Source organism: Dendrobates tinctorius, unplaced genomic scaffold (genome assembly GCF_039654945.1).
Source record: "Dendrobates tinctorius isolate UK_male_01 unplaced genomic scaffold, ASM3965494v1 ptg000157l, whole genome shotgun sequence".
Taxonomy (NCBI): Eukaryota; Metazoa; Chordata; class Amphibia; order Anura; family Dendrobatidae; genus Dendrobates; species Dendrobates tinctorius.
The window spans coordinates 12,163,633-12,307,811 of NW_027361824.1; the positions used below are offsets into that span (position 1 = coordinate 12,163,633).

Consider the following 144,179-nt stretch of genomic DNA (forward strand, 5'->3'; position numbering starts at 1 on the left):
GGTGACCAAGCCTGCTACCATCTTAGGTGAAGGGGTAGTTCTTTCTGCCATCTCGCCTGATTTGAGACTTGCTCTGCAAGAGTTAATAATAATAAATAATAATACATTTTATTTTTATAGCGCCGACATATTCCGCAGCACTTTACATTTCAGAGGGGATTTGTACAGACAATAGACATTACAGCATAACAATAATCACATACAGTAGATTATAACAAATACCAAGAGGAATGAGGGCCCTGCTCGCAAGCTTACAGTCTATGAGGAAAGAGGTAGACACGAAAGGTGGGTGGTAACAGTTGCCCTGATTGTATGGACCAGCCATAATGTTAAGTGTGTAACAGTACAGACACAGAGGGCTAATGGATGCATAAAGCATGTGGGAAAATGATGCTGGGAACCTGGTTATGGTAAAACTTTTGGCTCTGCCACACAGGGATAGGTTAGGTTAATGTGTTGAGGCGATAGGCCAGTCTGAATAAATGCGTTTTCAGGACACGCTTAAAATTGTGGGGATTGGGGACTAATCGTATTGACCTGGGAAGTGCATTCCAAAGAATTGGCGCGGCACGTGTAAAGTCTTGGAGACGGGAGTGGGAGGTTCTGACTATTGAGGATACTAACCTCAGGTGATCAGCAGAACGGAGGGCGCGGGTAGGGTGGTATACTGAAACAAGGGAGGAGATGTAGGGTGGTGCTGAGCCATGGAGGGCTTTGTGGGTGAGGGTAATAAGTTTATACTGAATTCTGGAGTGGATGGGTAGCCAGTGTAATGACTGGCACAAGGTAGAGGCATCGATGTAACGATTGGTGAGGAATATGATCCTGGCTGCAGCATTCAAGACAGATTGGAGAGGGGAGAGTTTGGTAAGAGGGAGACCGATTAGAAGAGAGTTACAATAGTCGAGACGAGAATGAATAAGAGAAACAGTAAGAGTTTTTGCAGAGTCAAAAGTAAGAAAAGGTCGAATTCTATAAATGTTTTTGAGGTGCAGATGACAAGAGCGAGTCAGTGATCGAATGTGGGGGGCAAAGGAAAGCTCGGAATCAAGTATGACCCCAAGACAGCGGGCATGTTGCTGGGGAGTAATAGTGGAACCACACACGGAAATGGCAATGTCGGGTGTAGGTACATTAGTAGCGGGAGGAAACACAAGGAGTTCAGTCTTTGACAGGTTCAGTTTCAGATATAGTGAGGACATGATATTAGACACAGCGTTTAGACAATCGCCAGTGTTTTCTAGAAAGGCTGGCGTGATGTCAGGAGAAGAAGCGTATAATTGGGTGTCATCAGCATAGAGATGGTACTGGAAACCAAATCTACTGATTGTTTGACCAATAGGGGCAGTGTACAAGGAGAAGAGGAGGGGGCCTGGCCTCGAACCTATCCTTGAGGAACCCCAACAGTAAGGGGAAGGTGAGAGGAGGAGGAACCGGCAAAAGAAACAGTAAAGGAGCGGTCGGAGAGATAGGAGGAGAACCAGGAGAGAACGGTGTCCTTGAGGCCAATGGAATGGAGCATAGTGAGGAGGAGCTGATGATCCACAGTGTCGAATGCTGCAGAGAGATCCAAGAGAATTAGCATGGAGTAATGACCATTTGATTTAGCTGTTAGCAGATCATTAGAGACTTTAGTGAGGGCAGTTTCAGTGGAGTGTAAAGAGCGGAAACCGGATTGGAGAGGGTCGAGAACAGAGTTTTCTGAGAGATAGCGGATAAGACGGGAGTGGACCAGGCGTTCCAGGAGTTTAGAGATGAAGGGAAGATTAGAGACAGGTCTATAGTTAGCGGCACAGTTTTGGTCGAGGGATGGTTTTTTAAGTAGTGGATGTATGATGGCATGCTTAAATGAGGAGGGAAAAATACCAGAAGAGAGAGGTTAAATATTTTAGTTAGGTGAGGGGTGACAGCAGGGGAAAGGGACTGGAGGAGATGTGACGGAAATGGGTCACTGGTGCAAGTAGTTGGGTGAGAAGATGCAAGGAGCCTGCTTACTTCTTCTTCTGTGACTGGTTCAAAATCAGAGAGTGAGTTAGATGCAGTGGGGGAGGGAGGACAGTGCATGGTATGAGGGGATTTGGAGATAATTTCCTGTCGGATCTGGTCAATTTTTTCTTTGAAGTAATTGGCCAGATCGTCAGCTCGGAGCTCCGTGGTTGGGGCCTGTACTCTTGGATTGAGTAGAGAATGAAAAGTGTCAAAGAGACGTTTCGGGTTATTGGACAGTGAGATGATGAGGGTGTTGAAATAGGTTTGTTTGGAGAGGTGAAGGGCAGTGTTGTATGTTCTAAGCATAAACTTAAAATGGATGAAATCTTCGTGTAGATTGGATTTTCTCCACAGACGTTCGGCGCACCTGGAGCACCGCTGCAGGAAACGTGTTTGCACCGTGTGCCAGGGTTGTCGCCGTCTGCGTTGTGGTGTTCTATTTATAGGGGGTGCAAATTCATCCAGGGCAGTTTGAAGTGTTTCATTGTAATGCTTCAATGCAGAATCAGGACATGAGAGGGAGGAGATAGGGGCCAATGAAGACTGCAAGTTCTTCAGAAGTTTCTGGGTGTTAATGGCCTGTATGTTTCTATAAGTCTGGACAGTGGGGGTGACCTGAGCAGCCTGGCAGTTCTTTATAGAGAATGAAAGAAGATTGTGGTCAGAGAGCGGGAGAGGGGAGTTTGCAAAATCATCCACTGCACAAAGCCGAGAGAAGACCAAGTCGAGGGAGTTTCCGTCTTCATGCGTTGGAGAATTAGTAAGCTGCGAAAGGCCAAATAAGGAGGTTAGAGATAAAAGCTGAGTAGCAGATGGGGAGAGGGGAAGAGCAATGGGGATGTTGAAATCTCCCATGATGAGGGTAGGGATGTCACAGGAGAGAAAATGTGGAAGCCAAGTGGCAAAATGATCCAGGAACTGATGGGAGGGGCCGGGAGGACGATACACCACCGCCACTCGCATGGAGAAGGGGGTATAGAGTCTGACGGCATGGACCTCAAAAGAAGGGAAGACAAGTGAGGGTACTTGAGGGATAACCTGAAAGGTACATTTTGGTGATAGGAGCAGACCAACGCCTCCACCAGCTCTATTGTCTGATCTTGGGGTATGAGAGAAGTGTAGCCCCCCGTATGAAAGAGCAGCAGCAGCGGTAGTATCTGACTGCTGGATCCAGGTTTCAGTAAGAGCCAGGAGGTTAAGAGAATTAGAAAGGAAGAAGTCATGAATGAAGGAGAGTTTGTTACACACTAAGCGAGAATTCCAAAGTGCACAATTAAGAGAGACAGATGGCATGCAGGGAATATTAATAAGATTAGAGGGGTTTCTGAGTGTAGCAGTGGGGGGGTTTGACTTTCTATAACATGGGGGACCAGGGTTGGGAGCAATGTCTCCTGCAACTAGGAGAAGGAGGATAGAAAGAATGAGCAGATGGTTAAGTGATTTGTGAGAGCGTCTCTGGTGTTGAATGGTGGGACTGGCTGGATCTGTGCAATTTAACAATGTGAAAAGAGCATGAGTGCTATACATAGGAGAGGAAAGAAGCGAGGGGCCAATATGGATGGAGTGTGGAGAGTTAATGCCAGGGCGGTGGATGTGTGTGAATGCAGCGGCCAGGATAAAAATTACACAAATGCATATGGTATATATTTGTTGTACTCCAAATGTACAGAGAGTAGATGTATATAAATGTCTTACCTGTCTCCTGCTCTGTCTAACTGCCATGTTATAACTGCCAGAAGTACTTTGATACATGTACTTAGATTACATGTGCATAAATGCCACCCCTGCATAAATGCTCCCCCTAGCTAGGTCTGAATATATAGGAGGTTAAGGCTAAGTTTTTTTTTTGTTTTTTTTGTTGGCTCTCTTTGCTCGTTAATCAATCACACTAAATTGAGACACCAGGACCCAATAAAATGTTGTGGTCAAATAAACACATGTCCAGCACTACATGGATCATAAAGCACTTTGAAAAGTTTCTTGACCTCACAACATAAGGGGACAAGCAGAGTAAGTTGAAAAAAACTATATACCAGATATAAGCTTGCAGAGTTGAAAACACATAGATAGCATTCAGGATTAACTGCTTGCTGACATTGAATGGAGACACAGGAGTGGATTCAGAGCAGAGATTGGAAAAGCTGGTTACCAGATATAAGCTTGCAGAGTTGAAAACACATAGATAGCATTCAGGATTAACTGCTTGCTGACATTGAATGGAGACACAGGAGTGGATCCAGAAGAGTTCCAGGAGGACAAACCTGAGCGTTGTCCCAGTGGAAAGTTGTATGTTCCTGACCAGTGGAAGAAGAGAGTGATGTCTGAAGTTCATTGCTCTGCATTGACTGGTCATCCAGGTATTTTTGGTACTAGAGATCTGGTGAGTCGCTCTTTTTGGTGGCCCACCTTTTCTCATGATGTCAGGAATTTTGTGCAGTCCTGTGGGACTTGCTCCCGGTCTAAATCTTGTTCTCGCTCTAGTGGGTTGTTGATGCCTTTGCCGGTCCCCAGGAGGCCATGGACCCATATTTCAATGGATTTCATCTCTGATATGCCGGTCTCTCAAAGAATGACTGTTATTTGGGTGATTTGTGATAGGTTCTCTAAGATGGTTCACCTTGTACCACTCCATAAGTTGCCGTCTTCCTCTGAGTTGGTACCCCTGTTTTTGCAACAGGTGGTTCGCTTGCACGGGATTCCTGAGAACATTGTATCTGATAGAGGAGTTCAGTTTGTGTCTAGATTTTGGAGGACTTTCTGTTCCAAGCTGGGAATTCAGTTGTCCTTCTCCTCTGCTTTTGGGCAGACTGAGAGAACAAACCAGACCTTGGAGTCATATTTGAGATGTTTTATTTCCGCTGATCAGGATGATTGGGTTTCATTTTTGCCCTTGGCCGAATTTGCTTTAAATAATAGAGCTAGTTCTGCCACTTTGATGTCACCTTTTTTTTGTAACTTTGGGTTTCATCCTCGATTTTCTTCAGGGCAGGTGGAGCCTTCTGCCTGCCCAGGTGTTGACACTGTGGTGGAGAGAATGCACCAGATCTGGGACCAAGTGGTGGATAAGTTATCTCTCTCCCAGGAAAAGGCCCAGCGGTTTTCCAATCGACAGAGGACCATTGGTCCCCAGTTTAAGATTGATGATATGGTGTGGTTATCATCAAAAAATATTGCTATGAAGGTGGCTTCTCCTAAGATTAAGCCTAGATTTATTGGACCCAACAAGATTTTGGAGATTATTAATCCGGTCTCTTTTCGTTTGGCTCTCCCTCTCACATTTAAAATCCATAATGTGTTCCATAAGTCCTTGTTGAAGAGGTTTGTTGAACCAGTTGTTCCTGGGGTGGCACCTCCGGACCCTGTATTGGTTGAAGGTAACATGGAATATGAGGTAGAGAAAATACTGGATTCCCGTCTGGCTAGACGGAGACTCCAGTATTTGGTTAAGTGGAAGGGTTATGGTCAGGAGGATAATTCCTGGGTCTCTGGCTCTGATATTCATGCCAAAAGGTTGGTGCGTGCCTTTCATCGGGCTCACCCTGATCGCCCTGGTGGCGTGGATGAGGGTTCGGTGACCCCTCCTCAAGGGGGAGGTACTGTTGTGAGTTCATTTTCCCCTTCGTCACTGAGGTCTGGTGAACTCCCTATTCTGGTAAAGGAAGGTAATGAGCCTGATTATCAGGCACCTGAGTCTAATGATGATGACTGGCTGAGTGGAGTCACGGACTGGATATAAGGCTGCCGACGCCCTTCTGCCCTGAGGGTGATTTCTCTGTGGACTTCTAGGAAACCAGTCTGATTCCTGCTCCTCTAAAGCTAAGTTTTCTGCTTTGCCTTTTAGCATTTGTGTTTTGTTTTTGTTTGCCTTGCTTTTTTGGATTCTGCCATTCCCTGCTGGGGTGAGCTGAATCTCCTTTTGCTGGTTGCTCTGTCTTCAGAATATTCCTGAGTACTGACATAGCTTTTTTGAAGCCTAGCGTCTTCAGGGCCTTTTTCACTGTCAGTCTGTTGGCTCTCATTTTCATAGGGTTTTTCACGGATTGCAGACAGCAGCCTTCCTGTCCTTTCCTATCTAGTTAGCTTGGGCCCCGTCTTTGCTCAGTCTATCTTTCTGTCTGTGTTGTGTTCTTTCTTCTTGCTTCACCGTCATTATATGTGGGGGGCTGCCTTTTGCTTTGGGGTCTGCTCTGGGGCAGTTTAGATTTTCCCTTTCTGTCTTTAGGCTATTTAATTCTCCGGCTGTGATCAAGGGGTCTAGGGCATCGTAGGAACCCCCCACGGCTACTGCTAGTTGTGTTGATAGGTTCAGGGGTCTGCAATCCGATAGCTCCAACCTCTCTGGTTTTCTGGACTTAGCTAGCATTTCTGTTTTTGCCTCCTATGTTGACTCAATCATAACAGTTCTCCCTGTGTTTGCGTGGATTTCCTCTGGGTACTCCGGTTTCCTCCCACATTCCAAAGACATAGTGATAGGGAATTTAGATTGTGAGCCCCATCGGGGACAGTGATGATAATGTGTGTAAAGCGCTGCGGAATATGTTAGCGCTATATAAATTTAACACCCCGTTAAGGCTACCATGGTACCCTGGGTGTTATGGGGGGTCTCACCTCTCTAGGGCGCTGTGCCTCCACCCGAATCTTGATTGGAGCTCTGTCTCTGGGGCTGCAGAAGGACAGTTATCTTCTGCCAGGGGCTAATTCAGGAAACCCCTGCCACTGCTCGGTACACACTCAGGAAACAGGAGTAAAACAGTTTATCAGATTTATTGCTATGCAGCAGAATTGAGGTGGGTGTAAAGGGATAAACATACAATGCAATTAACAGTGCTCTATAAAAGTCATATACACATCACAATCTAATTCAACTCCAACCCGGCAAATATAACGTGGCAGGTTCCCCCTCTTTTGTATTGACTCAGTCCAAACGTTGGGGCCCAGTTGCCGTGGATGTTGGTGTGCAAAGTAACATCCGTGGGTGCACTTAGATGAATGTTGCTGTCAATAGTCTAGGTTGCCGTGTACTCACTGTAAAAAGCGCTGATAGAACCACAAGTCTCAGAACGGCACTCACTGTGTCTCTAACGGCCGGAGGATTCTTTGGACTCCAGCTGGGGGCTGCAGGATTTAGACCTTTATGCGATGGGAGTGCCGGCAGGACTCTCTGGATCTTTGCTCTCTCCAGCAACACAGGTATCTCCGCGGGGTCCCCCACACTCTGCAACTTAGGGGAATCAAGATCCACTCCGCTCTGTCTCTCATAGCAAGCAGCAGCCACGTTCTCCCTTCTCTGCACATTTCCTTTCACTTTCTTCACAGAGTCCTCCCCCAAGTCCCTCCTTCTCTCTTCTTCTATCATCTCACTGAAACAAGGGTCCCTTGGAATTGTAGTCTTCTGCCACTCAGGAGAAAAATGATTAGTGTCTGTAGGTCTCTGTTTAACAGCCACTGCAAAACTCTTCTTAGGGTGTGTAAGCTCCAGCATGCCAGTAGATGCTCTGACAGTTTCCTGTGCAGGTGTTACATAAAAATAAAGATTATTATTATTACTACAAGTTGTTTCTCCATATGGTGGGCTACCTGTAGTGAAAGGATTTTCAGAGGCCCATTATTACATTTCTACTCTGTGTAAATTGATGCCACTTTAGTGGTGTGTGACAATAATTTTTTGAAATGTGGAAAATTCAAGTTGGTACCATCTGGTGTGTTGCTTGTGTAAGTAGGGCTCCCAGACAGGCAGGCATACACTTACTTTCAGTCAACTGCCTGTGTTACTTTTCTTACATTTTGCTACCATTAGCACTGCATGAAACTGATGTTTGTGCCATCTGAGTGTGGCTAGAAAAAAAAAAAAAATTGGAAGTGTTGCATGAGGTATCAGGGCTCCCAGCCAAGAAGGCTAAAACCACTCCCTTAACCACCAGATCCTCATTGAAACTTCAATTCCACACTGTAAATGCTGGGCCAGGCCTTGATACCTCATGCATGGACCATGGCTGACTACTGCTGTGATATTTGCAAATTTCTACTGTGGGTCAATTGATGCCACTTTTCATGGTGTCTAGTGTCTACCCCTAAGGCCTCTTTCACACATCAGGTTTTCGCCTTCAGGCGCGATCCGGCGCTTTTGACAAAAACCGGATCCGGCGAAATGCAATGCCGGATCCGGTTTCCCCCCCATTGACTTGCATTTGCGCCGGATCGCGCCGGATGGCCATGCGTTTCATCCGGTTTTCGCCGGATCCGGCATTGTGTCTCAATCCAGCGTCTGGAAAAAAACGGCTACTGTAACGTTTTTTGTCTCCGGCGAAAAAGCCGGACACGCCGGATCCGGCGCGTCCGGCTTTTTCACACAATGAAAGCCTATGAGCGCCGCAATGCGCCGGATCCGGCGAAAGCCGGATCCGGCGGCCGGATCCGGTATTTTTGGTCTGAGCATGCTCAGTAGCTCTGCCCACAAGACACATATATAAAAGCAAGACAGTGGGACCCTCAGCCACACCCAACATGCCACCCAAGACAGCAACCAGGCGCAGGAGAAGGCAGGAGACCACTGCAGCACCATCAGCACCACGCCAAATGGAGCAGCAAATGGAACATGCTGAGGAGGGGAGTCCAGCAGCAGATGAGAGACGGTAATTATCAAATCCCCCATTCCTCCAAACTAGGGCCATGGAATATCAAGATATTCATTGGCCCTTTGTTTCTCTTTATTCAACAGCCGCCCAAGAGATGCAGCAGCAGCAGCAGCAGAAATGGCATCACTGGCAGCAGCAACAGCAGCAGCAATACCCACAGCCATGGAGTCTGGCCATCAACAGGACAGCACATCTTCTTCTGGGAGCCCTCCCTCGCATCGTCAGCGTTTGACGGTAAGTTTTTATTTCCAAAATCCATCATCTCTGTAATATATGTCTATTCATTGCCTTTTATTTCAAAACAGGAATCACAAGATGAAGAGGAGCTCCCAGAAGAAGAAGGAAGGGGTGGACAGACACCTGGAGTGGGCTCACAATTTGGCATCAAACGCAGAAACACAACATCACACTACACACAACACATAGAAAACAATGTTCTGCAGACCACACACAGCAAACAAATGCCTACATCCAAAGACATAACATTTTTTGTTTTCTTCTCTAGTCTTCCCAATCTGGTGCTCGGCCAAGAGGTCCTCGCAGTGCCTCCCAGGGTCGTCGGCGACAGCAACGCGGCGGTCACCAGCGTGTAAGTATAATATTTTTGCTTTGTTTTTTTGCACTTTTTATTTCATTAAGTGTGGAGGCTAATTATGTTATTTTTGTCTTTTTCTTTAACAGCCTTCACAGCGTGCTCCCGACTCTGACGGTGAGGATGGAGGGATTGATGTGGACCGCCTCATCGATCTCGTCAGAGAAAGGGAGCCGCTCTGGAATATGGCTGACAGCCGCCATGCTGACCTGATCGTTACCCGACGACTCTGGGAGGAAATCTGTTCGCTCCTTGTGGGCCGCTGGGAGGACCTCGATGCTCGGGCCCAGATTAAAGAGCGTAAGTATATACAGTACCGGTTGCTTGATGTAAACCTGTGTTTCCCGAACTCCAGTCCTCGTGGTCCCCACGGATCATGTGTTCGGGATTTCTATTTACTATGGAAATCCTGAAAACATGACCCCTGGGGACCATGAGGACTGGAGTTTGGGAAACACTGATGTTGTATACTAACCAATCCTTTCTCGTTTCAGGGGACAGAATTGTGAATTTGCACAAGGAAAGACTAGAAGCAATGGGATGAAACTGAATGGGAGGAGACACAGATTAGATATTAGAGAAAACTTTTTGACAGTTAGAGTAATCAATGAGTGGAACAGGCTGCCACGAGAAGTGGTGAGTTCTCCTTCAATGGAAGTCTTCAAACAGAGGCTGGACAGACATCTGACTGGGATGATTTAGAGAATCCTGCTTTGAGCAGGGGGTTGGACCAGATGGCCCAGGAGGTCCCTTCCAACTCTACCATTCTAGGATTCTATGATTCTATGATTCTATGGTGACGGTCTGTGAGGGATCGTTTCAAGAAGGAGTTCAATAAAGAGATGCGGGCCCCGAGTGGATCTGGAGGACGCAGGAGCAAGTACAAGTATGCCCAAGCCCTGTCGTTCCTCCGGGATACAATGCTCACCAGAAGGTAAATATTACACACCACATGTGAAAAAAAATGTTAGATGTAACTTTTTTTTTTCAGCCAGGGCCATACCATGTCACTATTTTAATTGTTTTTTTTTCTCTTTATTCCACAGCACAGTGAGCAGCACTCGGGAGCCTGCACGATTGGACCCTTCTGAGGCGATCCCTGAGGAGACCGGCACCGAGGGACACTTCGACCGCCCCGGTACATCTGCACCTTCCCACACATTCGACCCCTCTGTCCCATCCACCAGCACAGGAGCATCGTGGCCGCCTACATTACATGAAGCTGCTGGTGAGGAGATCGCTTTCCCTTTACCCCACCCTTCTGCCCCTGCCACCTCTAGTACACCTGCGGGTACTGGGCGGCAGCGGCAGAGGGGTCAGGAAAAGACTTATGCGCCAGAGTTCTTGCATCTGAATGCATCTTTCCAGAACTGTCTCAAAGTCTTGTCAGAGCAAATCTCCGCAGGCTTTCAGCAGATCAACTCCAGCATTCTGGAGGTGAAGACACTTCTGCAAACCATGCATTCAGAAGCAAGATCTACGCCAAACCACACCTTTTTCAGGTCTGTTGTGGAGCGCATGGCAACACTATCTCCTACCCAGCAGATGCATGTAATGCATTCGTGCCACGCTGCTCTCCAGCACGTTACCTCCCAACCTCCACCTCCCACCACTGTAGTTCCTCCACCTGCACCCCCTCCAGCCACTTTCCATCCTCCCCCTCCTATTACATCTGCACCCCCTCCAGCCACTTTCCATCCTCCCCCTCCTATTACATACCAGCAACCTCACCAGTACCATCCACCTCCCCAGTACCAGCAACCTCCCCAGTACCAGCAACCTCCCCACTTCCAGCAACCTCCCCAGTACCAGCAACCTGCCCCGTACCAAACTCCTTCCCCATACAACTTGCCATCAACATCATCTGCTCTTACAGTCCCTGCCCAACCCTCCACTCCACCACCCACCACCTCTTCTGCCTCCCACATGTCCACCCATTCTGTAGCTTTTTCCACACCATCACCTCTAACTGTTCCTTCCCCACCACGCTCCCAATCCTCTCTCCACACACCCAGTGTCGAAGTGTCCCGCAGCCCCTCCAGCAGTATTTCCACCCCACACTACACAGATTTATGATGTGTTTTGTAATAAAAATGCCCAGTTGGTTTCAAACCTTTATTAAAAAAGTTTTTTTAACTTTAAAAACAGTTTACAAAAAAAAAATATTTTAAATAAAAGTTAAATTATTGTTTACACTGGTTGTCTGTCATTTCTTTCTGCAGCGAAATATGTTTAAAAAAAAGGTTAAATACAGGGTATTTAAAAGGTGAAATGGTATTCAAAACCAGGTATATAACTGTGGGTAAATTTTAGCTTTTTGCCACAGTTGTGTTCCTGGTTGTGTTTGAAGCAAAGTATTTCACCTAAAAAGTTGTGTTTATTGTTGGTGATTTCCTAACAATGTACACAACTTTTGTTACAAGGTGAAATACTTTGCATAAAACACAACCAGGTACACACCTGTGGCCTAAAGCTAAAAATAGTAAGACCATGACAAGATAGCCAACTTTGGTTGGCAAAGGTATATACTGTTGGTACAGAAGGTACACAAGTTTGGTTGGGCACAAATCTTTCACACTCTGTCATCCTGCCAGTGTACTCTGCCTTGAGGTGACATAAAGTATAGTGCAAAATTGTCCCTCATTACTGAAACCGTCACAGAACTTCTAGTGGTAATGTCATGGTAATCTTGCAAGGTGGTTTCTTCAGAGGTGTCCTCAATGGACATGGGTTCCTTGCAGATAACAAAATTGTGGAGTACCACGCACGCTTTGATCACCTCGTCCACAGTTTCTGTCTTGAGGTTGATCGCAGTCAATAGGACCCGCCATTTGGCTGTCAGAATACCAAAGGTACATTCAACCATTCTTCTTGCTCTTGTGAGGCGGTAATTAAAAATGCGTTTTGGTCTTGTCAATCCTCTGCTAGAGTACGGTTTCAAAAGGTGTTCTGACAGCTGGAAGGCTTCATCCCCTACACAGACAAATGGCATAGGTGGACCAGATGTTTGCGGCAGCGGTCTAGGTGGTGGGAACTGGAAGGTGTTTCCATACAGTTTACGCCCCATGGCAGACAGTTTGAAAACTTGAGAGTCATTGGAGCGGCCATAGGCCCCAATATCCACAGCAATAAATTTGTATTTCGCATCAGCGATGGCCATGAGGACAATTGAAAAATATTTCTTGTAATTGAAATATTCCGATCCCGATCCGGTTGGCTTTACAATGCGGATATGTTTCCCGTCCACAGCGCCCAAGCAGTTGGGAAACTGACATATCTGTAGAAACGTTTCTGAAATTTCAATCCACCTCTCTGTTGTGGGCTCTGGTAAAAACTCTTCAGCTAAGGAGTCCCACAGTGCACGGCATGTGTACTTCACTATTCCAGATATGGTGGAAATCCCGAGTCTGTACTGGAAATGCAGTGACGAAAGGGATTCTCCAGTTGCAAGAAATCTGTGGGGAATTAAAAAACAATCAATTAGTTTTAAATCACAGCATTACATACCAAAACTGAGCTATAACACTTGGAGATACAAACTACCACCAACAAGATTGCAGTGAAAGTGTGCTCTGATGCGATCACATCCAATAAATGTGGCTTACCTTAAAGTCACCATCAGACGCTCTGCGGGTGAAACAGAGAAGTGGCAATAGGTGTCCGATTTTCTTATGAGGTGTGCAATGCGCTCCACCAAGTAATCAAAATTCTCCATTTTCATCCGAACATATCCAAAAAATTTCTACGGGTTTCGTCGAAGGTCCATGCAGAGTGTAGAATAGACCCCACGCGTCATTCTCTTGGCTGTGATGGGGTGGATCCACAAACGTCGTCTACGATGCCTAATGCGCTGCTGTCTCGCTCTCTCCTTCTCCAGAACAATCACCCTCAAACGATTCGCCTCCGCTATAAAATCCGCCAAATTCTTCAAAATATTTCCAATGACAACATCCATCTTCGCCAGTAACTTGCTCTTCTCTCCAACCTGCACTTTCTCCTCTACAACCTGTCAAAGAAGGGCTGTAGGAACACGCTATATATAGTTTTCCAGTAGCCAATCCCGTTCGGAAGGCCACAAGGGGTGTTTTTAAAAACCGGATCCGGCGTAATCCGTCGAAAAACGGATAGAAAAACGGATGAACCGGATGAGACGGATCCGGTTTTGTCTGTCAAGAACAAGACGGATCCGGCAGAAAACCGGATCCGTCACATCCGGTTTTACAAAACATTTGCCGGATCCGGCGTTCCGGCACGACGCCGGATCGCGCCTGACGCCGAAAACCTGATGTGTGAAAGTAGCCTAATTTAGCTATTTTGGGAGCTTTTTCTCACTCCATAAGGTGTTATGTATACAATTTGTTTGGCTTCGCATTGAATCCAATGGGGTTCGGGTACATTTGTCGAACCATTCGGCGAACATGTTCGTTGAATTATCTACACATTCGGTGAATCGAATCGAACCCAACCTTGAAATGTTCGCTCATCTCCATTTATTACATTCATATCCAGTCTGGACTATCCTCTGTGCGCTAGGAAGTTCGGCCTCCGGACAGATATATTTTCTCTACACTTAAACATTGATGCAAACTATGAAGAGAAGATAGAGCTCAGTGCTGCTGAGGGGTTTCGCTCACGAAGCATTGTCCAAACTGTAGGTGAACACTCAGCAAATGCCTAAACAGCTTACCCTGCTTGCAGATGAGAAATGGATACCACTGTTTCCAGTGTATACAATTATTTGTGATACATTGTAACAAACTAGATACAGTGCCTTGCGAAAGTATTCGGCCCCCTGGAACTTTTCAACCTTTTCCCACATATCATGCTTCAAACATAAAGATACAAAATGTAAATTTTTGATGAAGAATCAACAACAAGTGGGACACAATTGTGAAGTTGAACAAAATGTATTAGTTATTTAAAATTTTTGTTGAAAGTCAAAAATTGAAAAGTGGGGCGTGCAATATTATTCGGCCCCTTTAACTTAATACTTTGTTGCGCCACCTTTTGCTGCGATTACAGCTGCAAGTTGCTTGGGGTGTGTCTCTATCAGTTTTGTACATCGAGAGACTGAAATTCTCGCCCATTCTTCTTTGGCAAACAGCTCGAGCTCAGTGAGGTTGGATGGAGATCGTTTGTGAACAGCAGTTTTCAGCTCTTTCCACAGATTCTCGATTAGATTCAGGTCTGGACTGTGACTTGGCCATTCTAACACCTGGATACGTTTATTTGTGAACCATTCCATTGTAGATTTTGCTTTATGTTTGGGATCATTGTCTTGCTGGGAGACAAATCTCCGTCCCAGTCTCAGGTCTTTTGCAGACTCCAACAGGTTTTCTTCAAGAATGGTCCTGTATTTGGCTCCATCCATCTTCCCATCAATTTTAACCATCTTCCCTGTACCTGCTGAAGAAAACCAGGCCCAAACCATGATGTGCCACCACCATGTTTGACAGTGGGGATGGTGTGTTCAGGGTGATGAGTTGTTGCCTTTATGCTAAACATATCATTTGGCATTGTTGCCAAAAAGTTCGATTTTGGTTTCATCTGACCAAAGCACCTTCTTCCACATGCTTGGTGTGTCTCCCAGGTGGCTTGTTGCAAACTTTAAACAACACTTTTTTGCAATATCTTTGAGAAATGGCTTTCTTCTCGCCACTCTTCCATAAAGGCCAGATTTTGCAGTGCACGACTGATTGTTGTCCTATGGACAGATTGTCCCAACTCAGCTGTAGATCTCTGCAGTTCATCCAGAGTGATCATGGGCCTCTTGGCTGCATCTCTGATTAATCTTCTCCTTGCTTGAGATGAAAGTTTAGAGGGACGGCCGGGTCTTGGTAGATTTGCAGTGGTATGATACTACTTCCATTTCAATATGATCGCTTGCACAGTGCTCCTTGGGATGTTTAAAGTTTTGGAAATCATTTTGTATCCAAATCCAACTTTAAACTTCTCCACAACAGTATCACGGACCTGCCTGTTGTGTTCCTAGGTCTTCATGATGCTCTCTGTGCTTCAAAGAGATCCCTGAGACTATCACAGAGCAGGTGCATTTATACGGAGACTTGATTACACACAGGTGGATTATATTTATCATCATTAGTCATTTAGGACAAAATTGGATCATTCAGAGATCCACAATGAACTTCTGGAGTGAGTTTGCTGCACTGAAAGTAAAGGGGCCAAACAATATTGCATGCCCCACTTTTATGTTTTTGAATTTCCACAAAAATTTAAAATAACCAATAAATTTCATTCAACTTCACAATTGCGTTCCACTTGTTGATTCTTCACCAATAATTTACATTTGGTATCTTTATGTTTGAAGCATGATATGTGGGAAAAGATTGAAAAGTTCCAGGGGGCCGAATACTTTCATAAGGCACTGTATTTTTGTAGCATCTGTTGATGAGTTTAGCTGACAGAGCATTGCCTAGATTGGATACAATTGTATCCACCTCTCAGCTGGAAGCAGAACCAGATATACTGTATATACAGATCTGCTGTCTGTAAATGCAATCAAGACAGCAAATAAATTCATTAAAGACGCAAAAAAATTAAAAAAAAATTCTTTCCATGCTGTGATGGTGTGATATGTTATGTGGGTATCATTTTGTGCCTATTTATATTTTACGGATTTCCATAGTGTTCACTTGTTGCCCTGTATCATTCCGTGTATTCCCCATATTGTCTAGAGTCTCAATTACCTTCCAAAAGTCTGATAATTGAATTAGCTCACTTACTGTCTGCAGCCTGACTATATCTATGCCTCTTGATGAACCCCCTGTACTGCCTTAATCCCCAAGGCACCTTTTTCAGGTCTGGGAGGCCTGAAAACCGCCCCAACCTATCTGACTACTCCTGGACAAAAGGAGGGGGCTGGGGAGGACAGGGGCTGGACGAGTCACAACATGTGTGGTGATGACCGTGTGAACACAGCACGTCAGAGAGAAGGGGAAGCATATGGACCCATTTTATCCTTTATCTGCTGGATTATTGGACTCTCATCTCCTTGGACATTCATTCTGTTACTGAACAGCATTCGTGTTCTGGACTATTGCATCCTCAGTGTGGTGGATTGTTTATGGACCTTTTAGTTTTGCCTATAATCAAGGTCTTGGGATTGTTCACATTTCCCTCACTCTGTTGATTGTGTGGTATCAGAGAAGGACCCCGTGACAACTGGTTGCAGCAGTGGGATCAACAGAGTGTACCCCAATGGAGAACCACCCACAGAGTGAGTACATAAATTGTACTGTATCCAGTTTACAGGAGAGAGCCAGAGACCTGGACCTGAACTACCAGGGACTGACTAAAGAAGCCTTAATTGACCTACTGGTGGGTGCTAGCCCGGCCACCTACTCCCAGATGTCTGAAGGACAAGCACTGGAGACAGGGATCCCCACCCCAAAAAGCCAGTGGTTGGTGTGGTATGAAGAAGAAATGGTGGTTCTGGGCCCTGGCGCCTCTCAGGAGTATAAGGAAGAGGCTGCCCGCCGGGCACAGGGGAGACAGGAAACAATGGAGCTTGTAAGAGGGAGTAATGCAATGTGGAGTGTAAACCCAACGATTCGGGAGCCTATACGGATCACCCCGACAGAGTTTAAGCCATTTGATGAGGCTTCCGGAGATGTGGAGGGGTTCTTCACGGACACTGAGCAGCAGTGTGCTGTGATGGAGGTGCCCCACTCTGGCTGGATGCGTTTGTTAGTGTGACTCCTGAACGGAAGCATTGACTCACAGCGGAATCGGGATTATAACACTGTAAAGCGTACTATCCTGGATTACCATGCCATCACTCCAGACTCATATAGGGCCAAGTTCCGAGACCTCCCATGCACCATGGGGGGATCGTTTAGGATGTATGCACATAAGATGTCCAAGGCATGTCAGAGATGGCTGGAAGCAGAAAACGCTTTTACTGTGGAAGATGTTATACAGGCATTCCTTATAGAACAATTTCTTGCTAAGTGCCCTGCAGAGGTACGGGAATGGGTCCGGGAGCGCACACCGTGTACCGTGCAGTCCTGGCCGATGAAGCCCTTACGATCTGACCGCAATGGAGGAGGCTTCAGGACAATGAACCACGGCCTGCTCCCGCGCTTCGTCCCCCTCCGATTATATCTGGCCTTCCACCTAGTCGCAAGCCGATGACAATCATGCCTCACAATCCTGGGCCCCAACAGTTACGACCACGACCTGGTGGTATCACAGAGAGGAGATGTTATGGGTGTGGGCAACCTGGGCATTTGCAGTTTGGCTGTCCCTCAAGGATTCGGAGGGAGCCCACACAGCCCCACCTCGTCCAGTGCATCTTGTGCACTCCATCCCGCCTGAGGAAGAGCTACCACCACCCCCACCAGAGTGGACCACCCATCACGGCACCATAGATACCCCTCCTGGAGTGTACAGGCTCTGGCCTTGGTCCTTTAGCTACCCAGAGCAACGGCAACGCCACCTGCAGGATGTCTTAATTGATGGATACAAATTGTCAGGATTTACAGACACGGGGGCATTCCTGACTATCGCTGACCCCCGTGTGGTTGGACCCGAGGCAATTCACCAGGGTCCGGGAATTCCTATTGTCCTGGCAGGGGGTGCCCGCAAATATATACAGCGAGCTTCTGTGCGTTTGGATTATGGTTGTGGAGAAAAACTGTGTTGGATTGGAGTTATAGGAGGACTTTCTGCAGATATCCTCCTTGGGAACGACATTGGGGAGTTACAGTGCCAATTTGTGGGAGCAGTCACCCGACTACAGGCCCTTCAAGCACTATGTCATCTGGACCTCACCGGGGAGCAACCACCATGAACCGCATCAGAGGTGGTAAGCAATACGTTCGCTGCTACTACATTGGGAGAGTCTTGGGACAGAGAGGAGTTTAGGAGAGAAACAGAGGGTGACACTACCTTAGCAGCCCTTAGGCAAAGGCAGAAACTGGGCACATGGGAGATAATGGGGATGGCTTCACTCGAGAAAACGGACTGTATTACCGTGTAACAAAGGGAAAAATACCTGCCACATCTCCTCTTCGCCTATCGGGAGTTTTCCAAAGAGTACACAGGGTTCTCTCCCTTCAAACTACTGTTTAGCCGGAAGGTCCGTGGGCCTCTCACTCTTCTGAAAGAACATTTGGAGGGAGATATCTCAGATACCGGAATGCCCATCGTTCCCTATGTTCTAGAGTTCAGAGACTGTCTCGCCCAGCTAGCTACCTTGGCTAAAGAACATCAGCGAATGGCCCAGTCCAGACAAAAAATCTGGTATGACCATAATGCAAGGACCCAGGAATTTATGGAAGGACAACAAGTGCTCATGATTACTGCTTCCCCTGCCAACAAGCTTCAAGCAGTGTGGGAAGGCCCTTATCAGGTTGTCAAGAAAATTAATGACACTAACTACGATATTGCCCTGGACTCTAGTCGTCGATGCAGAAAACCGTCCACATTAACATGCTGAAAGACTACCACGACCGATCTCTGACTGTTCTAGCTGTCTGCCACCCCCCTAGTGATACCGCCGACGACGAGTATCTCCCAGATCTCCTCCAGGTTGCCCAAGCGGGAGGATCACTGGAATAAGTGCCCCTGGGCTCCCATTTATCGGATGTACAAAAGGACGATATTTTCGCCGTACTAAGGCCGAGGGCTGCTGCTTTCTTTTCAAAGCCGGGGAAGACTACTCTCACCAGCCACCATGTGGAAACCCCCGGACAACGCCCCATCCAGTAGGCTGCCTACCGGGTTCCAGAGGCTGTTCAAAGCATGATAAAGGACGAACTGGAGGAGATGGAACGACTGGGAGTTATTCAGCCATCTGACAGTTCTTGGGCCTCTCCTGTCATCCTGGTCCTCAAAGGATGGTACAACACGATTCTGCATTGATTACAGATGATGAAATGATGCCACCAAGAGTGATGCTTACCCTATGCCCAGGATTGATGATCTATTGGATCGTCTGGCCAGTGCCCAATTTGTGACCACGTTAGACTTGAGCAAGGGGTACTGGCAGATACCCCTAACGGAAGATGCTCGGGAGCGCTCGGCCTTTATTACTCCATTTGGGCTTTTTGAGTCCCTGGGAATGTCCTTTTGGATGAAAACTGCCCCCGCTACTTTCCAGAGACTGGTACATCGACTGTTAGAACCATGTCAGGACTTTGTCTTTGCTTCCTTGGATGACATTACCATTTTTAGCACAACCTGGGAGGAACATCTTAAACACTTGGGCATAGTGCTAGACTGTATCCTTACTGCAGGACTGACCATTCGCCCTGATAAATGTCAAACAGGGATGGCTGAGGTGCAGTACCTCGGACACAGAGTAGGGGGTGGGACCCTAAGGCCTGAGTGTCACGATCCCTTTTTGGATCTGTCAGATTCTGGATTCTCTGATTTAACCTTTTTTCCCCCGGTGGCCGCTGGTGTTACTACAACTGTAGTTGGTCTGCTTGTGGGTTTTTACCCCGGTGGCCGCTGGTGTTACTGCATGTCAAGATTAGTTAGCTGCTGACCACTAACCCTTCCTATATAAGGTCACCTGATACACCAGCTAGCTGTTGGTAATACTGGTCATTTGGAAGCCAAACGTCTGAAGAGAGGAGTGATTTGGAGCAGTGCCGTTACAGCTTATCTGGAAGCTGTGTCCGGGTACCTTACTCTGCGGTCTTGTGCTTGACTGCAGAGCAAGCTAAGTTTGTTTATTTTTCCCTGTCTGTTATTTTCCTGGTGTTTATTAGGACAGCGGTGAGGACCAGTGTCCACACTTGCCAGTTCTCTAGTAAGGGATAGGTGCAGGGCAAATGAGGGACTAAGGTATCCTGGTCGGCGACAGGTTGAAAGAACCTGTATAGGGAATGTGAGGAGAGTCAGGGCTCTTCCTTAGGAGAGTGCAGAAGGTGTCCACTTCCCCGTTCCCTATCATAGGGCCCACCGTTGTAACTGTTTCCCCAGTGTTCCCTTATCTGTCTTGTTGTTTTGTGACCGAATGATCGTCGGGTCGCGTCACGCAGAGCCAGATATACCATGACACTGAGCCTGCCAAGGTGGAAGCCATTAGCATCTGGTGTAGACCCCAGACTAAAAAGCAGGTACTTGCATTTTTAGGATCTGCTGGTTACTATCGAAAATTCGTTTCTAATTTCAGCACCTTGGTCAAGCCCCTAACTGACCTGACCCGCAAGAACATGCCTAGGAATGTGATGTGGACGACGGCATGCGAGGATGCCTTTTCAGTGTTAAAGACTGCCCTCGTCACTGCTCCTGTCTTGGCTGCCCCGGATTATAAACGCAGGTTCCTCGTGCAGACAGATGCATCCACCTTTGGGATTGGGGCAGTACTTAGCCAAGTGAACGCCGCCGGAGAACATCCTGTTGCTTTTGCCAGTCGGAAACTACTGGATCGGGAAGTTGTCTATGCCACTATTGAAAAGGAGTGCTTTGCCATCGTATGGGCGCTAAAAAAATTGCAGCCATACTTGTATGGCAGAGACTTTACAATTGTTACAGACCACAACCCCCTCACATGGCTGAACTGCGTATCGGGAGACAATGGAAGATTGCTGCGGTGGAGCTTGTCCTTACAACCCTACAGCTTCTCCATCCAATACAAGCGGGGAAGCCAACACCAGAACACCGATATACTGTCTCGACAAGAAGAACCATAGGCTCCCCAGGCCGACCTACCCCTGCCACTGTACAAGGAACAATAAACGATTGAGCAATGTAGACTAAAGTGAGCAGGCCAGAGGTCTGTGTAGATCTCATGGCGTGCTCACTTATTATGGGGGGGAGAGGTTGTGATGGTGTGATATGTTATGTGGGTATCATTTTGTGTCTATTTATATTTTATGGATTTCCATAGTGTTCTCTTGTTGCCCTGTATCATTCCGTGCATTACCCATATTGTCTAGTGTCTCAGTTACCTTCCAAAAGTCTGATAATTGAATTAGCTCACTTACTGTCTGCAGCCTGACTGTATCTATGCCTCTTGAACCCCCTGTAGTGCCTTTATCCCCAAGGCACCTTTGTCAGGTCTGGGAGGCCTGAAAACCGCCCCAACCTGTCTGACTACCCCTGGACATAAGGAGAGGGCTGGGGAGGACAGGAGCTGTTCAAGTCAGACCTTGTGTGGTGATGATCGTGTGAAGACAGCACATCAGAGAAGGGGAAGCATATGGACCCATTTTATCCTCTGTCTGCTAGGTTATTGGACTCTCATCTCCTTGGACATTCATCCTGTTACTGAACTACATTCGTGTTCTGGACTATTGTATCCTTAGTGTAGTGGATTGTTTATGGACCTTTTAGTTTTGCCAATAATAAAGGTCTTGGGATTGTTCACACTTCCCTCGCTCTGTTGATTGTGTGGGATCGGAGAAGGACTCCATGACACATGCTATTTTTTTCATATATACAGTATTACTCCATTTCTTTTGTGTGCAATTCTCTATTGATTTCTTCCTGAACTGTACTCCCACTCCGTAGTTTTGGACTTTACCCGGTTTGACACTTTAGTTTATGATCTGCTGATGTTTCCGGCTCATATTCACTCTTTTTTGCACACTTGTCAGGTGATAGGCCGGGACATCTCCAGTGGATTGCAGCACAGCTGTTCGAGGAAATGTGGAGATATTTCCTTTCTTGAGACAAAATAATTTGCTGTCTGAAAGTTGCTTATCTCGTCTTTGTGGGATTTGGTTCCTTGCTGGCTTTGGTTATTCCAAAAATATTCCGGTCCACTAATTTTATAGGTTTTTTACTAGAAATTTTTCTAACGTAGAGTCTCTCCAGCAGCTCTATGTCCAAATACTGGATGATGCAGCTCTTACTTTCCCTCTCTTAGCAGAAAATCCCAGCAAATTAAAAAAAATCAATCAAATTAATCGACTGTCTGTCAGGTATCACTTGTCTCTCTATGTGGCTAGTTTCTGACACTTGTGCTGTTTTATACTCATACTTGAGATTTTGATATTTATTTCCCGAGTTGTTAGAACTTTCGGAATGTTTAGAGAAAATGTCCATAAGGCTAAGTTCCCACGATGAGTTTTTGATGTCGCAGATTTGGATACTTGCATATTTTTAAAAATCTGCAACATCAAAAACTCATCGTGGGAAAGTAGAATAAGGTCTACCTATCTTTTTTTTTTTTTCCAAAGGCTGAGGTCACACTTTCAAGTGTGATGAGAGAAACTCACGCGAGTCTATCGCATCAATACCCAGCACTGCCACCGGCACTCGGGACCGGAGTGTGTGGCTGCATGTATTTCTTTGCAGCCGCACACTCCAGTCCCGAGTGCCGGAAGCAGGCCGGGTATTGATGTGCGAGTTTCTGGCATCACATTTGCAAGTGTGACCCCGGCCTTAATATTATCCACCTTATCTTCCAACATGTATTCATTTTTTCTCCTTCGGAATCTCGTCAGCTCAGAAATGTATGGATTAATGTCATTGGATACTACTTTTTTTTATAGTATACGAAAAGATACTTCGGAGGTGAGCCAGATAAAAAGGTGGGACTTGCTGATAAGTGACGATTATTGTGACCGGCGAGTAAATACAGATATTATTTCCAATATTTCGACCTATGAAATCTTTTTCAAGGTTATCTTCATATAAAGGACAACATAACAGATGAACAGGTGGCCGTATAGAACATCAAAGTATCTACATATGTACATAATGTCATCAAAGAAGCATCATACAAAAGCCCGTGCTGTAGAGGAAAGCCATGGAAATAAAGCTGGAGGCCACAGAGCTTTCTTCTATAATAGTGACTAGAATGATAAGGAAAGAATAATATGTCTCTCTGAATGAACGAGTGACGTAGATGCGGGAAGAATAAAGTTCTCGTGAAGAAAGAACGTGGTCTGAAAATTAGGAGACAAGAAATTTTGTAGGAATTGATTCCCTGATGACTTTGATTATTTAAAAAAATATGGTCACGGATAGTGAAGGCATTACATCCCTGGTGGTCTTGGGCATTGAAGGTATTAACCCCTTCATGACCCAGACACAGAAAAAACACACAGTATGACAAATGTGCATGAATGCTGGTAAAAGATGATAACAAAAACAGGGTATTTAGTTGATACATTTTTTTGCAAAAAATGTATACAAAGCCGCTCCACCAGCGTCACGGTATACCCATCTCTTACCAGCACTTGCTGCTTACTGTTATATATATTTTACAACAGAGTATTCTTGTACGTTTGTCATACTGTGTTTTTTCTGTGTCTCAGTCTTTGGGTGGTGTGAACATTGTCTTACTGACCTGTTCATTTTTGTGCATGTCTCATGTGTTTTTAATTCCCTTCATGACCCAGGCTATTTTGACCTTAATGACCTGGCCATTTTTTGCAATTCTGACCAGTGTCCCTGTATGAGGTAATAACTCAGGAACCCTTCAGCGGATCCTAGCGATTCTGAGAATGTTTTTTCATGGCATATTGGGCTTCATGTTAATGGGTAAATATAGGTCGATAATTTTTGCGTTTATTTGTGAAAGAAACAGAAATTTGGTGAAAATTTTGAAAATTTTGCAATTTTCAAATTTTGAATTTTTATTCCGTTAAACCAGAGAGTGGTGTCACACAAAATAGTTAAGAAATAACATTTCCCACATGTCTTCTTTACATCAGCACAATTTTGGAAACAAATTTTTTTTTGTTAGGAAATTATAAGGGTTAAAAGTTGAACAGCGATTTCTCATTTTTCCAACAAAATTTACAAAACCATTTTTTTTAGGGACCACCTCACATTTGAAGTCACTTTGAGGGGTCTATATGGCAGAAAATACCCAAAAGTGACACCATTCTAAAAACTGCACCCCTCAAGGTGCTCAAAACTACATTCAAGAAGATTATTAACCCTTCAGGTGCTTCACAGGAACTAAAGCAACGTGGAAGGAAAAAATGGACATTTTAACTTTTCCAGCAAAAAATTTCATTTAGCATTAATTTTTTTCTTTTTCACATGGGCTACAGGATAAAATGGATCCTAAAATGTGTTGGGCAATTTCCCCTGAGTACACCGATACCTCATATGTGGTCAGAAACCACTGTTTGGGCGCACGGCAGGGCTCAGAAGGGAGGAGCGCTATTTGACTTTTTGAATGGAAAATATGCTGGAATATTTAGCGGTTGCCATGTCGCGTTTGGAGAGCCCCTGTGCGCCTAAACATTGGAGCGTCCCAACAAGTGACACCATGGAAACTAGACCCCCCAAGGAACTTATCTAAATGCATAGTGATCACTTTGAACCCCAAGTGCTTCACAGAAGTTATAACGCAGAGGCGTGAAATAAAAAATCATTTTTTTCTCAAAAAAATGATTTTAGCCCACAATTTTTTATTTTGACAAGGGTAACAGGATAAATTGGACCCCAAAAGTTGTTGTCCAGTTTGTCCTGAATACGCTGGTACCACATATGTGGGGGTGAACCACTGTTTGGGCACACATCAGGGCTTGGAAGGGAAGTAGTGACGTTTTGAAATGCTGACTTGATGGAATGGGCTGCGGGCGTCATGATACGTTTGCAGAGCCCCTGATGTACCTAAACAGTAGAAACTCCCAACAAGTGACCCCGTTTTGGAAACTAGACCCCCCAAGGAGCTTATCTAGATGTGTGGTGAGCACTTTGAACCCCCTAGTGCTTCACAGAAGTTTATAACGCAGAGCAGTGAAAATGAAAAAAATCATTTTTAGCTCGCAATTTTTTATTTTCACAAGAGTAACAGGATAAATTAGACCCCAAAACTTGTTGTACAATTAGTACTGAGAACGCCGATACCCCATATGTGGGGGGTACCATTGTTTGGGCAAACGTCGGGGCTCAGAATGGATGCAGTTACGTTTTGAAATGCAGACTTTGATGGAATGGTCTGCGGGTGTCGTTATGTTTGCAGAGCCCCTGATGTGCCTAAACAGTAGACTCCCCCAAGTGCTTCACAGAAGTTTAAAATGCAGAGGCGTGAAAATAAAAAAATCTTTTTTTTTCCACAAAAATAATTTTTTAGCCCCCAATTTTTTATTTTCCCAAGGGTAACAGGAGAAATTAGACCCCAAAGTTGTTGTGCAATTTTTCCTGAGTACGCTGATACCCCATATGTTGGGGTAAACCACTGTTTTGGCACATATCGGGGCTTGGAAGGGAGGGAGCACCATTTGACTTTTTGAACGCAAAATTGGCTGGAATCAATGGTGGCGCCATGTCACGTTTGGAGACCCCCTGATGTGCCTAAACAGTGGAAACCCCTCACTTCTAATTCCAGCCCTAACCCCAACACATCCCTAACCACAACCCTAACCCCAACACATCCCTAACCCTAATCCCAACCCTAACCATAACCCTAACACACCCCTAACCCTAATCCCAACCCTAACCCTAATCTTAACCCTAATTCCAATCCTAACCCTAATTCTAACCCTAATTCTAACCCTAACTTTAATAGAAAAATGAAAATAAAAATATTTTATTTAACCATAACCAGATTTCCCGCATCATGTTCCCACATGCTTTATGCATCCATTAGCCCTCTGTGTCTGTACTGTTACACACTTAACATTATGGCTGGTCCATACAATCAGGGCAATTGTTACCACCCACCTTTCGTGTCTACCTCTTTCCTCATAGACTGTAAGCTTGCGAGCAGGGCCCTCACTCCTCTTGGTATTTGTTATAATCTACTGTATGTGATTATTGTTATGCTGTAATGTCTATTGTCTGTACAAATCCCCTCTGAAATGTAAAGTGCTGCGGAATATGTCGGCGCTATAAAAATAAAATTTATTATTATTATTATTATCCCTACCTATGGGGGTGATAAGGGAGGGTAATTTAATATTTTTTTTATTTTGATCGCTATGATAGGATCTATCACAGTAATCAAAATGAATGAATGGAATCTTCCTCACAGATTCGATGGGCACACTGCGCATGCGCCCACCATTTTCGACGGGCACACTGTGCATGCGCCCACCATTTTGGAAGATGGCAGTGCCCATGATCCGGGACGGCGGGACACCGGGAGCCACAGTGGGACTCAGAGGGTACCGGGGAGGGGGGGTGATTGGAAGGCGGGGGGAGCGGAGGGAAGGGGAGGGGGAGCAGATGATGACAGTGGCTGCAGATCGCCGCTGTCAATTGGTGGCTGGGGCCAGTCGCCCCATCAGTCGGGGGGGGGGGGCCGGATTGGTGTCTCCAGTCATGCCCGATGCTATTGGCAGCATTGGCCATGGCTGGATTGTAGTATTTCATCAAATTTCATTGATGAAATATTACTATCACTGATTGGCTGCTGAAAGTGAAACAGCCAATCAGAGCGATCGTAGCCATGTGGGGGTGAAGCCACCCCCCCTGGGGTGAAGCACAAAGGGTCCTGTGCCTGCGGGTCAGGTGACCTTTCAGTGACCCCGGTCACCCGACCCGCAGGAACGCGATCCCCCGTGACACAGCATATGCGTCACAGGTCGGATTGGCACTGACTTTCATGACGCATACGCTGTGTCACAGGTCGGGAAGGGTTTAATAATTACATCCCTGGTGGTCTTGGGCATTGAAGCGATTATTACTTTCATACCCAGTGGTCTTGGGCATTGAAGGGATTAATAATTACATCCCTGGTGGTCTTGGGCATTGAAGGGATTAATACTTATGTGATGCTCGTGTCTATAGCGCCACAATATGCCTGCTTGTGTAATATAATTTATCTGTATTGCCAGCTATGGTGAGGGCTGAGTTCTCTGCTGTTATAATTGCATCCATGCATTTTACCCAACCTCTTACTGAGTGACGGTGCACTCTTGCCTGAACCAGGAGGTGTGCGGGATCCCTCAGGAGGGAGGAGGTGCTTCTGAGAGGTTGCCATCTGCAGAGCAGTGAAGAGGTAGGAGGATGGAGGTCCACATTCAGAGGAGAGGAGTGTGCCCCGGGACAAGGTGCACGAGGCAGGGCATTGGTCCTTAGAGCACAGAGACTTCTGGGGTCCGTCCTAAACTGACTGACTGCTTGGTTTTCATATAGCGAGCAGCAGTGTGCTTTTGCCTAGGAGCTCAGCAGCGCATAGAATCAGGGACAGAGTGATTGCCACAGGATTCGAGCTGCCTGCTCGCTGGGAGGGATCACGGATCCAGTGACTGTTTACCTTGGACCCCTGGGGGTCCGAGGAATTGTTTACCAGAGGTATAATTGGCAGCAGGAAGGCTGCACTACGTCTGTCACGCCGTTCCGACATACTCACCCGGCCTCCACTCCCACGCCGTCTCTGTATACTCACCCGGCCATCACTCCCACGTCGCAGCCCCTCGCCACCCGACAGCCACGGCGGTCACCTCTGACAGGCACGCGGCCGACAGCATCTTTGCATGCACCTCCCTTCTGCTTCTTGTGCTCCGGCTATGCCCTGACCCGGAAGCACCCCCTGACCAATGGCAGACCAGACAGGGGCATATCAGGCCGCTTCCCCCTGAGGGAGGCGCCTGATCGTTGTGTTTCCTAGCACACTGGGCCTCGCTTCTTCGTGTGCTCTCTGCAGTCTCACAGTCCCGTTCTCGTGTGCTCCCTGCAGCAGCCTCGCAGTCCGGCTATCCATGTTCCCTCCTGCTCCAGTCCTGCCGTCCTACTCCAGCCCTGCCTCCAGTGGTCCTGTTCCATCCTGCTCCAGTTCTGCCGTCCTACTCCAGTCCTGCCTCCGGTGTTCCTGTTCCATCCTGCTCCAGTCCTGCCGTCCTACTCCAGTCCTGTCTCCGGTGTTCCTGTTCCATCTTGCTCCAGTCCTGCCATCCTGCTCCAGTCCTGCCATCCTACTCCAGTCCTGCCTCCAGTGTTCCTATTCTATCCTGCTCCAGTCCTCCCGTCCTACTCCAGTTCTGCCTCCGGTGTTCCTGTTCCATCCTGCTTCAGTCCTTCCGTCCTACTCCAGTCCTGCCTCCAGTGTTCCTGTTCCATCCTGCTCCAGTCCTTCCGTCCTACTCCAGTACTGCCTCCGGTGTTCCAGTTCCATCCTGCTCCAGTCCTTCCGTCCTCCTCTAATCCTGTCTCCTGTGTTCCTGCTCCAGCCATCGCTCCACGTTCCAGTCTACTGTCTTACTCTACTCCTGTCTCCTGTGTTCCAGCTCTGTTCTGTCATCTACACTTCAGTCCCACACTCCTAATCCAGTCCATCCTGAGCAGCCCCTCTCGGTACGGGCTACTGTGGTACTCAAACCCCTGGGCCTGCTCCTAACGGTCCCTGTATAGGGGTCGGTTCCACCTGGCAGCTCGCCCTGGGCCCCTCGGTGCCACAGCCCAGAGGGTCCACTCCTGAAGATTCTGGCTCCAGACCAGCCACGCTAACAACGTCTCAGCAGGGAAACTGAACCCTCACCATGGAAGTCTGACCAACACCCGTGTGTGAATTGTATGGAAGCTTGATTATTCTCTGCTGCACCATTCCTGCTTCAAATCCCCTGAGAGCCAGCCCTAGTTAGGAAGAGGTTAATCATCTGGCACTGTCATCACCATCTAACTCCCAGGGGGTCTTCATCAGTGGCCGGCCACACCAGGCCGAACATCCCAACTAGCATCACAAACCTTTTTATTATTTTATTATTAGCCCCACAATTGACAAAGGCTGGAGCGCGCCCTCGGTTGGACTCAGCCAGTACTCAGAACTGCCATGACCCAGTACCGTTACCGCAGTGGCCTGGCTGGCATGGCACACTTACACCACTGGTGGTGTTCTGCCCATTCCGTGCAGCAAGATATTTTAAGTGCTGTTCCAGCTATCGCCAGTAGGTGTCATAAGTTGCCCGTATCTTTCTTATTCATGTTTTTGGAATCTTCTGTTTTCCTAAATGGTTAACTGTTCAGAACTGCCCTTCTTCCTTCCCTGGTCAACAACATGTAACCATTTTCAGCCGGTCTCCTGAGTAGCTCGCACCTGCTCAGCTCTCTGCAAAACCACTGCTTATAACAAGAGGATTCCGGTAAGGCTAATGCAATTATGAGTTATGCATATGTGTTAGCTGCCATAATGCAGCCCTCCATGATGTTTGCAATACATGTTCAGCTCCTGTAATGCTATTTTACTGCATAATTAGTTATATGCATCCTCTGGTCAGTGAATGCAAAGCTGGCAAGCATGAGTTGTGAGATATCTTTCTCTTTTACTGCTGTGTATGTTATATTGCTCAGCTTCTATATAATGCATGCTACCGATCTAACAGCATCCTGCATCATTGCTACTGTTGTGATAGTACCCTGTATTGCTGTGATTACTTGCCAGTATTTGTGTATTGTATATTATCTACCAGTACTGACATGCTGCATTATCTGTTTCTTGTAGTTTTTACCTGAATCATCCACATTTTGTACAACAATCTGCTGAATCATCCATTACTGTGTTCAACAATCTCTGATATCATCTAAAACTTTGTACAACAACCCCTGATCTCATCTACTACTGTGTTCTACTATACCATCTGTTATCATCTCCCATTGTTGTCCATATCATCCCAATAAATATAGACTTAAGCACCCATACAGTCTTGTTTCTGGGAGTGGATGAAAGGTTTAGCCATATGCTGGAATCCACACAGCGTCATACGTGGAAGAAGGCAGAACAGGTGGTCTTGGGCACCCTGAGTCATTGGCGATACATTAAAATATAGGATTTTTTAAATAAACTACTTGCAGTGAACGGTTGTGCAGTGGGGAAATATTTGTGAGTGTCCTCTAGGAGCCCTTTTATTTTTAAAGGGTACGTGTCATTAGAAAATTACCTATTCTTTAAATCAGGTTTTTGTGTTATTTTTTTATTTTTGTGCACTGCTACTTTTTACATATCAAAATCTTTGTTAAAAAATAAAAATAGAAAAGTTGCAGTTCTCACTCTGGCCACTGGGGCAGTTTTAGACTTTAAAGGGAATCTGTCACCCCATTTTTCGAGTATCAGCTGCCGGCACCGCCATCAGGGGCTTATCTACAGCATTTTGTAATGCTGTAGATAAGCCCCAGATGTAACCTGAAAGATAAGAAAAATGAGTTAGATTATACTCACAGGAGGGCCATCCGGTTTTGGTCAGATGGGTGTTCCGGTCCGGTGCCTCCCATCTTCTAACGGTGACGTCCTCTTCTTTGCTGCCTGTCGTGGCTCCTGCGCAGGCGCACTGCTCTGCCCTGTTGAAAGCAGAGCAGAATACTGCATTGCGCAGGTGCCAGACCTCTCTTGGCTCCTGCACACTGTAGGACTCTGCTCTGCCCTCAACAGGGCAGAGAAGTGCGCCTGCGCAGGAGCCACGACAGGCAGCAAAGAAGAGGACGTCACCGTTGGAAGATGGGAGGCGCCAGACCGGACAGCAACACCCATCGGACCAAAACCGGAGCGTCCCTGGGTGAGTATAATATAACTTTCTTATCTTTCAGGTTACATCGGGGGCTTATCTACAGCATTACAAAAAGCTGTAGATAAGCCCCTGATGGCGGTGCCGGCAGCTGATACTCAAAAAATGGGGTGACAGATTCCCTTTAACTTCCTGTTTCCAGAAATGCACATGTACATTAGCCACAATGAACAGACTCTATCTTTTATTATTGAAACATCTAATGAGCATGCGCAAAGTTCTTTGTAAAGGGAGAAGGAGGTAAGCTGTGACATCACATATTGTGATTAATGGATATTGTGTTATCAGCTATGTTTAAAGGTGTTATCCTTTTTTCTAGTCTTGTCTCTGATGATAATGAGGTGTCTGAAAACTCTTCCTGATATGACAAATAGTATGAGTCTAAAAAAGCCCCAGTGACCAGTGTGAAAATCGCAAAATTATTACTTTTGTTTACCATTAAAGATCATGAAAAAAATCTTTGAAAACTTAATGAAACACAGACACCTGATTTAAATTGTAGGTAATTTTCTGGCACATTCCCTTTAACGCTTTAAGTAATCCTTTAATATAGTTTGTGATTTGGTTCAAATATTTTACAAGATGTGAAATTTTACGTTAGACAATAAAGTTTCCCCAAAAGTCGCCCGTGAGTCCAGTATTCATTTCCTGCAGAGTGAGTGTGGAATGTGATGATTGGACCATATTGGAATTATTTGTGCTGTTCTGTGAGTCACTTCTTCCCTGTGATACAATGGTCGCGTTCTGTGTACACAGGACCTTTGCTCTTCATAACAAGGGGGATTTTTCTCTTCCTCCTCCAGAGATTTGGGTTTAGGTCACTGACACAATGAGGCTCATGTATAAGACTGTGTACGAAGTGGAGAAAGTACGTGGCGGTCCAAATCGTGTCATGTCATCTCCCACCCAAAAGGTAATTACTGAGTCGCAGTGGAGAAGAATTTGCAAGTCTGCATCACCAAATCAGCAAATCGCTCTTCTATAGATGAGCAAGCAACCAGGTCCAACTCAGCTGACCGCACTCACCTAGGTTGGATCAGCCAAGTATATGTGCATTGGGTCTGATGGTCCTTCTCGGAATGGACATGTTCGATTTCCACATGTCTAATCCCTTGCTTATACTGCAGATAACCAACTGCCAGAGGGGTTAGGCAGCCGCTTATCCTTTGGAGAGGGTCTTCCTCCTTTGCTTCCATCCACATGTCATACTGCTACGTCACTCCCTATACCAAGACTTCTGGACTTTGGGCTATTCTCTCCTAGTAACATCTGCCATTTGTATAGAACGCTTGCACTATTTAATTAGTTCAATCTGCTGAATTTATGTGGTGCAGGGTTGGCCGAGCTTAGCACCCACTACCCCCGTTGGAAGTCAACTACATATTACACCGACAGTCTACTGTCTCTGATCCCAAATGTCTAACCTCTGAGACGCTACGGTCAATAGTAACTGCAGCATCTCAGCTGTTGAACAGTAGTTCTGTCAAACCTTCAATTCCTTTTTGCTCTCTTTATAACCGTATCAACATGTGTCACTAGTTTACTGCAACAGAGAAGAGCCAGAAGACTGCATTGTCTGATTTCTCCTAATCCTGCACTGATTAGAAGCACTTCATCTTCATATTAAACAATACAGGTTACTTTTTGGCAGTGTAGGGGTTAATCTGCTCAGTTGAGAGCTCTTGGAAGCTTTCCTGCATTAAGGCTCTCAGCTGTTCACTGTTGGCCACTATTATCACCTATATAATCTGGGAACTGGCTAGCACTCGTTGCCAGAGCTAGCTTCATGCTGCATGGTTAGGAGATGGTAGTTTGGGGTTGTTTGAGGAGGTGTTTGGTGGATTTATCTGAGACTGTTGCTAGGTTTTGGGTGTGTGCTAATTTCCCCTCTTCTCCTACTCTGGTTTTACCCCATGCTCAACTCTCTGGTGCATTCTTCTGTTGTTTATGTGAGTATATTTGTATGTTGCATGTTTAGTATTTTCCGTTACCCCTGTTTGTACTACCTTCTTAGTCTGGTTGGTGTATTATGGTCCCCCTCTTCCCTGGGTGTCTGGGTGGGAGAGGCGTAGAGACTGAGGGCGGATTCAGGAGCTAAGGCAAGGTACGTCGCCCCGGCTTCTTCACCATCAGTAGTAATCCGGGGAACAGGAAGCGCTAGGGTGCCCCTAGCATTAGGGACAAGAAAGGAGCCCCTGGTCACAGGATCTGACAGAGTCGTGACAACATTATGAATGGGTTTTGTGGTAGAAAAGGCCTAATGGTAGCCCCGCTGGCCATTTTAAACTGTCAAGCAAAATAAACTAGTGTTGCAATTTTATATATATTAAACAAATATATATTATAAATACTAAAGAACAATTGACTGCATGGAGTTAAGAAAAAAGTTTAAAGAGTTCAATAAAAATGGTTAAAAACTATATAAAAAAAAATGAAAAAACAAACAATCTTTTTTTCCATCACAAACTATAACTTTTTGTTTAAAAAAAAAAAAAGGACATGCAAGTGGTGCCAGAACTCTTGAGTTTCTACAGAAATGTGTTTGCACAACTCAGAAGCGTCAGAACTAATATTTGGTCACAGATTTGACTGATTTCCTCATGGTGCCAGGTTCTTCTGAATAAATCAGAATCTTACTCATCGTATTGACATCAGAAGGACTGATGGCATGGCGAGAGTGAAAGCGCTCATCATCCATCACTGCAGTGTACACAGTTCCGCTCAAGGAGCTTCTTAGACCTGTATTACCGGTTATTTGGCAACCTAGGCTTTCATTATGAGCCTCTGATGTCTACTTTTAAACAACATAGGATCTTCTAGATTTATTTTCCCAGGCAAAATACACGAGGTATTAGAATCCCAATCCTTAGCCACAGAAAACCTTACATAGAGGGAGAACCTTCTCATGGTGGCCTCGCGGAAACCAGGAACTGATGAAGGATTCTTCCCCCTGGACTGAAGAAGGATGGTGCCAACTGTTAACGTCTCTATGGTCCTAGGACAAACACCAAGCACAATCAGTAACTGACAATTACTTTAGAGATGTCCATGTCTCAATATGTCATCAATATTCAGCTTAGAAATATTTTAGGATGATCACAGATGGGTCAGAACTGTGATTGGGCTGGAGTGGTGGTCCCATAGCTGAGGAGAAGAAAATTATAGGTCCTACTTATTTTCTTCCCATACCACTCATGGAGGAGCTTTGGGCCAATGGACCTTGTTAGCATCTTCTAGAACCACATAGCAGTTGTAGAGATGACCATAGATTATTTATGCCTATGCAAGGCAAGAGGCATGTAGTATAAGGCCCGAGTTTTTACTTAAAGTGTGCTCGGTAATTTTAGAAGCACCTATCCATTTCCCGATAGATGGGATCTTAGAGGTGGCATATCCAGTTCATGTGTCAATAAATGTCTCCAATGGGACATCCCCTTTAAGTATTATAGCAATACATAGTTGAAGTTATACGTTTCATTGGTGAGACCCATAGACCTCCGCCAAACCAAACACTGCTTTCGTTTGACCATGTTTCAGAACAGTCCATATTCTATAGATATTTATCTCAAAACTGTCCGTAGATTGACAAGTAGGGTCCCTGACCCAAATCAGGACACTTTCTTTCTAATAATTATGGGAGCAAGTGACCTCATTGCAAAGGTCAAAAAGTGAAGGTTCATACCTCTCTTGGAGAAGACAGTTTGGGTCATCTCAGCTGGTAAACTTCTCTTTGGGCCACATTGGACAAACCAGAAGTTGTTTTCTTTTATCAGGGTCGTAGACTGGGACTTCCACCAAGAAATGAAATTAGAGGGCCTCCTTTGGTCACTGTTTCTCTTTGACTTTGGGCTTCCATGGGCACCAGGGCCGGGCATGTGTTCTAAATTTAAAATGATGTTGTATATATCTCAGTGAACTAAAACCCTAAATACTATTTCGTAGCCCTGAACTGGGACCCAACCATGGACTATGGAAAGCACCAGATTCTAACTTCTCCTACCGTATGTAGTCTCCTAAGATTCTCCAAAACTCTGTTAACTTTTTCATTTGCTTGGAACAATTTTGAACAAGTGCAAATTTGGGCTAGTGCTGATGATTTCTACAGTAGTGATATCTGGCTCTTATGTGCACATTATCTAGAGATTACTTTCGTAAGTAATCTGTGTAACTTCTCCAAAAACAGGTAGGAAAATACATCATCAAAACAGAAAAAGAAACAAAAAAGTTCTAGAAAAATCCAATTTATTTTCATGCTAAATAGAATATGTTTATGTTGTTTATGAAGTAGTATATTACACATTATATACACGGTTGCATGGAATATACAAATTCCTTATAGAAAACCCTTTGAGTTGGTTTTGTGGTCTGAAACAAAGCCCCAACTTTGGAGCATTTAATATATATATTAAAAAAAAACAAAATATCCATTCTTCATGTCTTTCAGACATGCAGTAAATCAGTCATCAGACGTAAATTCGTCACTTAATACAGTTTTCAACCAATACTGTCCAAATACTCAAGATTGACAACTTTCAATTACTTGTGTCAAGTTCGGCACTTGCTTGATGATGCGGAGAGGCACCCAAAGTTTTACTTTCTGGTTCTGTTTCTGTGTACGGTGTGGACTGTATGTATGTAGTGTATGGGTGTAGAAATTGATGGATATGCGGGAAGAAAAGTATATATTTTGTTTATAATTTAGCTCTTTTTTGCATGTGCCTCAAAAAAGTGAAAATTGTACACAAAGTGAAAGGATTGATGGGTCTTCTTTCAGGACAACCATCAACAGTTAAAATAAAGTTGATAATTCAGTCTTATCGTTATCTGACTCAACTGGTCAATCAATCAACTTTCCAAAGACTCAAGTCTGACAACCTCAATCACTCATAGCCTGGTAAAACCTATAAGGTTAAAGGTTATTTCTTCAAGACTACCCCTAAATAATTACAACAAGCTGGACATCCATAAAGTCAAGACTGGAGATACAGTACATGGGGCATCTCACAAATTCAACCTCCAACCTACTCTGTGTTGACAGCGAACAACAACTCTATGGACAAGATTTGGCTGATAACCCAAATCACGTTTCAGGCTCCTTTGAGGTTCAGACTTTGACTTAAATAGTAGTCGCCTATAGGTAGAGGTTAATTTTTTTTTCCTTTCCTATAAACTAAACTTTTAGTTCATCTACTCTTTCCAAAGACACATTTCGGTCACGATCTTGTACTGAGGACCTTAAAGACACAAGTCCATCAAATTCTTCCTGAATGTTGACACCTAAGATGGTGTCGCAGGAGAAGGAACTTTTATGAATTACTGATGGAATTAAGTCAAGGTCACCTTCTTGAAACATGAACTTGAAAGGTCTCCATAATTTTTTCTATGGATTCACATCCTGGTGATTATTGTAGAAGATGGGCTAGGGGTTGTGGTATTGCCACTGACATTTCCATTCGTAACGGAACTCCAATTATTTTCTTGTACATAACTGGTGAATTTGTTTTTGACTTTTGTGATTCCACTTCTTGAAATAAGATTCCTTCGAATATTTTGACCGGCAAGAAAGTACAAAATTGGGTCAAAGCAGCTGTTGGCACTGGCCAGTGGCCTGGTGACTTTGTAGGCCATGTTGATGGCATTGAGGATGTAGCATTCAAGGTCCATCTTTCGAAAGTAATAATAAAGAGTCCGGTTGACGTGAAAGGGTAAAAAGCAGATTATAAAGACAAATAATACAATAATGATCATTTTGATGGACTTCTTCTTGGATCTGGAGGTTTGCGAAGTAGCTGCTGATGGTCTCAGTAGTGTTCGGGTCATCAAGACGTAGCACACAAGAATGACAACGAAGGGAACACAGAAGAGCAAGGCCAAGTTCACCGAGCTGAACACCACAAATGTATCAAATAAATCTGCACTAGACGTGTCATGGCAAATTGTGTTTTCCCCGTTGACGCTGGTGGTCACAAAGTATAATATTGGGGACTGGAAGGAGGCTACTACTACCCAGACAATGACAGATATAATCCGGGCATTCCGAACCTTGAGCCAACCCATTGACTTCATTGGGTAACAGATACCAAGAAAACGATGAACACTGATGCAAAGAAGAAAGAAGATGCTACAGTACAAGTTGGTGTAGAATAAAAATTTAACGATCTTGCACAGAGCCACTCCAAATGGCCAGTTGTCCCCTTGAGAATAGTAGTAGACCAGGAGGGGTAGCGAGATGACGTACATCATGTCTGAGATGGCCAAGTTGAACATGTAGGTGGTAGACGCATTCCAAGGTTTGATCCGGAACAGAAAGATGTAAAGAGCTGAAACGTTGAGAATGAGACCCACACAGAACACAATCCCATAGGACACCGGCAGGAGAACATACTTGAAATCCTCATCAAATTTACACCTGTATGTAGAATTTTCAGAATTATTCATGGTTCACTTTGGTGGTCGCTCGTCTGAAATAGAAAAATAAGAATGGGTTTATATTAACATGTAATGTAATACAAAGAAGGAAACACTACATCATCAGGCTGGATTGTGAAAAAAAAAGATTACAGACACAAAGAAGTAGATAAGTATGATTTCCTACATTATTAAAATGATTTCTACAATAACGTTTACTGCAACCATTATGTAAAATTATTACATTTAGTGACTAAAGTACAAGCAGAACTTATCACTTATCTACAGACAATAAATCATCGCATTTAGTGCCCAGATAACACCAAATGGACCCAAGATAAGGCCTAGACAAAGAGTATATACCATTATCAGACAGTGCCCAGATATATAGTGCATAGAGTCCACAAGACAATGCCAAGTGTCAAGATTATTAGTGTATACAGTGCTCAGCCGATGCCCAGATAAAGTGCATACAGTTCTCTGACAGATAAATAGCATATACATTTCACATGCAGTAAATAGTGCATACAGTTCTCAAGGCAATGCCCGTGCATACAGTTCTCAGACAATGCCCAGATAAATTGTGTATACAATTCTCAGATAGTACCCAGATAAAGTCTATGCAGTTCTCAGACAGTACCCAGATGAAATGTATACAGTTCTTAGTGCCAAGATAAAGTGTATTCAGGTCTCAGACAGTGCCCAGATAAATAGTGCATATAGTTCTCAGACAGTGCCCAGATAAATAGTGCATATAGTTCTCAGACAGTGCCCAGATAAATAGTGCATATAGTTCTCAGACAGTGCCCAGATAAATAGTGCATATAGTTCTCAGCCAGTGCCCAGATAAATAGTGCATATAGTTCTCAGACAGTGCCCAGATAAATAGTGTATATAGTTCTCAGCCAGTGCCCAGATAGTGCATATAGTTCTCAGCCAGTGCCCAGATAAATAGTGTATATAGTTCTCAGCCAGTGCCCAGATAAATAGTGCATATAGTTCTCAGCCAGTGCCCAGATAAATAGTGTATATAGTTCTCAGACAGTGCCCAGATAAATAGTGCATATAGTTCTCAGCCAGTGCCCAGATAAATAGTGTATATAGTTCTCAGACAGTGCCCAGATAAATAGTGCATATAGTTCTCAGACAGTGCCCAGATAAATAGTGCCTATAGTTCTCAGACAGTGCCCAGATAAATAGTGCATATAGTTCTCAGACAGTGCCCAGATAAATAGTGTATATAGTTCTCAGCCAGTGCCCAGATAGTGCATATAGTTCTCAGCCAGTGCCCAGATAAATAGTGTATATAGTTCTCAGCCAGTGCCCAGATAAATAGTGCATATAGTTCTCAGCCAGTGCCCAGATAAATAGTGTATATAGTTCTCAGACAGTGCCCAGATAAATAGTGCATATAGTTCTCAGCCAGTGCCCAGATAAATAGTGTATATAGTTCTCAGACAGTGCCCAGATAAATAGTGCATATAGTTCTCAGACAGTGCCCAGATAAATAGTGTATATAGTTCTCAGCCAGTGCCCAGATAAATAGTGCATATAGTTCTCAGCCAGTGCCCAGATAAATAGTGTATATAGTTCTCAGACAGTGCCCAGATAAATAGTGTTTATAGTTCTCAGACAGTGCCCAGATAAATAGTGTATATAGTTCTCAGCCAGTGCCCAGATAAATAGTGTTTATAGTTCTCAGACAGTGCCCAGATAAATAGTGCATATAGTTCTCAGACAGTGCCCAGATAAATAGTGTTTATAGTTCTCAGACAGTGCCCAGATAAATAGTGCATATAGTTCTCAGCCAGTGCCCAGATAAATAGTGTATATAGTTCTCAGACAGTGCCCAGATAAATAGTGTTTATAGTTCTCAGACAGTGCCCAGATAAATAGTGTATATAGTTCTCAGACAGTGCTCAGATAAATAGTGTATATAGTTCTCAGACAGTGCCCAGATAAATAGTGTATATAGTTCTCAGACAGTGCTCAGATAAATAGTGCATATAGTTCTCAGCCAGTGCCCAGATAAATAGTGTATATAGTTCTCAGACAGTGCTCAGATAAATAGTGTATATAGTTCTCAGACAGTGCCCAGATAAATAGTGTATATAGTTCTTGGACAGTGCCCAGATAAATAGTGCATATAGTTCTCAGCCAGTGCCCAGATAAATAGTGTATATAGTTCTTGGACAATGCCAAGATAAGAAATGTAAACAGTTCTAAGACAATGCCAAGATATTTAGTGCATAAAAGTATCAGACAATAGTAAGATAAACCGTATATATATATATATATATATATATATATATTTTCAATTCTCAGACACTGACCAGATAAATACTGTATACAATTTTTGGACTTTGCCATACAGTACACACATAAATCGTGCATACAGTTCTCAGACAGTGCCAAGATAAATAGTGCATGTAGGTCTCAGACAATGTCCAAATATACACAGCTGGGATGTCACCCTTTAGGCTAAGTGCACACGTTGCAGAAAATTTCTGCTCAAAAACCTGAATCCCTTCCCAGAAAACACACCTATATTTCCGCGGTGGTTTTTGCGCATTTTTTGCGCGTTTTTGATGCGTTTTTTCTGCAGCGGTTTCAGACCGCATGGAAGAAGCCTAAACCGCGAAAAAATCCGCAAAATTAATGTACATGCTGCGTTTTTTACCGCGATGTGGTTTTTTCGCGGTAAAAAACACATCAATGTGCACAAAAAGTGCAAAATGCATACAAATGACTGGGAAGCTTGTTTTTAGCGGTTTTATAGCGGTTTTATAGTGAAAATCGTGGTAAAAACCGCTAAAAAAAACGCTGTGTGTGAACACAGCCTAAGGCTAAGTGCACACGTAGCAGAAAATTTCTGCTGAAAAACCTGACTCCCTTCCCAGAAACCGCGTGTTTCTTTCTGCATGGTTTTTATGCGTTTTTTTCCGCGCGTTTTCAAACCGCATTGAACTAGCCAGAAACGCGGAAAAATCTGCGAAATTAATGAGCATGCTGCGTTTTTTACCGCGATGCGGTTTCTTTGCGGTAAAAAACGCATCAGTATGCACAAAAAGTGCAAAATGCATAGAAATGCATGGGAAGCTTATTTTTAGCGGTTTTATAGGAAAAAACGCTAAAAATACCGTTAAAAAAACGCTGTGTGTGAACACAGCCTTAAAGCTGGGATCCCCATCTACATTACTCGGATTTCCACCTACAAAGCTGTGACCTCTACCTACCTGCTGGTATATCCACCTATATGGGTGAGAACTTAACCTACAAAGCTGGGATCTCTACCTACACTGGTGGGCCATCCAACTACACAGCTTGGACCTCCACCTACATAGCTGAGATATAACCTTCAAAGCTGGGGGCTCCATCTACACTACTGGGACTTCCACCTACAAAGCGATAACCTCTACCTACCCTGCCAGGACATCCACCTTTACAGCTGGGATTTCAACCTACAAAGCTGGGATCTCTAGCTACACTACTGTGAGGACTGCAGCTACACAGCTGGGACATTCATATACACCGCTTTGACCTCCATTTAAACCAGAGCTCTCAAACTGCATTCCTCAAGGGCCGCAAACAGGTCATGTTTTCAGGATTTCCTTGTATTGCACAGGTGATAATTTAATCATCTGCACAGATAATGATTCCAGCACCCTGTGCAATGCTAAGGAAACCTCAAAAACACATGGTTTGCGGCCCTCGAGGAATGCAGTTTGAGACCCCTGATTTAAACAACTGGGACTTCCACCAACACAGCTGCGACATCCACCTGCACAGTTGAGACAACCTTCAAAGCTGGGACTTCCACCTACAAAGCTGGGACCTCTATCTACCATGCTGGGACATCCATCTATACATGTGGGACCTCAACCTACACAGCTGGGACCTCCAACAACAGTTGAGACCTCCATCTACACTGCTGGGTCCTTCATCTATACAGCTGGGACCTCCACCTACACTGCTGAGTCCTCCACCTACGCAGATGGGACCTCCAACAACAGGGCTGAGACCTCCATCTACACTGTTGGGTCCTCCACCTATACAGCCTGGACCTCCACCTACACTGCTGGATCCACCACCTACACAGCTGGGACTTCCTCCCACACTCTTGGGACCTTCACATACATTGCTGGGACCTCCATTTACACTTCAGGGACCTTCATTTCTACAGCTGGGTCCTCCACCTATACAGCTGGGACCTCCACCTACACTGCTGGGTCCACCACCTACACAGCTGGGACTTCCTCCCACACTCCTAGGACCTTCACATACATTTCTGGGACCTCCATCTACATAGCTGGGACCTTCACTGACACAGCTGGGACCTACTCCTACAGAGCTGGGAACTCCACTCACATAGCGGAGACTTCCAACCACACTCCTGGGACCTTCACATACATTGCTGGGACCTCCATTTACACTTTGGGTACCTTCATCTACACAGCTGGGACCTCCTCCTACAAAGCTGGGACCTCTGATGGTACCATTACAATACTGTGTAGCTATTCAGGGGATTTGGAACTCTGTATCAGAAAAGCAACTGTGTTTCACAACTTTACAACCCAAAGTCAAAAACTCTCTGTAGATAAGAGAACTGTTATTGCGCAGATATTTTCCCACCGATATTTCTGCCCAATACCCGATGACACAAGGACCTCGCTATCAGATCTCACATGGTGTAGCAGAGATAAGACATGAACTTTGGGACTCTGTCCTACATGATCATGTGTGTGCAACCAATCCTGGCAATAGTAATGATATTTTATAGGACATGTTCTTTAATAAGCGTCATCATGTTGATTATCAGAATGAGAGACACTCTTTCTTGGTAATTAAAGAGTTAAGGAAAAATATACAGAATACTTTTACCTAATTGATTTAGAAAACACATTTACTATTCTAAACTTACAAGCAAATAATAAAAAAAAAACATAGGGTGCTGTCCCTTTAACTTTTAAAGGGCCAGTAGATTTTTCGTTATCATTTTAAATGAGAATGAATATGAAATCTATCCCCAGATCTCCTCCAGAAGGACGATCACTTACGGGATCAGCGTCAGATGTGATTACGGCAAAACACATGCTGAGTAGTAACCTCTCCATGTATGTAAGATGTTTATTGTCTAAATTAATTCCCCAATCTCCAAATATAAAGTCAATCCCAGGAAACGTCAGATATAAATGGATTCTCGAGGTGTCTCCAGCGGCACAACTTCCTCACTGCTTCTATTTTATAATTGTCACCATTTCCTGTTCATAGGTTAAAGTTACAATAAATCTCCTGTTATTTATACATTGTTACAGTCACTGCCTGGAAATAAACCTTATGTGACCAGAGGGAAGCAATGTCCTGGAACTATACAGAAGCAGGGTAAACTAGCCACAGATCCCCCATAACAGTGCGTCCGCCACAGTTCCTCCATAACAGTGCATCATTCACAGATCCCCCATAACAGTGCGTCCGCCACAGATCCCCCATAACAGCGCGTCATCCACAGATCCCCCATAACAGTGCATCATTCACAGATCCCCCATAACAGTGCATCATTCACAGATCCCCCATAACAGTGCATCACCCACAGATCCCCCATAACAGTGCGTCACCTACAGATACCCCATAACAGTGCATCATCCACAGATCCCCCATAACAGTGCATCATCCACAGATCCCCCATAACAGCACGTCACCCACAGATCCCCCATAACAGCGGGTCCTCCACAGATCCCCCATAACAGTGCGTCACCCACAGATCCCCCATAACAGTGCATCAACCACAGATCCCCCATAACAGCACGTCACCCACAGATCCCCCATAACAGCACGTCACCCACAGATCCCCCATAACAGCGGGTCCTCCACAGATCCCCCATAACAGTACATCACCCACAGATCCCCCATAACAGTGCATCATCCACAGATCCCCCATAACAGCACGTCACCCACAGATCCCCCATAACAGCACGTCACCCACAGATCCCCCATAACAGCGGGTCCTCCACAGATCCCCCATAACAGTACATCACCCACAGATCCCCCATAACAGCACGTCACCCACAGAAGGTGGAGGGCTGAGAGTGACAGGACAGCAAGGGGAGGGGCGAGTATAAAAGGGGCAGGGAGCGCGCAAGGGAGACAGTTAGCAGAACGGCAGACACGGAGCAAGAGGCTATGGGGGCGCGAGAGAGCCAGAGCGACAGTGACCAGAGAGGAGACCAGCAGCAGAGGGGAGATGTACAGTGGCCTTCGGGGAGGAGGCGCCGAGCTTACCGACAAGAGACTGCCGCTTCACTCCAATCCGGGGTCACGGTCGTCTGCGGCCGTTGCAGCTGTGCTCCTGCCCGTTGCGGCCTGTACGCTGCCTCTCGCGGCCGCTTCACTCCAGCCCGCATTTGCGGCCTGCCTGCTGCCGCCCGCAGACGCTGCCACCCCACTCCAGCCCGCGGCTGCGGGCAGTCCATCACAGCCCGCAGCTGCCATCACCCCGCTGCAGTCGGCAGTTGGGACCTGCTCCTCGCCAACAGAGAGACTCTTTGCCCAGCCCCAGGCCGTGCACGTGGCCTGCCAACCGCCACTCCTGGTAACTGCGACACACCCCTGCTTGGAGACTGGAGTCTCCCTGAACCCGCTAATGAGCGGAGCCCCACTGTCTTTACAGGGGGTTACCTCATCAAAGGACTCACTCAGGGCCTGTTGTGCCCCAACCCCTCCTGGGTGCTGGGGCGCCAAAGACTACGCCAGTTCTTCAACAGCTGGGCCCAGCGGCTGCGACGCTAAAGCAGCTTCATCAGAGACGCCGAGGGACGTCAGGACGGATAAGTGACACTATAGGAAATAAGGACCCGTAGTCGGCCATACCGCAGCCCTATAGTAACCAGCCTTTGCCGTTGTTCTCTTTAATAGTGTTTGGTTGTACGGAGTCCCTGCGAGGACAATTGCTGTTACTTTGCTTTCGTTGCTTGGTATAGCCCTAGCGGCTTCAATTTATAAAAGTTACTTCTCAAAGTACAACTCAGTCTCGCGTCTCGTCACTGCATCCTGCGTACCTATTACCTACACTCCCATAACAGTGCGTCACCCACAGATCCCCCATAACAGTGCATCCTCCACAGATCCCCCATAACAGCGCGTCACCCACAGATCCCCATAACAGCTCGTCACCCACAAATCCCCCATAACAGTGCATCCTCCACAGATCCCCCATAACAGCACGTCACCCACAGATCCCCCATAACAGCACGTCACCCACAGATCCCCCATAACAGCACGTCACCCACAGATCCCCCATAACAGCACATCATCCACAGATCCCCCATAACAGTGCGTCACCCACAGATCCCCCATAACAGTGCATCCTCCACAGATCCCCCATAACAGTGCATCCTCCACAGATCCCCCATAACAGCACGTCACCCACAGATCCTTCATAACAGCGCGTCACCCACAGATCCCCCATAACAGCTCATCATCCACAGATCCCCCATAACAGCACATCATCCACAGATCCCCCATAACAGCACATCATCCACAGATCCCCCATAACAGTGCGTCACCCACAGATCCCCCATAACAGTGCATCCTCCACAGATCCCCCATAACAGTGCATCCTCCACAGATCCCCCATAACAGCACGTCACCCACAGATCCCTCATAACAGCGCGTCACCCACAGATCCCCCATAACAGCTCATCATCCACAGATCCCCCATAACAGTGCATCACCCACAGATTTCCCCATAACAGCTCGTCACCCACAGATCCCCATAACAGTGCATCCTCCACAGATCCCCCATAACAGCGCGTCACCCACAGATCCCCCATAACAGCGCGTCACCCACAGATCCCCCATAGCAGTGCGTCACCCACAGATCCCCCATAACAGCGCATCCTCCACAGATCCCCCATAACAGCGCGTCACCCACAGATCCCCATAACAGCACGTCACCCACAGATCCCCCATAGCAGTGCGTCACCCACAGATCCCCCATAACAGTGCATCCTCCACAGATCCCCCATAACAGCGCGTCACCCACAGATCCCCCATAACAGCGCGTCACCCACAGATCCCCCATAACAGCGCGTCACCCACAGATCCCCCATAACAGCGCATCCTCCACAGATCCCCCATAGCAGTGCGTCACCCACAGATCCCCCATAACAGCACATCTTCCACAGATCCCCCATAACAGTGCGTCACCCACAGATCCCGCATAACAGTGCATCCTCCACAGATCCCCCATAACAGCGCGTCACCCACAGATCCCCATAACAGCTCGTCACCCACAAATCCCCCATAACAGTGCATCCTCCACAGATCCCCCATAACAGCACGTCACCCACAGATCCCCCATAACAGCGCATCATCCACAGATCCCCCATAACAGTGCGTCACCCACAGATCCCCCATAACAGTGCATCCTCCACAGATCCCCCATAACAGTGCATCCTCCACAGATCCCCCATAACAGCACGTCACCCACAGATCCCTCATAACAGTGCGTCACCCACAGATCCCCCATAACAGCTCATCATCCACAGATCCCCCATAACAGTGCATCACCCACAGATTCCCCATAACAGCTCGTCACCCACAGATCCCCATAACAGTGCATCCTCCACAGATCCCCCATAACAGCGCGTCACCCACAGATCCCCCATAACAGCGCGTCACCCACAGATCCCCCATAGCAGTGCGTCACCCACAGATCCCCCATAACAGCGCATCCTCCACAGATCCCCCATAACAGCGCGTCACCCACAGATCCCCCATAACAGCACGTCACCCACAGATCCCCCATAACAGCACGTCACCCACAGATCCCCATAGCAGTGCGTCACCCACAGATCCCCCATAACAGTGCATCCTCCACAGATCCCCCATAACAGCGCATCACCCACAGATCCCCCATAACAGCGCGTCACCCACAGATCCCCCATAACAGCGCATCCTCCACAGATCCCCCATAGCAGTGCGTCACCCACAGATCCCCCATAACAGCACATCCTCCAAAGATCCCCCATAACAGTGCGTCACCCACAGATCCCGCATAACAGTGCGTCACCCACAGATCCCCCATAACAGTGCATCCTCCAGAGATCCCCCATAACAGCGCGTCACCCACAGATCCCCCATAACAGCGCGTCACCCACAGATCCCCCATAACAGTGCGTCACCCACAGATCCCCCATAACAGTGCGTAACCCACAGATCCCCCATAACAGCCCGTCATCCACAGATCCCCCATAACAGTGCGTCACCCACAGATCCCCCATAACAGTGCGTCACCCACAGATCCCCCATAACAGTGCGTCACCCACAGATCCCCCATAACAGTGCATCCTCCAGAGATCCCCCATAACAGCGCGTCACCCACAGATCCCCCATAACAGCGCGTCACCCACAGATCCCCCATAACAGTGCGTCATCCACAGATCCCCCATAACAGTGCGTCATCCACAGATCCCCCATAACAGTGCGTCATCCACAGATCCCCCATAACAGTGCGTCACCCACAGTGTCAGATACCAGTGCCCAGTCTTTCTGTCAGTACAGATCTTCCTGTAGACACCAATGCTCCTCTGCCGTAATGTTGAGGGATTTGAGTACAAGGATTATTATCCTGATATGAATATTACATGTCTGACCACCCGTGTGCACCCGGCATCAGATGCGACAGAGGGAGGAATGCAGAGAACATCTGTGTGATTGTGCGCAGCCAGCGACCTCCCTGGTACATGACGCCTCGACGCGTTTTACCCACTGAGCCTCTGACATTTACATGATACGTTACAGCCGGGTAATGGTTCTGGCTCACATCTGCTCCTCCACACACAAATAAATAATAAAGCTGCCATCTACAACACCCGTATTTACAAAGGAGAGCGACTTGTGTTGACCGTGTGTGACAGCCCGCAGTGTGACCCCGGACGCGCCCCGCTTTATGGCGCTTATCTTGAGAAAGCGAATATCTGCAACACGAGAGACACCTACGCAGCCTGCAATCACACCGGGGATAAAGTGCTGTCAACTCTCTCACCAAGAACATAGTTTGTATTACATTTGTCCCATTTCATTAAAATTATGTGAAAACCATCAGCAAGATGCTACCCAATGTGGTCTGCTGTCAGCAGCCGGTGTCTCCACTAACCCCATTATATCCCCCTCCCTGATTACACAAAACGTGCAACATTCTGAGTCTAAGAGCCAGGTCATTGGAAAGTCTGCCTGCTGATGGTTTCCATGGAATAACTGACCAGAACCCGCTGCAGTTGTTCTCTGTGAATGTGAATAGCAGAATGATGACCCAAAAACATTTCTGTGTGATTCTCAGTCATGATGATGGATAATGAAGGAACGGTGTGATGATGCTAATGGACTATGACGACCACCGGCAATGACCGGAGGCAAAATCAGGCAGCAAAGTGGTCGGCTGCATGTTGTTGTTTGTTATGGTATTATATGTATATATGTGTACAGGAACAACGGGCGGCAAAAGAAAAGCGGCGGCTAAACAGCTTTTAGTTCTATGGGCTGTGTGTATTATGTTGTTGGTGTCTCTTCTGTGCGTACAGTAGTGTGCAAAAGAAATATTCATGTGGCCTCCATCATCAGTATCTGGTGACCACCCGTCACCTCCATCATCAGTATCTGGTGACCGACCATCACCTCCATCATCAGTATCTGGTGACCACCTGTCACCTCCATTATCACTATCTGGGGACCGGCCGTCACCTCCATCATCAGTATCTGGTGACCGCCTGTCCCCTCCATTATCACTATCTGGGGACCGGCCGTCACCTCCATCATCAGTATCTGGTGACCACCCGTCACCTCCATCATCAGTATCTGGTGACCGACCATCACCTCCATCATCAGTATCTGGTGACCACCTGTCACCTCCATTATCACTATCTGGGGACCGGCCGACACCTCCATCATCAGTATCTGGTGACCGCCTGTCCCCTCCATTATCACTATCTGGGGACCGGCCGTCACCTCCATCATCAGTATCTGGTGACCGCCTGTCCCCTCCATTATCACTATCTGGGGACCGTCTGTCGCCTCCATCATCAGTATCTGGTGACCACCCGTCACCTCCATCATCAGTATCTGGTGACCGACCATCACCTCCATCATCAGTATCTGGTGACCACCTGTCACCTCCATTATCACTATCTGGGGACCGGCCGACACCTCCATCATCAGTATCTGGTGACCGCCTGTCCCCTCCATTATCACTATCTGGGGACCGGCCGTCACCTCCATCATCAGTATCTGGTGACCGGCCGTCACCTCCATCATCAGTATCTGGTGACCGCCTGTCCCCTCCATTATCACTATCTGGGGACCGGCCGTCACCTCCATCATCAGTATCTGGTGACCGCCTGTCCCCTCCATCATCAGTATCTGGGGACCGCCCGTCTCCTCCATCATCAGTATCTGGTGACCGCCCGTCTCCTCCATCATCAGTATCTGGGGACCGCCCGTCACCTCCATCATCAGTATCTGGTGACCAACTGTTGCCTCCATCATCACTATCTGGTGACTGCCCGTCTCCTCCATCATCAGTATCTGTTGACCGCCCGTCTCCTCCATCATCAGTATCTGGGGACCGTCCATCTCCTCCATCATCAGTATCTGGGGACCGTCTGTCGCCTCCATCATCAGTATCTGGTGACCGCCCGTCTCCTCCATCATCAGTATCTGGGGACCGTCTGTCGCCTCCATCATCAGTATCTGGTGACCGCCCGTCTCCTCCATCATCAGTATCTGGTGACTGCCCGTCTCCTCCATCATCAGTATCTGTTGACCGCCCGTCTCCTCCATCATCAGTATCTGTTGACCGACCGTCTTCTCCATCATCAGTATCTGGGGACCGTCCATCTCCTCCATCATCAGTAGCTGGTTGAGGTGTAGGGTCGGTGGGTCGGGCGAGCTGGGGGGTGGTCCCTCTTTTATACCGCGCAGAGATAAAAACAGAGACACGATGGAGGCAGATTCTGGGTGCAACAGGTCCAAGTTTATTTCACTTGCCGTCCGTCTGACGGCCTCAAAGCACACCGCACTTTCTTTAGCTCACGGCCCTCTGTTTCCAGGGCCGCTTCTCACACACCGTACTCTGAACTGGGGACACGTGTGCGTACACCGTCCCCTCTTCACTCGTCGACGCTCCTGACAGATCCGTCACTGTGGCCGCCTTAGGCCCGTAAACCAACAGCGCTTCCACTGATCAGTCGTCGTGTCACATACGGTGTCTCACACCCGGTGTCTCGTCTCTTCTACGGTCCTTCCTGTCAGGACCACCCCCCTGACGTTCTCTCTCCTCAGTCCCCCTGGTCTGGATTCTCCTCACAGCGCACAGACTGTCGCAGTCCTCCTGTCACTTGAGCTCCCCCTGGGGACTGGAACCTTCTGGAACCCTCCCTCAGTATTTATAGCTCACCCGGTTCCTTGAAACGGTCACTGTAACTCCGCCCCCCATGACCAACGGTTTCTAAAGCCCTAAGCTGTTGTCAAGTCCTTTGCTCACACTCCTCCCTGCCATCTAATGGTCAACCCAAGGTACTGCACGTCCACTACACTTTCCTAGTTGTTTCCCCACTGTAATAACTGACACCTGTCTACACTGTGCAAACCTTTCCTTCTTCACTCTGACTAGTCCGTCCATCCGTCAGGTCACCTTCCCCACAGAGGCAACAGGTGGTCACCAGATACTGATGATGGAGGTGGAGGGCGGTCACCAGATACTGATGATGGAGGTGGAGGGCGGTCACCAGATACTGATGATGGAGGTGGAGGGCGATCACCAGATACTGATGATGGAGGTGGAGGGCGATCACCAGATACTGATGATGGAGGTGGAGGGCGATCACCAGGTACTGATGATGGAGGTGGAGGGCGGTCACCAGATACTGATGATGGAGGTGGAGGGCGGTCACCAGATACTGATGATGGAGGTGGAGGGCGATCACCAGATACTGATGATGGAGGTGGAGGGCGATCACCAGATACTGATGATGGAGGTGGAGGGCGATCACCAGATACTGATGATGGAGGTGGAGGGCGATCACCAGATACTGATGATGGAGGTGGAGGGCGGTCACCAGATACTGATGATGGAGGTGGAGGGCGGTCACCAGATACTGATGATGGAGGTGGAGGGCGATCACCAGGTACTGATGATGGAGGTGGAGGGCGATCACCAGATACTGATGATGGAGGTGGAGGGCGATCACCAGATACTGATGATGGAGGTGGAGGGCGATCACCAGATACTGATGATGGAGGTGGAGGGCGATCACCAGATACTGATGATGGAGGTGGAGGGCGATCACCAGATACTGATGATGGAGGTGGAGGGCGATCACCAGATACTGATGATGGAGGTGGAGGGCGGTCACCAGATACTGATGATGGAGGTGGAGGGCGGTCACCAGATACTGATGATGGAGGTGGAGGGCGATCACCAGGTACTGATGATGGAGGTGGAGGGCGATCACCAGATACTGATGATGGAGGTGGAGGGCGATCACCAGATACTGATGATGGAGGTGGAGGGCGATCACCAGATACTGATGATGGAGGTGGAGGGCGATCACCAGATACTGATGATGGAGGTGGAGGGCGATCACCAGGTACAGATGATGTAGGTGGAGGGCGATCACCAGGTACTGATGATGGAGGTGGAGGGCGATCACTCAATATGGATGATGGAGGCGGTGGGTGGCTGGACACCAGATACTGATGATGGAGGTGGAGGGCGATCACCAGGTACAGATGATGTAGGTGGAGGGCGATCACCAGGTACTGATGATGGAGGTGGAGGGCGATCACTCAATATGGATGATGGAGGCGGTGGGTGGCTGGACACCAGATACTGATGATGGAGGTGGAGGTTGGTCACCAGATACTGATGATGGAGGTGAAGGGCGGTCACCAGGTACTGATGATGGAGGCGGTGGGCGGCTGGACACCAGATACTGATGATGGAGGTGGAGGGCGGTCACCAGATACTGATGATGGAGGTGGAGGGCGATCACTCGATATGGATGATGGAGGCGGTGGGTGTCCGGACACCAGATACTGATGATGGAGGTGGAGGGCGGTCACTCGATATGGATGATGGAGGCGGTGGGTGGCTGGACACCAGATACTGATGATGGAGGTGGAGGGTGGTCACCAGATACTGATGATGGAGGTGAAGGGCGGTCAGACTCCAGATACTGATGATGGAGGCGGTGGGCGGCCGGTCACCAGATACTGATGATGGAGGTGGAGGGGGGTCACCAGATACTGATGATGGAGGTGGAGGGGGGTCACCAGATACTGATGATGGAGGCGGCAGGCGGCCGAACACCAGATACTGATGATGGAGATGGCAGGCGGTCACCAGGTACTGATGATGGAGGCGGCGGGCGATCACCAGGTACTGATGATGGAGGCAGCAGGCGGCCGGACACCAGATACTGATGATGGAGGTGAAGGGCGGTCAGACTCCAGATACTGATGATGGAGGCAGTGGGCGGTCACAGATACTGATGATGGAGGTGGAGGGCGGTCACCAGATACTGATGATGGAGGCGGCAGGCGGCCGAACACCAGATACTGATGATGGAGGTGGCAGGCGGTCACCAGGTACTGATGATGGAGGCGGCAGGCGGCCGGACACCAGATACTGATGATGGAGGTGAAGGGCGGTCAGACTCCAGATACTGATGATGGAGGCGGTGGGCGGCCGAACACCAGATACTGATGATGAACGTGAAGGGCGGTCACCAGATACTGATGATGAGGTGGCAGGTGGTCAGACTCCAGATACTGATGATGGAGGAGGAGGGCGGTCACCAGATACAGATAATGGAGGCGGCAGGCGGCCGGACACCAGATACTGATGATGGAGGTGGAGGGTGGTCACCAGGTACTGATGATGGAGGTGGAGGGCGATCACCAGGTACTGATGATGGAGGTGGAGGGCGATCACCAGATACTGATGATGTAGGTGGAGGGCGATCACCAGGTACTGATGATGGAGGTGGAGGGCGATCACTCAATATGGATGATGGAGGCGGTGGGTGGCTGGACACCAGATACTGATGATGGAGGTGGAGGTTGGTCACCAGATACTGATGAAGGAGGTGAAGGGCGGTCACCAGGTACTGATGATGGAGGCGGTGGGCGGCTGGACACCAGATACTGATGATGGAGGTGGAGGGCGGTCACCAGATACTGATGATGGAGGTGGAGGGCGATCACTCGATATGGATGATGGAGGCGGTGGGTGTCCGGACACCAGATACTGATGATGGAGGTGGAGGGCGGTCACTCGATATGGATGATGGAGGCGGTGGGTGGCTGGACACCAGATACTGATGATGGAGGTGGAGGGTGGTCACCAGATACTGATGATGGAGGTGAAGGGCGGTCAGACTCCAGATACTGATGATGGAGGCGGTGGGCGGCCGGTCACCAGATACTGATGATGGAGGTGGAGGGGGGTCACCAGATACTGATGATGGAGGTGGAGGGGGGTCACCAGATACTGATGATGGAGGCGGCAGGCGGCCGAACACCAGATACTGATGATGGAGATGGCAGGCGGTCACCAGGTACTGATGATGGAGGCGGCGGGCGATCACCAGGTACTGATGATGGAGGCAGCAGGCGGCCGGACACCAGATACTGATGATGGAGGTGAAGGGCGGTCAGACTCCAGATACTGATGATGGAGGCAGTGGGCGGTCACAGATACTGATGATGGAGGTGGAGGGCGGTCACCAGATACTGATGATGGAGGCGGCAGGCGGCCGAACACCAGATACTGATGATGGAGGTGGCAGGCGGTCACCAGGTACTGATGATGGAGGCGGCAGGCGGCCGGACACCAGATACTGATGATGGAGGTGAAGGGCGGTCAGACTCCAGATACTGATGATGGAGGCGGTGGGCGGCCGAACACCAGATACTGATGATGAACGTGAAGGGCGGTCACCAGATACTGATGATGAGGTGGCAGGTGGTCAGACTCCAGATACTGATGATGGAGGAGGAGGGCGGTCACCAGATACAGATAATGGAGGCGGCAGGCGGCCGGACACCAGATACTGATGATGGAGGTGGAGGGTGGTCACCAGGTACTGATGATGGAGGTGGAGGGCGATCACCAGGTACTGATGATGGAGGTGGAGGGCGATCACCAGATACTGATGATGGAGGTGGAGGGCGATCACCAGGTACTGATGATGGAGGTGGAGGGCGATCACCAGATACTGATGATGGAGGTGGAGGGCGATCACCAGATACTGATGATGGAGGTGGAGGGCGATCACCAGATACTGATGATGGAGGTGGAGGGCGATCACCAGATACTGATGATGGAGGTGGAGGGCGATCACCAGATACTGATGATGGAGGTGGAGGGCGATCACCAGATACTGATGATGGAGGTGGAGGGCGATCACCAGGTACTGATGATGGAGGTGGAGGGCGATCACCAGATACTGATGATGGAGGTGGAGGGCGGTCACCAGATACTGATGATGGAGGTGGAGGGCGATCACCAGATACTGATGATGGAGGTGGAGGGTGATCACCAGATACTGATGATGGAGGTGGAGGGCGATCACCAGGTACTGATGATGGAGGTGGAGGGCGATCACCAGATACTGATGATGGAGGTGGAGGGCGGTCACCAGATAGTGATGATGGAGGTGGAGGGCGGTCACCAGATACTGATGATGGAGGTGGAGGGCGGTCACCAGATACTGATGATGGAGGTGGAGGGCGATCACCAGGTACTGATGATGGAGGTGGAGGGCGATCACCAGATACTGATGATGGAGGTGGAGGGCGATCACCAGATACTGATGATGGAGGTGGAGGGCGATCACCAGATACTGATGATGGAGGTGGAGGGCGGTCACCAGATACTGATGATGGAGGTGGAGGGCGGTCACCAGATACTGATGATGGAGGTGGAGGGCGATCACCAGGTACTGATGATGGAGGTGGAGGGCGATCACCAGATACTGATGATGGAGGTGGAGGGCGATCACCAGATACTGATGATGGAGGTGGAGGGCGGTCACCAGATACTGATGATGGAGGTGGAGGGCGGTCACCAGATACTGATGATGGAGGTGGAGGGCGGTCACCAGATACTGATGATGGAGGTGGAGGGCGATCACCAGGTACTGATGATGGAGGTGGAGGGCGATCACCAGATACTGATGATGGAGGTGGAGGGCGATCACCAGATACTGATGATGGAGGTGGAGGGCGATCACCAGATACTGATGATGGAGGTGGAGGGCGATCACCAGATACTGATGATGGAGGTGGAGGGCGGTCACCAGATACTGATGATGGAGGTGGAGGGCGGTCACCAGATACTGATGATGGAGGTGGAGGGCGATCACCAGGTACTGATGATGGAGGTGGAGGGCGATCACCAGATACTGATGATGGAGGTGGAGGGCGATCACCAGATACTGATGATGGAGGTGGAGGGCGATCACCAGATACTGATGATGGAGGTGGAGGGCGATCACCAGATACTGATGATGGAGGTGGAGGGCGATCACCAGGTACAGATGATGGAGGTGGAGGGCGATCACCAGGTACTGATGATGGAGGTGGAGGGCGATCACTCAATATGGATGATGGAGGCGGTGGGTGGCTGGACACCAGATACTGATGATGGAGGTGGAGGTTGGTCACCAGATACTGATGATGGAGGTGAAGGGCGGTCACCAGGTACTGATGATGGAGGCGGTGGGCGGCTGGACACCAGATACTGATGATGGAGGTGGAGGGCGGTCACCAGATACTGATGATGGAGGTGGAGGGCGATCACTCGATATGGATGATGGAGGCGGTGGGTGTCCGGACACCAGATACTGATGATGGAGGTGGAGGGCGGTCACTCGATATGGATGATGGAGGCGGTGGGTGGCTGGACACCAGATACTGATGATGGAGGTGGAGGGTGGTCACCAGATACTGATGATGGAGGTGAAGGGCGGTCAGACTCCAGATACTGATGATGGAGGCGGTGGGCGGCCGGTCACCAGATACTGATGATGGAGGTGGAGGGGGGTCACCAGATACTGATGATGGAGGTGGAGGGGGGTCACCAGATACTGATGATGGAGGCGGCAGGCGGCCAAACACCAGATACTGATGATGGAGATGGCAGGCGGTCACCAGGTACTGATGATGGAGGCGGCGGGCGATCACCAGGTACTGATGATGGAGGCAGCAGGCGGCCGGACACCAGATACTGATGATGGAGGTGAAGGGCGGTCAGACTCCAGATACTGATGATGGAGGCAGTGGGCGGTCACAGATACTGATGATGGAGGTGGAGGGCGGTCACCAGATACTGATGATGGAGGCGGCAGGCGGCCGAACACCAGATACTGATGATGGAGGTGGCAGGCGGTCACCAGGTACTGATGATGGAGGCGGCAGGCGGCCGGACACCAGATACTGATGATGGAGGTGAAGGGCGGTCAGACTCCAGATACTGATGATGGAGGCGGTGGGCGGCCGAACACCAGATACTGATGATGAACGTGAAGGGCGGTCACCAGATACTGATGATGAGGTGGCAGGTGGTCAGACTCCAGATACTGATGATGGAGGAGGAGGGCGGTCACCAGATACAGATAATGGAGGCGGCAGGCGGCCGGACACCAGATACTGATGATGGAGGTGGAGGGCGGTCACCAGATACTGATGATGGAGGTGGAGGGCGGTCACCAGATACTGATGATGGAGGTGGAGGGCGATCACCAGGTACTGATGATGGAGGTGGAGGGCGATCACCAGATACTGATGATGGAGGTGGAGGGCGATCACCAGATACTGATGATGGAGGTGGAGGGCGGTCACCAGATACTGATGATGGAGGTGGAGGGCGGTCACCAGATACTGATGATGGAGGTGGAGGGCGGTCACCAGATACTGATGATGGAGGTGGAGGGCGATCACCAGGTACTGATGATGGAGGTGGAGGGCGATCACCAGATACTGATGATGGAGGTGGAGGGCGATCACCAGATACTGATGATGGAGGTGGAGGGCGATCACCAGATACTGATGATGGAGGTGGAGGGCGATCACCAGATACTGATGATGGAGGTGGAGGGCGGTCACCAGATACTGATGATGGAGGTGGAGGGCGGTCACCAGATACTGATGATGGAGGTGGAGGGCGATCACCAGGTACTGATGATGGAGGTGGAGGGCGATCACCAGATACTGATGATGGAGGTGGAGGGCGATCACCAGATACTGATGATGGAGGTGGAGGGCGATCACCAGATACTGATGATGGAGGTGGAGGGCGATCACCAGATACTGATGATGGAGGTGGAGGGCGATCACCAGGTACAGATGATGGAGGTGGAGGGCGATCACCAGGTACTGATGATGGAGGTGGAGGGCGATCACTCAATATGGATGATGGAGGCGGTGGGTGGCTGGACACCAGATACTGATGATGGAGGTGGAGGTTGGTCACCAGATACTGATGATGGAGGTGAAGGGCGGTCACCAGGTACTGATGATGGAGGCGGTGGGCGGCTGGACACCAGATACTGATGATGGAGGTGGAGGGCGGTCACCAGATACTGATGATGGAGGTGGAGGGCGATCACTCGATATGGATGATGGAGGCGGTGGGTGTCCGGACACCAGATACTGATGATGGAGGTGGAGGGCGGTCACTCGATATGGATGATGGAGGCGGTGGGTGGCTGGACACCAGATACTGATGATGGAGGTGGAGGGTGGTCACCAGATACTGATGATGGAGGTGAAGGGCGGTCAGACTCCAGATACTGATGATGGAGGCGGTGGGCGGCCGGTCACCAGATACTGATGATGGAGGTGGAGGGGGGTCACCAGATACTGATGATGGAGGTGGAGGGGGGTCACCAGATACTGATGATGGAGGCGGCAGGCGGCCAAACACCAGATACTGATGATGGAGATGGCAGGCGGTCACCAGGTACTGATGATGGAGGCGGCGGGCGATCACCAGGTACTGATGATGGAGGCAGCAGGCGGCCGGACACCAGATACTGATGATGGAGGTGAAGGGCGGTCAGACTCCAGATACTGATGATGGAGGCAGTGGGCGGTCACAGATACTGATGATGGAGGTGGAGGGCGGTCACCAGATACTGATGATGGAGGCGGCAGGCGGCCGAACACCAGATACTGATGATGGAGGTGGCAGGCGGTCACCAGGTACTGATGATGGAGGCGGCAGGCGGCCGGACACCAGATACTGATGATGGAGGTGAAGGGCGGTCAGACTCCAGATACTGATGATGGAGGCGGTGGGCGGCCGAACACCAGATACTGATGATGAACGTGAAGGGCGGTCACCAGATACTGATGATGAGGTGGCAGGTGGTCAGACTCCAGATACTGATGATGGAGGAGGAGGGCGGTCACCAGATACAGATAATGGAGGCGGCAGGCGGCCGGACACCAGATACTGATGATGGAGGTGGAGGGTGGTCACCAGGTACTGCTGATGGAGGCGGTGGGCGGCCGAACACCAGATACTGATGATGGAGGTGGCAGGCGGTCACCAGGTACTGATGATGGAGGCGGCAGGCGGCCGGACACCAGATACTGATGATGGAGGTGAAGGGCGGTCAGACTCCAGATACTGATGATGGAGGCGGTGGGCGGCCGAACACCAGATACTGATGATGAACGTGAAGGGCGGTCACCAGATACTGATGATGAGGTGGCAGGTGGTCAGACTCCAGATACTGATGATGGAGGAGGAGGGCGGTCACCAGATACAGATAATGGAGGCGGCAGGCGGCCGGACACCAGATACTGATGATGGAGGTGGAGGGCGGTCACCAGATACTGATGATGGAGGTGGAGGGCGGTCACCAGATACTGATGATGGAGGTGGAGGGCGATCACCAGGTACTGATGATGGAGGTGGAGGGCGATCACCAGATACTGATGATGGAGGTGGAGGGCGATCACCAGATACTGATGATGGAGGTGGAGGGCGGTCACCAGATACTGATGATGGAGGTGGAGGGCGGTCACCAGATACTGATGATGGAGGTGGAGGGCGGTCACCAGATACTGATGATGGAGGTGGAGGGCGATCACCAGGTACTGATGATGGAGGTGGAGGGCGATCACCAGATACTGATGATGGAGGTGGAGGGCGATCACCAGATACTGATGATGGAGGTGGAGGGCGATCACCAGATACTGATGATGGAGGTGGAGGGCGATCACCAGATACTGATGATGGAGGTGGAGGGCGGTCACCAGATACTGATGATGGAGGTGGAGGGCGGTCACCAGATACTGATGATGGAGGTGGAGGGCGATCACCAGGTACTGATGATGGAGGTGGAGGGCGATCACCAGATACTGATGATGGAGGTGGAGGGCGATCACCAGATACTGATGATGGAGGTGGAGGGCGATCACCAGATACTGATGATGGAGGTGGAGGGCGATCACCAGATACTGATGATGGAGGTGGAGGGCGATCACCAGGTACAGATGATGGAGGTGGAGGGCGATCACCAGGTACTGATGATGGAGGTGGAGGGCGATCACTCAATATGGATGATGGAGGCGGTGGGTGGCTGGACACCAGATACTGATGATGGAGGTGGAGGTTGGTCACCAGATACTGATGATGGAGGTGAAGGGCGGTCACCAGGTACTGATGATGGAGGCGGTGGGCGGCTGGACACCAGATACTGATGATGGAGGTGGAGGGCGGTCACCAGATACTGATGATGGAGGTGGAGGGCGATCACTCGATATGGATGATGGAGGCGGTGGGTGTCCGGACACCAGATACTGATGATGGAGGTGGAGGGCGGTCACTCGATATGGATGATGGAGGCGGTGGGTGGCTGGACACCAGATACTGATGATGGAGGTGGAGGGTGGTCACCAGATACTGATGATGGAGGTGAAGGGCGGTCAGACTCCAGATACTGATGATGGAGGCGGTGGGCGGCCGGTCACCAGATACTGATGATGGAGGTGGAGGGGGGTCACCAGATACTGATGATGGAGGTGGAGGGGGGTCACCAGATACTGATGATGGAGGCGGCAGGCGGCCAAACACCAGATACTGATGATGGAGATGGCAGGCGGTCACCAGGTACTGATGATGGAGGCGGCGGGCGATCACCAGGTACTGATGATGGAGGCAGCAGGCGGCCGGACACCAGATACTGATGATGGAGGTGAAGGGCGGTCAGACTCCAGATACTGATGATGGAGGCAGTGGGCGGTCACAGATACTGATGATGGAGGTGGAGGGCGGTCACCAGATACTGATGATGGAGGCGGCCGAACACCAGATACTGATGATGGAGGTGGCAGGCGGTCACCAGGTACTGATGATGGAGGCGGCAGGCGGCCGGACACCAGATACTGATGATGGAGGTGAAGGGCGGTCAGACTCCAGATACTGATGATGGAGGCGGTGGGCGGCCGAACACCAGATACTGATGATGAACGTGAAGGGCGGTCACCAGATACTGATGATGAGGTGGCAGGTGGTCAGACTCCAGATACTGATGATGGAGGAGGAGGGCGGTCACCAGATACAGATAATGGAGGCGGCAGGCGGCCGGACACCAGATACTGATGATGGAGGTGGAGGGTGGTCACCAGGTACTGCTGATGGAGGCGGTGGGCGGCCGAACACCAGATACTGATGATGGAGGTGGAGGATGGTCACCAGGTACTGCTGATGGAGGCGGTGGGCGGCCGGGCACCAGATACTGATGATGGAGGTGGAGGATGGTCACCAGGTACTGCTGATAGAGGCGGTGGGCGGCCAAACACCAGATACTGATGGTGGAGGCAATGGGCAGTCACCAGATACTGATGATGGAGGCGGCCAGACTCCAGATACTGATGATGGAGGTGGAGGGCAGCTTTTAGTGCTATGGGCTGTGTGTATTGATTATGTTGTTGGTGTCTCTCCTGTGCGTACAGTAGTGTGCAAAAGTAATATTCATGTGGCCTCCATCATCAGTATCTGGTGACCGCCCGTCACCTCCATCATCAGTATCTGGGGACCGTCTGTCGCCTCCATCATCAGTATCTGGTGACCATCAATCATCTCCACCATCAGTATATGGTGACCGCCCGTCACCTCCATCATCAGTATCTGGTGACTGCCTGTCGCCTCCATCATCAGTATCTGGTGACCATCAATCATCTCCATCATCAGTATCTGGTGACTATCACCTCCATCATCAGTATCTGGTGACTATCACCTCCATCATCAGTATCTGGTGACCACCTGTCGCCTCCATCATCAGTATGTGGTGACCCTCAATCATCTCCACCATCAGTATCTTGTGACCGTCCATCTCCTCCATCATCAGTATCTGGTTGAGGCGACAGGCGGTCACCAGATACTGATGATGGAGGTGATGGGCGGTCAACAGATACTGATGATGGAGGCGACGGGCAGTCACCAGATAGTGATGATGGAGGCAACGGGCGATCACCAGGTACTGATGATGGAGGTGGTGGGCGTCCGGACACCAGATACTGATGATGGAGGTGGAGGGCGTCCGGACACCAGATACTGATGATGGAGGTGGAGGGCGATCACCAGGTACTGATGATGGAGGTGGTGGGCGTCCGGACACCAGATACTGATGATGGAGGTGGAGGGCGATCACCAGGTACTGATGATGGAGGCGGGGGGTGGCCAGACTCCAGATACTGATGATGGAGGTGGAGGGCGGTCACCAGATACGGATGATGGAGGTGGAGGGTGGTCACCAGATACTGATGATGGAGGTGGAGGGCGATCACCAGGTACTGATGATGGAGGTGGTGGGCGTCCGGACACCAGATACTGATGATGGAGGTGGAGGGCGATCACCAGGTACTGATGATGGAGGTGGTGGGCGTCCGGACACCAGATACTGATGATGGAGGTGGAGGGCGATCACCAGGTACTGATGATGGAGGTGGTGGGCGTCCGGACACCAGATACTGATGATGGAGGTGGAGGGCGATCACCAGGTACTGATGATGGAGGTGGTGGGCGTCCGGACACCAGATACTGATGATGGAGGTGGAGGGCGATCACCAGGTACTGATGATGGAGGCGGGGGGCGGCCAGACTCCAGATACTGATGATGGAGGTGGAGGGCGGTCACCAGATACGGATGATGGAGGTGGAGGGTGGTCACCAGATACTGATGATGGAGGTGGAGGGCGATCACCAGGTACTGATGATGGAGGTGGTGGGCGTCCGGACACCAGATACTGATGATGGAGGTGGAGGGCGATCACCAGGTACTGATGATGGAGGTGGTGGGCGTCCGGACACCAGATACTGATGATGGAGGTGGAGGGCGATCACCAGGTACTGATGATGGAGGTGATGGGCGTCCGGACACCAAATACTTATGATGGAGGTGGAGGGCGATCACCAGGTACTGATGATGGAGGCGGGGGGCGGCCAGACTCCAGATACTGATGATGGAGGTGGAGGGCGGTCACCAGATACGGATGATGGAGGCGGTGGGTGGCTGGACACCAGATACTGATGGGATTTAGATTTCTCTTCATTCACTTTGCATTTTGGTAATTGATACAAAATAAAGCATAACGCGTTTTGGAAGCTTTTTACTTTGCAGCATTAGGCCATGTGCACACGCTGCGGTTTTTGCTGCGGTTCCGCTGCGGTTTTGGCCGCAGCAGTTCTGCAGACAGTGTACAGTAGCATATTATCCTATGGGATTTACATTCCGCTGTGCACATGCTGCGGATTTTTAACTGCGGAAAAGCTGCGGTTTTGAATCCGCAGAAACAATTCACATGTCAATTGTTTCTGCGGATTCTGCTGCGGTTTGCCACCTATTCCATTGTCCAGGTGGCAAACCGCAGGGCAAAACCGCAGTGTGTGCACATAGCCTTAGATCCACACCTGCCTGAAATTGCTGCAGAGTTCTGTACCTGGGAGGAAAGATTCTGGGGTGATAGACATGCTGGACCTTGTATAAAAGAAAACGGTGCAGAAATAATGTGTCACTACTCCGACTGTCCTGTCTGCCCGTACAATGCTGGAATCTGCTTATTGGCTGTGCGGAGCTGTAGTATCTAGAATGTGTCCTGGGCGACAGTGTGAGCTCTATAAAATATCGCGTGACATGGATTCTTGGCTCGTAAAGCGAGGTCACAATCGTGCAAGAGCGTCCTTGATCCGAGCTGCCGACGTGACTGGAATTATGCAAGTTATTTGGCTTGTAAATGCCATGCGGAGCGGGCACCGGACCGCCAGTGCGGCATCAGGTGGGCCGCTAGGTGAGAAACTTACAGTGGACTCCTGTCTGTTCTATTCAGGACATGGCCAGCGTCGAACAAGTTTACCCAAATCACTGTAGGTCCCATAAGCCTCGTGATCCCTGACCTCTGCCCAGATTTACCCCAACCCAGATCGGAGAGGAAGACTATCTCCTAAAACCATCCCCCCCAGACACGTAAGGCACCTTTCCAACAGCATGATGTTTCCAGCAGCACCCTCAATGGGAGTGGTGAGAATCACGTGGCTAAAGTCAGGGACAAAAGTATAGTAAAAAGGAGCCATAATACACCCACTCAGATCTTATGGGGGTCACACACATTAGAAAAATATCAGTTGCACATGATATGTCAGGACTGACTGACTATGTACTTTGTGTGGGGTAGTAAGTACATAATACACCGTAATTTTTTTTTTTTCGGAAGTTATACCGCTGCGTCAAAGGTGTTTGTCTCCCAAGAAACATGCACACTCGATCAAGGAAGCATGATTGAGTTGAGAGTGAAAGTGTATGGACGTCTTTACTACAACCTCATAGATGAAAAAATATACATAAAACAGCAAACAAAAATATACAAAAATTATCTTTACTGATTGCCCCCATAAAATTGCAAAAAATAATCTTTAATCCTTATAGAGCAATAAAAAACAAAATAATTCTCATTTGCTAAATATCCACCTCAACCTAATATTAAAGATAGGAAAAAGACCCAGCACAAAATCCAATCCTTACCCAATATAACAAAAAACAACAGTGGAAAAAAAGTAAACAGAAAATGCAACAAATAAAATCTTTCATCATTTAAAGCCAACAAAAAAATGTACAAATTCCAATGTTTAACTATCCAACACACTAAAAAGCAAAAAAACAGTATAAAAAATCATCCCAACCCAATCCGAGCCAAAATAGCAAAATGCAAAATCCAAACTAGTAAAACAACAAAGCAAATAAAAATAGACAAAATGTGTTTTTTTTACCAAGAAAGCAAAATCCAATAAAGCCATGAAGAGCTATGCAGAAATAATAAAAGCAAAGCACTCAGAATATCGTCGATGTAGCGACGACAGACCAAGGGACAAGACCATTGGACTCACCAAGGATCTTTATGGTGCAAGGAAACATAACATCCCTGGATGCCTCGTTATTGTCTGGTTCTTATAAGACCAGTAACAACGATCGCTGCAAGAACTGAATATTTACAGAAAACATATGCATCTGGAGAACAAAAGCAAAATAATTAAGAATATCGAGGAAATGTTGCGATCAGCAGAGTCATAGTTGACAATTATTGACTGCTGGGAGCTGAGGGTCCGAGTGACCCTGAAATGTTACCGCAGGACACAGTGACGGCCGAGCCATCACAAGCCACTTGGGTGCAGGAAATCTGACTGGGTGGACGGACTTAGAGCTTTTATTGTTCATGTCATTGGCTTTTGGGAGCCGTCCAAAAGCTTCCTGAGATATCAGCAGAAATGAACCAAAAAAGCTTTTGGAATTTCTTAAGGCATTCGGTTCAACAGAATTCTGTGTGTCCCAGTGCAGCTCCTACGTGACCTGATTTGGATCACGGCTATCAATGCTTATGTGGATTGACCGTGTACAGTTTTTGTGGACGTCCACACAGTTTTACCTTTCCAATAACCTCATAAAGTTTGCCAAGAAATTTGTCTTCTCATCGATGCTGCTCAGTGTAATCTGTGTGCACGCTATTTGAGGTTGGACCATTTTTTTAGTTTATGTAGATACATACTCAATTGTGGATGTTTTTTATGCTGTACAGTGTACTGCCTCTCCAGGCTTCACAGATTTTGGTCTAAGGTCTTCAAGTTTACTGCTTGGATGAATTAGTTGGGCTGAGAGAATCTCTTGAAATTCAAAAATTAACAATATTGTCAAATTTTTCCAACTGATTCACAATGAATCAATTTTTGCAAGGAGTTGCAAATACGGCAAAGCCTTTAATTGCCTGGAAAAGACGTGTGTAACACACTGAGGTCTCCTAGGACTGTATCCAATGCCTTTCATGCACATTAACGCAAATGCATCCTAAGTAATCTCAACATAAATGGCTTTGTGTAAATAGATGGGTGCTGTTTATCACTGCTGTGAGGTCACAGACTATCTGCAATGTTTATTCAGTGTTTTATGGCTATCACTATTGCAAAGTTGCAACTTCTCACTATCCAGATTCACTGCAAAGCGGCTGCTGCATTCCCTACCTCGGCTTTTATACAGGCTATGATAGTTCCTCTGGATTGGCTGCGCTACACCAGCTCATGTAATAGCTGCAGGGCATTATGGGGAAACATGCAGGCCCATGCCTGATGTCAGGTGTGCCCTCTCTGGTTGATGCAATCTTCTGCTTTGTAAAAATGGCGGTGGGCATTTTTTTTTTTCAAATTCATGCAAATCAAATTGCAAATTCACCCAGTGATTTTTCTAAAGTTTGAGAGGAATCGATTCGCTCATCTGTAGAATTTGCTACAAATATATCTAAATTCCTTCTATTGAATGTGCACAGAGAGCTCCCCCTAGTGGTGGCTGCAGGCAGCTAGAATGTTAGCATTGATTTATATGGCACCCTGTTAGCAGTGCTTGTTCTTGGGCTCACTGTGGTAGCACACTTCACGTGGCACACCCAGTTTGCAGTACTTTTTTAAAGAAGCACTCCTCCTCTTAATCTATTGCAGCCACCATATTATATAGCTCTGTGTACTTACAATTGCTCCTTTTGCCTTTCTACCTGGCTAAATCTTCTCGTTTCCATTGGGTCTTTGAGATCACATGATTAATAACTGACTAGTTGAATCCTCCTAAGAAACAGGAGGTCAATTTTCCTTGTATGAGTCACTGCAAATGTCCCTACTAGGGGAAGGAGGGATCAGCTGGGTCAGGAGGTGAAGAGGGGGATGATAAATGCAGGTAAAAGAGACTTCCTGTTTCTACATAGAGCAGAGAAAAGAGAATTAACTGGGTAGAAAGACAAAATGAGCAATTGGGAGTACACAGTGCTGTATAATAGGATGGCTACAATTTACTAAGAGGGCAAAAATTTTGATGGGAGGACAAGGAGGAGGGGAAGGAGGACAAGGAGGAGGGGAAGGAGGACAAGGAGGAGAGGAAGGAGGACAAGGAGGAGAGGAAGGAGGAGAGGAAGGAGGAGAAGAAGGAGGACAAGGAGGAGAGGAAGGAGGACAAGGAGGAGAAGAAGGACGACAAGGAGGAGAAGAAGGAGGAGAGGAAGGAGGAGAAGGAGGACAAGGAGGAGAGGAAGGAGGACAAGGAGGAGAAGGAGGACAAGGAGGAGAAGAAGGAGGACAAGGAGGAGAAGGAGGACAAGGAGGAGAAGGAGGACAAGGAGGAGAGGAAAGAGAAGGAGGACAAGGAGGAGAGGAAGGAGGACAAGGAGGAGAGGAAGGAGGAGAAGGAGGACAAGGAGGAGAGGAAGGAGAAGGAGGACAAGGAGGAGAGGAAGGAGGAGAAGAAGGAGGAGAGGAAGGAGGACAAGGAGGAGAAGAAGGAGGACAAGGAGGAGAAGAAGGAGGACAAGGAGGAGAGGAAGGAGGAGAAGAAGGAGGACAAGGAGGAGAGGAAGGAGGACAAGGAGGAGAAGAAAGAGGACAAGGAGGAAAAGGAGGAGTGTTTTTTTAATGGGACCACTACTATGGGGAAACATACATTAAATTGTAGATAGATACCTCCAATAGGTGGCACTAAAGATAGTTTAATAATGGACAAGAGCTAATTTGCATACTTTTTTTCCCAGGGAACATTGCCTGCCCTGTAAACCTTTTGGCGCCAGACGGAGCTAGCGGTTTACCTGCCGTAATATTGACTCTCGCGGTCGCTGTGCCGCCCTCATTAAGGCTTTTTTCTTGCACATTGTTTGGGTGTTTGCATTGCTGACAAGCGATCGATCAGCCGAAAGCAAATGGACTTCACCATCAATCAGAGCAGAAAACCATACAAAGGACGCAGCGGATGGGGCGGGCGGACATTTTAATACAACATATATTTCTGGTGAGGATTAGGTTGGCTGATAAGCCGGGAGATTCTTTACATCACCATGTTATGGGTCAACTGAGTACTCATGACTCACGATAAGAGCAGCAAACACAAATATTGTCCGGGAGGAGAAAAATGAGTCTGTTCCCACGGGGTCTCCGGCGGTCATCGACCTGCAAACTGTCCCCAGTATAAGGAAACACCTCATTGTTTATATCCAAAATAGTTATATAGTCAATGAAAAAGTATTCAAGCCCTAGCACATATTAGGTTTAAATGATCCCTACCTAAAGTTATCCTTCCCATATATTAAATGGGTGATAAGTAACTGCCCCCTTAATTACACTTTAAGGGATTTTCACAATTTATTTAGACAAAGTTAAATTATAAATAAAAAGTACATTTCAATTCTTCACCATTATCGATCGAGTTACATGATTGCTGTCAGTGAATGAGAACACCGGGGTTTCCATTAAGATGCAGTAACCCAGCACATAGATAGTGCTGCCATAATGCTCTGTGAGCTGCACTCATCATCAGCTGCACTCATCATCAGCTGCACACATCATCAGCTGCACACATCATCAGCTGCACACATCATCAGCTGCACTCATCATCAGCTGCACACATCATCAGCTGCACACACCTCTATCACAGCGTGCTACAATGTATCAGTCTGGAGTCCGGGCTGCTTAGCTCACAGAGCATTGTCTACACTGGATACAATTGTACCCACTTCTCAGCTATATTTACACATTTCTGATGGTTTGCTACAATGTATCAGTCTGGAGTCTGTGCTGTTTAGCTCACAGAGCATTGTCTACACTGGATACAATTGTATTCACTTATAATCTTAGAGCAGGAGGAAATATGTGTTATTATTTATGAATGGAAACAGCAGTGTTCTCATTCACTGTGAGCAAACGGGTAACTTCACTCACCGCACCGCACACTGTAGTGACTGTCCTCGGGTACCGTAGCTCATATCACATTCACTTCAATAGTATCATGCACAGCTCTGCACATTCATTGGTGGCTGCTGTGCCTGGTTCTGTAGCTTTGTTGCTTCACTTGAATGAGATTGTGTTTCAGTACCAGGTACAGCTCTGTACACTTTTTAGTTTCTGTGCCTGGTTCTGTAGCTTTGTTACTTCACTTGAATGAGATTGTGTTTCAGTACCAGGTACAGCTCTGTACACTTTTTAGGTTTTGTGCCTGGTTCTGTAGCTTTGTACTTCACTTGAATGAGATTGTGTTTCAGTACCAGGTACAGCTCTGTACACTTTTTAGGTTCTGTGCCTGGTTCTGTAGCTTTGTTACTTCACTTGAATGAGATTGTGTTTCAGTACCAAGTACAGCTCTGTATACTTTTTAGGTTCTGTGCCTGGTTCTGTAGCTTTGTTACTTCACTTGAATGAGATTGTGTTTCAGTACCAGATACAGCTCTGTACACTTTTTAGGTTTTGTGCCTGGTTCTGTAGCTTTGTTGCTTCACTTGAATGAGATTGTGTTTCAGTACCAGATACAGCTCTGTACACTTTTTAGGTTTTGTGCCTGGTTCTGTAGCTTTGTTACTTCACTTGAATGAGATTGTGTTTCAGTACCAGATACAGCTCTGTACACTTTTTAGGTTTTGTGCCTGGTTCTGTAGCTTTGTTGCTTCACTTGAATGAGATTGTGTTTCAGTACCAGGTACAGCTCTGTACACTTTTTAGTTTCTGTGCCTGGTTCTGTTACTTAATTCCGGTACTTGAATTAATTGGAACTGTACTGTAGTACTGAGCACAGCTCTGTACACTTGGTAGCTGCTGTGCTTGGTCCTATGGCCCAGTATGCCCACATAAATTAGTCAAAAGATTATGCGGTAATAAGACACGAAAGCAGATTTTTTTCTCTCATACAGACGGGTCCCCTCTGACCAAGTATCAATTTCAGGCAATTTTCACGTTGTGTTTAGAAAACTCCGGCGCTAATCCGAAGGAATACGGGACATATTCTTTCCGAATCGGGGCAGCCACCGAAGCAGCTAGGGCAGGAGTATCGAAGGCCGAGGTGCAGAGAATGGGTCTATGGAAATCTGCATGCTTCGCTAGATACATAAGACCTGATTTGTTGAAATAACACATTTTTTCTCTTACAGGAGTAGAAGTTTGGGTTTTAGGACATTCATATGTCTACTGGGCAGCAAAGAGGGCCGAGCTATGGCCTGAAGGAAAAAGTCTAGGCTTCCTGGGTCTGGAAGTCAACTGGAGAGGGATAAGAGGCCTCCAATGGCAACAAGTGTTGCAAGAGATGGTTGTCATCTCCAGGAGGGCAAAACGCCCGGTGATAATTGTGTTACACGTTGGGGGCAATGATCTTGGCAAGCGTAAAATCGCTGATCTTTACAAATGGATGACAACAGACATCGAGCGTTTTACCTGTTTATTCACAAGTATGGTATTGGTGTGGTCACAAATGATACCATGAGCCGTCTGGCGGGGTGCAAGAGATGAAAAAGCCATAGAGCGCGTAAGGAGAAAGTTCAATGCGTGGATGGCAAAATTCAAGAGGGGAAAATGTGGTATTGTGGTTCGTCATCACCAGCTGGAAGGAGAAAACACAGCATTATTAAGATCAGATGGAGTTCACCTTACGAACATTGGCCTCGGTATATTTTTGCAGGACGGAGTTGAACAGGCCCTGATGTTGATGGGTGGGGGTCGGAGTCCTGTGTAGGTCATACACATGATCCTCCGTGGCGGAAGAAGTAGAGGAGGGCAAAGGTTCGCGACCGCTCGTTGGCCAAATCGCCTGTCGTTCGCGGACAGGATCTTAGCTATGAGCTGCCCATGACGAAATGTAATTACCCTTCTCTGTGTAGGTAATTAATAAACTGTGACCGACCTGTTTCAACCCATCTAGGCCTGGCTGTGTTTTCATTACGGGATTGGTGGGAAGGGGGGAAGGCACTGTTTAAGACACACACAGGTCTCCACAGTCTGGCTTTCCTCGTGTACTGTAGCTCATATCACATTCACTTCAATAGTATCATGCACAGCTCTGCACATTGGTAGCTGCTGTGCCTGGTTCTGTAGCTTTGTTGCTTCGCTTGAATGAGATTGTGTTTCAGTACCAGGTACAGCTCTGTACACTTTTTAGGTTCTGTGCCTGGTTCTGTAGCTTTGCTACTTCACTTGAATGAGATTGTGTTTCAGTACCAGGCACAGCTCTGTACACTTTTTTGGTTCTGTGCCTGGTTCTGTTACTTAATTACAGTACTTGAATTAATTGGAACTGTACTGTAGTACTGAGCACAGCTCTGTACACTTGATAGCTGCTGTGCTTGGTCCTGTAGCTTGAGTATTTCACTGGAATGGGATTGTGGGACTGTGTTGTAGTACTAGCCACAGCTCTGTACACTTTGTAGGTGCTGTGCTTGTTGCTGTAGCTTAATCTCTTCACTTGGATGGGATTGTACTGCAATACCAAGAACAGCTCTGTACACTTGGTAAGTGCTGTGCCTGGTTCTGTAGTTCAGTTTATTCACTTGGATGGGATTGTACTGCAGTACCAGGTACAACTCTGCACAGTTGGTAGGTGTTGTGCCTGGTTCTGTATATTAATCCCTTCACTTGATTGGGACTGCACTGCAGTACCAGGTACAGCTCTGTATACTTTGTAGATGCTGTGCCTGGTTCTGTAGCTTAGTAGCGTCCCTTGAATGAGACTGTGCTGTACTACTAGACCACCAGGGTAGGTGCCGCTCTATGTCTAGTACCCAATGAATATAGTGAGCACCACGACCCTGAGAACCACGAGTAGGCTGATTGTAGAGATATGAGGAGTGCGGCTCTCACCATGAGTGGCTGATCATATTTGCTTGAGTCAGATATCACTTAATTATTTCTGCAGTTCTTCAGAGAACTTGGTATATCAAATCAGTTTTGTCTGGCAGGCGAACTATTCGGCCTGGTATCTGGCAGATATTTACAGTAAGTCAGCCCTTTGTTAGACATCTGGAATGTCGTTGTTAAGACCCATACAGGGCACTTTACATAAATGTTTTTAGTGGGGTTTTTTTGCCCTTTTTGTGTTTTTTTTTCTGTTCATTTTCATACATTATTTAAAGTCTTTTAAGCAACAGTTAAAACATGAGTGTTTCTTTGTGGCATCCAAGCATCTTCTGGAAGTCGTTATTTGCCTTCCCATTGACTTCTGTTGTAAGACTATGTTCCCACGGTGAGTTTTTGGCGATTTTTTTTTTTTTTTTACGAAAAAATGCAATAATTAACCTATGTTACTTAATAGGTGCAGAAATGGTGCCAAAAATCTGCAACATCAAAAACTCACCAAAAGATCATGGTGGCAACATAACCTAAAGCATGGAGAGGCTTCACAGTAGAAAACGTCTGAAGAATGGTCACGTCACTTCTTTTATCTGCTTTGGAAACCTGAAGTGGTTATAAAAGAGTCTCTAAAGACGGAACTTGTGAACAGCGAGTCGATGTTACATAGAAACGAATAGGAAGATTCTTTGCAGCATTTCCTGAACGTTTTTTTCAGCTGTTTTTCAGAGCAGGGACCACTCAAAAAAATACATGAAGAAAGAATGTATTGTGAACATACCCTTAGGTGCCGTGGTTGGGTTAGACCATGGCATTTAAAGGGTTAAGCGAAAAGGTCTTGGACCAACTTTACTAGTCTCCAATTGTTGGCTAATCCCCAAGATTCATAGCAAAAAAGCAGGACAAGGCTGTTAAGAGATAAAAATCTAACAATATAATGAGGTCACTTGTCTAGAGCAACCTGCTGTGCCTGAATATTGTCACCTCCATGCTCAGGGTCTTGTCCTCAGAGAATTCATCATTGTTCCATTGACAGAAAACTCAATGATCGAGAGCGACGGAACAACAAACAGAGGAGGGCACAAAAGTAACAAACACGTTAAATATAGGCTTTGTTACATAAGTCACAGCATAGAGTTATTATGGTCATTCCAAGCATAGGTACATGAAGTCCATGTCACCTTCATACACGACTGAGGCTTTGTATCGTAGATACATTTCGTGTCATATCCAGCGCTGGTCCTGATTTATGTCCCCAATACACACGAGATGAGACAGAGCAAGAATATGGGTTTGCACGACCTCACACTTCCAATGAAACTGAATGATGTATCTATGAGATGAAGCCTCACATTTTTTATGTACAGTAAAAAAAATAAAGTTTGATAATCGGGTTCAGGAGAAAAGAATATGAATAGTTTATGAAAGTCCAGTATCCAACACATTAGGAATAATGGTAACCCTTTTTTTGATTCTCATCGATACAGTGCTAAATAAAGGAAAACAACTTTATAGTCAACGGATAGAAATGTGCATGGAGTTCTATGTATAACGGAACATATATGAACGCATGATGACGCGACGCCCACAGGTGAAGAGGAATAAAAAGATGTGCCGTTTTCAGAATAATCACCACACACACATTATACCTCTGAAAATAGTTCTACAACAACATCAAACGTGCCAAATCAATTTTTTTTTTATAACTACAAACGTTCATCTTTCTAAAGTCAATCGACACTCGAATATTTGTCACTTAAAAACCAAATGACGAACCATCAATTTGTTCAAAATCGTCCATTTTTTACAACTTTGATGTAATATGTATGGTGGCCTTTACACCCTGTATAATACCCCAGAGCTGCACTCACTATTCTGCTGGTGCAGTCACTGTGTACATACATTACATTACTGATCCTGAGTTACATCCAGTATTATACCCCAGAGCTGCGCTCACTATTCTGCTGGTGCAGTCACTGTGTACATACGTTACATTACTGATCCTGAGTTACATCCTGTATTATACTCCAGATCTGCGCTCACTATTCTGCTGGTGCAGTCACTGTGTACATACATTACTGATCCTGAGTTACATCCTGTATTATACTCCAGAGCTGCACTCACTATTCTGCTGGTGCAGTCACTGTGTACATACATTACATTACTGATCCTGAGTTACATGCTGTATTATACTCCAGAGCTGCACTCACTATTCTGCTGGTGCAGCCACTGTGTACATACATTACATTACTGATCCTGAGTTACATCCTGTATTATACCCCAGAGCTGCACTCACTATTCTGCTGGTGCAGTCACAGTTTGCCTGTTTATACAGTAGAGAAGCTCTTGATGTTGGAGTTTCTGGGTGTTGATACTACATTTGTGCTTCTCATGTAGTACCTCGCGCCCTTTCACTCTTGTATTAGTGACCTGTAGATACTCTGTGTGCAGCTTTACGGTTCTTCTAGAGTCATCCTCCGGAGCGGCGTGTCATGCTCTGATTTTTGTAGAAGTGTCAGTACAATGTAGGGTCAGTGTCCAGGTGCTGCACTGCGGACCTATAGTGCGGCTTTCTCTTCATTCCCAGGTTCTCATCTCTGTTGGTATCTCCTTCACGATCAATGAGAAAGTAAACATTCTATAGAGCAGAGTATACAGGAGTGGCGGCGCTCACACTACACCCAGCAGCGATACATAAAGACTGACTGCGGCGTCCAGAGGCAAGTTTACCAGAGATAACTCCATTCTGTTCTACATGTTTTCTTTTGTGACCAGAACAGAGAAATCGACTTATTTCCATTTTACTGTGAGTGATATATGAGATGTCAGACGACAGATGGCGCAAATATTAAGAAAGAACACGTGGACACTGGATAAAAAACATAGTACACGGTCAGCGATATACAGTAGATAGATGCCGCCATATAGGGAATCTGTAATATGGCGCCATACGGAGCGCCATAGAATCGTAGACCGACTACCGCCCCGCACTACTGAAAAGAATAAAAGACACACGGCCATGTGCGATGTCAACAGAATGGCAGCAATGATCTGGTGGCAAAACCAGGGACATGTCTTCAGTCATGTTTTCCATGGCACGTGGTGGAGAATGCGGGCAAGTTCTACATGTCACACTCATGTTCCCCAGTTCTTCTAGACTTTAATAGACTTTTGCCTCGGAGACGTGGATCAGACACCAGTGATAAGAGTCTCTCACTTACACCGCCGATCTAACTCGCTGAGCTCACAGGACAGCAGTCTCTTATATAATTACATTTCAGCTCTCATATTCGACAGTCTCCACAACGCTGCACCATCACACACCTGTGCTCTTCTCTCCATCCACCCTTCGCTCCTGCTCTGCTCTCCGCCATTGACCTACACCTCTCAGCGTCACCCCCTCTTGCCAAATGTGCTCAGGACTTTTCTCATACTGCACCCATTCTGTAGAATTTACTTCCTCAAACCAAAAAACTAGCTTTTTTTTTTTTTGCAATGTTTTTTAAGGACAAAACCTGATCTGGATATCTTTACTCCCACCTTGTGCTTTCTACATTTTATTTGTTTTCTCAGTTACAGCAGGTCGGTGTCAGGTTCACGCTTCTTCTATTCTTCCACCAATATAGTCCTGTGTATCTATCGTGGCATTCCACCCATGGCCAGGAGCTGAGACGCTTATGATCTTATTCAAACAAAAAAGGAAGCACACTGTAGTGCCATAACATGCAAACACGAAATATGAAAAATTGAGAAAGCTTAGTGCATAAAATGGCCAAGTTATGTGTACCTGGAAGCCACGGTAAGGCGTTTCTCGTATTCCAGGACCCTAACCTAATGCCAATCCTCACTTAGACTAAAGTCTTCATCTGTATGGGAACCTATGTAAATCCTCTCCTTAGACTAAAATCTACAGTATATCTCTGTGGAGGGGTGGTGGCCCTGCTGTGATTAAAAACACCTGCGGCCACAAGGTGGAGTGCTATGGCGCTACAGAGAATGTATACGAGTTGGTGACTCTAGGTTAAGCAACTGTTCACATTTAGTTTATGCTTGCTTGTGATCTTAATCACTCTTACGTTTATTAGTATTAGGATTATTATTTCCAGTTTGTTATATTTTTATGGTCATCTGTTTGCTCTGACCAGAAGGACAATGTCCTTATAATGAGATCCGAACGGAGAAGAGGAAGTGACACCCGATATATAACTTCTGTATTACTAGTGAAAAACTGTCTCCATTCACCACCGCTGCTACTGATCAGTACATTCAGGAGGAGCATAGAACTTACTAGAAGAATAGAACAGAATGGTGAGAAGTATCCAGAACACCCAGGAAAGGAGGAACATAACAAGGGCAAAGGTCTGGGGAAGAGATATATAGATAATAGATAGATGATAGATAGATAATAGATAATAGATAGATAATAGATAGATAGATAATAGATATGAGATAGATAATAGATAGATGATAGATACATAATAGATAGATAGATAGATAATAGATAGATAGATAATAGATATGAGATAGATAATAAATAGATGATAGATACATAATAGATAGATAGATAGATAGATAGATAGATAGATAATAGACAGATATGGATAGAACATTCGCTCAGTCACTTTTCTGGTAAATTCCGTTTCTTCTGGAGACATGATCCATCAGTGGCCCAGAGTCATCCCCACGGCCTCATCCGCACCTGTCACGGACAGACTCTGACGCGCGTTTGCTCCTCCGGTCACTGACATCCTTGATCCTTCTCGGCCTCCAACATGAAATACACAATCCCTGGAATCCAGCAACAACCAGAATAGTTTTTTTTGTTACATTGTATCTCTGCACATGACACTGAAGAGAATGGCAGCAATGCTGCTTCCACCTGCCCTGATCATGTCCTGAACTGACCCGGCAGCACCACCCGTCACCTGACACAGCGCTGATACACTGTAACGAAAGTCAGATGGACAAGCTCTGCATGGGGTTTTTAGCTTGTGGAAGTTCCTATTGCCCGTCAGCAAGCAGAGATCCTGTAAATGTAATATTTAGGAAGGAAGAAGGTATGAGAGAATAAGTAGAATGTGACCTGACGTCAGGGTCAGACTACACAGGGCAGGTTTCTTTTTAGTCTGTTACCATGGAGACACATAGATCTGCATAAGAGCTGTATACACAAAACGAGATTGGATTAGACAGATGAGTTTTGGAGGCCGTCAGTAGATATTATCGCAGCATTTTACCTGCCGTTACTTGTCCTCAGGAATGTATGAAGAGTAATAATGTCCTGAACACACAGCCGGAGTAAAGCGCCACGAGATCAGAGATCTCCGGCCGCAGAGCAGCTTCTTAAAGGGAAGGTGTCGCTACATATCAAAAAGGTTGCTGTCAGTGAGTGGGAATATTCTTGTGTCCATCCAAAGGCTGACAGCCTCCATTTCCCAGAGCTGAGGGGTTGTTACAATTGTGTCCAGTGCAGATGACTCCAGACTGATACATTGTAACAAACTGTTAGGAGAGAAAAGAGACTTATGAATTGCGCAGTAATGCATCCATAGAGGAGAAAGTTGTAGCTCAGTATTTGGCCTTTCGTGGGTGCGGTACGTGAATGGGGCTCTTATCGATACGACTGAGGCTGAGATATGGGCGGCAGGAGTGGGCGATCAGGATCCAACTCCCTGATGTCATTGAGATCAAGGATAAGAGATTTGCAGAGATCGGAGTCGCTATATATTTATGGGTCGTCGACCGTTAAAGGGCCGTACACTCATATCTACATCGTTATCAGGTCATTAGCAGCAATAAAAAGGAATTAATTATGATAACTAAGAAGTACATAGAGGTTTGTCACAAATGAGCATTTCTATTCCAAAATGGGACACATTTTAAACCCCGCCCCCGCTCTTCTCAGGCACGCCCATGAGGATTCATAGAATTACTTTCTCATTCTTTCTTAGTGACAGTCCTGTAAAACTGAGACTGTTGGAAGATATAAGGAATCATTGAATCAGCTCATGTGATTACTATAGGGCCCCTGGCAGAGGGGGCTCAGCTTTAGTTTGCCCTATCAAAGCCAAAATGTCCGGGTGGGCACACGGGCCACAGGGGTCTGTGGGTGCAGCAACAGGCAGTTTAAGCATGTGGGAAACAGGTAGTGGAGGTCCTAAAGACTGCAAATCGGTAGCAGAGGTCCTGGAGACAGCAGAGAGGTAGCAGAGGTCCTGGAGACCACAGACAGGTAGCAGTGGTTCTGAAAATTGCAGATGAACTGAAGACTCCAGAAAGGTAGCAGAAGTCCTGGAGACTGCAGACGGGTAGCAGAGGTCCTGGAGACCACAGACATGGAGCAGGGATTCTGGAGACCATAGATAAGGAGCAGAGGTCCTGGAGACCACAGACAGAGAGCAGAGGTCCTGGAGACCACAGACAGGGAGCAGAGGTCCTGGAGACCACAGACAGGGAGCAGAGGTCCTGGAGACCACAGACAGGGAGCAGAGGTCCTGGAGACCACAGACAGGGAGCAAAAGTTCTGGAGACCACAGACAGGGAGCAGAGGTCCTGGAGACCACAGATACGGAGCAGAGGTCCTGAAGGCCACAGACAGGTTGCAGAGGTCCTGGAGACCGCAGATAGGTAGAAAAGGTCCTGGAGACCGCAGATAGGTAGCAGAGGTCCTGGAGACCACAGACAGGGAGCAAAGGTCCTGGAGACCACAGACAGGTTGCAGAGGTCCAGGAGACCACAGATACAGAGCAGAGGTCCTGAAGACCACAGACAGGTTGCAGAGGTCCTGGAGACCGCAGATAGGTAGAAAAGGTCCTGGAGACCGCAGATAGGTAGCAGAGGTTCTGGAAACTGCAGACAACTAACAGATGCCATGGAGACTGCAGAAAGGTAGCAGAGGTCCTGGAGACCACAGACAGGTAGCAGAGGTCCTGGAAACCATAGACAGGGAGCAGAGGTCCTGGAGACCACAGACAGGGAGCAGAGGTCCTGGAGACCACAGGCAGGGAGCAGAGGTCCTGGAGACCACAGACAGGGAGCAGGGGTCCTGGAGACTGCAAATAGGTAGAAGAGGGCCTGAAGATCACAGATAGGCAGCAGAGGTCCTGGAGACCGCAGACAGGGAGCAGAGGTCCTGGAGACCGCAGACAGGGAGTGGAGGTCGTGGAGACCGCAGACAGGGAGTGGAGGTCGTGGAGACCGCAGACAGGGAGTGGAGGTTGTGGAGACCGCAAACAGGGAGTGGAGGTCGTGGAGACCGCAGACAGGGAGCAGAGGTCCTGGAGACCGCAGACAGGGAGCAGAGGTCCTGGAGACCGCAGACAGGGAGCAGAGGTCCTGGAGACCGCAGACAGGGAGCGGAGGTCCTGGAGACCGCAGACAGGGAGTGGAGGTCGTGGAGACCGCAGACAGGGAGCAGAGGTCCTGGAGACCGCAGACAGGGAGCGGAGGTCCTGGAGACCGCATACAGGGAGCAGAGGTGCTGGAGACCACAGACATCGATATACCAAGACACAGGTGTGTATCTGTAGTTGTGTATAGGCCTAGGAAAGAGTTTAATGGACCAGTGAAGGGAGCAGAGCCCGGACCTGGGACAGGTGTGTAACAGGGCCCCTTTTATTTATTTCTGAGAAGACCCCAGTAAATCAATGTCAAGACGCTGGGTCAATGTAGTGACCTCCTGTAATTTCCTTTTAAATCATGTTACATATGATTCCACTTTGTAAGAATGCAGAACATCCTACCTACTACTCCCACCGCTGGGCGCCTGATGTATGAAACACACGTTGGGGGATGGCACATCGACTATGTTGCATCACACGGGTCATGATGGAGAAATCACTTCAGAATTTGCTTCTTTCCCTCCCCCCCCCCCTCCCCATTTTTTTCTATTTATCCTTAATTGCTTTCTTCTTTTTTTATTTTATAAAGTTCAGTTTTCTGCACTGGAACAGACCCCTCACTCCACAAATCTAGTTTTACTGGGTTTTTTGGCTGTATTACATTGTGGGTAATCTCATTTTTTCTCTGAACATCAAACTAAAGCTCCTACAATATGATCCAAAGCCATCAGGGCGAAACAACCTGGGTGTTAACAGGAAAACAGCAGAAGTTTGAATGCAGCTCTGGATGGAAATGACGTATAAAACATGATGTAACTCAAGTAATTGCCAATATTGTTCATTATTTGCAGGTTTGTGCGGTACAAGAATTCCTCCAGACCACAGATGAGTCCAGATTTTATTGGGCGAGTGACGGCGTAAAATAAAATATACAGAAAAGTAGCATCATGTGCACAATACTCCAAAGACGCTAATTCCTGCTAATCCGAGCAGAAAATCATATTCCCATAAAAGCGGCCTTGATTATTTTGGCTGCACATTCCGAGAGGATGAATCACGGATCACAACCACTCGTCTCACTCATTAGATACAGAGCTGGGCGTATCATGGTCTGCGGGATACATGGCAGTGACCCAAGAGAAAGCAGAACGTTGTGGATGGCTTCCAGGGACCCAAAATGTAGGAGTGCAAAGCAGGTGTCTGCAGACCACAGCCCAAAATAAGCCCCTACTATATAATGTGCAAGGACAAGGGGGCTCCTTATACAAACATGTGTAAATATAATGTCTGCACCATGGTGATGGATCTCCCAAAAGAACAGGGACTTCTTCCTCCACTTCCTTATTGCTCCATTTTCCCTGCCTAAAAGTTCTCTGTAATCTCCTAAAATGTCCTCAGCCACCAAAAAATCCATCTAGATTGCATCAGTAAATAGTAGACAATAAAGAGGGAGGAGGGGGATGCTGCTGCAGTATCTTACTGTGTGTCTGTGCAGCTGTATGCTGTGTAAAGGGAGGAGGGGGATGCTGCTGCAGTATCTTACTGTGTGTGCAGCTGTATGCTGTGTAAAGGGAGGAGGGGGATGCTGCCGCAGTTTCCCACTCTCTGTCTGTGCAGCTGTATGCTGTGTAAAGGGAGGAAGGGGATGCTGCCACAGTAACTCACTCTGTGCAGCTGTATGCTGTGGGGGGATGCTGCTGCAGTGTCTCACTCTGTGTCTGTGCAGCTGTATGCTGTGTAAAGGGAGGAGGGGGATGCTGCTGCAGTATCTTACTGTGTGTCTGTGCAGATGCATGCTGTAGGAAGGGAGGAGGGAGATGCTGCTGCAGTATCTTACTCTGTGTGCAGCTGTATGCTGTGTAAAGGGAGGAGGGGGATGCTGCTGCAGTATCTTACTGTGTGTCTGTGCAGCTGTATGCTGTGTAAAGGGAGGAGGGGTATGCTGCCACAGTAACTCACTCTGTGCAGCTGTATGCTGTGGGGGGATGCTGCTGCAGTGTCTCACTCTGTGTCTGTGCAGCTGTATGCTGTGTAAAGGGAGGAGGGGGATGCTGCTGCAGTATCTTACTGTATGTCTGTGCAGATGCATGCTGTAGGAAGGGAGGAGGGAGATGCTGCTGCAGTATCTTACTCTGTGTGCAGCTGTATGCTGTGTAAAGGGAGGAGGGGGATGCTGCTGCAGTATCTTACTGTGTGTCTGTGCAGCTGTATGCTGTGTAAAGGGAGGAGGGGTATGCTGCCACAGTAACTCACTCTGTGCAGCTGTATGCTGTGGGGGGATGCTGCTGCAGTGTCTCACTCTGTGTCTGTGCAGCTGTATGCTGTGTAAGGGGAGGAGGGGGATGCTGCTGCAGTATCTTACTGTGTGTGCAGCTGTATGCTGTGTAAAGGGAGGAGGGGGATGCTGCCGCAGTTTCCCACTCTGTGTCTGTGCAGCTGAATGCTGTGAAAGAAGAGGAAGGAAGAAGTAACGCGATAATTTTTGAAAAAACTGAGTAAAACCTTCCCTATTTAGAAGGGTAGATATAGTAAGACTATGCAGATGCCCTAAAGGAATTTCTTTTTAATATGTTTTTAGCACAAGAGTAGAAAATAACAATCAGACACTAAAATTTAGAATGTGATGATTCACTGTCCATTCTCCCTAAATACCTGTGTATAACCGGAAAGAGCAGATAAGGTTACATCACGTTACTGAGGAATTTACAGTATGTAACCCTATAACACACTGAGCTATAGATCCAGTAATAGAAACACACACATCAAAGGCAAACATCTGTCACTAATACAAAAGACCGCACAGCGAATACACAAATACACCCGCCACTGTCACTGTATACAGCAGGAGGAAAAAGATCCCAACTGCAATAAGTAACAAAATATACATAAATTACACTGGATGTACCTGCAGTCTAATAATCAATTATCCACAGAGAAAAATTATCACCTACAAGAATTGTCCATGCATTCAGGACAACATAGTTCAGTGCAGTATTATAGTAGTTATATTCTTGTACATAGGGGCAGTATTATAGTAGTTATATTCTTGTGCAAAGGGGCCAGTATTATAGTAGTTATATTCTTGTACATAGGAAGCAGTATTATAGTAGTTATATTCTTGTACATAGGGGGCAGTATTATAGTAGTTATATTCTTGTACATAGGAAGCAGTATTATAGTAGTTATATTCTTGTACATAGGGGGCAGTATTATAGTAGTTATATTCTTCTACATAGGAAGCAGTATTATAGTAGTTGTATTCTTGTACATAGGGGGCAGTATTATAGTAGTTATATTCTTGTACATAGGAAGCAGTATTATAGTAGTTGTATTCTTGTACATAGGGGGCAGTATTATAGGAGTTATATTCTTGTACATAGGGAAGTATTATAGTAGTTATATTCTTGTACATAGGGAGCAGTATTATAGTAGTTATATTCTTGTACATAGGGGCAGTATTATAGTAGTTATATTCTTGTACATAGGGGGCAGTATTATAGTAATTATATTCTTGTACATAGGGGCAGTATTATAGTAGTTATATTCTTGTACATAGGGGCAGTATTATAGTAGTTATATTCTTGTACATAGGGAGCAGTATTATGGTAGTTATATTCTTGTACATAGGAAGCAGTATTATAGTAGTTATATTCTTGTACATAGGGGCAGTATTATAGTAGTTATATTCTTGTACATAGGAAGCAGTATTATAGTAGTTGTATTCTTGTACATAGGGGGCAGTATTATAGTAGTTATATTCTTGTACATAGGAAGCAGTATTATAGTAGTTGTATTCTTGTACATAGGGGGCAGTATTATAGGAGTTATATTCTTGTACATAGGGAAGTATTATAGTAGTTATATTCTTGTACATAGGGAGCAGTATTATAGTAGTTATATTCTTGTACATAGGGGCAGTATTATAGAAGTTATATTCTTGCACATAGGGGGCAGTATTATAGTAGTTATATTCTTGTACATAGGGAGCAGTATTATAGTAGTTATATTCTTGTACATAGGGAGCAGTATTATAGTAGTTATATTCTTGTACATAGGGGCAATTTTTATTATAAAACCCAAACATAAATACAATTATAATAAAACAAAAATCATCCAGTATTACAAAACACAAACCACTTAGGTAATATATACACAGCACTAATAATCAGATCATATTCATCAATAAATTAAAGTGTCCACACCTGGGGATGGAAAAAGAAAGTTAGAGGGAAAAAAAACAAAACAAAAAAAAAAAAAAAACACAAAAAAAAACAAAACATTATCATATTTTCTAACTGAATTTTACGTTTCTCCATAACGTTATGTTTCTTGGACTCCTTCCAACTTCTAGTGATTTTATCCACCGGAGTTCTGACATAACCTGATTGGCGGCAGCGGTGTGATCGAACGGCTCATTGTGCAGTGACACCCGGGTTCTCATGTGCCAGTGATAGTATTTGATGACACTGATTATAATGTACATTGTCTCTCTGTTGATGTTACTAACAGTGGAGGGGACACCATAGATTATGTCAGGATACTTTAGAGTCCGCAGTCTGGGGATTTTTAGATTATCTGACACTTCCTCCCAGATCTTCCTCCCTCCCCAGCAATCACATATAAAGTGCTCCATAGTTTCCTCCTGCTGACAACCAAGGGGACAATTCCGATCAGAGACACACAGATGTTTCAGGTTCCCTCTGACAAAGAGCCGACTATGCAGTGAAAGCCAAGTGACATCAAACAGTTTAGGAGGAAGCCGTTTCCCGTTTAGGAACCTAAGGCTTTCCTGCAGGGTGGTGGTGACACAATCTCTCAGGGCCAGTGGAGAGTAGAAGAAAGTCCTACATACACGAGCATACAGGTCTCTTCTCGTACTGCTCTCAATGTAAGACCTCTCCAGTCCCCACCTCCTAACACACTTCAGACCATAGTCCAGATACTGGGGGAGGTGGTCACCTGTCCATCTCCTCCTCTTGAGACTGCCGCCTCGCACCCAAGATTCTGCAAAAGGCAATATCCAGTACCTGATACTATTTACCCACAGGGAGCTACTGTTTGAGTCCATGTTCCCAAAATTCACCTTTAGAAACAAGGAGTCTAAGAAAACCCTTGGATTCAACATATCCAGCCCACCCTCTCTCCGCCGTAGGTATGTTATTCCCCTCTTTATCAGGTTCATCCTATTCCCCCACAAGAGCTGGAAGAACAGGCTGAAGAGCCTCGCTGAGAAAGATTCTGGTAAAGGGAAAATGACAGAGACATACAAGAAAACGGGGACCAGGTAAGTCTTCAACATTGTGACCCTTTCTCTGTAGGTCAGCCTCCAGTTCTTCCATCGCTGAACCTTTGCATTTCCGGTTTCCAATTTCTCCTCCCAATTTAGCGTGGCATTATCATCCCTCCCAAATTTAACCCCTAGGATCTTAATATGGGTGGAGGCTTTGGAAAACTGCGGCAGATCAAAGCTGGGCTCAGTATCTAATGTCCACAGAGCTTGACTCTTTTCAAGGTTGACCAGAGACCCGGAGGCCTCTGAGTAGCTTCTGATGGACGCAGATAACATCTGCACCTCACGAGGATTGGAGATCACCAGCGTCACATCGTCCGCATAGGCAACAACATTCAGAGGCGGGCAGTGGGGGACCGGCACCCCCTGAAAATCGCACTCCTGCAGTGACCTCAGAAACGGGTCTAGGGCAAAAACATACAGGAGCGGACTCATTGGGCAACCCTGTCTCACCCCTGCCCCAACTCCAAAAGTGTCACCCTGCCAACCATTAATCAGAGGAAAGCTCACCGCCTCTCTGTACAACGTCTTCACCCAATCCACAAATTGTCCCGGAATACCGTACTTTGACAAAGTGGCCCACAGATAGTCATGATCAACCCTGTCAAAGGCTTTAGCCTGGTCCAGACTAACAACATATCTCCCACACCGCAGAGCTTTACATCTCTCAAACATCTCTCGTATCGAGATGACTGCTCCAGAGATGTTCCGCCCTTTTACTGTGCCAAACTGAGAGCCTGCCAACAGTGCCGGGGACAAACAGACTAATCTAGAAAATAGGATCTTTGCTAGAATCTTCCTGTCCACATTCAAGAGGGCAATCGGCCTCCAGTTCTTGATGTCACTCGGCTCTTTACCTTTAGACAGCAGAATTAACGAGGACACTCTCATGGATGGAGGCATCAGGTGATTTTCTAGACAATTTCTATACACATCCACGAGAATTGGAGCCAGGAGGTCTCTGAATTTCTTATAAAATTCTGCTGTTATACCATCTGGACCTGGTGCCTTCTTCAGATATAACTTATCAATAGCCTCCTTAACTTCTTCCACCGTTAATTCTGCTGTCAAAGGAGAAAAGTCCAGATCATTAGTATCAGGCGCTGGAGTTGCCTCCAAGAATTGAGCCATCTTATCTTTATCCAAAACTTTCCTCTGAAACAAGTCAGCATAGTAAGATCTCACCACCTCCAGGATACCCTCCCGTGAATCCTGCAATACACCCTGGGAGTCAATGAGACCCGTGACCATTTTTTTGGCCACCCTCTCCCTGCAATTCTCAAAGGGATCAGGGGCCCCTAAGGACCCATAATCCCGTTCAAGAACCAGGGAGGTATACCTGCTATACTGATACTGCTTTATCTCAGATTTCAGCCGGTCGATCTTCACTTTGTCATCCCCGCCCGCCGAATACAGTGACTCCAATTCTTTGCGCAGCTTTAGGTACTGGCTGTACTTATTCCTCCCTTTATTAACTGACAGTCTCTTTAAGAGGGATCTGATATCCTCCTTGACGTCCTCCCACCAGTCGGTCATGTTGTCATAGAAGTCAACCCTGTCTAGATGAAGCTGGATAAGGGAGTGAACACGGCTCTGAACATAGGCATCATCCAGGAGACTGGAATTAAGCTTCCACAACCCTCTACCAATGTCCGGACGGTTAGAGGAACCCAAAGAGAAGCACAAGGCGAGGTGATCAGAGTAAGGGACGACCTTCTCACTCAGGGCGCCGACAGCCTCAGTAGGACTGACAAAAGCAAAATCTATCCTACTGCTCCTGTTGGAACATGAATACGTGAATTTTGGCTGTCGCCCACCCTGTGTGAAAACGTCGGTCAGTCCTGCCTGCATTATAACGTTATGTAGGACCTTACCGTCCCCGGTCACTGCCCTGCCCGAGGAGCTGTCACCTGATGTCATTATGGCATTAAAGTCCCCCGCCATCACCACTGGAAGAGAAGTGAAGAGGTAAGGCTTGACGTCATTAAACAGCTGGATCCTGTCCGTCACTGTCTGTGGCCCATAGATGTTAATAAGCCGGAGTCGCCTCCCATGGACAGTGACTTCCAGGACCAGACATCTTCCCATGACCACCTCCGTCATCCTATGCACAGTCACATCATTGGTGTTAAACAGGACAGCGACCCCGGCGTAAGGCTCCACAGCCAGTGACCAGAAAGAAGGACCGGACCGCCATTCCCTCTCAGCCTCTCTCATAAGCCCCAGAGATGTCAGTCGTGTCTCCTGCAGGAAGATGACATCTGTGTCCAGATATTTGAGATGTTCATGCACCGTGTGTCTAGTTCTCCTCAGCTTAATGCTATTCACATTGCTCGAGGTCACTGTCAATGAGAACCCCGCCATCACAACACAATATAGAAAGAGCAGAGTAATAGCCATCATCATGAGTCAGAGATGTTCTGTCCACCACTGGTGTCCATGTCAGACTCTACCTGAGGGTCTACAGATAAGGGCTTCCGCTTTGGTGGGGGATGGTCCTCTATGTCCCTGTCACACTCAGCATCAACTTTCCTCAACTCTTCCTCATAATCGTCACCATTGGAGTCAGATAAAACTCCATACTTGTTGGACACGACCATCACTCCTGCAGAATTCTGAACCTTCTTACTAGCACTCTGACCAGTGTCATATTCTGCCTCAGGTTTACGGGAGGATGTGTTCTTTTTCTTCCTTTTATTATTATTAATGTTCCAGTCATCAGATACAGACAGCGATGCTGAAGGGGGGGCTATCTGAGGCTGCTGGACCTGATGGACGACCTCCATGTTCCCCTCTGCACCCTGCTTCTCTGGTGCTGCCTGAGTGGACTCCTGGTGGGCATCTGAGCTGGTCAACATCTCTCCTGACATTAAACACTCCTCCTCATGTGTCCCTGCCACCACATCCTCATCCTCCTGAGCCTCTGCCCCTGCCATCACTAACTCATCAGGGAAGACTCTGCAGATGTTGTGCCAGGCGTCTGGACAGTCCCTGTGAGGGTGGCCCATCCTACCACAGAGGTTGCACCTGACGTCCCGGCAGTCTGCAGCGACATGGCCGATTGCCCCACACAGTCTGCACTTCACCACAGTACAGGCGTTAGCCAGATGACCTTTCCCACCACATTTGAAGCACTTTCTGGGTTGCCCGGGATAATAACACCTTCCCTTCTCCCTCCCAATGAAGAAGGAGTTGGGTAAGTGGGCAGTGATGTTATTACATTGCCGCAATTTTACCAAGACCCGCCACCCCATTGTCCAGATACCATCCTCATCTCTGACCTTGGTGAGTCCAGAGACGAGGTCACAGTGTCTCCGGAGCCGCACCTCGATGTCCTGTGGAGGAACGGCCTCATTCCAGAAGGTGATATTCACTGTGACAGTGTCCGGCCTGGAGATAGGAACCAACACAAACTTATTCCAGCCCTCAGCATCTCTGACCTTGGGGTAATTGGCCCAGAATCTATCCAGGTCAGACATGAGCTTGAAGCTGACCTCGTAGCCCTGCCTGTCCTGAAGATTAGACACTGCCAGTATCTCATTTGCCACAAACCCCATCTGGCCGCAGAGCAGCTCTCTCACCACATACCTGCGTTGTGGCAGATCCTCCTTGGCACCTATGTATTTAAACCGCACCACATTAATGCGCTTGAATGTCTGGCCGGTGTACCTGGCGCTGGAAGTGAAGGATGGGGCGCCGCGGCTCCAGGCATTCCTGGGGGGCACCTGCCGGGTCACACTGGGCTGACTGACAGGGAGAGGGCCTGCAGCAGGGGGCGCTGTCACACCTTGTGGACTGGATGGCAAAGGGGGATAATCACACATATCATGCACATTATCATGAGCAGCATCATTATCATCAGACAGTGCAACGTCCATTACAGAATGTGAAACCCCTCCAACCCCCGACCCCATGGGCACAGCATCACCAGCCACAGTCTGTGCTTCAGCCTCATCAGCACAAACAGTCTCAGAAATACTGTCCTGCTCCTGTGTGGGGCATTCTGGGACCTGTGGTGCCTCTGCTGGAGTCTGCAGTGTATGCTCCTGTTCACACTCGGCTGCCTCAGCAGCACAAACAGTCTCACATACACTGTCCTGCTCCTGTGTGGGGCACTCTGGGACCTGTGGTGCCTCTGCTGCAGTCTGCAGTGTATGCTCCTGTTCACACTGAGCTGCCTGCTGCTGCTGCAGTTGTTTTCCCTCCTGGAAGCAGAAGCGGGCAGCCTGTAACACTGGCCGTGTCCGCTGCTGGGGGGTCCCGTCCTGAACATCAGGGGTCCTGGCCTCTACAGCACAGTCCTGCTTATAGGAGGCGAACCGCTCGCGGTTCCTGTAGGTCTCTGCCAGGGGCCCCATGCTCTCCAGCACAGACTCAGTGTCCTGCACAACACTCGCCAGCTGTACTCCCAGTGTGTTCAGTCTCAGGTCATAGGCGTCATTACTGGCAGGATTAGTGGTCTTTAGACTATAGATGACGTCTACCTCCATTTGCAGCGCTTTTTTTTGCTGCTGTAACTCACCCAGTTTTCGGACAAGTCCCGGTATCTCATCCGCTAGCTGCAGCTCGGGTGCACGCGCCGGCTCCACAGGCTTAGTCTTGACCACGGGTACAGGGGTTTTGAATCCTGTCTTGTGCGGGTCCACCACAGATGGTTTTGTGGCACCTTGGCTGGATGCAGGCTCCGCAGCAGGTTTATCGCTGCCACCTGACTGTGACCGTGTGCGTCCTGACCGCACCATACTGCCATGCTGCTGTAGGTTCTCCTGCATTGTCTGCCTTTCCAAAGACGTCCGTCTCTGCCTGGAAGCAGCAGAGGTGATCTGCACAGCTGGGGCCGATCTCACCTGTGCACCTGGCAGGAGCTGCTTACTGACTGGGGAGCTACAAGACTTCACATTCAGCTGGTTTCCATCACTCACCAACACTTTTCCTTCTGGCTTCTTTGCTGGAACTGGAGAAGGTTTTCCTCCCAAAAGTTTACTCACAACTGTTTCTTTCTTCATAGAACTGCTGCAGCTTTGACTCGCTGCATTCACTGGACTCACAGCGGCTTTGGGATTAACATTCCCATTAGTAGAAGCCTGAGAGGCTAGTCCCAGTGTAGGCCGGGAAGCCTGGGCCTTGCCAGGGGAGCTTCCCCGCCCAGGGTGGCCACTCCCTGGGCTTGCTCCAGACATCAGGAGAACCACTGACACACAACCTCACAGCTAGGAGGCAGTATTATAGTAGTTATATTCTTGTACATAGGAGCAGTATTATAGTAGTTATATTCTTGTACATAGGGGGCAGTATTATAGTAGTTATATTCTTGTACATAGGGAGCAGTATTATAGTAGTTATATTCTTGTACATAGGGAGCAGTATTATAGTAGTTATATTCTTGTACATAGGGGGCAGTATTATAGTAGTTATATTCTTGTACATAGGAAGCAGTATTATAGTAGTTGTATTCTTGTACATAGGGGGCAGTATTATAGTAGTTATATTCTTGTACATAGGAAGCAGTATTATAGTAGTTATATTCTTGTACATAGGGGCAGTATTATAGTAGTTATATTCTTGTACATAGGGGGCAGTATTATAGTAGTTATATTCTTGTACATAGGGAGCAGTATTATAGTAGTTATATTCTTGTACATAGGGAGCAGTATTATAGTAGTTATATTCTTGTACATAGGGGCAGTATTATAGTAGTTATATTCTTGTACATAGGGAGCAGTATTATAGTAGTTATATTCTTGTACATAGGGGCAGTATTATAGTAGTTATATTCTTGTACATAGGGGGCAGTATTATAGTAGTTATATTCTTGTACATAGGAAGCAGTATTATAGTAGTTGTATTCTTGTACATAGGGGGCAGTATTATAGTAGTTATATTCTTGTACATAGGAAGCAGTATTATAGTAGTTGTATTCTTGTACATAGGGGGCAGTATTATAGGAGTTATATTCTTGTACATAGGGAAGTATTATAGTAGTTATATTCTTGTACATAGGGAGCAGTATTATAGTAGTTATATTCTTGTACATAGGGGCAGTATTATAGTAGTTATATTCTTGTACATAGGGGGCAGTATTATAGTAGTTATATTCTTGTACATAGGGAGCAGTATTATAGTAGTTATATTCTTGTACATAGGGAGCAGTATTATAGTAGTTATATTCTTGTACATAGGGGCAGTATTATAGTAGTTATATTCTTGTACATAGGGAGCAGTATTATAGTAGTTATATTCTTGTACATAGGGGCAGTATTATAGTAGTTATATTCTTGTACATAGGGGGCAGTATTATAGTAGTTATATTCTTGTACATAGGAAGCAGTATTATAGTAGTTGTATTCTTGTACATAGGGGGCAGTATTATAGTAGTTATATTCTTGTACATAGGAAGCAGTATTATAGTAGTTGTATTCTTGTACATAGGGGGCAGTATTATAGGAGTTATATTCTTGTACATAGGGAAGTATTATAGTAGTTATATTCTTGTACATAGGGAGCAGTATTATAGTAGTTATATTCTTGTACATAGGGGCAGTATTATAGTAGTTATATTCTTGTACATAGGGGGCAGTATTATAGTAATTATATTCTTGTACATAGGGGCAGTATTATAGTAGTTATATTCTTGTACATAGGGGCAGTATTATAGTAGTTATATTCTTGTACATAGGGAGCAGTATTATGGTAGTTATATTCTTGTACATAGGAAGCAGTATTATAGTAGTTATATTCTTGTACATAGGGGGCAGTATTATAGTAGTTATATTCTTGTACATAGGAAGCAGTATTATAGTAGTTGTATTCTTGTACATAGGGGGCAGTATTATAGTAGTTATATTCTTGTACATAGGAAGCAGTATTATAGTAGTTGTATTCTTGTACATAGGGGCAGTATTATAGGAGTTATATTCTTGTACATAGGGAAGTATTATAGTAGTTATATTCTTGTACATAGGGAGCAGTATTATAGTAGTTATATTCTTGTACATAGGGGCAGTATTATAGAAGTTATATTCTTGTACATAGGGGGCAGTATTATAGTAGTTATAGTCTTGTACATAGGGAGCAGTATTATAGTAGTTATATTCTTGTACATAGGGAGCAGTATTATAGTAGTTATATTCTTGTACATAGGGGCAGTATTATAGTAGTTATATTCTTGTACATAGGGAGCAGTATTATAGTAGTTATATTCTTGTACATAGGGGCAGTATTATAGTAGTTATATTCTTGTACATAGGGGGCAGTATTATAGTAGTTATATTCTTGTACATAGGGAGCAGTATTATAGTAGTTATATTCTTGTACATAGGGAGCAGTATTATAGTAGTTATATTCTTGTACATAGGGGGCAGTATTATAGTAGTTATATTCTTGTACATAGGAAGCAGTATTATAGTAGTTGTATTCTTGTACATAGGGGGCAGTATTATAGTAGTTATATTCTTGTACTTAAGAAGGAAGCAGTATTATAGTAGTTGTATTCTTGTACATAGGGGGCAGTATTATAGGAGTTATATTCTTGTACATAGGGAAGTATTATAGTAGTTATATTCTTGTACATAGGGAGCAGTATTATAGTAGTTATATTCTTGTACATAGGGGCAGTATTATAGTAGTTATATTCTTGTACATAGGGGGCAGTATTATAGTAGTTATATTCTTGTACATAGGGAGCAGTATTATAGTAGTTATATTCTTGTACATAGGGAGCAGTATTATAGTAGTTATATTCTTGTACATAGGGGCAGTATTATAGTAGTTATATTCTTGTACATAGGGAGCAGTATTATAGTAGTTATATTCTTGTACATAGGGGCAGTATTATAGTAGTTATATTCTTGTACATAGGGGGCAGTATTATAGTAGTTATATTCTTGTACATAGGGAGCAGTATTATAGTAGTTATATTCTTGTACATAGGGAGCAGTATTATAGTAGTTATATTCTTGTACATAGGGGCAGTATTATAGTAGTTATATTCTTGTACATAGGGAGCAGTATTATAGTAGTTATATTCTTGTACATAGGGGCAGTATTATAGTAGTTATATTCTTGTACATAGGGGGCAGTATTATAGTAGTTATATTCTTGTACATAGGGAGCAGTATTATAGTAGTTATATTCTTGTACATAGGGGCAGTATTATAGTAGATATATTCTTGTACATAGGGGAGCAGTATTATAGTAGTTATATTCTTGTACATAGGGGCAGTATTATAGTAGTTATATTCTTGTACATAGGGAGCAGTATTATAGTAGTTATATTCTTGTACATAGGGGCAGTATTATAGTAGTTATATTCTTGTACATAGGGGGCAGTATTATAGTAGTTATATTCTTGTACATAGGAAGCAGTATTATAGTAGTTGTATTCTTGTACATAGGGGCAGTATTATAGGAGTTATATTCTTGTACATAGGGCAGTATTATTGTAGTTATATTCTTGTACATAGGGGCAGTATTATAGGAGTTATATTCTTGTACATAGGGCAGTATTATAGTAGTTATATTCTTGTACATAGGGGCAGTATTATAGTAGATATATTCTTGTACATAGGGGCAGTATTATAGCAGTTATATTCTTGTACATAGGAGCAGTATTATAGGAGTTATATTCTTGTACATAGGAGCAGTATTATAGTAGTTATATTCTTGTACATAGGGGCAGTATTATAGTAGATATATTCTTTTACATAGGGGCAGTATTATAGGAGTTATATTCTTGTACATAGGGGGCAGTATTATAGTAGTTATATTCTTGTACATAGGAGCGGTATTATAGTAGTTATATTCTTGCACATAGGAGCAGTATTATAGTAGATATATTCTTGTACATAGGGGCAGTATTATAGTAGATATATTCTTGTACATAGGGGCAGTATTATAGGAGTTATATTCTTGTACATAGGAGCAGTATTATAGTAGATATATTCTTGTACATAGGGGCAGTATTATAGTAGTTATATTCTTGTACATAGGGGCAGTATTATAGTAGTTATATTCTTGTATATAGGGGCAGTATTATAGTAGTTATATTCTTGTACATAGGGGCAGTATTATAGTAGTTATATTCTTGTACATAGGAGCAGTATTATAGTCTTTATATTCTTGTACATAGGAGCAGTATTATAGTAGATATATTCTTGTACATAGGGGCAGTATTATAGTAGTTATATTCTTGTACATAGGAGCAGTATTATAGTAGTTATATTCTTGTATATAGGAGCAGTATTATAGTAGTTATATTCTTGTACATAGGAGCAGTATTATAGTAGATATATTCTTGTACATAGGGGCAGTATTATAGTAGATATATTCTTGTACATAGGGGCAGTATTATAGGAGTTATATTCTTGTACATAGGGGCAGTATTATAGTAGATATATTCTTGTACATAGGGGCAGTATTATAGTAGTTATATTCTTGTACATAGGGGGCAGTATTATAGTAGTTATATTCTTGTACATAGGAGCAGTATTATAGTAGTTATAGTTCTGATGCTCCTTTTGGCGACTGGGGAACGTTACTTAGATGCTGATACTTTCAGGTACAGCAGAAAAAGACACATAAGGTAATGTCAGCTCCATCATATTCATCTTTAGACTTGAGTAACAAGTAGAACAAGTAGCATGAGCCAGGATGAGCTCTTGATATCACATGTATTGGCAGCACGTCTCCTGTTTAAAGAGGACAATGCTGGTGAGAGATCATTTTCTTGATGATATTCAACCGACAAACAAGTGAACTAAAACATGTTTGTTCCTGGCACGTCCTTATGGGCCTGAGGCTAGGTTCACATTGCGTTATGGCAGTCCATTCAATGCATACGATGAGCGGACTGTGCTAACTCTACTCCTTTTTTTTATAGCTTTATGCGATCACGCTAGCCGTGACGGACCCTCGAACGCTGCAGACCGTGTCCGAGGTTCCGTCACATAAAAATGTTTTTCCACAAAATAATTTGATCAAATTGCCCTTTTTCAAAAAATGGATGGTTTCACATATGTCTTACATCGGTGACCTGTGATCGTGCTTCTGTGGTGGAAGGAAAGCTGAATTTGGGGATCCTGAAAAACGCAGCAAAATACACAGCAAAATCTGCAGCGTCTTTACTGCCAAGAGAGAAGGTTTTATCTGCAGACAAAAAAGCGGCAAAATCGCATTGCAACGTGTGAACACAGCCTTCATCTGTTTCCTTATCAACAGAGGTAGGATTACAATGACTGATAACAACACCAATCACAATAAACAATGTCACAGCTCACCTGCTCCCTCTCTCTTCTCACCCTCATTAGAAAGAAAAGTCTAAACAGCCCGAGTGGCCGGTGTGAGAATTTCAAGACTTCTGGTTTGTTTCATAGTTAATACTAATTGTTATATTCAAAATAAATATTGACAACATTAACAAAAGATATATATATATATATATATATATATATATATATATATATATATATATATGTATACACAGTGTATATACACTGTGGCATGTAAAAATGTGGGCACCCCTGGTAAAAATTACTGCTATTGTGAACAGTTAAGCAGGTTGAAGATTAAAGTTACAGATTAAACCTTTCCTGTATACGGTATATATTTTCATCTTTTACATTTTAAAAAATCCAAAAATGAAAATGGGCCAGTGCAAAAGTTTGCGCACCCTTGGGGATTTGTACGCTCAGATAACTTTGACCAAGGTTTCAGATCTTAATTATCCTGTTAGGGTTACGGCTTGTTCACTATCATCATTAGGAAAGGCCAGGTGATGCAAATTTCCCAGCTTTATAAACACCCAGCCTCCTGTAACCTTGTGCCAAAAACAGCAGCCATGGGTTCTTCTAAGCAGTTGCCTAGCACTCTGAAAATGGTGGAAGCCCTCAAAGCAGGAGAACGCTATAAGAAGAAAGCAAAGCGGTTTCAAGTTGTTCTTTCCTCAGTTCGAAAAGTAATTAAGAAAAGACAGTTACCAGGAACAGCGGAGGTCAAGATAAGGTCTGTAAGACCAAGCAAAATTTCTGCTAAAGCTGCTCGAAGGATTGCTAGACAGGCAAATCAGAACCCCCACTTGACTGCAAAAGACCTTCAGAAAGATTTAGCACTCTGGAGTTGTGGTACATTGTTCCACTGTTCAGAGACACTGGCACAAATATGCGAAAAAGCAAGAAGTGATCGGCACTTTGTGTTCCAGTGTGGTGATTGTGGAGGAAGTATAAATGGAAAGTCAAAGAATCCCAGCACTCACGTATTGAGTAGTAGCTGTTTTATTGCAATCAAAGCAAATACATAGACGCTTCAGCCCATCCTGGACTTTTATCAAAATAATAAAGCCCGGGATGGGCTGAAAGGTCTATGGATTTGCGTTGATTGCAGTAAAACAGTTACTACTCAATACATGAGTGCCAGGATTCTTTGCCTTTCCACCTGCATAAATATTGCCTTCATGCAAGGGTCATCAGAAGAAAACCTCTCTTGCATCCTCACCATAGAATTCAGCATCAGAAGTATGCAAGAGAACATCTAAACAAGCATGATGCAATTGGGAAACAAGTCCCGTGGACCAATGAAGTTAAAATAGTAAGTACTAATCATGCAGGGTTCCCAAAGTTTTGCATCGGACCATTTTCCTTCTTGTAGTTTTTAAAATGTAAAATATGACTATATATATATATATATATATATATATATATATATTTACCTTATTTTTTTTGGCCTAAAATACAAAGGAAATGTGTATTTTTTAACGTTATACCTTTTAGAGATCATTTCATCTTTAACTTTTGACTCTCTTAACTAATAGTAATTTTGACCAGGGGTGCCTAAACTTTTACATGCCACTGTGGATAGATAGATAGATAGATGGAAAATAGATAGATAGATAACAGATAAATAGATAGATAACAGATAGATAGATAATAGATAGATAAATAGATAGATAGATAGATAGATACCCATGTATGTAATGTCCGGCTTCCTTGGACCCCAGCCCTTGCCACACTTACAATAACATGGTGACAGTCTCATACTGTACACACAGGTAGATTTATTTTGTACACTGCCCCCTTTATTTCTGGTCCTTGTCTTGCAGGTTTGGACAGCCAGCATGCTAATCTCCCACTATTCATCCCATATTGTCCCCAAACAGGAGCCCCAGGACAAGTCCCTGTTATGTTTTCCACCTCATCAGAATCACAACTGATAGAATTTTACTGGTACCTATTTGTTCATGTTTCTCAATGAAAACAATAGCGGTGCCCTCCCTTCATACAGCGCACCCCAGGGTAGGTCACTGGTGATAGTAACATCTATTTCCCAATTTCTTTTTTTTTAACAGGACATACAGAGATGGAAGATGACCACCAGTCTGATGTCAGGTGCTGGTTGCACAATATTAGGTTTCTAAGTAGCCACCGAACATTGAGGACAAAGGACGCTATAAAGGTTACATACAGGGAATTGGATCTGTGACGTGTCCTGCAGCTGTAATAGGGAGGACACTACAATAACCTGAGAAAGGGCAAGAGAGATGGTGAGGAAACACTTAGCTAATTTACATAAATGTAAATATCCTGGTCCAGCTAAGGTACTGAAAGAATTAGCAGAGGAAATTACAGAACCACTAGCCAGAATCTTTGAAAAATCCTGCAGAACAGGAGAAGTTCCAGAAGATTGGAGAAGGGCAAATGTTGTCCACATCTTCATAAAATGAAGGAAGAGGGAGCCAGGAAATTACAGGCCAGTGAGCCTTACTTCTATACCAGGAAAAATCTGTGAACAGCTTATTAAACAGCATGTATGTAAGCACTTGGATAAGAATACAGTAATTAACCAAAGTCAGCAAGGGTATGTAGCAGACAAGTCATGCCAGACTAATCTAATTTCATTCTATGATGGAATCACTGACTGGGTGGATCAGGGAAATGCAGTAGATATAGTATATCTTGACTTCAGTAAAGCATTTGATAAAGTATCTCATACTATCCTTTTTGAAAAAATGACCAAGTTTGGGATTGACAAGGCTACGGTTAGGTGGATTCATAACTGGCTCAGTGATTGAACTCAAGAATTGGTAATAAACGGTTACACATCCAGTTGAAAAAGTGTTTCAAGTGGGCTACCACAAAGCTCTGTCCTGGCGTCAGTGTTGTTCAACATTTTTGTAAATAGTCTAGATGAGGAAACTGAAGGTAAACTAATCAAATTTGAAGACGATGCAAAGTTAAGAGGGATAACTAAAGCCCCTGTCACACACAGCGATACCGCTAGCGAGATCGCTGCTGAGTCACAAGTTTTGTGACGCAACAGCGATCTCACCAGCGAGATCGCTGTGTGTGACACTTATCAGCGACCGGCCCCCCTGCCGGGTATCGCTGATCGTGCTCGAATGGCCTGGCCTTTTTTTTGGTTATTGGTCTCCCGCTGGCCAGCACGCATCGCTGCGTGTGGCAGGTGGGAGACCAGCGATCAGCGAGCAGGAGCTGGTAACCAAGGTAAACATCGGGTTTCTAAGCGCCGCGCAGCGCTTAGAAACCCAATATTTACCTTGGTTACCAGCTCCCTGCACCAGCACGCTGGTATCTTAACGTACACTGCGGGTAACTAAGCGACGTGCGTCGCTTGTTACCCGCGTGTCGCTGTCCTGATCGCTGGTGAAGCTGCCTGTTTGGCAGATGGGCTAGTGACTCTTGCATTGAGCAGGGGGTTGGACACAATGTCCTTGGGGGTTCCTTCCAACTCTAACATTCTAGGATTCTAGGATTCTAAGAGCCATTATTTATATATAGTGTGACAGCCTGAACATCAAAAGCCTCCTTACAATCCAACAGAGTCTGGTGGGGCTTCATAATCGGCCCCATCTTTCAAGAGATACGTCAAACTTAAAGTGAAGATATCATCAAAGATTATCTATTGTCTTTGCGTGTTAAATGTTTTTTTTTTCAATGTCGTGATCTTCTTAAAGAACAAAAAACAAAATCTGTATTCTTGCAATTTTCACACTTAGAACTTTTAGACTCATACTTTCTGTCCTTTTAGTGAGCGCTTTGAGCAGACTCCTTGTCAGCAGAGACAGGATTGCAATGACTCTATACACAGCTGATAACACAGACTCCACCATTGCCAGTAGGTGATGTCACAGCTCACCTCCTCCTCCTGTGCAATGACTGATAACACCTCTATATACAGTAGCTAACGCAGGATCCACCATTCACAATAGGTGATGTCACAGCTCACCTCCTCCTCCTGTACAATGACTGATAACACCTCTATATACAATAGATAACACAGGGTTCACCATTCACAATAGGTGATGTCACAGCTCACCTCCTCCTCCTGTACAATGACTGATAACACCGTTCTCTCCTGGTTCTCCTCCTATCTCTACGACCGCTCCTTTACTGTTTCTTTTGCCGGTTCCTCCTCCTCTCACCTTCCCCTTACTGTTGGGGTTCCTCAAGGATCGGTTCTAGGCCCCCTCCTCTTCTCCTTGTACACTGCCCCTATTGGTCAAACAATCAGTAGATTTGGTTTCCAGTACCATCTCTATGCTGATGACACCCAATTATACGCTTCTTCTCCTGACATCACGCCAGCCTTTCTAGAAAACACTGGCGATTGTCTAAACGCTGTGTCTAACATCATGTCCTCACTATATCTGAAACTGAACCTGTCAAAGACTGAACTCCTGGTGTTTCCTCCCTCTACTAATGTACCTATACCCGACATTGCTATTTCTGTGTGTGGTTCCACTATTACTCCCCAGCAACATGCCCGCTGTCTTGGGGTCATACTTGATTCCGAGCTTTCCTTTGCCCCCCACATTCGATCACTGGCTCGCTCTTGTCATCTGCACCTCAAAAACATTTCTAGAATTGGACCTTTTCTTACTTTTGATTCTGTAAAAACTCTTACTGTTTCTCTTATTCATTCTCGTCTGGACTATTGTAACTCTCTTCTAATCGGTCTCCCTCTTACCAAACTCTCCCCTCTCCAATCTGTCTTGAATGCTGCAGCCAGGATCATATTCCTCACCAATCGTTACACCGATGCCTCTACCTTGTGCCAGTCATTACACTGGCTACCCATCCACTCCAGAATCCAGTATAAACTTATTACCCTCACTCACAAAGCCCTCCATGGCTCAGCACCACCCTACATCTCCTCCCTTGTTTCAGTATACCACCCTACCCGCGCCCTCCGTTCTGCTGATGACCTGAGGTTAGTATCCTCAATAGTCAGAACCTCCCACTCCCGTCTCCAAGACTTTACACGTGCCGCGCCAATTCTTTGGAATGCACTTCCCAGGTCAATACGATTAGTCCCCAATCCCCACAATTTTAAGCGTGTCCTGAAAACGCATTTATTCAGACTGGCCTATCGCCTCAACACATTAACCTAACCTATCCCTGTGTGGCAGAGCCAAAAGTTTTACCATAACCAGGTTCCCAGCATCATGTTCCCACATGCTTTATGCATCCATTAGCCCTCTGTGTCTGTACTGTTACACACTTAACATTATGGCTGGTCCATACAATCAGGGCAACTGTTACCACCCACCTTTCGTGTCTACCTCTTTCCTCATAGACTGTAAGCTTGCGAGCAGGGCCCTCATTCCTCTTGTTATTTGTTATAATCTACTGTATGTGATTATTGTTATGCTGTAATGTCTATTGTCGGTACAAATCCCCTCTGAAATGTAAAGTGCTGCGGAATATGTCGGCGCTATAAAAATAAAATTTATTATTATTATTATTATTATTATTATTATTATTATAACACCTCTATATACAGTAGATAACACAGGATCCACCATTCACAATAGGTGATGTCACAGCTCACCTCCTCCTCCTGTACAATGACTGATAACACCTCTATATACAATAGATAACACAGGGTTCACCATTCACAATAGGTGATGTCACAGCTCACCTCCTCCTCCTGTACAATGACTGATAACATCTCTATATACAGTAGATAACACAGGATCCAACATTCCCAGTAGGTGATGTCACAGCTCACCTCCTCCTCCTGTACAATGACTGATAACACCTCTATATACAGTAGATAATGCAGGATCCACCATTCACAATAGGTGATGTCACAGCTCACCTCCTCCTCCTGTACAATGACTGATAACACCTCTATATACAGCAGATAACACAGGATCCAACATTCTCAGTAGGTGATGTCACAGCTCACCTCCTCCTCCTGTACAATGACTGATAACACCTCTATATACAGCAGATAACACAGGATCCAACATTCTCAGTAGGTGATGTCACAGCTCACCTCCTCCCCCTGTACAATGACTGATAACACCTCTATATACAGTAGATAATGCAGGATCCACCATTCACAATAGGTGATGTCACAGCTCACCTCCTCCTCCTGTACAATGACTGATAACACCTCTATATACAGCAGATAACACAGGATCCAACATTCCCAGTAGGTGATGTCACAGCTCACCTCCTCCCCCTGTACAATGACTGATAACACCTCTATATACTGTAGATAATGCAGGATCCACCATTCACAATAGGTAATGTCACAGCTCACCTCCTCCTCCTGTACAATGACTGATAACACCTATAGAGGTGTTATCAGTCATTGTACATGAGGAGGAGGTGAGCTGTGACATTACCTATTGTGAATGGTGGATCCTGCATATAGATACAGCAGATAACACAGGATCCAACATTCCCAGTAGGTGATGTCACAGCTCACCTCCTCCCCCTGTACAACGAATGATAACACCTCTATATACTGTAGATAACGCAGGATACACCATTCACAATAGGTGATGTCACAGCTCACCTCCTACTCCTTCCTTCCTAATAACCTTTAAACTTGCTCATTAGATATAATACTTTCATGTAATGTTTAAATCATATCATCATGCAATGCCAACAAATAACTGCCATACTTAGATAATACCACTATACAATGCTATGTTATACTCCTACTGTATATTGCATACGTAACACAGTGCCTACTGACATACAGTCATAATATACATAAGTTACATAAGCTGCAGTTGTGTACACAAAAAGTTATTGCCACCGTATACAATACACTGTGATACTGCACATAAGTAATACCGTTATACCAAGACAATATAATACTGCCATACTGTGTAAATATAGCACAACTGTACACTAAAATTTACGTATAACAGAGGGATACTGGGCAGCACGGTGGTGCAGTGGTTAGCACATAGTGGCTCAGTGGTTAGCACTGCAGCCTTGCAGCACTGGGGTTCAAATCCCACCAAGGACAGCATCTGCAAGTTGCTTGTATGTTCTCCCCATGTTTGCGTGGGTTTCCACCGGGTTCCTCTCATACTCTATAGACATACTGATAAGGAATCTAGATTATGAGCCCCAATGGGCACAGCGATGATAATGTCTGTGAAGCGCTGTGGAATTAATGACACTGTATAAGAGAGTAAAATAAATAAATACTATAGATGAATAATACCACTATACAATGCCAATGAAATACTGCCATTCTGTGGAGTACATGATGCTGCCAAACACTTTACACATAACACTGTCCTACAGTGCCCCAATATTATTGATACATAGTGTTCATATATTATCATACCCAGGAGCCAAGTTACAGTAGGTCCTAAAACAATGCAAATTCCCAGGCAACTTCCATTTTGGCTCATAATATACGGTAGTTCAGCGAAGACTGTGCGAAGAGTTTTCAGTAGAATTTTTCCTTAATGTGCCGAACCCATGCTGATCTCTTCATCCAATGCAAACAGAACAGCACATACCAATTTACGGACAGCAAACGGCTAAAACCTTCGTTCTTCCAACGCACAGGAAAAGGAGGTTATACATTTGCAAAGCTACTACAAGTTTCAGCAAGCCACAGCAGTCAGATACAGCCTAACCTAAGAGAATAAGAGTTCACCTTTAGAAGCTTTATGGGATGAAGTACATTGCGCATTAATGAAAATGTTTCCGGATACCAATTATCAGTATATGCAAAAGTAAAATCTCTGGCTTTTGAGATGTCCACATTATTAATTAACATCTCAATAGTCTAGAAAAGCATAAAAACATAACAATTAAAAATCAACACTGGCAACAAAAGCACAAAAAGACACAACTGAGACGCAAAATAAATGGTGCCTTACCTTTCACATTAAAAATGATCTCACAACTTTTATTTTACAGTTTAAAAACTACAGTTCAGCCTACCACTTATAGAGGGTCACTATGGTAATCTACTGAACCATTCTGCCGTTTTCACCGACTGTCACATGATCATCGGAAAAGCTAAAAACCACTCCATCTAAAGAGGAAAGTTAGTACTTTATGTATATGATTCATTATTATTCTATCCACTGGCCATGTATTCTGTAAGGAGATGGTAGTCTTTAACACTGGTTACTAAAGAAATTCAGGAGCTGACATAATCACGTGACTATTAGTAAAATGGCAGAATGATGCAGAGGATTACCAGAGCGACTGGATTTTAGGGTCACATGTTTGAACCTGTTAAAAGTCTGGAGATTGTACATATACATCTTATATGTAAATTCCTTCAATTCAGGTGCCAAACTCTCTTACAATAATTGAATATCTTCATTATAATGTCTCCAGAGCACCATGCCTGCTTCCAGCCTTGGAAGAATGGAAAATGTTCCTAATGAATAAATTATTAGCCTTACTAGGCATGTACATCGTACCCATGGCGGTACCTTAATGCTGCTAAAAAAATGTGTACTAAACAAAAATGATTGAGTGTCAATATATTGTTTTTGACTTCTAAGAAAAAGTCAGTCCGTTCTGGCTGCAACTGGTTCTACACAGCATCTTTCAGTTTGCATTCCATTTTATTTTAAGGTCTATGTAGGCGCACAGAGAACTGACATCAAAAGTCACCCAGACCCAAAAGCTTTTCACTTTTACATTTTCAAAAATTTCTGAATTTTTTGGATATCTGTTAGCTGTCACACAGCTACAAATGCGCAGGGAAATAACTGAAGCGGCAGGAAGCTAAAAATGTGTACAGTGAAGGGAAGCAGCAACTATTTATTTTATTTATTTTACTAATTTATATAACGCCATTAATTCCTCAGCGCTTTACAAACATTATTGGACTGTGATAATTGATTAGAAGGATCAGTACAAAACCTGACTGATAAAGTTCTGGCAACCAAGCTGGATAATAAACATCTAAATTAAAGCATTAATGGAGCTTTACCATTCATTTTAAAGTTCTGTGAATGCATACTGCAATAGGGAAAAATTAAAATCAATGAAGACATCTCTAGAGAGGTGACATATCACCCTCACATTAAACATATAGGATTAATTTTAACTGGGAAGTGAGAAGGAGCTGACACTTCAACCTCCATTTAAGTAGGACGTCACATTGAACATATGGGATTAATTATTACTGGGGAAGTAAGAAGATAATTATAACTGGAGAAGTGAGAAAGCGTTTACACTTAAACCTTCATTGAAGTAGGGATTTCCTGCAGAGGTCAGGTAATTACAACTGGAGATCTACTCTGGCAACCAGCCACCCAGACCGAGATTTGTTTATATGAGGTGGAGTAGTACAGGAACTTCCTGCACTCCAAGGATTTTTCGAAGACCTTTTCAACCCAGTGATCAGTGATGAAAATTGGGATTGGTATCAATCCGATATGTAGTGGAAAAATATAATTTTCGGCATGGTAGTGAAGGGACGAACATAACATATTCACTCACATCACTGTAAGACCATTCCAACCCCACCAACTTAATATCGCTCTGATAGATGATGCTAGGAGCCATGTTTCATCTCTACACGGCCCCAATTGGACAGACCAGCAGATTTGGCTTTCAGTATCATCTTTATGCTGATGACTCACAACTATATAAGTCATCCCCCGACCTTACTCCCCCGCTGTACTACAGAACGCCAGTGACTGTCTGTCCGCAGTCTCCAACATCATGTCCGCTCTCTATCTGAAACTCAACCTCTCCAAAACTGAACTTCTGCTCCCACTGTCTACTAACCTCCCAAAGGCTGGTTTCACATTAGCGCTTTTTAAGCGCACGCACGGCCGGGGGTAGCTCCGCCCCCGAGCCGGCTCTCTGCCCGGCGTGCCCGCCCCTTGCTTGTAGCGCCGCCTCCTAGCGCACAGCGGCCCCTGCGATTGGCGCACCCTATCTTTAGCATAGGGTGCGCAGATCGTGCGCTGGCCGTGCGCTAGTTGCGCTTTGACCTGCGCTGCGCACTTTTGACGGTGCGCCGTGCGCGCCAAAATCCGAAAAGTTTGATTTTGGCACGCACGGCGCACCGTCAAAAGTGCGCAGCGCAGGTCAAAGCGCAACTAGCGCATGGCCTGCGCACGATCTGCGCACCCTATGCTAAAGATAGGGTGCGCCGATCGCAGGGGCCGCTGTGCGCTAGGAGGCGGCGCTACAAGCAAGGGGCGGGCACGCCGGGCAGAGAGCCGGCTCGGGGGCGGAGCTACCCCCGGCCGTGCGTGCGCTTAAAAAGCGCTAATGTGAAACCAGCCTAAACCTGACATTTCCCTCTCCGTGGGTGGCACCATAATAACACCCCGGCAGCAGGCGCGCTGTCTGGGTGTTATGCTTGACACCAATCTCTCCTTCACATCCCATATACAATCTGTTGCCCGCTCTTGCCGCTTACACCTAAAGAACATCTCTAGAATCCGCCCTTTTCTCACCATGGAAACAACAAAAACCCTCACTGTCGCCCTAATCCACTCCCGCCTGGACTACTGCAATGCTCTATTCATTGGCCTCGACTATCCCCTCTCCAGTCCATACTTAATGCAGCGACGAGGGTCGTCCATCTGGCTAATCGGTACTCGGATGTGTCCGCTCTTCACCAGTCCTTACACTGGCTGCCCATTCATGATAGGATCCAATTCAAAGTACTTGTTCTCACCCACAAAACTCTCCACAGTGCAGCATCCCCTACATCTCCTCCCTCATTTCTGTCTATCGACCTAACCGACCGCTGCGCTCTGCAAAAGACTTTCGACTAACCTCTGCACTAATCCGTACCTCCCACTCCCGACTCCAAGACTTCTCCCGCGCTGTGCCAATCCTCTGGAATGCTCTACCCCAAGAAAATAGGACTATCCAGAATTTACATAGTTTCAGGCGCTCCCTCAAAACACATTTGTTCAGAGCGCCCTATCACGTTCACTAATCAAAGTCATTTTATGTGCAAGTGTGCATGTGTAGCCCATTCACTATCTCCATCCATCCCTCACTCCCTCAATATGGCTGGACCTTCATTGTAAATACATCATTGTAAATACACACCTGTACTTTGTATCTCCCCCACCCCATTGTAGATTGTAAGCTCTCACGAGGAGGAGCGGCTTATTTCACCTTATTTTGCTTTAATTATTGTATATGTTGTTACTTATGACTTGTGTTTTGAAACTGTTAAACTGTAAAGCGCTGCGGAATATGTTAGCGCTATATAAACAAAGATTACTATTATTATTATTATAGAAAGGTAAAATCGCAAAAAGAAACATGATGACAATATCTACTGCCTGGGACCTCCAGGGGTGAAGATATCCTGAAAGTTAGGAATGTCATAAAACTCTAAAATGTTGTCAGTCCTGGAAGCGATAGCTTATTGTGTTAACAACTATTTTCCTGAGGAGTACCTCCTTCTGCTAAGCTCTGTGTCATTTCCGTGACATCAGGTTTAGTAATTTTTTTTTTGTTATCCCTTTTATCCCATGTAATTGTGCATACCGCATTGTTTCGTTCCCATTTTGTATCATCTTTGTATATTTTTAGAAAACACTTCCTGTCTTTCTGGATTAAATATCTAAAATGTAATAGCTCAGTTCCTCTTGCTTTAAAAACTGCACCCCTGAAGCTGTATGGTACCGTAATGGGTGCCCAATTTATCCCTGTATAAACAATGGGTGGTGAGAGCTAGTAGTTCCTTTTGTTATTCCGGAGCTGTCAGCAACTGTACCAGAGTATATATATATATATTTTATGCGTTGGAATCGGACATGTATATATGTCACCTATCTACAAGAACGCTAATAGATGTTTGACAGCCTATATCTGCATTTGTCCTGAGGACAGCACACCCAAAACTCCGTGTGCATGGAGCTGTATTGAGCACGTGTGATCACCGCTACTATAGGCGGCAAATAGGACAATGGCCGCACATGCTCACTACTGCACCATTCACATAGGGGACTTAGGACTTTCTTTATTGTGATCGGTAAAGCTTACAGTTGTCGGACCCAGCAGCAATCACTGGAATTTTTGATCTGTATTGTTTAGCTGCCCTTTCCTTTTTTTTTATCATATTTCTGATTGAGACTTTTTAGGACAGGATAGCCCCTGTCTGGGGGGCACGTCTGACTTACACTTGTCCCTCTGCTGATTTAGATCCTTTTCCTATGAGACGATTTAGCCATTTGCAGTTTGTATATCGGTATGTGACGTATCGTTTGCATCGTACGGGATCAGAGTGGGATAGGCACATTAAAAAATACTGTCCACATCAGATTGCAATCTATAATTATGGGAAAGTCCACTTCACAGATATATAAATATATATATAATTCATCTTGGATACATCAGGATAGTGGTTTAAAGTGGACGGTCAGGCGCCATTAATTTTGCTTCATTACCGAATTTTAATGGATTTTTACTTGACTTTAAGGTAATTTTTTTCTGCTTTTAAGGATTTCTGAAATCTGAAATATTAATGAGACAAGATGTATCGAGAGCCGGATATGTTTTTCTTGTAAATCAGAAATGTAACATAAAGACCTCACTGAGAAGTAGAATATAACACGACGGGACTTGTAGTCCCACAACAATTACACATCTAATACACACCTAAACCCTCTGTTTTCTTAAAGGAGCCGAGAAAAATCCAATACGTTCCGTAACGAGAGCCGCCGCCGCCACCGCCAACCCAAATCGTATCAGAGACCCTCACATACACACAAGACACAGACTTACCCAAGAAAGGTCCACGTCAGGGTTCTTAGCTCTCTTCTCAGACTTCAGGAGACTACATGTCTTCCCAGGAAAGTGTCCCTGAACCCTGGATACAAAGTCTAGAGGAGAAGCATGGACTGACTGAGGCTCGTCCTCCTCCTCCTCTCACCAGAATGAATACCTAGAAAAAGACTGTGGGTGGGATGAAGAGAAGCTGGGAGTGACTGGGTGAGACTCCAGGCATGTAGCAAACATACAGAACCCAGCACAATGACAGCTCTCCAGACAGTCAGCAGAGGGCAAGGGACAAGAAATGGGCAACAAGATCACAAGACAAAATCAATCAAGATCTCAGATAAAGTATTTGACTACAGGATGGGACAAAAGCACAGGAGTTAATGGAAATAATGCTAACTCCAATGTAGACGAATATAACGACTATACTACTGCCCCTACCCCAAGAATATAACTGCTATAGTACTGCTCCCTATGTAGAAGAATATAACTACTATAATACTGTGACCTATGTACAAGAATATAACTACTATAATACTGCCCCCTATGTACAAGAATATAACTACTATAATACTGCCCCCTATGTACAAGAATATAACTACTATAATACTGCCCCCTATGTACAAGAATACAACTACTATAATACTGCCCCTATATACAAGAATATAACTACTATAATACTGCCCCCTATGTACAAGAATATAACTACTATAATTCTGCCCCCATGTACAAGAATATAACTACTATAATACTGCCCCCTATGTACAAGAATATAACTACTATAATACTGCCCCTATATACAAGAATATTACTACAATAATACTGCCCCTATGTACAAAAATATAACTACTATAATACTGCCCCTATGTACAAGAATATAACTACTATAATACTGCCCCTATGTACAAGAATATAACTACTATAATACTGCTCCTATGTACAAGAATATAACTACTATAATACTGCTCCTATGTACAAGAATATAACTACTATAATACTGCCCCCTATGTACAAGAATATAACTACTATAATACTGCCCCTATATACAAGAATATAAATACTATAATACTGCCCCTATGTACAAAAATATAACTACTATAATACTGCCCCTATGTACAAGTATATAACTACTATAATACTGCCCCTATGTACAAGAATATAACTACTATAATACTGCCCCTATGTACAAGAATATAACTACTATAATACTGCCCCTATGTACAAGAATATAACTACTATAATACTGCCCCTATGTACAAGAATATAACTACTATAATACTGCTCCTATGTACAAGAATATAACTACTAAAATACTGCTCCTATGTACAAGAATATAACTACTATAATACTGCCCCCTATGTACAAGAATACAACTACTATAATACTGCCCCTATATACAAGAATATAACTACTATAATACTGCCCCATGTACAAAAATATAACTACTATAATACTGCCCCTATGTACAAGAATATAACTACTATTATACTGCCCCTATGTACAAGAATATAACTACTATAATACTGCCCCTATGTACAAGAATATAACTAATATAATACTGCTCCTATGTACAAGAATATAACTACTATAATACTGCTCCTATGTACAAGAATATAACTACTATAATACTGCCCCTATGTACAAGAATATAACTACTATAATACTGCTCCTATGTACAAGAATATAACTACTATAATATTGCCCCCTATATACAAGAATATAAGGCTGGTTTCACATTAGCGCATTTTCAGCGCGCGCACGGCCGGGGGTAGCTCCGCCCCCGAGCCGGCTCTCTGCCCGGCGTGCCCGCCCCTTCCTTGTAGCGCCGCCTCCTAGCGCACAGCGGCGCCTGCGATCGGCGCACCCTATCTTTAGCATAGGGTGCGCAGATCGTGCGCAGGCCGTGCGCTAGTTGCGCTTTGACCTGCGCTGCGCACTTTTGACGGTGCGCCGTGCGCGCCAAAATCAAACTTTTCGGGTTTTGGCGCGCACGGCGCACCGTCAAAAGTGCGCAGCGCAGGTCAAAGCGCAACTAGCGCACGACCTGCGCACGATCTGCGCACCCTATGCTAAAGATAGGGTGCGCCGATCGCAGGCGCCGCTGTGCGCTAGGAGGCGGCGCTACAAGGAAGGGGCGGGCACGCCGGGCAGAGAGCCGGCTCGGGGGCGGAGCTACCCCCGGCCGTGCGCGCGCTGAAAATGCGCTAATGTGAAACCAGCCTAACTACTATAATACTGCTCCTATGTACAAGAATATAACTACTATAATACTGTTTATGTACAAGAAAATAACTACTATAATACTGCTCCTATGTACAAGAATATATCTACTATAATACTGCCCCTATGTACAAGAATATAACTACTATAATACTGCCCCTATGTACAAGAATATAACTACTATAATACTGCCCCTATGTACAAGAATATAACTACTATAATACTGCCCCTATGTACAAGAATATAACTACTATAATACTGCTCCTATGTAAAAGAATATAACTACTATAATACTGCCCCCTATGTACAAGAATACAACTACTATAATACTGCCCCTATATACAAGAATATAACTACTATAATACTGCCCCTATATACAAGAATATAACTACTATAATACTGCCCCTATGTACAAAAATATAACTACTATAATACTGCCCCTATGTACAAGAATATAACTACTATAATACTGCCCCTATGTACAAGAATATAACTACTATAATACTGCCCCTATGTACAAGAATATAACTACTATAATACTGCTCCTATGTACAAGAATATAACTACTATAATACTGCTCCTATGTACAAGAATATAACTACTATAATACTGCCCCTATGTACAAGAATATAACTACTATAATACTGCTCCTATGTACAAGACTATAACTACTATAATACTGCCCCCTATATACAAGAATATAACTACTATAATACTGCTCCTATGTACAAGAATATAACTACTATAATACTGTTTATGTACAAGAAAATAACTACTATAATACTGCTCCTATGTACAAGAATATATCTACTATAATACTGCCCCTATCTACAAGAATATAACTACTTTAATACTGCTCCTATGTACAAGAATATAACTACTATAATACTGCTCCTATGTACAAGAATATAACTACTATAATACTGCCCCTATGTACAAGAATATAACTACTATAATACTGTCCATGTACAAGAATATAACTACTATAATACAGCCCCTATGTACAAGAATATATCTACTATAATACTGCTCCCTATGTACAAGAATATAACTACTATAATACTGTCTATGTACAAGAATATAACTGCTATAATACTGTCCCCATGTACAAGAATATAACTACTATAATACTGCCCCATGTACAAGAATATAACTACTATAATACTGTCCATGTACAAGAATATAACTACTATAATACTGCCCCTATGTACAAGAAAATAACTACTATAATACTGCTCCCTATGTACAAGAATATAACTACTATAATACTGCTCCTATGTACAAGAATATAACTACTGTAATACTGTCCCCCATGTACAAGAATATAACTACTATAATACTGCCCCCATGTACAAGAATATAACTACTATAATACTGCTCCCTATGTACAAGAATATAACTACTATAATACTGGCCCCATGTACAAGAATATAACTTCTATAATACTGCTCCTATGTACAATAATATAACTACTATAATACTGCTCCTATGTACAAGAATATATCTACTATAATACTGCCCGCTATGTACAAGAATATAACTGTTATAATACTGCCCCTATGTACAAGAATATAACTACTATAATACTGCTCCCTATGTACAAGAATATATCTACTATAATACTGCTCCCTATGTGCAAGAATATAACTACCATAATACTGCTCCTATGTACAAGAATATAACTACTATAATACTGCCCCCATGTACAAGAATATAACTACTATAATACTGCTCCTTATGTACAAGAATATAACTACTATAATACTGCCCCCTATGTACAAGAATATAACTACTATAATACTGTCCATGTACAAGAATATAACTACTATAATACTGCCCCTATGTACAAGAAAATAACTACTATAATACTGCTCCCTATGTACAAGAATATAACTACTATAATACTGTCTATGTACAAGAATATAACTACTGTAATACTGTCCCCCATGTACAAGAATATAACTACTATAATACTGCTCCCTATGTAGAAGAATATAGCTACTATAATACTGCTCCCTATGTACAAGAATATAACTACTATAATACTGCCCCCTATGTACAAGAATTTAACTACTGTAATACTGTCCCCCATGTACAAGAATATAACTACTATAATACTGCCCCTATGTACAAGAAAATAACTACTATAATACTGCTCCCTATGTGCAAGAATACAACTACTATAATACTGTCTATGTACAAGAATATAACTACTATAATACTGTCCCCCATGTACAAGAATATAACTACTATAATACTGCCCCCATGTACAATAATATAACTACTATAATACTGTTTATGTACAAGAATATAACTACTATAATACTGCTCATATGTACAAGAATATATCTACTATAATACTGCTCCCTATGTACAAGAATATAACTACTATAATACTGTCTATGTACAAGAATATAACTGCTATAATACTGTCCCCCATGTACAAGAATATAACTACTATAATACTGCCCCCATGTACAAGAATATAACTACTATAATACTGTCCATGTACAAGAATATAACTACTATAATACTGCCCCTATGTACAAGAAAATAACTACTATAATACTGCTCCCTATGTACAAGAATATAACTACTATAATACTGCCTCCTATGTACAAGAATATAACTACCATAATACTGCCCCTATGTACAAGAATATAACTACTATAATACTGCCTCCTATGTACAAGAATATAACTACTATAATACTGCCCCTATGTACAAGAATATAACTACTATAATACTGCCCCCATGTACAATAATATAACTACTATAATACTGTTTATGTACAAGAATATAACTACTATAATACTGCTCATATGTACAAGAATATATCTACTATAATACTGCTCCCTATGTACAAGAATATAACTAATATAATACTGTCTATGTACAAGAATATAATTGCTATAATACTGTCCCCCATGTACAAGAATATAACTACTATAATACTGCCCCCATGTACAAGAATATAACTACTATAATACTGTCCATGTACAAGAATATAACTACTATAATACTGCCCCTATGTACAAGAAAATAACTACTATAATACTGCTCCCTATGTACAAGAATATAATTACTATAATACTGCCTCCTATGTACAAGAATATAACTACTATAATACTGCCCCTATGTACAAGAATATAACTACTATAATACTGCTCCTATGTACAAGAATATAACTACTGTAATACTGTCCCCATGTACAAGAATATAACTACTATAATACTGCCCCTATGTACAAGAATATAACTATTATAATACTGCTCCTATGTACAAGAATATAACTACTGTAATACTGTCCCCCATGTACAAGAATATAACTACTATAATACTGTCCATGTACAAGAATATAACTACTATAATACTGCCCCTATGTACAAGAAAATAACTACTGTAATACTGCTCCCTATGTACAAGAATATAACTACTATAATACTGCCTCCTATGTACAAGAATATAACTACTATAATACTGCCCCTATGTACAAGAATATAACTACTATAATACTGCCTCCTATGTACAAGAATATAACTACTATAATACTGCCCCTATGTACAAGAATATAACTACTATAATACTGCCCCCATGTACAATAATATAACTACTATAATACTGTTTATGTACAAGAATATAACTACTATAATACTGCTCATATGTACAAGAATATATCTACTATAATACTGCTCCCTATGTACAAGAATATAACTAATATAATACTGTCTATGTACAAGAATATAACTGCTATAATACTGTCCCCCATGTACAAGAATATAACTACTATAATACTGCCCCCATGTACAAGAATATAACTACTATAATACTGTCCATGTACAAGCATATAACTACTATAATACTGCCCCTATGTACAAGAAAATAACTACTATAATACTGCTCCCTATGTACAAGAATATAAGTACTATAATACTGCCTCCTATATACAAGAATATAACTACTATAATACTGCCCCTATGTACAAGAATATAACTACTATAATACTGCTCCTATTTACAAGAATATAGCTACTGTAATACTGTCCCTCATGTACAAGAATATAACTACTATAATACTGCCCCTATGTACAAGAATATAACTATTATAATACTGCTCCTATGTACAAGAATATAACTACTGTAATACTGTCCCCCATGTACAAGAATATAACTACTATAATACTGCCCCCATGTACAAGAATATAACTACTATAATACTGCTCCCTATGTACAAGAATATAACTACTATAATACTGGCCCCATGTACAAGAATATAACTACTATAATACTGCTCCTATGTACAAGAATATAACTACTATAATACTGCTCCTATGTACAAGAATATATCTACTATAATACTGCCCGGTATGTACAAGAATATAACTGTTATAATACTGCCCCTATGTACAAGAATATAACTACTATAATACTGCTCCCTATGTACAAGAATATAACTACTATATTACTGCCCCTATGTACAAGAATATAACTACTATAATACTGCTCCCTATGTGCAAGAATATAACTACTATAATACTGCCCCCATGTACAAGAATATAACTACTATAATACTGCCTCCTAGCTGTGAGGTTGTGTGTCAGTGGTTCTCCTGATGTCTGGAGCAAGCCCAGGGAGGGGCCACCCTGGGCGGGGAAGCTCCCCAGGCAAGGCCCAGGCTTCCCGGCCTACACTGGGACAAGCCTCCCAGGCTTCTAATGGGAATGTTAATCCCAAAGCCGCTGTGAGTCCAGTGAATGCAGCGAGTCAAAGCTGCATAAAGTTTTGGGAGGAAAACCTTCTCCAGTTCCAGCAAAGAAACAAGAAGGCAATGTGTCAGTGAGTGATGGAAACCAGCTGAATGTGAAGTCTTGTAGCTCCCCAGTCAGTAAGCAGCTCCTGCCAGGTGCACAGGTGAGATCGGCCCCAGCTGTGCAGATCACCTCTCCTGCTCCCAGGCAGAGACGGACGTCTTTGGAAAGGCAGACAATGCAGGAGAACCTACAGCACATGGCAGTATGGCGCGGTCAGGACGCACACGGTCGCAATCAGGTGGTAGCGATAAACCTGCTGCGGAGCCTGCATCCAGCCAAGGGGCCACAAAACCATCCGTGGTGGACCCGCACAAGACTGTCTTCAAAACCCCTGTACCCGTGGTCAAGACTAAGCCTGTGGGGCCGGCGCGTGCACCCGAGCTGCAGCTAGCGGATGAGATACCGGGACTTGTCCGAAAACTGGGTGAGTTACAGCAGCAAAAAAAAGCGCTGCAAATGGAGGTAGACTTCATCTATAGTCTAAAGATCACTAATCCTGCCAGTAATGAGGCCTATGACCTGAGACTGAACACACTGGGTGTACAGCTGGCGAGTGTTGTGCAGGACACTGAATCTGTGCTGGAGAGCATGGGGCCCCTGGCAGAGACCTACAGGAACCGCGAGCGGTTCACCTCCTATAAGCAGGACTGTGCTGTAGAGGCCAGGACCCCTGATGTTCAGGACGGGACCCCCCAGCAGAGGACACGGCCAGTGTTACAGGCTGCCCGCTTCTGCTTCCAGGAGGGAAAACAACTGCAGCAGCAGGCAGCTCAGTGTGAACAGGAGCACACACTTCAGACTGCAGCAGAGGCACCACAGGTCCCAGAATGCCCCACACAGGAGCAGGACAGTATATGTGAGACTGTTTGTGCTGATGAGGCTGAGGCAGCCGAGTGTGAACAGGAACACACACTGCAGACTCCAGCAGAGGCACCACAGGTCCCAGAATGCCCCACACAGGAGCAGGACAGTGTATGTGAGACTGTTTGTGCTGCTGAGGCAGCCGAGTGTGAACAGGAGCACACACTGCAGACTCCAGCAGAGGCACCACAGGTCCCAGAGTGCCCCACACAGGAGCAGGACAGTATATGTGAGACTGTTTGTGCTGATGAGGCCGAGGCTGAGGCTGAAGCACAGACTGTGGCTGGTGATGCTGTGCCCATGGGGTCGGGGGTTGGAGGGGTTTCACACTCTGTATTGGGCGTCACACTGTCTGATAATGATGCTGCTCATGATAATGTGCATGATATGTGTGATTATCCCCCTTTGCCATCCAGTCCACAAGGTGTGACAGCCCCCCCTGCTGCAGGCCCTCTCCCTGTCAGTCAGCCCAGTGTGACCCGGCAGGTGCCCCCCAGGAATGCCTGGAGCCGCGGCGCCCCATCCTTCACTTCCAGCGCCAGGTATACCGGCCAGACATTCAAACGTATTAATGTGGTGCGGTTTAAATACATAGGTGCCAAGGAGGATCTGCCACAACGCAGGTATGTGGTGAGAGAGCTGCTCTGCGGCCAGATGGGGTTTGTGGCAAATGAGATTCTGGCAGTGTCTAATCTTCAGGACAGGCCGGGCTACGAGGTCAGCTTCAAGCTCATGTCTGACCTGGACAGATTCTGGGCCAATTACCCCAAGTTCAGAGATGCTGAGGGCTGGAATAAGTTTGTGTTGGTTCCTATCTCCAGGCCGGACACTGTCACAGTAAACATCACGTTCTGGAATGAGGCCGTTCCTCCACAGGACATCGAGGTGTGGCTCCGGAGACACTGTGACCTCGTCTCTGGACTCACCAAGGTCAGAGATGAGGATGGTATCTGGACAATGGGGTGGCGGGTCTTGGTAACATTGCGGCAATGTAATAACATCACTGACCACTTACCCAACTCCTTCTTCATTGGGAGGGAGAAGGGAAGGTGTTATTATCCCGGGCAACCCAGAAAGTGGTTTAGATGTGGTGGGAAAGGTCATCTGGCTAACGCCTGTACTGTGGTGAAGTGCAGTCTGTGTGGGGCAATTGGCCATGTCGCTGCAGACTGCCGGGACGTCAGGTGCAACCTCTGTGGTAGGATGGGCCACCCTCACAGGGACTGTCCAGACGCCTGGCACAACATCTGCAGAGTCTTCCCTGATGAGTTAGTGATGGCAAGGGCAGAGGCTCAGGAGGATGAGGATGTGGTGGCAGGGACACATGAGGAGGAGGATTTAATGTCAGGAGAGATGTTGACCAGCTCAGATGCCCACCAGGAGTCCACTCAGGCAGCACCAGAGAAGCAGGGTGCAGAGGGGAACATGGAGGTCGTCCATCAGGTCCAGCAGCCTCAGATAGCCCCCCTTCAGCATCGCTGTCTTTATCTGATGACTGGAGCATTAATAATAATAAAAGGAAGAAAAAGAACACATCCTCCCGTAAACCTGAGGCAGAATATGACACTGGTCAGAGTGCTAGTAAGAAGGTTCAGAATTCTGCAGGAGTGATGGTCGTGTCCAACAAGTATGGAGTTTTATCTGAGTCCAATGGTGACAATTATGAGGAAGAGTTGAGGAAAGTTGATGCTGAGTGTGACAGGGACATAGAGGACCATCCCCCGCCAAAGTGGAAGCCCTTATCTGTGGACCCTCAGGTAGAGTCTGACATGGACACCAGTGGTGGACAGAACATCTCTGACTCATGATGATGGCTGTTACTCTGCTCCTTCTATATTGTGTTGTGATGGCGGGGTTCTCATTGACAGTGACCTCGAGCAATGTGAATAGCATTAAGCTGAGGAGAACTAGACACACGGTGTATGAACATCTCAAATATCTGGACACAGATGTCATCTTCCTGCAGGAGACACGACTGACATCTCTGGGGCTTATGAGAGAGGCTGAGAGGGAATGGCGGTCCGGTCCTTCTTTCTGGTCACTGGCTGTGGAGCCTTACGCCGGGGTCGCTGTCCTGTTTAACACCAATGATGTGACTGTGCATAGGATGACGGAGGTGGTCATGGGAAGATGTCTGGTCCTGGAAGTCACTGTCCATGGGAGGCGACTCCGGCTTATTAACATCTATGGGCCACAGACAGTGACGGACAGGATCCAGCTGTTTAATGACGTCAAGCCTTACCTCTTCACTTCTCTTCCAGTGGTGATGGCGGGGGACTTTAATGCCATAATGACATCAGGTGACAGCTCCTCGGGCAGGGCAGTGACCAGGGACGGTAAGGTCCTACATAACGTCATAATGCAGGCAGGATTGACCGACGTTTTCACACAGGGTGGGCGACAGCCAAAATTCACGTATTCATGTTCCAACAGGAGCAGTAGGATAGATTTTGCTTTTGTCAGTCCTACTGAGGCTGTCGGCGCCCTGAGTGAGAAGGTCGTCCCTTACTCTGATCACCTTGCCTTGTGCTTCTCTTTGGGTTCCTCTAACCGTCCGGACATTGGTAGAGGGTTGTGGAAGCTCAATTCCAGTCTCCTGGATGATGCCTATGTTCAGAGCCGTGTTCACTCCCTTATCCAGCTTCATCTAGACAGGGTTGACTTCTATGACAACATGACCGACTGGTGGGAGGACGTCAAGGAGGATATCAGATCCCTCTTAAAGAGACTGTCAGTTAATAAAGGGAGGAATAAGTACAGCCAGTACCTAAAGCTGCGCAAAGAATTGGAGTCACTGTATTCGGCGGGCGGGGATGACAAAGTGAAGATCGACCGGCTGAAATCTGAGATAAAGCAGTATCAGTATAGCAGGTATACCTCCCTGGTTCTTGAACGGGATTATGGGTCCTTAGGGGCCCCTGATCCCTTTGAGAATTGCAGGGAGAGGGTGGCCAAAAAAATGGTCACGGGTCTCATTGACTCCCAGGGTGTATTGCAGGATTCACGGGAGGGTATCCTGGAGGTGGTGAGATCTTACTATGCTGACTTGTTTCAGAGGAAAGTTTTGGATAAAGATAAGATGACTCAATTCTTGGAGGCAACTCCAGTGCCTGATACTAATGATCTGGACTTTTCTCCTTTGACAGCAGAATTAACGGTGGAAGAAGTTAAGGAGGCTATTGATAAGTTATATCTGAAGAAGGCACCAGGTCCAGATGGTATAACGGCAGAATTTTATAAGAAATTCAGAGACCTCCTGGCTCCAATTCTCGTGGATGTGTATAGAAATTGTCTAGAAAATCACCTGATGCCTCCATCCATGAGGGTGTCCTCGTTAATTCTGCTGTCTAAAGGTAAAGAGCCGAGTGACATCAAGAACTGGAGGCCGATTGCCCTCTTGAATGTGGACAGGAAGATTCTAGCAAAGATCCTATTTTCTAGATTAGTCTGTTTGTCCCCGGCACTGTTGGCAGGCTCTCAGTTTGGCACAGTAAAATGGCGGAACATCTCTGGAGCAGTCATCTCGATACGAGAGATGTTTGAGAGATGTAAAGCTCTGCGGTGTGGGAGATATGTTGTTAGTCTGGACCAGGCTAAAGCCTTTGACAGGGTTGATCATGACTATCTGTGGGCCACTTTGTCAAAGTACGGTATTCCGGGACAATTTGTGGATTGGTTGAAGACGTTGTACAGAGAGGCGGTGAGCTTTCCTCTGATTAATGGTTGGCAGGGTGACACTTTTGGAGTTGGGGCGGGGGTGAGACAGGGTTGCCCAATGAGTCCGCTCCTGTATGTTTTTGCCCTAGACCCATTTCTGAGGTCACTGTAGGAGTGCGATTTTCAGGGGGTGCCGGTCCCCCACTGCCCGCCTCTGAATGTTGTTGCCTATGCGGACGATGTGACACTGGTGATCTCCAATCCTTGTGAGGTGCAGATGTTATCTGCGTCCATCAGAAGCTACTCAGAGGCCTCCGGGTCTCTGGTCAACCTTGAAAAGAGCCAAGCTCTGTGGACATTAGATACTGAGCCCAGCTTTGATCTGCCGCAGTTTTCCAAAGCCTCCACCCATATTAAGATCCTAGGGGTTCAATTTGGGAGGGATGATAATGCCACGCTAAATTGGGAGGAGAAATTGGAAACCGGAAATGCAAAGGTTCAGCGATGGAAGAACTGGAGGCTGACCTACAGAGAAAGGGTCACAATGTTGAAGACTTACCTGGTCCCCGTTTTCTTGTATGTCTCTGTCATTTTCCCTTTGCCAGAATCTTTCTCAGCGAGGCTCTTCAGCCTGTTCTTCCAGCTCTTGTGGGGGAATAGGATGAACCTGATAAAGAGGGGAATAACATACCTACGGCGGAGAGAGGGTGGGCTGGATTTGTTGAATCCAAGGGTTTTCTTTGACTCCTTGTTTCTAAAGGTGAATTTTGGGAACATGGACTCAAACAGTAGCTCCCTGTGGGTAAATAGTATCAGGTACTGGATATTGCCTTTTGCAGAATCTTGGGTGCGAGGCGGCAGTCTCAAGAGGAGGAGATGGACAGGTGACCACCTCCCCCAGTATCTGGACTATGGACTGAAGTGTGTTAGGAGGTGGGGACTGGAGAGGTCTTACATTGAGAGCAATACCAGAAGAGACCTGTATGCTCGTGTATGTAGGACTTTCTTCTACTCTCCACTGGCCTTGAGAGATTGTGTCACCACCACCCTGCAGGAAAGCCTTAGGTTCCTAAATGGGAAACGGCTACCTCCTAAACTGTTTGATGTCACTTGGCTTTCACTGCATAGTCGGCTCTTTGTCAAAGGGAACCTGAAACATCTGTGTGTCTCTGATCGGACGTGTCCCCTTGGTTGTCAGCAGGAGGAGACTATGGAGCACTTTATATGTGATTGCTGGGGAGGGAGGAAGATCTGGGAGGAAGTGTCAGATAATCTAAAAATCCCCAGACTGCGGACCCTAAAGTATCCTGACATAATCTATGGTGTCCCCTCCACTGTTAGTAACATCAACAGAGAGACGATGTACATTATAATCAGTGTCATCAAATACTATCACTGGCACATGAGAACCCGGGTGTCACTGCACAATGAGCCGTTCGATCACACCGCTGCCGCCAATCAGGTTATGTCAGAACTCCGGTGGATAAAATCACTAGAAGTTGGAAGGAGTCCAAGAAACATAACGTTATGGAGAAACGTAAAGTTCAGTTAGAAAATATGATAATGTTTTTTTTTTTGTTTTGTTTTTTTTTCCCTCTAACTTTCTTTTTCCATCCCCAGGTGTGGACACTTTAATTTATTTATGAATATGATCTGATCATTAGTGCTGCGTATATATTACCTAAGTGGTTTGTGTTTTGTAATACTGGATGATTTTTGTTTTATTATAATTGTATTTATGTTTGTGTTTTTATAATAAAAATTGCCCCCATGTACAAGAATATAACTACTATAATACTGTCCATGTACAAGAATATAACTACTATAATACTGCTCCCTATGTACAAGAATATAACTACTATAATACTGCTCCTATGTACAAGAATATAACTACTGTAATACTGTCCCCCATGTACAAGACTATAACTACTATAATACTGCCCCCATGTACAAGAATATAACTACTATAATACTGCTCCTATGTACAAGAATATAACTACTGTAATACTGTCCCCCATGTACAAGAATATAACTACTATAATACTGCTCCTATGTACAAGAATATAACTACTATAATACTGCCCCCATGTACAAGAATATAACTACTATAATACTGCTCCCTATGTACAAGAATATAACTACTATAATACTGGCCCCATGTACAAGAATATAACTACTATAATACTGCTCCTATGTACAAGAATATAACTACTATAATACTGCTCCTATGTACAAGAATATATCTACTATAATACTGCCCGCTATGTACAAGAATATAACTGTTATAATACTGCCCCTATGTACAAGAATATAACTACTATAATACTGCTCCCTATGTACAAGAATATATCTACTATAATACTGCTCCCTATGTGCAAGAATATAACTACCATAATACTGCTCCTATGTACAAGAATATAACTACTATAATACTGCCCCCATGTACAAGAATATAACTACTATAATACTGTTTATGTACAAGAATATAACTACTATAATACTGCTCCTTATGTACAAGAATATAACTACTATAATACTGCTCCTATGTACAAGAATATAACTACTATAATACTGCCCCTATGTACAAGAATATAACTACTATAATACTGTCCATGTACAAGAATATAACTACTATAATACTGCCCCTATGTACAAGAAAATAACTACTATAATACTGCTCCCTATGTACAAGAATATAACTACTATAATACTGTCTATGTACAAGAATATAACTACTGTAATACTGTCCCCCATGTACAAGAATATAACTACTATAATACTGCTCCCTATGTAGAAGAATATAACTACTATAATACTGCCCCTATGTACAAGAATATAACTACTATAATACTGCCCCCTATGTACAAGAATATAACTACTGTAATACTGTCCCCCATGTACAAGAATATAACTACTATAATACTGCCCCCATGTACAAGAATATAACTACTATAATACTGTTTATGTACAAGAATATAACTACTATAATACTGCTCCCTATGTACAAGAATATAACTACTATAATACTGCCCCCTATGTACAAGAATATAACTACTATAATACTGCCCCCTATGTACAAGAATATAACTACTGTAATACTGTCCCCCATGTACAAGAATATAACTACTATAATACTGCTCCCTATGTACAAGAATATAACTACTATAATACTGCCTCCTAGCTGTGAGGTTGTGTGTCTGTGGTTCTCCTCATGTCTGGAGCAAGCCCAGGGAGGGGCCACCCTGGGCGGGGAAGCTCCCCAAGCAAGGCCCAGGCTTCCAGGCCTACACTGGGAGGAAACTCCCAACCTTCTCATGTGGATGGAAATCCCAGAGTTGCCTCTGGGGAAATTAAACCTCAGAATGGAAGTCCCAACAGCATGGAGAAAGATCCTGTGTTGAAGCGCAGTACAGGAAAGAAACAAGAGAAAGCTTTGTCTGTGTGCAAGGATGTTTCTGTTAAACAGTCGGCCAGTCAAGGCAAACAGTGTCCAGAGCCTGGTAGGAAATCCCAGAAGGCATCTTCTGCTGAGAACTAGTGTTGAGCGATACCGTCCGATACTTAAAAGTACCGTATCGGATGGTATCGGCCGATCTAAAAAAAATATCGGGTATCGCCGATTCCGATACCGGAAGTCCCATTCAAGTCTATGGGACTTCCGGTATCGGAATAAGAAAAACCCTATTTTTGCCTTGTACAGCCTCTCTGGGGTCTGTACGGGCCTTTCGGGGGGGCTGTGCCGGCCTGCCGGGGGGTCTGTGCAGGCTCCGGTGGTCTGTGCAGGCCTGCCGGGGGGCTGTGCCGGCCTGCCGGTGGTCTGTGCAGGCTCCGGGGGTCTGTGCCGGCCTGCCGAGGGGGCTGTGCCGGCCTGCCGGTGGTCTGTGCAGGCTCCGGGGGTCTGTGCCGGCCTGCCGGGGGGGCTGTGCCGGCCTGCCGGTGGTCTGTGCAGGCTCCGGTGGTCTGTGCCGGCCTGCCGGGGATCTGTGCAGGCTCCGGTGGTCTGTGCCGGCCTGCCGGGGTTCTGTGCAGGCATCGTCCGATGGGACTACAAGTCCCATCGGGCGATGCCTGCTACCATGACAGTGATTGACACATTAGCCAATGATGGGACAGGAGTAGTCCCATCATCCGGCTAATGTGTTGAATGTAAAAAAAAAATAAAAAAATTTACATGCTACATACAGTGGGGCAAAAAAGTATTTAGTCAGTCAGCAATAGTGCAAGTTCCACCACTTAAAAAGATGAGAGGCGTCTGTAATTTACATCATAGGTAGACCTCAACTATGGGAGACAAACTGAGAAAAAAAAATCCAGAAAATCACATTGTCTGTTTTTTTTTCATTTTATTTGCATATTATGGTGGAAAATAAGTATTTGGTCAGAAACAAAATTTCATCTCAATACTTTGTGATATATCCTTTGTTGGCAATGACAGAGGTCAAACGTTTTCTGTAAGTCTTCACAAGGTTGCCACACACTGTTGTTGGTATGTTGGCCCATTCCTCCATGCAGATCTCCTCTAGAGCGGTGATGTTTTTGGCTTTTCGCTTGGCAACACGGACTTTCAACTCCCTCCAAAGGTTTTCTATAGGGTTGAGATCTGGAGACTAGCTAGGCCACTCCAGGACCTTGAAATGCTTCTTACGAAGCCACTCCTTCATTGCCCTGGTGGTGTGCTTTGGATCACTGTCATGTTGAAAGACCCAGCCACGTTTCATATTCAATGCCCTTGCTGATGGAAGGAGGTTTGCACTCAAAATCTCACGATACATGGCCCCATTCATTCTTTCATGTACCCGGATCAGTCGTCCTGGCCCCTTTGCAGAGAAACAGCCCCAAAGCATGATGTTTCCACCACCATGCTTTACAGTAGGTATGGTGTTTGATGGATGCAACTCAGTATTCTTTTTCCTCCAAACACGACAAGTTGTGTTTCTACCAAACAGTTCCAGTTTGGTTTCATCAGACCATAGGACATTCTCCCAAAACTCCTCTGGATCATCCAAATGCTCTCTAGCAAACTTCAGACGGGCCCGGACATGTACAGGCTTAAGCAGTGGGACACGTCTGGCACTGCAGGATCTGAGTCCATGGTGGCGTAGTGTGTTACTTATGGTAGGCCTTGTTACATTGGTCCCAGCTCTCTGCAGTTCATTCACTAGGTCCCCCCGCGTGGTTCTGGGATTTTTGCTCACCGTTCTTGTGATCATTCTGACCCCACGGGGTGGGATTTTGCGTGGAGCACCAGATCGAGGGAGATTATCAGTGGTCTTGTATGTCTTCCATTTTCTAATTATTGCTCCCACAGTTGATTTCTTCACTCCAAGCTGGTTGGCTATTGCAGATTCAGTCTTCCCAGCCTGGTGCAGGGCTACAATTTTGTTTCTGGTGTCCTTTGACAGCTCTTTGGTCTTCACCATAGTGGAGTTTGGAGTCAGACTGTTTGAGGGTGTGCACAGGTGTCTTTTTATACTGATAACAAGTTTAAACAGGTGCCATTACTACAGGTAATGAGTGGAGGAAAGAGGAGACTCTTAAAGAAGAAGTTACAGGTCTGTGAGAGCCAGAAATCTTGATTGCTTGTTTCTGACCAAATACTTATTTTCCACCATAATATGCAAATAAAATGAAAAAAAAACAGACAATGTGATTTTCTGGATTTTTTTTTCTCAGTTTGTCTCCCATAGTTGAGGTCTACCTATGATGTAAATTACAGACGCCTCTCATCTTTTTAAGTGGTGGAACTTGCACTATTGCTGACTGACTAAATACTTTTTTGCCCCACTGTACATACAACATGCATACTACATGTAACATACATACTACATGCATGCTACATACTACATGCATGCTACATACTACATACATACTACATACATAATACATACAGTCATGGCCAAAAGTATTGACACCCCTGCAATTCTGTCAGATAATATTCAGTTTCTTCCTGAAAATGATTGCAAACACAAATTCTTTGGTATTATTATCTTCATTTAATTTGTCTTAAATGAAAAAACACAAAAGAGAATGAAGCAAAAAGCAAAACATTGATCATTTCACACAAAACTCCAAAAATGGGCCGGACAAAAGTATTGACACCCTCAGCCTAATACTTGGTTGCACAACCTTTAGCCAAAATAACTGCGACCAACCGCTTCCGGTAACCATCAATGAGTTTCTTACAATGCTCTGCTGGAATTTTAGACCATTCTTCTTTGGCAAACTGCTCCAGGTCCCTGATATTTGAAGGGTGCCTTCTCCAAACTGCCATTTTTAGATCTCTCCACAGGTGTTCTATGGGATTCAGGTCTGGACTCATTGCTGGCCACCTTAGAAGTCTCCAGTGCTTTCTCTCAAACCATTTTCTAGTGCTTTTTGAAGTGTGTTTTGGGTTATTGTCCTGCTGGAAGACCCATGACCTCAGAGGTAGACCCAGCTTTCTCACACTGGGCCCTAAATTATGCTGCAAAATTTGTTGGTAGTCTTCTGACTTCATAATGCCATGCACACGGTCAAGCAGTCCAGTGCCAGAGGCAACAAAGCAACCCCAAAACATCAGGGAACCTCCGCCATGTTTGACTGTAGGGACCGTGTACTTTTCTTTGAATGCCTCTTTTTTCTCCTGTAAACTCTATGTTGATGCTTTTGCCCTAAAAGCTCTACTTTTGTCTCATCTGACCAAAGAACATTCTTCCAAAATGTTTTAGGCTTTTTCAGGTAAGTTTTGGCAAACTCCAGCCTGGCTTTTTTATGTCTCGGGGTAAGAAGTGGAGTCTTCCTGGGTCTCCTACCATACAGTCCCTTTTCATTCAGATGCCGACGGATAGTACGGGTTGACACTGTTGTACCCTCGGACTGCAGGGCAGCTTGAACTTGTTTGGATGTTAGTGAAGGTTCTTTATCCAACATCTGCACAATGTTGCGTTGAAATCTCTTGTCAATTTTTCTTTTCCGGCCACATCTAGGGAGGTTAGCCACAGTGCCATGGGCTTTAAATTTCTTGATGACACTGCGCACGGTAGACACAGGAACATTCAGGTCTTTGGAGATGGACTTGTAGCCTTGAGATTGCTCATGCTTCCTCACAATTTGGTTTCTCAAGTCCTCAGACAGTTCTTTGGTCTTCTTTCTTTTCTCCATGCTCAATGTGGTACACACAAGGACACAGGACAGAGGTTGAGTCAACTTTAATCCATGTCAACTGGCTGCAAGTGTGATTTAGTTATTGCCAACACCTGTTAGGTGCCACAGGTAAGTTACAGGTGCTGTTAATTACACAAATTAGAGAAGCATCACATGATTTTTCGCACAGTGCCAATACTTTTGTCCACCCTCTTTTTTATGTTTGGTGTGGAATTATATCCAATTTGGCTTTAGGACAATTCTTTTTGTGTTTTTTCATTTAAGACAAATTAAATGAAGATAATAATACCAAAGAATTTGTGTTTGCAATCATTTTCAGGAAGAAACTGAGTATTATCTGACAGAATTGCAGGGGTGTCAATACTTTTGGCCATGACTGTATATACTACATGCATGCAACATACATACAACATATATACTACATGCATGCAACATGCATACTACATATATACTATATATACTACATGTAACATACATACTACATACACACTACATGCTACATACATGCAACATACATACTACATACATGCTACATACATACACACTACATGCTACATACATGCAACATACATACTACATACATGCTACATACTACATACATACTACATATATACCACATGCATGCAACATGCATACTAAATATATATACTGCATATATACTACATGCATGCAACATACATATATACTACATACAATACATACATATAGACATACAGTACATATAACATAGAGTACATACTCACCGTCACTTGTCACTTTGATCCCCGAAGCCATTGTCCCCTTGAGGAATAAATATCAAAATAAAAAAACACCAATATACTTACCCCGATCCGCAGAAGTCCACGAGGGTCCCACGTCCATCTTGCGTGGAGTACAGCAGCATCAGCTGATGCTACCATTCTCTACCAGCTCCAGGAATACAATGACGGAAGGTACTGTAGGTATCCTTCCGCACTGTATTCCTCCACCACTTTAAAAAAAAAAAAAGTCCCTAGTCTCACTTTATGCCATTGCTGCTGGCCGGCAGGCCAGCACAGACCCGAACTGACGGCGCATCATGATGCGCACAGACAGCGCATCATGATGACGTCATTTCGGCAGCCAATCAGAGCCACAAAAGTGGCTCATTGCATTTTGGACTTCCGATTCCGGTATCCGATACGAAAAAAGTATCGGTACTCGGTATCGGAATTCCGATACGGCAAATATCGGCCGATACCAGATACTTGCGGTATCGGAAAGCTCAACACTACTGAGAACCTGAGTGCTGGAGGGCAGGTGGCTGCACAGAAGGTGAGGCAGAGTCTATCACCAGCTTCAGGTGTGCAGCTCACTCCAGGCAGACAGAGACGGACATCTCTGGAGAAGCAAACACTCCAGGAGAACCTTCAGCTGGGACATGTGGTGACCAGCATGGCGAGCTCTGGACGCACGAGGTTGCAGGCTGGTGGCAGCGGTAAAAGTGTTGCGGAGGCTGGAGTCACAAAACCAGCGACATTAAAAACCAACGTGTCTACCCCTAAAGCAAGACCCCAGAAGGAGCCGCCGCGTGCCCCGGAGCTACAGCTGGCAGAGGAGATACCAGGACTGGTCAGGAGGATGGGTGAGTTGCAGCAGCAGAGGAATCTTCTGCAAATAGAAATTGACTGTATTTACAAGGTGAAGGCTGCAAATCCTGGGGATCACTCTGTATATGACCAGAGACTGAATGCACTGGGGGTAGAGCTGGCGACTGTGGTGCGGGACATAGACTGTGTGCTGGCGAGGATGGGGCCCCTGGCAGAGACATATAGGAACCAGGAGCGGTTTAGGTCCTGCACGCAGGACTCTGCTGGTTCCCGCACAGACATTGTCCCAGGGGGGACCCGGCAGCAGGTACGGCCGGTGCTGCAGCCCGCTAGCTTCTGTTTTAAGGAGGGTCAGATACTCCACCAGCAGCTGCAACTACCTGCGGCAGACCCCAAGCAGGAGCAAGAGGCTCAGATCCCAGCGGTACCACAAGTCCCAGCATGCCGAGCACAACAGCAAGACAGTGGACGTGAGACTGCATCTACTGTTGGTGTCCAGGAGAGCATAATTCTGGGGATATTAATACTGTTCATGTGGGGTTGGGGGCTGAAGGGGGTACAGAGACTGTGGTGGACATTGCGCATCCTGATGACGCTATTGAGATTGATGATGATGATGTTGATATTAATGTGCAAAATATTTGTGATTTCCCCCCTTTGGTTTCCAGCACACAAGGTGCAACAGGCCCCTCCGCTGCAGACCCTCGCCCTGTCAGTCAGCCCAGTGTGGCCCCACAGGTCCCTCCCAGTAATGTTTGGAGCCGCGGCGCTCCGTCCTTTACCTCCGGCGCCAATTACACCGGGCAGGCTTTCAAAAGGAGGAATGTGGTGCGGTTCAGGCACAGAGGTGCCAAGGAGGACCTGCCGGACAGGAGGCTGGTGGTCAGGGAGCTTGTGTGCCGCCAGATGGGGTTTGCGCCGGTTAATATCTTGGCGGTCATAAATCTGCCAGACAGACAGGGCTATGATATCAGCTTTAAGCTTATGTCTGATCTGGACAGATTCTGGGCCAATTTCCCCAAGTTCAGGGACGCTGATGGCTGGAATAAGTTCAGCTTCATTCCAATATCTAAGCCAGATACTGCCACGGTTAACATCATCTTTTGGAATGAGGCTGTTCCCCCGCAGGACATTGTGGTGTGGCTCCGGAGGCATTGTGACCTTGTCTCCGACCTCACCAAAAACAGGGATGAGGACGGTATATGGACCGGTGGATGGAAGGTGCTGGTGAAATTGCGCCAGCACAACAACATCACGGCTCACTTACCCAACTCCTTCTTTATCGGGAGGGAGAAGGGGGTTTGCTTCTACCCTGGGCAGCCACGAAAGTATTTTAAGTGTGGTAAAGTGGGTCACCTGGCAAACACCTGTACCGTGGTAAAGTGCAGCCTGTGCGGGGAAGTCGGCCGCTTAGCGGCAGATTGCCAGAACATCAAGTGCAACCTCTGTGGGGAGGTCGGCCACCCTCACAGGGACTGTCCAGATGCCTGGCACAATATATGCAAGCTCCTTCCTGATAAGGAGTTAGTGACAGGACAGAGGCTCAGGAGGAGGAGGCTTTAATGTCAGGGACAATACTGACCAGGTCAGAGGTCCACCAGGGGTCCGCTCAGGTAACATCAGAGCAGCTTTACACAGAGGGTACAGAGGGGAGCATGGAGGTCGTCCCTCAGGTCCAGCAGCCACATGTAGCCACCACTTCAGTATCACCATCTCTAGCTGAAGAAAGTGGCTGTAATCAGGTAAAAAGGAAAAAAAAGGACAAGGCCTCCCGTAAACCTGAGGAGGAGTATGTCACTAGCCAGGGTGGCAGGAAAAAAGTCCAGAGTTTGGCAGGTGTGATGGTCATGTCCAATAAGTTTGATGTTTTGTCTGAGTCTGATGGGGACTTGGAGGAAGAGATAAAAAGAATAGAGACTGAGTATGACAGGGACGTAGCGGACCATCCCCCTACAAAACGGAAGCCCGTACCTGCTGACACTGAGATACAGTCTGACATGGAGACCGGTGGTAGTCAGAACATCTGTGACCCAGACTTATGATGGCGGCTTTTACATCTCTGCTCCTCTGTTGTGGTATTGTGATGGCAGATTTCTCATTAAAAATAACATCCAGTAATGTGAACAGCATTAAGGTGAGGAGGACGAGGCACGCTGTCTATGACCATCTCCGATACCTGGACGCAGAAGTCCTCTTTCTGCAGGAGATGCGGCTGACGACTCAGGGGCTCATGAGGGAGGCTGAGAGGGAATGGCGGTCTGGTCCCTCTTTTTGGTCCCTGGCTGTGGAGCCGTACGCCGGGGTCGCCATTCTGTTTAACACCAGGGATGTGACAGTACATAGGATGACGGAGGTGGTAATGGGAAGGTGTCTGGTCCTGGAAGTCACTGTCCATAGGAGGCGACTCCGGCTTATTAACATCTATGGGCCACAGATGGTGACTGACAGGATACAGTTATTTAATGATGTCAAGCCTTATCTGTTCACCTCTCTTCCAGTGATAATGGTGGGGGACTTTAATGCCATACTGACATCTGGTGACAGCTCCTCAGGTAGAACCGTGACGAGGGATGGTAGGATCTTGAATAACATAGTCCTGCAGGCCGGATTAGGTGACGTCTTTAAACGGGGAGGACGAAAGCCAAAATTAACCTATTCCTGTTCCAATAGAAGCAGTAGAATAGATCTGGCTTTTGTAAGTCCCATGGAAGTCATTGGTGCCATGAGTGAGAGAGTCGTCCCATACTCAGACCATCTTGCCCTATATTTCTGCCTAGGGGCCACTAAGCGAGCTGATGTTGGTAGGGGGTTATGGAGACTCAATTCTAGCCTCCTCCATGATGTCTCTGTCCAGAGTTGTGTCCACTCCCTTTTGCAGGGTCATCTACAGAGAGTGGACTTCTATGACAACATGGCCGACTGGTGGGAGGACGTCAAGGATGATATCAGATACCTCTTGAAGAAACTGTCAGTTAAGAAAGGCAGGAGTAAGTATAGCCAGTACCTAAGGCTGCGCAAAGAATTGGAGTCACTGTATTTGGAGGGCGGGGGTAACAAAGAGAAGATCGACCGGCTGAAATCTGAGATAAGGCAGTATCAGTACAGCAGGTATACCTCCTTGGTTCTTGAACGGGATTATGGGGTCTTAGGGGCACCTGATCCCTTTGAGAATTGCCGGGAGCGGGTGGCCAATAAATTGGTCACAGGTCTCATTGACTCCCAGGGTGTATTGCAGGAATCTCGGGAGGGTATCCTGGGGGTTGTGAAATCTTATTATACTGACTTGTTTCAGAGGAAGGCTTTGGATAAACATAAAATGACTCAGTTCTTGGAGGCAACTCCAGCGCCTGATAGTAATGATCTGGACTTTTCTCCTTTGACAGCAGAATTAACGGTGGAGGAGGTTAAGGAGGCCATTGATAAGTTACATCTGAAGAAGGCACCAGGTCCGGATGGTATAACAGCAGAATTTTATAAGAAATTCAGAGACCTCCTGGCTCCAATTCTTGTGAATGTTTACAAAAATTGTCTAGAAAATCACCTGATGCCTCCATCCATGAGAGTGTCCTCATTAATTCTGCTGTCTAAAGGTAAGGAGCCGAGCGACATCAAGAACTGGAGGCCAATTGCCCTCTTGAATGTTGACAGGAAGATTCTGGCGAAGATCCTGTTTGTCCCCGGCACTGTTGGTAGGCTCTCAGTTTGGCACGGTAAAAGGGCGGAATATCTCTGGAGCGGTCATCTCGATACGGGAGATGTTTGAGAGATGTAAAGCTCTGCGGTGTGGGAGATATGTTGTCAGTCTGGACCAGGCTAAAGCCTTTGACAGAGTTGATCATGATTATCTGTGGGCCACTTTGTCAAACTATGGTATTCCAGGACAATTTGTGGATTGGCTGAAGATTTTGTACAGAGAGGCGGTGAGCTTTCCTCTGATTAATGGTTGGCAGGGTGGCACTTTTGGAGTTGAGGCGGGGGTGAGACAGGGCTGCCCGCTGAGTCCACTCCTGTATGGTTTTGCCATAGACCCGTTTTTGAGGTCACTGCAGGAGTGTAACTTTTGGGGGGTGCCGGTCCCCCACTGTTTGCCTCTGAAGGTGGTTGCCTACGCGGATGATGTGACGCTGGTGATATCTAATCCTCATGAGGTGCAGATGTTGTCTGAGGCCATCAGAAGTTATTCAGAGGCCTCCGGGTCTCTGGTCAACCTTGAGAAGTGTCAACCTCTGTGGACAGTGCAATCTGACCCAGACTTTGATCTGCCGCAGTTTGTTAAGGCCTCCACCCATATTAAGATCTTAGGGGTTAAATTTGGGAGGGAAGATAATGCCAGCCTAAATTGGGAGGAAAAATTGGAGACCGGAAATGCAAAGGTTCAGCGATGGAAGAACTGGAGGCTGACTTACAGAGAAAGGGTTGCTATGTTTAAGACTTACCTGGTCCCCGTCTTCTTGTATGTCTCTGTCGTTTTTCCTTTGCCAGAATCCTTCTCGGCGAGGCTCCTCAGCCTGTTCTTCTTCCAGCTCTTCTGGGGGAACAGGATGAACCTGATAAAGAGGGGTATAACGTACCTACGGCGGAGTGAGGGCGGGCTGGATATGTTGAATCCAAGGGTTTTCTTTGACTCCTTGTTTCTGAAAGTAAATTTTGGGAGCATGGATTCAAACAGTAGCTCCCTGTGGGCGAATAGTATCAGGTATTGGATATTGCCTTTTGCGGAATCTTGGGTGCGAGGCGGCAGTCTCAAGAGGAGGAGATGGACAGGTGACCACCTCCCCCAGTATCTGGAATATGGTCTGAAGTGTGTCAGGAAGTGGGGACTGGAGAAGTCCTACATTGAGAGTAATACGAGGAAAGATCTGTGTGCTCATATATGTAGGACTTTCTTCTACTCTCCACTGGCCCTAAGGGATTGTGCCACCAGGACCCTTCAGGACAGTCTCCGGTTCCTCAACGGGAGGCGACTTCCAGCAAAGTTTTTTGACATTGCTTGGCTGTCGCTACATGGGAAGCTCTTTGTGAGGGGGAACTTAAAATATTTAAGTGTTTTGGATCGGAACTGTCCCCTTGGTTGTCAGCAAGAGGAAACCATGGAGCTTTTTATTTGTGATTGCTGGGGAAGTAGGGAAATGTGGACGGAAGTATCGACCAAGCTGAAAATCCCCAGACTGCTGTCCCTGAATTACCCCGACATTATCTATGGAGTCCCATCCACTGACGGTAACATCGACAGGGGGACAATGTACCTGATCATTACCACCATTAAGTATTACCACTGGCACATGAGAACCCGAGTGTCCCTCCACAGCGATCCCTTCCTTCCCGTCACCGCAGCCACAAAGATACTGTCCGAGCTCAGATGGATAAGAGCGATAGAGATAAAGAAAAGTCAGAGTAATGAGAAACTATGGAGGAATGTGTCTGTGGGATAATAACATGATCGTGTTACTAAAAGTGTTTATTTCATATTCTTCCTTCCACAGGAGTGAACTCTAAGGCCTCTTTCACACATCAGTTTTTTGCCTTCAGGCGCGATCCGGCTTTTTTTTGTAAAACCGGATCCGGCAAAATGCAATGTCGGATCCAGTTTTTCCCCATTGACTTGCATTAGCGCCGGATCGTGCCGGATGGCATTGCGTTTCATCCGTTTTTTGCCGGATCCGGCAACTTGTCTCATTCCGGCGTCTGGAAAAAACGGCTACTGTAACGTTTTTTGTCTCCGGCGAAAAAGCCGGAAGCGCCGGATCCGGCGCTTCCAGCTTTTTGCTACAATGAAAGTCTATGGGCGCCGGAATGCGCCGGATCCAGAAAAAGACGGACCCAGCCACCGGATCCGGTTTTTTTAAGTCTGCGCATGCTCAGATCCAATTGGCCAGCCCCCAGGAACAGAGACGGATCCAGCAAAAAAACGGATCCGTTTCTACAGTTCTCCAAAATTTATGCCGGATCCGTTTTTTCTAAAAAAAAGCCGGATCCTGCCTGACGGCAAAAAGCTGATGTGTGAAAGTAGCCTAAGTTACCTTTATTCCTAATGTATTAATTTAGTTCTATAATTATTGTCTGATGCATTCATGAGAATTTATGTTTTGTATTAAGGAAGAATTCTGTTTATTTTAATTGTATTTGTGGGTTTTATACAATAAAAATTGCCCCTATGTACAAGAATATAACTACTATAATACTGTCTATGTACAAGAATATAACTACTGTAATACTGCTCCCTATGTACAAGAATATAACTACTGTAATACTGCCCCTATGTACAAGAATATAACTACTATAATACTGCCCCTATGTACAAGAATATAACTACTATAATACTGCCTCCTATGTACAAGAATATAACTACTATAATACTGCCCCTATGTACAAGAATATAACTACTATAATACTGCCCCTATGTACAAGAATATAACTATTATAATACTGCCCCTATGTACAAGAATATAACTACTATAATACTGCCTCCATGTACAAGAATGTAACTACTATGATACTGTCTATGTACAAGAATATAACTACTATAATACTGTCCCCCATGTACAAGAATATAACTACTATAATACTGCCCCTATGTACAAGAATATAACTACTATAATACTGTTTATGTACAAGAATATAACTACTATAATACTGCTCCTATGTACAAGAATATATCTACTATAATACTGCTCCCTATGTACAAGAATATAACTACTATAATACTGTCCCCCATGTACAAGAATATAACTACTATAATACTGCCCCCATGTACAAGAATATAACTACTATAATACTGTTTATGTACAAGAATATAACTACTATAATACTGCTCCCTATGTACAAGAATATAACTACTATAATACTGCCCCCTATGTACAAGAATATAACTACTATAATACTGCCCCATGTACAAGAATATAACTACTATAATACTGTCCCTATGTACAAGAATATAACTACTATAATACTGCTCCTATGTACAAGAATTTAACTACTATAATACTGCTCCTATATACAAGAATATAGCTACTATAATACTGCCCCTATGTACAAGAATATAACTACTATAATACTGCCCCTATGTACAAGAATATAACTACTATAATACTGCTCCTATGTACAAGAATATAACTACTATAATACTGCTCCTATGTACAAGAATATAACTACTATAATACTGCCCCTATGTACAAGAATATAACTACTATAATACTGCCCCCTATGTACAAGAATATAACTACTATAATACTGCCCCTATGTACAAGAATATAACTACTAAAATACTGCTCCCTATGTACAAGAATATAACTACTATAATACTGCCCCCTATGTACAAGAATATAACTACTATAATACTGCTCCCTATGTACAAGAATATAACTACTATAATACTGCCCCCTATGTACAAGAATATAACTACTATAATACTGCCCCATGTACAAGAATATAACTACTATAATACTGTCCCTATGTACAAGAATATAACTACTATAATACTGCTCCTATGTACAAGAATATAACTACTATAATACTGCTCCTATGTACAAGAATATAACTACTATAATACTGCCCCATGTACAAGAATATAACTACTATAATACTGTCCCTATGTACAAGAATATAACTACTATAATACTGCCCCTATGTACAAGAATATAGCTACTATAATACTGCCCCATGTACAAGAATATAACTACTATAATACTGTCCCTATGTACAAGAATATAACTACTATAATACTGCTCCTATGTACAAGAATATAACTACTATAATACTGCTCCTATGTACAAGAATATAACTACTATAATACTGCCCCATGTACAAGAATATAACTACTATAATACTGTCCCTATGTACAAGAATATAACTACTACAATACTGCCCCTATGTACAAGAATATAACTACTATAATACTGCTCCTATGTACAAGAATATAACTACTATAATACTGCTCCTATGTACAAGAATATAACTACTATAATACTGCTCCTATGTACAAGAATATAACTACTATAATACTGCTCCCTATGTACAAGAATATAACTACTATAATACTGCTCCTATGTACAAGAATATAACTACTATAATACTGCCCCTATATACAAGAATATAACTACTATAATACTGCTCCCTATGTACAAGAATATAACTACTATAATACTGCTCCTATGTACAAGAATATAACTACTATAATACTGCTCCCTATGTACAAGAATATAACTACTATAATACTGCTCCCTATGTACAAGAATATAACTACTATAATACTGCTCCTATGTACAAGAATATAACTACTATAATACTGCCCCTATATACAAGAATATAACTACTATAATACTGCTCCCTATGTACAAGAATATAACTACTATAATACTGCTCCCTATGTACAAGAATATAACTACTATAATACTGCCCCTATATACAAGAATATAACTACTATAATACTGCTCCCTATGTACAAGAATATAACTACTATAATACTGCTCCTATGTACAAGAATATAACTAATAATAATAATAATAATCTTTATATAGCGCTAACATATTTCGCAGCGGTTTACAGTTTTGCACACATTATCATCACTGTCCCCGATGGGGGCTCACAATCTAAATTCCCTATCAGTATGTCTTTGGAATGTGGGAGGAAACCGGAGTACCCGGAGGAAACCCACGCAAACACGGGGAAGAACATACAAACTCCTTGCAGATGTTGTCCTTGGTGGGATTCGAACCCAGGACCCCAGCGCTGCAAGGCTGCAGCGCTAACCACTGAGCCACCGTGCTGCCCTAACTACTATAATACTGCTCCTATGTACAAGAATATAACTACTATAATTCACCTCTTTTTGGCACATTAGCCTCCTGGAGGTAATGTACTACACATGGTTGTTTGTGTAGTTCACGATGGGGGACAGGTGCATTAATGACATGATCAGTACAATCTGTTTACCATTCACTTGTTGTCTGGTCTTGTTGTGTTTTCCCTTTTGTATCAGAATACAACTTACTGTAAACAAACAGAAAAAAGAAAGGCAGTAAATGGAGATGGTATCTGCCTCCTGTAGTTGCCCTTCTGTTTCACTCAGGACTACATGTTCAGACTATCTTGCATCCACACCACCCTTCCCAGGCTCAGTGCATTAAATTAGTAGGGAAAAACACATTTAAAAATTGCCATTTAAATACAAATATCCTGCCGTAGCTTAGAATACAAAATGTACAAAATATTGGAAGGAAGAATTAGAAATCTGCTCACTGCCGGTCATTAGTCGCTCTCTTAAATCATTACCTGTATTAGAATTTTACCATATTGTGCTAAATCACATGTGAAAAGTCTGCTCAGGATTAGAAAAACATGGCAGGCTTTGTCCCTGGAACAGCGCCACCCCTGTCAGGTACATTGAAGTGAACATGGTTGAGCTGTAATTTCACCGGCAACCTGTGGATCAGCGTGGCGCTGCCTCTGGATGAGAGAAGGCTGATAATGATCTCTATGCTGGTCCTGGGCGGTTATAGGATCATATCTACTATTCCTGGAGATTTAGGAGTTAAAGAATCATTAAAAGTCAACACTTTCTATGTTATACACTGCTCCTGTGATAGGGGAGGTGTGGCGATTATTATTTTTGTTTCAATTATTGTTTATGATATGATCAATAATTTGTATTATACAAAATAAATTGTGTGACACTCACAGAATCTTAGGCTGTGTTCACACACAGCGTTTTTTTAGCGTTTTTTACCACGGTTTTCGCTATAAAACTGCTAAAAATAAGCATCCCAGTCATTTCTATGCATTTTGCAAAAAACGCGCAATAAACGCGCAAAAAAAAGTGCAAAAAAAAAAAAGGGAAGACAAAAAAGGTGCGGTTTCTGGGAAGGGAGTCAGGTTTTTGAGCAGAAATTTTCTGCTACGTGTGCACTTAGCCTTAGAATCCTAGAATGTTAGAGCTGGAAAGGACCTCCTGGGTCCGTGTGTCCAACCCCCTGCTCAATGCAGGAGTCAATAAAACATCTCAGACAGATGTCTGTCCAGCCTCTGAAGACTTCCATTGAAGGAGAACTCACCTCTCGTGGCAGCCTGTTCCACTCTGCTGAGCTTTGTATCTAATCCCATCCCGATGGATACAGTCCGCTGAGCTCTGTATCTAATCCCATCCCGATGGATACACTCCGCTGAGCTCTGTATCTAATCCCATCCTGATGAATACACTCCGCTGAGCTCTGTATCTAATCTAATCTTGATGGATACACTCAACTGAGCTCTGTATCTAATCCCATCCTGATGGATACACTCCGCTGAGCTCTGTATCTAATCCCATCCTGATGGATACACTCCGCTGAGCTCTGTATCTAATCCAATCATGATGGCTACACTCCGCTGAGCTCTGTATCTAATACCATCCTGAGGGATACACTCCATTGAGCTCTGTATCTAATCCCATCCTGAGGGATACACTCCGCTGTGCTCTGTATCTAATCCCATTCTGATGGATACACTCCGCTGAGCTCTGTATCTAATCCAATCTTGATGGCTACACTCCGCTGAGCTCTGTATCTATTCCCATCCTGAGGGATACATCCGCTGAGCTCTGTATCTAATCCCATCCTGAGGAATACACTCCGCTGAGCTCTGTATCTAATCCAATCATGATGGTTACACTCCGCTGAGCTCTGTATCTAATCCCATCATGAGGGATGCACTCCGCTGTGCTCTGTATCTCATCCCATCCTGATGGATACACTCCGCTGAGCTCTGTATCTAATCCCATCCTGAGGGATACACTCCGCTGTGCTCTGTATCTAATCCCATTCTGATGGATACACTCCGCTGAGCTCTGTATCTAATCCAATCTTGATGGCTACACTCCGCTGAGCTCTGTATCTAATCCCATCCTGAGGGATACATCCGCTGGGCTCTGTATCTAATCCCATCCTGAGGAATACACTCCGCTGAGCTCTGTATCTAATCCAATCATGATGGTTACACTCCGCTGAGCTCTGTATCTAATCCCATCATGAGGGATACACTCCGCTGTGCTCTGTATCTCATCCCATCCTGATGGATACACTCCGCTGAGCTCTGTATCTAATCCAATCATGATGGCTACACTCCGCTGAGCTCTGTATCTAATCCCATCCTGAGGGATACACTCCATTGAGCTCTGTATCTAATCCCATCCTGAGGCATACACTCCGCTGTGCTCTGTATCTAATCCCATTCTGATGGATACACTCCGCTGAGCTCTGTATCTAATCCAATCTTGATGGCTACACTCCGCTGAGCTCTGTATCTAATCCCATCCTGAGGGATACATCCGCTGAGCTCTGTATCTAATCCCATCCTGAGGAATACACTCCGCTGAGCTCTGTATCTAATCCCATCCTGAGGGATACACTCCGCTGTGCTCTGTATCTAATCCCATCCTGAGGGATACAATCCGCTGTGCTCTGTATCTAATCCCAATCCTGAGGGATACACTTCGCTGTGCTCTGTATATAATCCCATCCTGAGGGATACACTCCGCTGAGCTCTGTATCTAATCCCATCCTGATGGCTACTCTCCGCTGAGCTCTGTATCTAATCCCATCTTGATGGCTACACTCCGCTGAGCTCTGTATCTAATCCAACCTTGATGGCTAAACTCCGCTGAGCTCTGTATCTAATCCCATCCTGAGGGATATACTCCGCTGTGCTCTGTATCTAATCCCATCCTGAGGGATACACTCAGCTGTGCTCTGTACCTAATCCCATCCTGAGGGATACACTCCGCTGAGCTCTGTATCTAATCCAGTCTTGATGGCTACACTCCGCTGAGCTCTGTATCTAATCCCATCCTGAGGGATACATCCGCTGAGCTCTGTATCTAATCCCATCCTGAGGAATACACTCCGTTGAGCTCTGTATCTAATCCAGTCATGATGGTTACACTCCGCTGAGCTCTGTATCTAATCCCATCCTGAGGGATACACTCCACTGTGCTCTGTATCTAATCCCATCCTGAGGTATACACTCCACTGAGCTCTGTATCTAATCCCATCCTGAGTGATATACTCCGCTGAGCTCTGTATCTAATCCCATCTTGATGGCTACACTCCGCTGAGCTCTGTATCTAATCCAACCTTGATGGCTACACTCCGCTGAGCTCTGTATCTAATCCCATCCTGAGGGATACACTCCATTGAGCTCTGTATCTAATCCCATCCTGAGGGATACACTCCGCTGTGCTCTGTATCTAATCCCATTCTGATGGATACACTCCGCTGAGCTCTGTATCTAATCCAACCTTGATGGCTACACTCCGCTGAGCTCTGTATCTAATCCCATCCTGAGGGATACATCCGCTGAGCTCTGTATCTAATCCCATCCTGAGGAATACACTCCGCTGAGCTCTGTATCTAATCCAATCATGATGGTTACACTCCGCTGTGCTCTGTATCTAATCCCATCCTGAGGGATACACTCCGCTGTGCTCTGTATCTAATCCCATCCTGAGGGATACACTTCGCTGTGCTCTGTATATAATCCCATTCTGATGGATACACTCCGCTGAGCTCTGTATCTAATCCAACCTTGATGGCTACACTCCGCTGAGCTCTGTATCTAATCCCATCCTGAGGGATACACTCCGCTGTGCTCTGTATCTAATCCCATCCTGAGGGATACACTCAGCTGTGCTCTGTATCTAATCCCATCCTGAGGGATACACTCCGCTGAGCTCTGTATCTAATCCAGTCTTGATGGCTACACTCCGCTGAGCTCTGTATCTAATCCCATCCTGATGGCTACACTCCGCTGAGCTCTGTATCTCATCCCATCCTGATGGATACACTCCTCTGAGCTCTGTATCTAATCCCATCCTGATGGATACACTCCGCTGAGCTCTGTATCTAATCCCATCCTGGTGGATACACTCCACTGAGCTCTGTATCTAATCCCATCCTGATGGATACACTCCACTGAGCTCTGTATCTGATCCCATCCTGATGGATACACTCCGCTGAGCTCTGTGTTTATTCCCATCCCTGATGGCTACACTCCGCTGGGCTCTGTATCTAATCCCATCTTGATGGATACACTCCGCTGAGCTCTGTATCTAATCCCATCCTGATGGATACACTCCGCTGACCTCTGCATCTAATCTCATCCTGATGGATACACTCCACTGAGCTCTGTATGTAATCCCATCCTGATGGATACACTCCACTGAGCTCTGTATCTAATCCCATCCCTGGTGGATACACTCCACTGAACTCTGTATCTAATCCCATCCTGATGGATACACTCCGCTGGGCTCTGTATCTAATCTCATCCTGATGGATACACTCCACTGAGCTCTGTATGTAATCCCATCCTGATGGATACACTCCACTGACCTCTGTATCTAATCCCATCCCTGGTGGATACACTCCACTGAACTCTGTATCTAATCACATCCTGATGGATACACTCCGCTGAGCTCTGTATCTAATCCCATCCTGATGGATGCACTCCACTGAGCTCTGTATCTAATCCCATCCTGATGGATACACTCCGCTGAGCTCTGTATCTAATCCCATCCCTGGTGGATACACTCCACTGAGCTCTGCATCTAATCCCATCCTGATGAATACACCTCGTTGAGCTCTGCATCTAATCCCATCCTAATGGATACACTCCACTGAGCTCTGCATCTAATCCCATCCTGAGGGATACACTCCACTGAGCTCTGTATCTAATCCAATCCTGATGGATACACTCCGCTGTGCTCTGTATCTAATCCCATCCCTGATGGATACACTCCGCTGACCTCTGCATCTAATCCCATCCTGATGGGTACACTCCACTGAGCTCTGCATCTAATCCCATCCTGATAGATACACTCCGCTGAGCTCTGTATCTAATCCCATCCTGATGGATACACTCCGCTGAGCTCTGTATCTAATCCCATCCTGAGGGATACACTCCACTGAGCTCTGTATCTAATCCCATCCTGATGGATACACTCCACTGAGCTCTGTATCTGATCCCATCCTGATGGCTACACTCCGCTGAGCTCTGTATCTCATCCCATCCTGATGGATACAGTCCGCTGAGCTCTGTATCTCATCCCATCCTGATGGATACAGTCCGCTGAGCTCTGTATCTCATCCCATCCTGATGGATACACTCCACTGAGCTCTGTATATAATCCCATCCTGAGGGATACACTCCACTGAGCTCTGTATCTAATCCAATCATGATGGTTACACTCCGCTGAGCTCTGTATCTAATCCCATCATGAGGGATACACTCCGCTGTGCTCTGTATCTCATCCCATCCTGATGGATACACTCCGCTGAGCTCTGTATCTAATCCCATCCTGAGGGATACACTCCGCTGTGCTCTGTATCTAATCCCATTCTGATGGATGCACTCCGCTGAGCTCTGTATCTAATCCAATCTTGATGGCTACACTCCGCTGAGCTCTGTATCTAATCCCATCCTGAGGGATACATCCGCTGAGCTCTGTATCTAATCCCATCCTGAGGAATACACTCCGCTGAGCTCTGTATCTAATCCCATCATGAGGGATACACTCCGCTGTGCTCTGTATCTCATCCCATCCTGATGGATACACTCCGCTGAGCTCTGTATCTAATCCCATCCTGAGGGATACACTCCGCTGTGCTCTGTATCTAATCCCATTCTGATGGATACACTCCGCTGAGCTCTGTATCTAATCCAATCTTGATGGCTACACTCCGCTGAGCTCTGTATCTAATCCCATCCTGAGGGATACATCCGCTGAGCTCTGTATCTAATCCCATCCTGAGGAATACACTCCGCTGAGCTCTGTATCTAATCCAATCATGATGGTTACACTCCGCTGAGCTCTGTATCTAATCCCATCATGAGGGATACACTCCGCTGTGCTCTGTATCTCATCCCATCCTGATGGATACACTCCGCTGAGCTCTGTATCTAATCCAATCATGATGGCTACACTCCGCTGAGCTCTGTATCTAATCCCATCCTGAGGGATACACTCCATTGAGCTCTGTATCTAATCCCATCCTGAGGCATACACTCCGCTGTGCTCTGTATCTAATCCCATTCTGATGGATACACTCCGCTGAGCTCTATATCTAATCCAATCTTGATGGCTACACTCCGCTGAGCTCTGTATCTAATCCCATCCTGAGGGATACATCCGCTGAGCTCTGTATCTAATCCCATCCTGAGGAATACACTCCGCTGAGCTCTGTATCGAATCCCATCTTGATGGCTACACTCCGCTGAGCTCTGTATCTAATCCAACCTTGATGGCTACACTCCGCTGAGCTCTGTATCTAATCCCATCCTGAGGGATACACTCCATTGAGCTCTGTATCTAATCCCATCCTGAGGGATACACTCCGCTGTGCTCTGTATCTAATCCCATTCTGATGGATACACTCCGCTGAGCTCTGTATCTAATCCAACCTTGATGGCTACACTCCGCTGAGCTCTGTATCTAATCCCATCCTGAGGGATACATCCGCTGAGCTCTGTATCTAATCCCATCCTGAGGAATACACTTCGCTGAGCTCTGTATCTAATCCAATCATGATGGTTACACTCCGCTGTGCTCTGTATCTAATCCCATCCTGAGGGATACACTCCGCTGTGCTCTGTATCTAATCCCATCCTGAGGGATACACTTCGCTGTGCTCTGTATATAATCCCATTCTGATGGATACACTCCGCTGAGCTCTGTATCTAATCCAACCTTGATGGCTACACTCCGCTGAGCTCTGTATCTAATCCCATCCTGAGGGATACACTCCGCTGTGCTCTGTATCTAATCCCATCCTGAGGGATACACTCAGCTGTGCTCTGTATCTAATCCCATCCTGAGGGATACACTCCGCTGAGCTCTGTATCTAATCCAGTCTTGATGGCTACACTCCGCTGAGCTCTGTATCTAATCCCATCCTGATGGCTACACTCCGCTGAGCTCTGTATCTCATCCCATCCTGATGGATACACTCCGCTGAGCTCTGTATCTAATCCCATCCTGATGGATACACTCCGCTGAGCTCTGTATCTAATCCCATCCTGGGGGATACACTCCACTGAGCTCTGTATCTGATCCCATCCTGATGGATACACTCCGCTGAGCTCTGTGTTTATTCCCATCCCTGATGGCTACACTCCGCTGGGCTCTGTATCTAATCCCATCTTGATGGATACACTCCGCTGAGCTCTGTATCTAATCCCATCCTGATGGATACACTCCGCTGACCTCTGCATCTAATCTCATCCTGATGGATACACTCCACTGAGCTCTGTATGTAATCCCATCCTGATGGATACACTCCACTGAGCTCTGTATCTAATCCCATCCCTGGTGGATACACTCCACTGAACTCTGTATCTAATCCCATCCTGATGGATACACTCCGCTGGGCTCTGTATCTAATCTCATCCTGATGGATACACTCCACTGAGCTCTGTATGTAATCCCATCCTGATGGATACACTCCACTGAGCTCTGTATCTAATCCCATCCCTGGTGGATACACTCCACTGAACTCTGTATCTAATCCCATCCTGATGGATACACTCCGCTGAGCTCTGTATCTAATCCCATCCTGATGGATGCACTCCACTGAGCTCTGTATCTAATCCCATCCTGATGGATACACTCCGCTGAGCTCTGTATCTAATCCCATCCCTGGTGGATACACTCCACTGAGCTCTGCATCTAATCCCATCCTGATGAATACACCTCGTTGAGCTCTGCATCTAATCCCATCCTAATGGATACACTCCACTGAGCTCTGCATCTAATCCCATCCTGAGGGATACACTCCACTGAGCTCTGTATCTAATCCAATCCTGATGGATACACTCCGCTGTGCTCTGTATCTAATCCCATCCCTGATGGATACACTCCGCTGACCTCTGCATCTAATCCCATCCTGATGGGTACACTCCACTGAGCTCTGCATCTAATCCCATCCTGATAGATACACTCCGCTGAGCTCTGTATCTAATCCCATCCTGATGGATACACTCCGCTGAGCTCTGTATCTAATCCCATCCTGAGGGATACACTCCACTGAGCTCTGTATCTAATCCCATCCTGATGGATACACTCCACTGAGCTCTGTATCTGATCCCATCCTGATGGCTACACTCCGCTGAGCTCTGTATCTCATCCCATCCTGATGGATACAGTCCGCTGAGCTCTGTATCTCATCCCATCCTGATGGATACAGTCCGCTGAGCTCTGTATCTCATCCCATCCTGATGGATACACTCCGCTGAGCTCTGTATATAATCCCATCCTGAGGGATACACTCCACTGAGCTCTGTATCTAATCCAATCATGATGGTTACACTCTGCTGAGCTCTGTATCTAATCCCATCATGAGGGATACACTCCGCTGTGCTCTGTATCTCATCCCATCCTGATGGATACACTCCGCTGAGCTCTGTATCTAATCCCATCCTGAGGGATACACTCCGCTGTGCTCTGTATCTAATCCCATTCTGATGGATACACTCCGCTGAGCTCTGTATCTAATCCAATCTTGATGGCTACACTCCGCTGAGCTCTGTATCTAATCCCATCCTGAGGGATACATCCGCTGAGCTCTGTATCTAATCCCATCCTGAGGAATACACTCCGCTGAGCTCTGTATCTAATCCAATCATGATGGTTACACTCCGCTGAGCTCTGTATCTAATCCCATCATGAGGGATACACTCCGCTGTGCTCTGTATCTCATCCCATCCTGATGGATACACTCCGCTGAGCTCTGTATCTAATCCCATCCTGAGGGATACACTCCGCTGTGCTCTGTATCTAATCCCATTCTGATGGATACACTCCGCTGAGCTCTGTATCTAATCCAATCTTGATGGCTACACTCCGCTGAGCTCTGTATCTAATCCCATCCTGAGGGATACATCCGCTGAGCTCTGTATCTAATCCCATCCTGAGGAATACACTCCGCTGAGCTCTGTATCTAATCCAATCATGATGGTTACACTCCGCTGAGCTCTGTATCTAATCCCATCATGAGGGATACACTCCGCTGTGCTCTGTATCTCATCCCATCCTGATGGATACACTCCGCTGAGCTCTGTATCTAATCCAATCATGATGGC

General features: G+C 45.6%; 1 protein-coding gene across 1 annotated transcript; it reads right to left on the reverse strand.

The window, feature by feature from the left end:
• Positions 1 to 34,821: 34,821 nt before the first annotated feature.
• LOC141051581 (P2Y purinoceptor 2-like) lies at positions 34,822 to 105,964 on the reverse strand. The gene is made up of 2 exons (XM_073548577.1): positions 105,825 to 105,964; positions 34,822 to 37,057 (listed from the first exon to the last, which is right to left on the reverse strand). Exon 2 carries the CDS (start codon positions 37,032 to 37,034, stop codon positions 35,985 to 35,987), a length of 1,050 nt encoding a protein of 349 aa, XP_073404678.1. The 5' UTR covers positions 37,035 to 37,057; positions 105,825 to 105,964; the 3' UTR covers positions 34,822 to 35,984.
• Between the last annotated feature and the right edge of the window lie 38,215 nt (positions 105,965 to 144,179).

Excerpts from the sequence above, each read along its gene's own strand:
- LOC141051581 (XM_073548577.1), bottom strand. The coding sequence starts at position 37,034 with ATGAATAATTCTGAAAATTCTACATACAGGTGTAAATTTGATGAGGAT.